Source organism: Hippoglossus hippoglossus, chromosome 22 (genome assembly GCF_009819705.1).
Source record: "Hippoglossus hippoglossus isolate fHipHip1 chromosome 22, fHipHip1.pri, whole genome shotgun sequence".
Lineage (NCBI taxonomy): Eukaryota > Metazoa > Chordata > Actinopteri > Pleuronectiformes > Pleuronectidae > Hippoglossus > Hippoglossus hippoglossus.
The window spans coordinates 14,252,536-14,378,980 of NC_047172.1; the positions used below are offsets into that span (position 1 = coordinate 14,252,536).

The 126,445-nt window shown below is 42.8% G+C and overlaps 11 protein-coding genes across 16 annotated transcripts; 3 read left to right on the forward strand and 8 right to left on the reverse strand.

Annotated features, from left to right (window-relative positions):
- Positions 1-36,771: 36,771 nt before the first annotated feature.
- prox2 (prospero homeobox 2) lies at positions 36,772-46,467 on the reverse strand. Of its 2 annotated transcripts, none has more exons than XM_034576104.1 (5): positions 46,436-46,467; positions 43,441-45,054; positions 41,284-41,391; positions 39,694-39,888; positions 36,772-37,531 (listed from the first exon to the last, which is right to left on the reverse strand). In XM_034576104.1, exons 2-5 carry the CDS (start codon positions 44,992-44,994, stop codon positions 37,364-37,366), a joined length of 2,025 nt encoding a protein of 674 aa, XP_034431995.1. In that variant the 5' UTR covers positions 44,995-45,054; positions 46,436-46,467; the 3' UTR covers positions 36,772-37,363. The 2 variants fall into 2 exon arrangements, with proteins under 2 accessions (XP_034431995.1, XP_034431994.1); XM_034576103.1 differs by lacking the exon at positions 46,436-46,467 and adding an exon at positions 46,224-46,359.
- A 1,054-nt stretch (positions 46,468-47,521) lies between these two features.
- dlst (dihydrolipoamide S-succinyltransferase) lies at positions 47,522-56,299 on the forward strand. The gene is made up of 15 exons (XM_034576340.1): positions 47,522-47,677; positions 48,627-48,660; positions 48,770-48,809; positions 49,616-49,677; positions 49,780-49,854; positions 49,972-50,027; positions 51,137-51,245; positions 51,375-51,548; positions 51,732-51,817; positions 51,945-52,042; positions 53,711-53,841; positions 54,222-54,295; positions 54,400-54,483; positions 54,573-54,740; positions 55,603-56,299. Exons 1-15 carry the CDS (start codon positions 47,615-47,617, stop codon positions 55,735-55,737), a joined length of 1,389 nt encoding a protein of 462 aa, XP_034432231.1. The 5' UTR covers positions 47,522-47,614; the 3' UTR covers positions 55,738-56,299.
- A 439-nt stretch (positions 56,300-56,738) lies between these two features.
- Positions 56,739-63,223, reverse strand: rps6kl1 (ribosomal protein S6 kinase-like 1). 2 transcript variants are annotated; one of them, XM_034576954.1, is made up of 12 exons: positions 62,955-63,223; positions 62,171-62,284; positions 61,856-62,030; positions 61,440-61,564; positions 60,858-60,950; positions 60,706-60,753; positions 60,012-60,144; positions 58,089-59,528; positions 57,906-57,995; positions 57,633-57,715; positions 57,194-57,289; positions 56,739-57,075 (listed from the first exon to the last, which is right to left on the reverse strand). In XM_034576954.1, the coding sequence occupies exons 3-12, from the start codon at positions 61,989-61,991 to the stop codon at positions 56,965-56,967; spliced, it is 2,355 nt and encodes a 784-aa protein (XP_034432845.1). In that variant the 5' UTR covers positions 61,992-62,030; positions 62,171-62,284; positions 62,955-63,223; the 3' UTR covers positions 56,739-56,964. The 2 variants fall into 2 exon arrangements, 1 of the variants encoding a protein (XP_034432845.1); XR_004612810.1 differs by lacking the exons at positions 56,739-57,075; positions 57,194-57,289 and having other exon boundaries at positions 57,906-57,990.
- A 1,128-nt stretch (positions 63,224-64,351) lies between these two features.
- On the reverse strand, positions 64,352-67,256 carry LOC117756033 (olfactomedin-4-like). The gene is made up of 5 exons (XM_034576311.1): positions 67,197-67,256; positions 66,950-67,114; positions 66,033-66,245; positions 65,225-65,366; positions 64,352-65,153 (listed from the first exon to the last, which is right to left on the reverse strand). Exons 1-5 carry the CDS (start codon positions 67,254-67,256, stop codon positions 64,360-64,362), a joined length of 1,374 nt encoding a protein of 457 aa, XP_034432202.1. The 3' UTR covers positions 64,352-64,359.
- A 1,977-nt stretch (positions 67,257-69,233) lies between these two features.
- On the reverse strand, positions 69,234-71,001 carry LOC117756039 (olfactomedin-4-like). Its single transcript, XM_034576316.1, has 5 exons — positions 70,942-71,001; positions 70,686-70,853; positions 70,386-70,598; positions 70,108-70,249; positions 69,234-70,027 (listed from the first exon to the last, which is right to left on the reverse strand). The coding sequence occupies exons 1-5, from the start codon at positions 70,999-71,001 to the stop codon at positions 69,234-69,236; spliced, it is 1,377 nt and encodes a 458-aa protein (XP_034432207.1).
- Positions 71,002-73,440: 2,439 nt separating this feature from the next.
- On the reverse strand, positions 73,441-75,279 carry LOC117756034 (olfactomedin-4-like). Its single transcript, XM_034576312.1, has 5 exons — positions 75,173-75,279; positions 74,883-75,056; positions 74,576-74,788; positions 74,353-74,500; positions 73,441-74,273 (listed from the first exon to the last, which is right to left on the reverse strand). Exons 1-5 carry the CDS (start codon positions 75,224-75,226, stop codon positions 73,441-73,443), a joined length of 1,422 nt encoding a protein of 473 aa, XP_034432203.1. The 5' UTR covers positions 75,227-75,279.
- A 725-nt stretch (positions 75,280-76,004) lies between these two features.
- On the reverse strand, positions 76,005-79,961 carry LOC117755951 (leucine-rich repeat-containing protein 74A). The gene is made up of 13 exons (XM_034576143.1): positions 79,770-79,961; positions 79,370-79,545; positions 79,189-79,296; positions 78,994-79,087; positions 78,736-78,785; positions 78,558-78,639; positions 78,354-78,439; positions 78,076-78,270; positions 77,885-77,980; positions 77,642-77,785; positions 77,364-77,468; positions 76,998-77,083; positions 76,005-76,785 (listed from the first exon to the last, which is right to left on the reverse strand). The coding sequence occupies exons 1-13, from the start codon at positions 79,876-79,878 to the stop codon at positions 76,176-76,178; spliced, it is 1,941 nt and encodes a 646-aa protein (XP_034432034.1). The 5' UTR covers positions 79,879-79,961; the 3' UTR covers positions 76,005-76,175.
- A 1,191-nt stretch (positions 79,962-81,152) lies between these two features.
- On the forward strand, positions 81,153-87,085 carry angel1 (angel homolog 1 (Drosophila)). Of its 3 annotated transcripts, XM_034576409.1 has the most exons (11): positions 81,153-81,310; positions 82,687-83,124; positions 83,206-83,514; positions 83,975-84,210; positions 84,296-84,365; positions 84,454-84,896; positions 85,615-85,756; positions 85,865-85,975; positions 86,067-86,100; positions 86,200-86,363; positions 86,452-87,085. In XM_034576409.1, exons 1-11 carry the CDS (start codon positions 81,241-81,243, stop codon positions 86,622-86,624), a joined length of 2,190 nt encoding a protein of 729 aa, XP_034432300.1. In that variant the 5' UTR covers positions 81,153-81,240; the 3' UTR covers positions 86,625-87,085. The 3 variants fall into 3 exon arrangements, with proteins under 3 accessions (XP_034432300.1, XP_034432298.1, XP_034432299.1); XM_034576407.1 differs by having other exon boundaries at positions 82,687-83,514; XM_034576408.1 differs by having other exon boundaries at positions 82,687-83,514; positions 86,464-87,085.
- A 2,273-nt stretch (positions 87,086-89,358) lies between these two features.
- Positions 89,359-95,176, reverse strand: vash1 (vasohibin 1). The gene is given in 7 exon segments (XM_034576410.1): positions 89,359-91,170; positions 91,390-91,499; positions 92,410-92,791; positions 93,215-93,289; positions 93,611-93,667; positions 94,035-94,123; positions 94,582-95,176. Coding segments are annotated over 7 exon segments (1,008 nt in total). The 5' UTR covers positions 94,804-95,176; the 3' UTR covers positions 89,359-91,097.
- Positions 95,177-97,034: 1,858 nt separating this feature from the next.
- Positions 97,035-99,462, reverse strand: fcf1 (FCF1 rRNA-processing protein). The gene is made up of 8 exons (XM_034576273.1): positions 99,335-99,462; positions 98,980-99,044; positions 98,721-98,792; positions 98,486-98,634; positions 98,298-98,370; positions 98,075-98,162; positions 97,469-97,563; positions 97,035-97,378 (listed from the first exon to the last, which is right to left on the reverse strand). Exons 1-8 carry the CDS (start codon positions 99,335-99,337, stop codon positions 97,330-97,332), a joined length of 594 nt encoding a protein of 197 aa, XP_034432164.1. The 5' UTR covers positions 99,338-99,462; the 3' UTR covers positions 97,035-97,329.
- arel1 (apoptosis resistant E3 ubiquitin protein ligase 1) lies at positions 99,375-112,542 on the forward strand. 2 transcript variants are annotated; one of them, XM_034576272.1, is made up of 23 exons: positions 99,375-99,487; positions 99,898-100,068; positions 100,354-100,582; positions 101,053-101,221; positions 102,607-102,827; positions 103,349-103,420; positions 103,676-103,902; positions 104,063-104,300; positions 104,408-104,577; positions 104,736-104,916; positions 105,059-105,303; positions 105,417-105,494; positions 105,584-105,725; positions 105,813-105,934; positions 106,047-106,122; positions 106,761-106,870; positions 106,978-107,157; positions 107,465-107,590; positions 108,587-108,716; positions 108,827-108,885; positions 108,977-109,066; positions 109,165-109,340; positions 110,205-112,542. In XM_034576272.1, the coding sequence occupies exons 3-23, from the start codon at positions 100,435-100,437 to the stop codon at positions 110,305-110,307; spliced, it is 3,063 nt and encodes a 1,020-aa protein (XP_034432163.1). In that variant the 5' UTR covers positions 99,375-99,487; positions 99,898-100,068; positions 100,354-100,434; the 3' UTR covers positions 110,308-112,542. The 2 variants fall into 2 exon arrangements, with proteins under 2 accessions (XP_034432163.1, XP_034432162.1); XM_034576271.1 differs by having other exon boundaries at positions 99,461-100,068.
- The last annotated feature ends 13,903 nt before the right edge of the window (positions 112,543-126,445 follow it).

The following is a 126,445-nucleotide window of genomic DNA, read 5'->3' on the forward strand; positions in this document are numbered from 1 at the left end:
ACCATACCATTCTAAACGTTATCAATATTTCTGGATGGCCCACCGGATGCTTTGCTCAGAAATGAGCAGAGAGGTCAAGAACAGGCGGAGCTTCCTGTTTATGTTGTCCATTGTGATAATGTGATCTTTCACTGTGGTCAAAGAATATGTGAACGGTTTATCAATAACCATCGTTTTCTCAATGTTTGCCTTCCATCATACTCTCCCTTCCTAAACGCAAGGATTCTCCAGTTTCTTAGCAGGGGAGCGGATTGCCTGTGATGTAGATGAAGTCCTGTGGCCTGACCCGGCCCAGACGCATGATGCTGAGGCAGAATTAATGATTGACACTGCTTACTGTAAATAATTTAGTGCAGTTTTTTTTCTGCTGCAGGTTTTCTTGTTTACATAAGTTTTCATAGGCGCAGCAATACGTAAAGATTTTTCAGTAAAGATTTGCCCAGAGCACAGTGTTTTGCGTTTACATTTATTTATGTAGTGTGTAATGATTACTTAGTACTGGTTATGCATTGGCTGGCTTTGTGTGTTATCTGACGGCAGTGTTTGGTTTTGCGTAGAGATGAAATAGTTTTGAATCAATTGTTAGATTTTTGCTCAGAGGTTTTGTGAGTGTAGCTTTAATTTGGGTGTTTGTGTTTACTGTTTTGAGAAAAGGAGAGTAAGTGTCAGGAAATGCGTTTCAGCAAATCAGAAAAACTGAGTCTATGCTAGCATGCTAAGCTAACACAGTGACAATGCTTACTTATTGACATGTAGCAGGTGTAATGTTTACCCTGTTCTAGTCAGCATCATAGACTTCCACTTCCTTAGGCTATACAGAAATTAAGCCAGAATATGCCGTATAAAAACGCTGATATCTACCGCTAAAACAGAAACTCGAACAGTCTCAGCCGTCAATCATGATGTTTCAACCCCTTTATTATAGCAGCAAATAACAAATCAAAACCAAACTTACTAGAAAGATCTGCACATGACAAAACATTAATGATAAGAAATATGTAAAATATCAGAATCGCATCTTTGAGAAAAAATGTCTCTTTGTTTACTTGTCCATGTCCCATTCGCTAATATATGGATAATATGGATGACACAGGTTTATGATCTACACTGCAGTCAGCCACCAGGGGTTTAATGCTCTAGATTGGACCGAAGTGGTGGACTAACAAACCGATACCATCCACAGAGCCACGTCGATAACATTGCTAAAAGCAAAGCCTAATAACTGTACAAGTGAATAGCCCTCAGCTAAATGTAATGACTATACTGAAGACACTTGTTCTTTACTGTGTTTACCATCATGTGTCTACCTATTCATTCACCCAGTAGAGTGACTCTTACCCTAACCCTTCCCACTGCTCTGTGTATTTACCAACTCCACTGTGACCAGTCACACATACGCAGACTGGGAGTTCAGCGATGGGACAGAACAAAGAGCAGGTCAGAGCTCCCAGCAGACCAGAGATGAAGGCAGTGAGTGAGGCGAGCCAGAGATGCTCGCAGGCCACCCCACACCATCCAGCCGTCAGCCGCCGCCACCGCAGGGCCAGAAGCCGTTGAAAATGGATCCGTCACAGGAAACAGGCACGCAGACACGCTAACGCTGATGGAGGTTGGGGGGGAAGTGAGGGGCTGTGGCTCCATTATTTCAGGAAGCTGATATTCTTGGGAGTTAAAGTATTCCCCTCTCTATATAATTATAAGAGCCAATTTCCCTTTTTGAAATAATGTCTTGGCAACCAATTAATTGTAATAATCCTCTGCGTGGAAACAATGGCATCACAAGGCAAAAGAGGAGGGATGACTTGAGGATGAGAAGAAGGAGAATAAGTAGACGTGGAGGCCCGCACAAGTAAAATGTGGAGCGCGCTTGCCAGGTGCTGTATTTTTAAAAGCAATGTGCTCCTCATTTCTCATGCAAATCACCGAGTTGGACCAGATATTGCCATCAATAAGTTTCCCACAGATACAGTAGCAGGGCAATCATTTACCTCCATTGACAGGTCAAAACACCTTTCATTAGAGTTATGAGGCATCTCATCAAGATGCGGCCCCACTTGCAGCTGTACGACTGCTGTGTATTGCTTAAGTGTGTTTCATTATTCCCAGAGCAACGTTCATGATGGTGAGGGAAAGGATTACACGTCAGGGTGAGTGATTGGGTTTGAACAGAGCTGCTGCATACACTTTGTATCAACCCAGGGCTCAAATTACACTTAGGTTGAAAACGGAGCACGCAAATGCCCAGGAGAGCTTGTGGCACAGAAATGAAGAGTGGGCCACCATCTCACTCTCTCACTCTCTCTGTATCCCTCACACACACACACACACACACACTCACACTTTTCATCTCTTTCCTTTGTCAAATTTTCTTTTGACCCCCTCTCCCTCTCGCCAGTTACCCTCCCCATACTCACCTCCTTGTTTTTGAGGTACAACCATCCTTTATAGCCATTCTTATTGTTCCACTGATTCTGTTAAGTGTATTTATTGCTCCATTTGTGAAATTGGAGGCACCGGCCGACAAGCCTATTACTATTCAATAACAAGTGCTGGGCATTTTCACAACCACGCCATGTCGGTGTCCCAGACAGAAACGGACTGATTGCTGTATGGTTGTTGTGTAAAGCAGAAGTAAATTCCCCCACAATACATCTGGACATCGACAAAAAGACGATGTAATTGACTCAAGAGTAGGTATATGTCCTGATAGGTCCCAGTTTCCGCATTCTGTCCTGTACCTGTCGCACTGGCAGCATCCGAGCCAAGCATCCCCACACCTCTGACCCTGCCCAAGACTCTCTGTGGCTGATCAATAGGCTGTCAAAGTGCCTCGCAGGCACAGCAACTGGGCCATCTGAGATTTCGCCCCCTCATTGTCCATCTTCACTGTTTTAAGTGCATTTATCAGGTTACACGCCCGCTCTCTTCATCACTTAATGCATGGCTGAGCTGCTGTCCTAAAAAACCTAATGGCCATCAGCGGACCTTTGTCCCAGTTAGTCAAATTACTCTGGTTACGTTTTTTTCTTTCAGACAGACCATTATGCAATCATACAGAGAAAGGCGAGAGTTTTTTCTTACACTTAAATATCCAATTTGATCTGATATCAATCTGACGTAGTTGTCGGCCTAAAATATTGTATCAAGTATTATCACTTGTATGTATGTTTTTGGGCCAAACTTCGCTGACATTAAGCAGACATGGAAAATCCTTTGAGAACAAGTAGCCTGTACCACACAGGACGCCATGTGAGGAAGAGACCACACTGACCCTCCAGCACCGCAGAGAAAATACTGCTTTTAGCTTAAAATCCGTGTTGTGTTCTGTAACACCTGGACATTGTAGGAACACAAGCACTGTGAGGGAGCGGGTAGGTAATAAACTGTACACACACACACACACACACATTGCATGTGATAACTGCATGTGAAGGGTTTTGTTCCTTCATTTGAGATTTATTTCCCCAACTGTATCTTTATCTGTGGTGCTCACTGATATGAAGCTGTGGGGGAGCAGAAATATTTCCAACTATCTGCCAAATGTATCTCCCTCCAGCCAAGAAAACACTGTTGTGGGATGTGTGTGTGTGTATGTGTGTGTGTGGTTGGGGGGTGTCTCTCCTCCCTACTGTTTTATTGCCTCTGCCATGTATTCACATGTTCTTATGGGCTTTTCCAATTTAACCACTGGTTTGGAAATAATGAAGGGAGATAAGGAAAATTGATAAGCATGGATACGTCCATCAAACGGAGAAAAACTCACACTGAATGGTTTGTGTGCTTACTTCACAGGCGTTTAGCACAATTACTGTGAATTACTGTGGATTGGACCTGTGGACACTTTATCATCTGAATACGTAGGTGTGATTTTTTAATATATATTTTCTGGGCATAGAAAAAAAGATTTCGCTTTTTAAAAAATAAATATATTTTTACATCTGTAATTTATTTGAGGCTTACATTAATTTCCCTTATTTTCTTCTGCTAAATAAATGTTGGTTTTACTAACCTAATTAACTACGCATTTGTTAAATATTACAACAAAGCCGTCAAAATTGTTCACCAAAGATTTAAGAAGAAAAATTTTGTCATATGTCATTTCCTGACTGTCGCTAGCATGTGCTTGTGGATACTGTGGATCCCAGGATTTCCTTGGGTGCACAGGAGCAGGGAGGGAATGGTCAGGCTCAACTCCAGAGGGAAGCCACAGATGGGCCTGACCTTTTCGGCATGTCAAGCAAAGGTTAGAAATCTCCACTGGCCTTAAAGCAAATGCACTTGTTTGCCATAATGGAGAAAGCCCCTGTCCTTTTTTTTCAACCTAGAGACCAGGTCTGGTCCCCAGAGAGTTCCCCATGATGGAATTCTGTCTGCACACACACACACACACACACACACACACACACACACACACACACACACACACACACACACACACACACACACACACACACACACACACACACACAGAGAGAGAGAGTCTACTGTCTCTATTGCAGTCGGCTAATTAAGTTTAAGTGTCAAGCTTTCTTGTATCGAAACCAGCCAAACTCAACATGTTTATTGAATGAAACATTTAAGTTTCTAAAATGAGCTACATCATGTTTGCCAATCCTTGTTTCCTTTTTCATGTCATTTCAGACGGAGATGATGAAACTGCTCGCCATGTGAGAGACGGAGAGACACAGATCCGTGATCAACCACCTAAGACCCCAGGAAGGAAGTCACCCATCCCTTATCCTCTTATGAGATATACTATAGAAATCTCATAAATATTGGCAAGTCTGAGGCCTATAGACATTTTGTACATCATATAACACATATGGCCGCTCATAATTCACACATTTATATTCATAAACGTGATTTTGTATTTAAAATATGACTCATAAAGCTTGATATATGGAAATTGACAGATCATATGTGATTCCTGAATTAAATATCATATAGATCACATGTTTTATGTCCTATTCTTCCCTGCTCTCCTTGCCTGGGAGAGGAGCCTTGACCAGGCGGCGCGCAGGTAATTTACAGTGTTATGGGATGAGTGCAAAACATGCTGTAAATAAATAAGAGTAAACCCATTTCATTTTAGGAGAGGGGGGAGGTTAGCCGCCCCCCTCCTCACCTATATACTCCACCCTGCTGCCCCTATGGGATGGTGACGTCCCCCTTCGCTGGGTGCATCTGTATATCACCCAGAGGAGAGGGGGCCACAAATGGGGCAGCAAGCGACACTATGCAGTCCATTTGCTAATTTCAATATGGTGTCCGTCTGTGTGGGTATGGCCTTGGGCACCGTAGCAACCCCCTTCTTAGTGCACCGCCGCTCCCTCGCGTCTCTCCCCTGTGTCCCTTTGACCTTGCACTCAATCACAAACAGACCTCGTACACACACAGATACACGCATATTGACTTTATAAAAACAAACGATGCACAAATCATGTCTGTTTTCCAGCTCTTGCATGTGTGTGTTTCTTTTAATATCACACGCACGAGATCCCTCAGATCAAATATTTCAAAATCAGAGGTCATTCACTCATTTTTTCATTTCTTTCCTCTGTCGATGTTTGACAGGCATCAATACTCTCAGTGAACAGCTGCAGGACTCTTCCTTTTGTCTTGTCTGCCGTGAACAAAACATATCATCGACACTTTTCAATGGAATGAACACTTTCAATGAGAAAACGTGTGTGTGTGTGCTCTTGTACAGCTTCTTTGTGAGGACCAGTACAACCTACGGAGTGAGGACGTTTTGGGAAAGTGAGGACCTTTTGACCGGTCCTCACTTTGTAACCTCCCTTTAATGGACTGTTTCGGGTTTAAGACTTGGTTTTAGGGTTAGGGTTAAAATTAGGTTTAGGTTAGGTTAGGGTTAGGGTTAGGCATTTAGTTTGGATGGTTAGGGTTAGGGTAAGGGGCTAGGGAATGCATTATGCCAATCAGTGTCCTCACTAAGACAGCTGTACAAACATGTGTGTGTGTGTTTTTCTTGGCCCCAGCAGCACTGACATACACTGCATATGGCCTCACATGAATTGCTGTGATTTGCTTAATAACTCTCTACAGTGATATTGCTATGATCATTGCCCAGCTGCACCATGCAAATCAAATGAGCAAATGAAGTGTGCTTTTGTTGTAATATCGTTCCGGTAGTGTCACCTGCCCACCTTCAACTAAACAGTTTTTCCCCTCTCATATCATCCTCCTCCTGAACTTACGGCTTATATAAAAAAATAATACCAATGATTTGATATAAAACAAAGACATTATATTTCATCCCTGTGTAAGTGCCTCAGTGCTTCATCATATTACATTGTCATTGTTTTGTCCTCAGCGCCCAGCAGATCTGACTGACTGCGGTTTAAAGGTTTACTTGCCCATGAATCGTGATTAAAACATCTCCCGTGAAATGTTTTACGGTTGTTTCGGTTTGTGCCTACCCACAACCACCAAGCACATCCATGTCGTCTCTCACCCTCCCTCCCATTCCATCAGTGTGTGTGAGCATGTGCATTAAAGTGCGTGTGTGTGTGTGTGTGTGTGAGGGATAGGTGTTGGAGCAGAAGCAGAGGGAATATTACACAATCCTCTGTGCATTATTGTAATTAGATTTCCCAGGATAGCTCAATTAAGTCATACTGCTCCAGGGACCTGGTGGTTTGTGGATTGACACTCACTCACAGGGGGTCCAGTGTGTTAAGTAAAGCAGAGGAACACAACTATTAGAATGGTGCATTTTCTGTGTAAGAAAAACTTGGACATTTTTTTAACATTAACGAGTTTGTTTTCTCAGCAGCCTTTTTGTCTCTCCGCTCACACAGAGGGCAGGTAAAGGTGGAGCCCATGCTGCAGCTCAGCTCCTCGGCTGCTGCTGGAGAATGAAGGACAGCTCGCAGTTATCCGAGGACAGCTCTGTAATGTAATGTCATGTATATTCTAATGAGAAGAGCTCCATCTATGGACCACCTGTTGAACTGCATTCATGAAGAAATCCCTCAAATCCAGCAGAAGAGAAGAAGCTCCAGAGTGTTTAAAAAAAGAAAATGCTCGTGGGTGGTAAATAATCTCAGGGCTCTATTTTTAGCGGCCGCAGGATAAATCTGACGGACACTCGGTGATGCTGTAGAGGTCATCTTTAAAGGCGCTGTCCGGGCTTTCTGTGATTATTTATTTGTATGAATGGCAACAAACGTGAATATGTTTGGAGGAATTGCATGTCATGTGTGGTGACAAAGGGAGATTCAGCACTTTTGATGATATGTGGTTACATTACTGGTCTCAAGGCTGCCGCTGAGTTTAAATGCTCCAGTAACATTTCCTTTTATTTATATCCGCAGACCTTGGCTGAAATAAATGAGTTGAGACAAGTGTGAGAGGCCGATGTTACGAACAATTTCTTCCTGACATCGGGAAACGAGTATGCGCAAGACATTCAACTCTTTCACTGCCAGTGGCTGACAGGCCGTCCCGGCTCGGCAGCAGGAGGCCTCTTAAAAAGATTCAATGTCGGCATCAACGTGAAAGTCGTTGTGTCATTATCTTAAATCTTAACTATCCAGCAGGATGAAAGTGTGAGAGACAACCATATCTGTCAGGGGTCGGCAGGAGATGTTTTATTCTCTGTGTACAGTGAGTGCCCCTCTCACACACCGAGATTAGCAGTCCCAACCGAGGAAGTCACTCTGCAAGGGTCATTCTGCAGCCTGCCTTCAATTTACTGCCACTTTTAATATTCTGTCATAGTTAAATTTTTTATTGCCCCCTTTTATGACCATATCCTTATGTCCCGTGCTTATGAACTTTTCTATGCAAATCACTCACTTGAATCAAAAAGGGAGTCCTGTGCTCTTTGTTTTCAGGCAGCTGAGGCGTCAAGAAAACCAGCCGCCTGCTTGATGACTTCATGGTCATCACCTCTGTTTCTCTTCTGCTGCTTTTTTGCTACTGCAAATCCCCACGTTTCTGAGAGAGGGTGTGTGGTCCGGCGGATGGGGAGGAACAGCTGTCCGACCAAAACAACTGAAACCTCAGGTTTTTGGAATTCTAAATGACGTCAACGCACCGCTGTGTTTTGTTCCACATATTCAGGAGTGAGAAACGCGGCCTACTGCTAGCACAAACAGGAAATCCCGAGCTGAATGTAATGATTCTGTCTCAACACTGTGCGTGGACTCACAGGGGACTGGTTTCTCCGTGCTCAACATTTGTACTTGCTTCACCTCGCTATATTTTCACACTCCCCTTCCTCGCTGACGACGGCCCCGCTCTTGTTTTCTCTTCCTCTGAGGCTTGACAGGCCGGCGGGCGTTGGCAGAGGGGGGAAAAAAGGGAGTCGAAGAGGAGGCACCGGAGATTTACGAGTGTATGGATCCTCCACTTTGAGGATGAAGTTCATGAATATGTTTAGATTTTGTCCTCTGACGCTGCTGTCCTAAAGACGCAGAGGGCCATGTCTTTTAATCAGCTGCACTATGGATCATCCAGCCCGCCATGTGGGGGAGGAGAGCGCCTGGGAGACTGACCAGTGGCCAGCAGGACTGGGCTATTGTCCTGGTGCCATGGTGACTGGGACCAATCAATATTACATTAGTATGATCGTACCATATAGATACTTGGTGACTGCCGTTCTTGCTTTCTGTCTGTCGCTCTGTCACTCATACACACACACACACATGGACTTTTCATGATAGTTATTTGATTGGGTGTGTGGAGGAGAGGGCAGAACTGACCGGGGTGATGTGTCGATGTGCAGGGGGCCTCTAAGTGCTCATGAATGGCCCTAATGAGGGTGGCAAATGGAGACATAAAGAGGGAATGGGTACACTTTTCACTTTAGCCTGACATACCGTTGCTGCCCCCCGAAGCCCTTGAGGGGGCATTTGGAGAGGGTGCGACCATGCTTCAAATCCTCCTCCTCCTCTGACTAATTGTTGAGGATATTGACCTTGGGAAGGAGGAGAGAACGATGGAGGGAGGGGAAATTGGGTGAAGGGTGGAGGTGGCTCACAGTTCATGCCGGTTTGCGTGACCTACAGACAATTTATTCCTTCCTCAAAGCGGCCCATGTATGAAGTTTACATGCTGTACTCTGTGTGCGGCTGCTCTGGAGGTAAGAAGGAGGAGAGTGGTTCAAATCAAAAGGCGTCAATGAGCGCGGCATCATAACTGCCTGAATCAATCACTCCAATTTCAGGCCTCATTTTCACCCCATGTCATTGATTCGGAGCACACGCAGCACTATCGGATCCACGTGGGAGAATGTGGTGGTCTCGCACACAAACATCCCCTCTGCCCCTGTCCTCTGGCCTGACCCTGATCTGTGCTGGACAAGTTCACCATCCTGTTCTTCCTCAAGTCCCAGTCAATGGGGTGTCGATACGCTGGATTGGCCGGGCGACAGGGGCTAGAAGGGGAGTCGATGAGGGGCTGATAAGCAGCGAGGGGCTGCTTTGTTTCAGTAATGACGGCTTAAACAAATGCCCATCGGCCCTTCCGTTAACCCGCGGCGTCACCTCAAACAACAAGTCTCCATCAATAAGGGACAGTAAAGGGACAGACGCAGATTGTGGACCATCACCCTGCACACACAACCCACGGGGCTCAGCTGGAGGAAATCTACATCTTGAAAAGTGTTTATTACAGATGTGTATTTGATGCTGTGAAACATTTGTTGTAGTGTAAACAACTTCATAGAATCCCTGCTTCAATTAAATGCTTAAAATCTGCTGGGAATATTTTCTCATTATTCATTTTCGTGAAAAAAAATTAGAAATCTATAGGTTTTTGAGCAGTAAAATCCTCCCTTTTATTTTGCAAGCTGATTAATTGCCGGCTTAATGGCATTTTATAATGTTACATTAACACTTTAACGATTTAATGCTCTTTGTTCTGCATTGTAATGTCCAAAGTTCATTAGAAGTAAATCTTGTCTCATTACGGATGGTTCTGTGGTTATTGAAATTATAATTCAGATTTATATCTCGGCAAAGATATGTGGAAAAGAAATTCCGGGATGCACCAAATATCAGAGGTGACAGGGTGCCCATACATCCGAACACACACACATGCACACACACACACACACACACTGGTAAATGTTAGATTACACATGAGAAAGCACAGGGCAAAGCAAAGTGGGAATATATGTTTCGGTCTCCGAAGTCATTGATTCAGTCTCGGTGCTTGCTCAGTTTCTGCAGGCATCGCTGTACATCAAACTGAAACAGTCCACTTCTCACCACTCTGCGTCCTTGATTTTCACCAGTTGTTTAGGTAGTAAACATCCACTCCAACATTACAAGACCTGCATTGCCGTTTCACTCCTGTAATTGACTCATTTACTCCTGCTCATAGAGTTAATTTTACAATATGTAGACACGGTTTACAGACATAACAAAACACTGAGATCATGTAAATCACTACAGTATAAAAGTAGAGTTGTGTTTTCAATGGATCATTGCCCCTACTAACATTTAGCATTTAGGCTGTCGCCCCTTTGCTTTGACCACTTGCTCTACTGTACGACTGCAAACAATAGCCTTTTGCTATAAAGCCTTCCTCCTCTCCTATGACAGGCTTTTATGGTGTGACAGTTGCACTATACCTCTGCAATTACTTTTCAATTAGTACGATGAACATTTCCAACACTGCGGCGCAATTATTTTATAGCCCAGTGTCTTAGCCCATTAATGGTGCTACCAACAGCACGGGAAGTGATAAACCATCTGGCCGGGCTCCCAAAGAGATAGAGCACACTTAATGGAGTGAAAAAGTAAAAGCAATTAATGTCACATTAATATAATGATAATAATGCTTTCCCGTACAGCTCTGGCAGGCAGAGCAGGGGACTGGGACTAAGCTGAGGAGAGGGACTCTGCTGGGACTCCACACAGCTCCACCAAACAGCCTGCAGATTAGAAGAGGGAAAACAAGCTACTGCCCCTGCAGCTGTCAATGGAAACATTAGTCCAGCCATGGACGGACAATGTGTCTTGATGGAGAAAAAGTAAGATTTTGGAACACGGAGGAGATGCCATCAGACAATTAGTGTGTGTGGTGGGTTAAAAAAAGGATTCACAGATGATCCATCCATTAGCTATAGTGCTTATGCTTTTGGGGAGCTGGAGCCAATCCCAGCTGACATTGGGCGACAGGTCAGAGCCAACATAGTCAAACAACCATTCACAAGTACAAACAACTCAGACTCTCCCAAACTGCATGTATTTGGATAAATGTAAAGAACCATGCTGACCCAAGAACATGGAAGGGATTCAAACATTAAACCTTCGAATGCTAATCACGGCATCACCGTGCCGCCCTACCGCAGATCGTCATGTCATATTTTAATATTTCTACTGTCAGTTTCATAGTTGACGTCTATCCAAGATGACGTCACCTTGTAATGTGACAGCAAAGTTTGACACGTAGCTTGAATTCAATTGTTGATCATGTTGTCAAAAGTCTGCAAATGCACATGAAGTGTGTGAGTGCAGGTGCGTATGATTATGACTGCATGTGCTTGCTTTTAGTTTGCCTTTCGCATCTGTGTGTCTGCGTGTGTGTGTTTGCGCGTGCGTGCGTGTGTGCGTGCGTGTGTGCATGCGTGTGTGCATGTGTGTGTGTGTGTGTGTGGCTGCAGCGCCTGTCTCAGGAGTAGCTCCCCTGTCCTATCTCCTGACCCCTCTGTGTTCCCGCCGCCCTGCTCTGTTTGTGTTAATTCCTCTACATCTCCAGGGTGGCTTACATTAGAATATCTTAACCACTGGGCTGCATTAGCATAGTGTGATGGATGCTGCTGAATCTCCATGCCAGATAATGTCCACATTTTGCATTTTAAACTAAGCTACGCTATGGACGTGCTATCCATTTTCACTGGGGGAAATTAGGTCCTGGTGGGAGAGCGCCTGGCACTCTGTCATCCCCAGCAAAGCTCCCTGCCCAGGTTTTATGACACCTCTGGGGCACCATACAGAGACAGGTTGAGGGTCATTGTCCAGCAATGGTCAGCTGTGATGTCACATAAACACTTAGTAAACTTGGGTGTCAGTTTACTCCACGCGCTTGTTTTTTAAAAAGCTTGCCAAAGTTGGCGATATAGCAGCTCGTGCAGCTTCCTCCTGCAATATTCATGTGTTTCTGCGTGTCCACCTGTCTGCCAGTCTCTCTGCAGCGCGCCCTGTATTTCTTCTCATGGAGTTACTTTCAAGTGAAGCGTGATAAATCATGCATAATTTCCATTTTAATCCGTATAGTCCGGCAGACGACTTGTGTGCATATGTCTCGGTGCAGCCAGACTGCCTTGGCTGCGAGGGAGTGTTGATTTCCGTTACAGGGCTGTCGCGGCCCCCGGCAGTTGATCAATAGGAATAAATCAGTGCGGCTCCTTTATGTGACATGAGATAGTTGTACATTTATAAGCCTCTTTATGAGATAAGATCTCAACACTTGAGCTTGCGTCACACACTCTGTGACACACGCTCGTGTGCGGTGCCAGGGTCTTGGATGCTTATTAGGCTCCAGAATTACAGCATGTCTGTGTACTTTGCCTGAGGTGGGATGTTACTCAATAAATACAGGTTATCATTTTTTATCCTTATTGACAGCGGTAACTCAGATGGTGCCAACTTTTAAATGTGATTGTGCTGTAAAGAAATAAATGGAATATAACGGTGCCGTTGTAAATTGTGGAGCAGTGAATTGTGTTTCAGTCAAAGAAGTGGTACGTTTGCCGTATATACAAACACTATCCATATCAGAAGAATGATAGGCCCATTGATTAGCCGTCTCCTTGCTTTCTCTTCACACAAGCATGAAAGGCATTGCTGTGCAGCCCGGTGATTCTGTAATGTTCTGCTAATTACGTTTGACTAATTATGATTCTTTTATGTGGCAATATAAGCTGGGAGTTTCCCCCCTTATTACAATATAGGTCCTCGCTCTGCTTCATTGATCATGATTGGATACCAAAGGCCTTCGTTTTCTGTTTATTTCCTAATTAAATATTAGCTTTAACCACTTTGGGAAGGGGGGCAATAATTTAACTATTACACCCCCCCGCCACCATCCATTGACCGCTCCAAGAATGTGATCAAGTGAGACTCGAGCTTTAATTAGATGCTTGGACATCAGTGTTTTTCTTTTTTCTCCCAGGTTAGGAAAACCAGGCAGGATGCTTTTAACACCAAGCACATTGACCGAGCTCAAATTACATCCGCCTTTAAGTAGCGGATTGATTGGGGGAGAGGGGAGGCTGTCTTTACGAGCTAAGTGTTTCTGAATAGAGCTGCGGCACATACCTCTTCTCCTGTCCTTTCACAAGCCCCATAAAGAGAGCTGCGCTGGAATGGAGTGCGGAGTATGTGAAAAACAGGAGGGATAATTTAACAACACACGTGTGCACAAAAAAAAAGAAGAAAGGATGTCTCAACAGAGAGTATAAGAGAGAGGAGTGTGCACGGAAAGGTGTGAGGTGTGTGTGTGGGTGTGTGGGTGTGTGTGTGGATGGGGGGTGGAAAGCAAAGTGCCACAGCGCGCTCTTTCTCTTTCTCCACAGATGATGGATAGCAACAGTGGGGAGAACAAAACCAAGCATTCCTCATGCTGTCAGCACAATGAAACGGGGACATAACAGGATTTGGTCACAATGCGAGCGGAGCACTTCAGAGAGATGCCAGGCCATCATGCCACTTCTACTGGAAGTCAAAGACTCCATCCATCACTTGTAACGTCCCCTTAGCGTTTGACTGGGGCTGGCGTGGCTGTCTTCCCTGGGACTTCCCAGTCTAACGCAGGAGTCCGTGTGATGAATATATTGCACCAGCCATTGTTTTGCTGTTGTTATTCCAATGAAGGTTTTGAAGTAGGGGTGTAGATCATTTCATGGAATGTATGCATTCAGAGAGAAAGGTTATTTTGTTATTTTCTTAGGGGTGTTTAAAGGAACAGTTCAACACTCTTGCAGAACGATAGAGGATCAATTCCACTTTCATATTTGTTCTTATCTTATTCATATGTAGATGGCACCAGCAGCCTGTTAGCTTAGCTTTGTCTAAAGGATGGAAACAAGCCACCGAGTGAATTCATAAAACACATTTAAAACAAACAGAATTGACCTGTGTTGTACCTTACAACACAATAACATAAAAATAAATATAACATAATGAGAGCCACACACAACTAAAACCCAAGAGATACAGAAAGGACAAAATAAAATATCCTGACATGTCCAAAGACAACAATACTGACCTTCTATAGCACCTCTATACCTCGCTAATTAACACATAATACTGTTTGATTCACAGACAGCTGACATGTCTCTTCCTCCCACAAAATGAAGCCAAAATATCCTGGATATGAATGCTGCCATCTTGCACATTTGGGGCAAGAGTCTGCGCTGTAGCGATCCGAGGAATGGAGCCAAGGTGATATAGGTACTCGACGAATCATGAGTCATTCTCAGTTGTCAATCATGACGTTTCACCCTGTTTTTATAGCATCAAATAACTAACTGAAACCCCCAAAAACATGTGGACATGCATCAGTGTGATAAGAGACAACCCAAATTGATAGAAACCATCTTTGAAAAAATGGATTTGATGTGTACTTTGACTTTTTTATTTGTTCCATGTCCCTTGCACTAACACGGAGGAGGCAGGATTTATGACCAACCACCAGGTGGGGATGGGGATGCTTTGGCTTCACTTTTGGGAGCCGCCATGTCATCCATCTCTGCCTGGAACAAATGAGATACAACGTGTACATTTTCGAGTTGTGCTATTAGACCATTGAACAGAGCCGCATGGACTGTTTCCCCCTTTTTCCAGTTTTAATGCTGAGCTGAGCAAACAGGCTTCTTAGTGTAGCTTCATATTTAATGGATAGAAAGTGGATGAATGTATTTCCCCAAAATGTCAAACTATTCCTTTAAAACATATACTTCAAATATCAAGATATCGAGAGCATATTCTTGAACAGTTGGATCTTTAATCTTTCATTTAATAATTAAATGCGTAACTTTTTTAGTACATCTTTTTTCATTATTCTTCTCTATTGATGGGTCTAGTCGACATCCAGGGAGCACAGTGCCACAGCAGGTGTTTCCCCAGTGTCCACAGCGAGAGATCAGCTCTATCTGTAGTGGTGGGTTGCGCTCCTGTCTGGAACGTGAAGCCCCCCAGTCACACCACACAAAACCAGGACTAAGGGGGAGGAAAGCTTTTACAATAGGGCTCCTGAATGGCTGGCACCTGGGTGATAAACATGATTGTGTAACGCTCTCGTATGTGATAATGTGAATATCGTGCTGTGAGGAGCGGTGGGAGGGGTGTGGATGGGGGGGGGACTAGAAAATGAAGGATTGGAGGAGGGGAGCGTTGGAGGGGGGAGTCGCATTCTCAAAATTAAAAGTTGTAGCCTATTAGTCTGTTTTTGGTAGCTGAGCACGCGCCCATGCCTAGCACGGCCGCTAATAGGAAAAGATGTGTGGAAGTGTATGATTTATGGTTGCACGCAGGCAGGGGTGGAATAATTTGGTGCAGAACGGGTACTTACTGAACGGCAACAACTCGGCTACTTATCCGTACTTTCTGGTGATAAATTAGCTCTTGTTTAAAGTAGCTGGAGACCCATTTTTCATTTTGATTACTACACTTGATATCTCTTTCTTTCTTACTCTCTCTTTGTCAGCAGTGGTTCTTAGCATTTTTTGTGTATGGCTTAGTGTACGGTGAAGGTGTTTGTGTGCATTCAGCCCAGCCCCTGGTCCTTAACCCTTTCATGACTGGCCACAGCAGCACGGTCCCGTGTAAAAACAACGTAACGTAACGTTGTCAGTTGTGAGGAGACCCCAAAATGGCCAGAGTGACATGGCTTTCCTCATTGACCGTGAGTTGTCCTGCTGCCAGCTGGATGCAGGGCTACTGTCAATCAGCGGCCGACCCCTGCCAGGACCTTCCCCTTCTCAGACAAGGTTCCCATTGATCCCCCCGTCGCCCCTCTGACAGGAAGCAGCCTCAGTGGGGGAAATAAGCAGGTGAAATATTAAGTTATAAGTCAGCTTCCAATCAATAAAAACAGCCAGTAGCAGGGAGGGGCAGGGCCAAGTCCCCATGGCGAGAGCCCTGCACTAGCTGTGGGGTAATGCGATTGAGCTCTGTGGATCATACCTGCAGGCAGAGCCGCTCCCTGACTGTGGCCATCACACCAACTCCTCTGCCAAGTCGTGCGGCGCAAGCTGGCACACGCTCTTATTGTCCTCTCTTTGCCACTGCCAGCCATGCCAGTGCCCGACCAGAGCTGGACACTCTACAGACGACATAAATAAAACATATGAGAGCAGTAATGAGGAAAGAGCTGCAGGGCCAACAGAGCCAGCGTCCATCGATATACACAGATAGAGAACACGAAAACAGTCCAGTGCGATTGCAGCTGCAACAGAACCAAAAGCTCGACCTTTACTTCTCACTGAGAACATGCAGCAGTGTGGTGATGATCACACATCTACATTTGCCTCAAGTCCATTGTCCTGACAAGTTTGTTTGAATCAGTGAGTCTCTGGCCCTGGGGTTGGATAGCTTGGCAGGTGTCAGCGATTATCTTGGCCTGTCTTCTGTGTACAGGACAACTGAGGGGTTGGTGCCGAGCCCCTGTCAGCCCCCTCCCTGTTAGGCCTGAAGGGGGCAGGAGTGTGAGGGCAGCAGGGCAGCTCGGAGAGAAGGCCCTTTCTCCTGCAGGGCTACATCTCCAGGGCCTGCTCCTCCAGCCCCCTCTCCACTCCCCACTACGGTCATGCTGCTGACTGACAGCTATCTTATAGCTGCGGGACATGCACCCCAGCAACCTGCCGCTGATAAAATGTTAATGTAATTAACAGATAATGGCTGTTGTTTTTAGCTGTCAATACTCAAACTGGGAAGGGATAAAGGATTGGAGCTGCACAAAGTCACATTCAGATATCTGCCAGCTATTGTAGAATTCAATTATTTCGGCAACACTACCCCCTCCTGTCTTCATCTGCTTACCTCCACACCACCATCACGAGCCCCCTCCGCTCCACCCGCCTTCACTGCGATCACATCTGATTGTCTTGTGATATTGACAGCATTTCCTGCGGCCTGCTGTTTAAGCCCGCTGTGGAAGGTTACGGCGCTGGAAGGCAGGCCCTTTCTCTGGGCCGGCCGAGGCAAACTTTTTTTCATATTCAGCCATGTCTTCCTTCTCGCCGCTTTGGGATCATAAATCATGTGACTGAGGCAGGCAGCCACAGAGCTCCTCTCACCTCGGACAGTGAGTCTGACACAGACGCGCCCAGCCAGCCCGCCACAAGACAAATGTATTTATATTTGTTACCAAAAAACACAACGCCTATCAGGACATGGCCAGCGCTGCTTTGGACATCGGCTGCCTGACTATTCTGGTATTTTAATAAGTATCAAGCCCAAACAAGATTAGGCGCTTCCAGTTTACGAAATGTCAGTGAAGGCAGCGCTATCACTCATAATAAATGGGCCTATGCAAACAGTGGGGATTTTTGCCATGCATAAGAGCTTGTTTGGTGTGCACCATGGTGATGCTGTATGCTGATATGCAATTATTCTAAAGAGTATCAAAGTTCAGGTGCGAGTCTACCATCTTGCTGTAGCGGTGGGGGAATGCTCCAAGCAGCTACAGATTACCATAGGAATATTCCATGAATAAAGAGGAAAAAACTTGGGACGATAAGGGGGAGCCTGAGAGTGTGATAAAAGCCATCCCATAATGGATGGGTCTGTGTGTATTCATATTTTGTTTTGGGCCCAGCTCGAGCTGATATGAGTGATAATTCTTGCAGCCGTACCTTTAGCTGGATTTCCTCGTAACAATGTCAGACTGGAACTTTGATCAGTCCATCTCAAGTGTTTGTGCTCCTGCTCCCTAATTAGCCCAGTTTGTATGTGCTAATGACGCCTAATTATCATTTGTGTAACAAGATTGCTCTCATTGCCATAATGAGAAAAACTCCTTCAAATGTTGCACGGCTTACAAGCGGGTTTCTGCCGTTATTAGCAGAGTGTTTATGCAATCACATCTAATTGAAGTGTTAATTAAATCAGGAATACCATTTTGCCGAACAAAGACGCTAAGTAGCGGAAGTAGTGCTAAACGACGCCTTCCTCACCAAGCGGCTCTGCGAGGTACCCTTCAACCTGCAACACCCCCACCCCCACCCAACACACCCGTCCCCTAGCAGCATCCGCACCAGTGGAGAGAGAGCCAATCAGAGTTGATTGGCATTTTGAATGGCGAGTGAGATCAGGCCCCTCCCTCCCGCCGCTTCGGTGTTAATTGCCATGCACGAGAAGGTGGAGGGGCTGCTGGCTCTTGACCTTGTCCACCCGTCAATATCCACACAGCTCTGGACGAAGGAAATCTCAGGTGACCAGACATACAGCACTAAAGGAAATATCAGTCTAAGTCAATGCTAAGTCAGCAGGCAGATACATGGAGCACATTATAAGACTTTAAGTAGACGTGTCGTGAGTTTGAAATGTTTTGGATAATTTTTGTACCAGTATTGTTTAAAAAGTTGAATTGCAACATAATAGATATTGTATTGTAGACTGCCATTTGATTCTCACATTATTTACACAGTGTGATCTGCACATGAGAACACTGCTACCTGTTTCCTTTAAATAATTGCTGAAGTCAGACTAAGGCAGATTATGGCTTATGAATTTATATTAAATATTATTATATTAAAAATGTTACGAGTCATCACAAGGCACTTTTCTCACTGAAAGTGCGACTGAGGATAAAATAATCTGTGTTTTGGAGGAAATACTGACTGATGGATTTGCAACCTTTCCCCAAAAAGAAGATGTATTTAGCTGAAGGGACATATATAGTGTAGTATAGAGCAGAGCGACTGCCGTAATTGCAAAAACACTTTTATCAGCTAAATGTATGGCCGTATCAAAACTCACACACACACACACACACACACACACACACACAAACACACACACACACACACACACACACACACACACACACACACACGCGCGCGAACACACACACACTTGACATTATAGAATGTGTTTTCTATACAAACTGCAAAAAAATGCAATAGTATTTCCACTTCATGAATGAGTGTGTCTGACCAAAATCATCAATTTAAATCTGAAATCTTCTGCTGAATGGACAAGACTAATAAAATGTGCAATAAGGGATACCAAAGTAAAAATAATGGTGAGGTTGTTCCAGATGTCTCTTAATGAGATTTAAAAAATCCTATTTGCATATTGTTTTATGCATTTTTGCAATTAATACACATGTTTTTTTTTTCCGGCATCAACCCTTCATCACTAATCTTGTCTCTTCCATCTTTTACATATTCAAATAAAAATCTGACAATGCTTTCTTTATTATATTTATATGTGGTGCATGGATATTATTACGTCTGCCAAGGAGGTATTGTTTTTTCGTCTGCATTTATTTTTTGGCAGGATTAAGCAAAAACTACAAAACAAATTACCATGAAACTTGGTGGAAGGATGAAGTATGGGTCAGGGAAGAACCCATTACATTTTGGTGTGGATCCGGCTCTTTTTTTTTGCATTTTCCCTGATTTCCCACAGAATAATTCTTGAATCTAGATGAAAAAAAATCAGGCCCATTCAGGGGACCAGTATCTGTAATTTTGTGCGGTTTGGTGCAGCTTGATTGTATTTAAGGAAAATATCCAGCCTTAGCAGAGGTATGCACTCTACTTAGTGCCATTCTACTATTTTTGTGGCTTTGCTGAAATTAAAAAAATACTGAGAGATTATATTTTCCCTATAACAAACTGTATGCCTGGGCAATCGTTTAAAACAGAATGAACGGAGTAATTCAGCCTCGGAGCTACATCCATCGCCCAGTTTGCATTCACATTCTCTCCCACTCACCTATTCTCCGCCTCACGAGGATGATCCATTTCTCTCCTCTGTCTTTACGTTCCTTCTCCTCCTCCTCCTCTCAATCTCATTTCATACCCTAGTCATTATGTCTCTCCCCCCCCCCCCCCCCCCCTTCTCCCATCCTGCTGCTCCTGAACAGGACCCATTGGCCCTGATTAATCTGCTGCATTTGACTTAATGAGAGGTCATTCACATATCTGATCACAATGGCTACAGGAATCAATGATAGATGGCCACTTGGCAGAAATACTGAGGTGCTGGAAAAAAAACCAACTGAATCTGTTAAGACTTTATTAGATATACCCCCCCCCCCCCTCTCTCTGCACTGTGCACCTGAGTGTGTTGTATTACTGCGAGTAAAATATCTCTCTCCAACCTTTAAAAGCCTCTGAGATTGTGTCTTTCCACTCGTGTGCTATCATAGTCAGTGTCTGTAAGTTAAGTGACTCACCCGTGCTACTTAGATTCTCAGTGCAACCCTCAGGAGCCGGATAAGGTGAGTGTTGTGACTGAAATGTGTGTTTGTATGCGTTAAGACGAGATACACGATAGGTCATTCAATATTACAGCATCGTGACACACATATCTAGAAAGAGAGAGATACAGCAGATATTGGCCCACACACACGCTTGCACACAGAAAAACCTTCAGTTAGGAGATTATAAATTGATTTCTTCCGCCCTATAAAGCCCGTGTCTTCCTCACTGAGTCCAGTAATGTGTCCACTTGACCTTTCTTGCTGGGCTCCTTTCTGGTGAATTGACTCCAAAGTGTTTGTTTCCCTGGCCTTTCCAGCACCGTGGGTGTCCTCTGTCTGTGGTGTGGCCTGTACGGTGGACATCAGCAGCCTGTCAGCACATCACGTTCGGCCGTACAAATGCAAACACGCTCTCGCTCATACACAAACACGAATGCACGGGACTGCTGAGACATGAGGTAGAAGGCCTCAGTGCAGAGGAGTGTCTCCATCTCCGGCTGCAACAACACATGTAGCTGCATTTTGTGCAGACTTGAAGTGTAGGCAGATGAAAAATAAGATGTTGCATGAGAGCGCCTTGTGGAATTTGACTTTGTTGACCTGTAGCATGAACGCAGTCGATTAGGCTTAATCTACAGAGCATATACATACATCCACACTACTACATTACTGGACATATGAATTGACGCAGATTGCTCTAGTAATCGCTTGTCCTCTACACATGTAAACAGTTGTATCATTGTAAAATGTGGAATTTAACTGCAAAACAGCTGTTAGCAAAGACATTAGGGTCAGGAACGCTTGTAGTTGATTACTCATGTTGGGTTCTACAGTAGTCGAGGCTAATCCTGGTTATTTTCTTCCAGAAGGAGGTCATGTGATAGGAGCCTGACGAATCAGCGAAAGCTACGTCGTGACAGAGAATACCCAATTAGCAAGCGGTTGTGATTGTCTATGTCATAGTTTCCAAACATCTCATTTTCTGCGCAGCCCCGAATCTTTAAATTGAGCTGCGTTTCCAAACTTCACTTATTTAGCGGCTCTAAAACTCCAGAGTAATGTAGATGTCAGGCGTATCCATAGCAGTGGGTTTTCAAACGGCAGTTCTACGCAGCATACTAGCCTGTCAGTGGTCCATTCCACTACATTATGCAGAGTGAGACATGTGTATAGAGTATTTGCTGCCAATGAATTTTCTGGTCTTTGTCCAAGTGCCATCTCAGGTCTGTGGAGCGTGGTGGCAATGAGACTGGTCAGTGACACCGAGGTCCCAGGGATCTGAACTAGCATCTGTTGACGACGGGAGCAGCACAGCGGCCGCCCTGTCCTCGCTGTTGGCCCGACAGCATCCTGCACTATCCACTGTCTGTCACACCCGGCACCCTGCAAAGTTAATTGTGAACTGGAGTGGCGCGTTGGGGCCCTCTCACTAAGCACCCCCTAACGACAGGCAGAGAGACAGCTACACATGTTCACCGGCTCTCCCTCTGGAGGAGGCTACAGATAGCGCTCCGGCACAGACACTGACCTGTCACAAAGCTGTCAGCAGCCAGCCTGTCAGCCATGCAGCCCAGCACGCAGCCCAGCTATCCCAGGTGCTCGGCTGACAATCTGCGCACCCTGTTCTGTCGGCTGCTCTGCCAAGCCTGCTGCTGCTAAGATTCATTAAGGCTTTATTTAAAGCGGCCTCGGCCACTTCATTAACAGCACACCTAAGAGTGTGTGCGGGACACAAATAAACAACACTTTCCATGCTTTGAATTGCTGTCTAGAGTCCTCCAGAATCGATGTTGTTCAGTCGTCGTGTACTCAGATGTTACATTTTCAGAAAACTCTCGCTTACCCTGTTCCACTCGGTCTCTCTTGTTAAGATGACTCCTGAAGTGTGCGTTTTGTGTTTATGAAGAATTCTCCTGGCAGTGTAATGGAGCTCAGCACAGACGTATGGAACACATGTGCTAATATCTCCTCATAGGAGCCCAAATGAGCCATTACAGGAGCTAATCTGACAGGCACACTGCATTCAGTTCCCCATCTGCCAGCCGTGGTGCTGGGAGCCACAGTGTGCTGCCTCCCGAGTGCAGAGCTGGGATGGATGGACCAGATGGAAAACACCCTGCGTTAGAAGCGAGCCACTGACCATGGATGCAGAGAGATGCGAGGAGGAGGAGGATGACTGAGGGTATGCTCATATCACGGATGAATCACCTGGTTCGGGCATGAAGTTTGGGAGAATCAACATCCAATTCATTGCTTTAGTTATTATGAGCAACCCTTGATCAGAAGGCCATGGTGCCATATCCACTTGGTTGCAATAGCCCTCCACCTCTCCTCCTCTTTCTCTCCAAGGCAGCCTCACGTTTTTTTCCACACTCTTAACCCACAGAGAGCAGGAGCAGAAAACGTAGGGGGAACAAAGGGGTAATATAGGCTGCCGTCTACCTCTTGGGGAAGAAGACATATAACATTAATGGTATCCGTTAACATCTCCTTAACCCCAATCCCCCTTGCTTGCCGAGCACCTCCCATCCCCTTCTTCCCCCCCCCTGCAGCCAACCACAACCCCACCACGGTCCCTGCTACCTCCACCCCCCTTAGGCTCCGCTCCCTGGGGGCCTGTTTGTTTCCCTGCCAGGGGCACAGGCGGCGGAACACTGATGAGGTGCTCAGGCCACCGTGAAATGCGCCATAACCTGCCAGCGTGAGGGCCTGGTGAGATTGCCGTATTTACTTTTTAATCTGGCCGCCTTAATACATGCGATAAAAACTTTGTCACATTAGATGGTGACAGATGGGCCCGGAGATGTTATTACTGGTCGGGGGGGGAGGCAAGGGGCAGGGGGGCTGCAGGGAGTGGGTGTCTGAGAGGAGCGGGTGTGGGCTGGGAGAGCACAGGGCGAAGAGGGGCGGGGGGTGACGTGGGGGGGAGAGAGAGAGAGAGAGAGAGAGAGAGAGAGAGAGAGAGAGAGAGAGAGAGGCAATGCCCCCAATCACGATAATTTTTCATCACCCCAATTACATTGTTGAGTGCGTCTCGGCGGTGGCATGTGCACACCCAGTCCTGCTGCTGGGAAAGAGAGCGAGGCAGAGAGACATAAATAAAGATAAAATGAGGTGCCCTAGGTCTTCTATCCTGCCGACTATTCCTCTGCCATCTCTCCAAACTGATGGAGGCCCCTTTTAAATGAAGGCTAAATCTTATTTAGATAAGAGAACTGAACTGCTGCCTGGGACGAGAGCATCATTGTTTGTTACTGATGGCTGGAGAGGTGGAGGGGAGGAGGAGGAGGAGGAGGAGGAGGAAGAGGAGGAGGGTGGGCTCGGGGGGGGGGGGGGGGGGGGGGGGGGGGGGGGGGGAGTGGCTGGTCTTTGCATGTTCTTATGCTATAAGAGAGATTGAATGTTGTTTGTGGGAGTGCAGGGTGAACAGACCACATGCAGAGAATATCTGTCAGTGCACAGCTAGACAGGTATGTTTTTTTGTTTTCTAAGTGTGCATTTGTGAACTGGATCCCCCCTGGTAATAAAATTGCATTGTTGTATATCCATCCTAATGTCATTTCCTATCTGGGAGCTCTTTGGCTGTATATTGCACAGAATACACTATCAAAATATAGCTGTTGTTTATGGCTTCTCTTTATGGCGGAACATCAAAATGTGTGTCGTCGAGTGTGCGCTCGCTGCACAAACATTTTGTTTCAGCCGCTGAACGCTGAACACTGCAGCCGCCTCGAGCAGCACAAGTTTAGCAACTGTTTTCCTTTTTAATTGTTGGGGAAATTAAATAAGAGTGTTTGTGACATGAGTGTTGTAGGTAATGAGAGCCCGAGAGCAGCTGGGAGGCTACGGGGCTGCGTGCGCCTCATTAGGAGCTCGGAGGCTCCCAGGCTCCACGCTAGCGTAACCCTCTAATGAAAAGAATGTAGTCACAGATCTCATTTTTCAGGCAATTCTTGTGTAAACTGGAGATTTTCCAGTGTATGCACAGTGGAACAGGGGCCCGCCATAAATCACGCAGGCCGGCTGCCTCCAGTGGAGGAAGAGAGGGGGTGTTTCGAGCACATGCTAACCCCACAGACATATGCTGCAGGAAAACTGGAAATCTGCAGCCGTGGTGAGAGAGCCACTCACAGCACCTACACCTGTCCAGCCCCCCCCCCCCACCCCCCACCCCCACACCCACACCCACGTCTTCCCCATCTCCTCTAGCTCTCTATCCATCTCCACCGTGCTGTCCGACGGCCCAACCCCCATCCTCCCCCCGCACACACCCCTTCCCCAACATCCCCTCCTAACCGCAGGCGAAGCAAGCGGCAACGCCTGCGTGCGAGCCACTGAAATGGGTCATTTTTTAATTAAATACAATATTAATTACTGCGAGCATCATTACCGATATGTGAGATTTGACTAATTAGTGTAATAGTTTTGGTGTCACGCTCATTAAATATGAAAATTACAGCAGTAGAAAGGATTGGTTCCGTGATCAATCTTGTATGGACAGAGAGGAAATGATTTAGAGAATAGCTTTTATTGTACAATTAACTCCATTACAACCTGCCAGACAAGAATAAAGAGAGCAGGGAATTTGGTCGGCGTCGCGAGTTTTGCACAAGTGCCGCCTTCGGCTGCCGCCGCGCTCCCTCACTTTCAAATGCAATCTTTCGCCTGTAACTAGACGAGACACTTGCCAAAGCATACTACACCCTCCAGAGAAGCCTCAGCCTCATCACCCACTCAATTTGGACAGCTGCTAAACGGAAGACTTGTTGATCTCTTCTATTTGACACCCTCGGAGTTCATTGTACTTTTAGTTTGGCAGCTTTGCACTCAAACAGAAATTAACAGGCTATTGTCAGTTGACGGTGGAGACTGTTCTTGTAAACAGTGGTTCTGATTTTGAGGTTAATCTGTCTTATCATTGCAAAAGACAAAAAAAAAAAGAAGAAAAGCAGAAAATGAAAATGTGCAAACAGATGTTATTGTACACAATGAACAATCCTCGTGCTAGAAATAGAGTATGGACGGTCTCCAAGGCGGCTGGTGGGCACTGAGCTGCACCGTTGTTTGTGAGCATCCGGGCTCCCTCTCCACTGCTCTGGTAAACACATTACATAGGACCACAGCCAGTGCATAAGAGCTGAACAGAGCTCCTCTATGTCCTCACCATGTGTACCGCTAAGCACCGAGCAGCAGACATTGGCCCTTTTTGCCCGAGTGGGGGCTTTTTGTGTGTTTAGCATATCAAAGCTGTGAAAATAACCATGTTTGCGTTGCCTCTGCTCTTTCCAGGTGGTCTGTCATATCTGGGCCCTCAGACCGGATGGCACGAGCTGTGTGTGTTGATCTCTATAGCATCTGGGTGAAGGGGAACACCCCTGGCTGGCACCGCGGGTGTGTTCGTTTCAATACAAGTGAACACTAGCCATGGCAAAACAAACAAGACACGTCCGTCATTTAAATTAGGCTTCAAATGTGAAAACGTCCATACACAAATGTCATCAGGGGAAGTTAAGGCGAGTCCTTGTAATTATTAATTTATAAACTATTCATTTTGTATTTGACTCAATAATGAATATAAATATAGCCTCTGTACTCTATTGATCATGTTTCATTGGTAACATATTGATTGCAAGTATTGATTATCATTTATAATCACTCTTTAGAGGGATTTGATTATAATCATTGTTAATTATTATTAATTTTTCACTTCAGTTTAAATTAAATTATATAATTCTTCCTGTATGGAAACTCCATTGCTTATGACCTTGTGCCGTGGATGTCTTTGTGAACCTCTGCTTGTATATGTATGCACTATAAACATTTCCCCTCTTTGAATATATGCAATAATCCTATCTCCAGCCACATGAATACTGGAACCTCCATATTATTGTAATGCTAACCTCCAGACTGCATGCCTGATAGCCAATACTTTATCACAGCCTTACCTTTTTTATGGGTCTGGTGTCTCTTTAAAATGATTGCCCCTGTTTTGATCTGATTAATTTTGTGTGAGCACAAACAATTACTTTTCATCTTTATCTGCTCAAGGAATCACCCCCTTTTATGGGTATCATTTATTACAGGTGGACAGCTACTTGTTTATTAGAATTTCAAGCAGCCGATCGCAGCCGAGATCTCCCGCGGTCTATATTTACATTTCAACTTCAGCTAAACAGGCATGACAAACGCACATAGCACAGCCGCGGCCACACTTCATTTTCATACACTGCCTCCTCGCAGGCCAGACGGACTGGACTTAATGCAAAAGTTCCTGACATGGTGGCAGAAGGTGCTGAGCAGGGGAGAGGAGGGAAGAGAAGAGAGGGAGAGAAACTGAATGAGCTGGAAACGGAGGTAGAGAGAGAGAGAGTGGTGGGAGAGAGAGAGAGAGCGACGAGGGGAGGGAGGGGTGTTGGGCTGGCGAGAGCAGGTTGACTGAGTATGTATTTGAGCTTTCAGGTGAGTGTCCATCATTCAGGGAAAGAGGATGGGTTCATGGCCTCTGAAATCCATCCATGGCAAGGGGGGTCTTCACAGTGAATATAAATATATGTGTGTGCCACGGCCAGGGCCACTCTTGACAAGCCAACAGCTGTTAATTATGAATTGGCCTGCAGAGAGGGAGACAGGCTGGTGAATATGCAGAGCTGGAGGAGCACAGCGAGCCCATGCAACACAAGTGTCAGACCCCCACTGCACCCGGAGTGGCAGGGTTTGACCTGGGTGTCAATCACTGGCAACAGAAAGGGGATTGTTTGGACTGGACCCAAAACACTGTGCTTTGACTCATATGGAAATGAACTTTTTCTAAATTCAAGAAAGTTAAGTATCATCGAAGAAAGTTAAGTATCATCTCTTTTTAACAAACATTGACAAATAAAGGGTTTGTTGTAAGTTAAAACGGGAATCATTCAACGTGTCCTAAATAGTTAGTGTTTTAATATTACATGACCAGTTGATGTTAACTTGCCAGGATGTTAGGGCGACGTCCGTCTGAGTCCCTAACACAACTCATAACCACAGTTTACATCAGGAATGAATTTGATTAGGAAGCAAAGAGTAGAAATAAAGTTGATATAAATTACACTAGAGCAGATGGTTCTAATAAGACACGAGCAAAAGACAAATCCACCAACTCTCATAATTTAAATTTAAGAAACTATACTTTTAACGTTAAAATCAGCATGCTCACAGGGGCATTACTAACATGCACCGTCATGTTCACTTGATTATTTGTTATGATATCTGGTCATAAGTGAATGGACAAGTTAGAGACAAATTAATAGTTTGACCTGATGATGGTGCTAGAGGAAAAGTTAAAGGATCACCAGTCTCTTTAGGAATCATCCCTGGAGGAATACACATTTCATGGGGAATCAATCTAGTGATTTTAAAAATATTCAGTTTAAGGTACTGCACATGCATGGTTATTTAAGTGTGTGAGGGAGAGGTATCGCAGGCCGTTCCTTCCTGCAGCAGTAAGACTGTACAACCAGCTCTGCTCCCAGTGGAACTACACGCACCCATTATGGACTGAAACTTTAACTCTGGTTTAACTCTCTTAACTGTGCTATATTCATTCTGTCTGTTCAATACATTGGTTCATGTGCAATCCATTCACTCTACACATTCTCGCCCTATACATACTTGGTTTCTGTTTTTACACTGTATTCATTAGTTTTTATTCAATTTATATTTTTCCATATTTTTTACAATTCCTTACACTTAAGGAATGTTACTTATTGTTACTTACTGATGCCTATTTTTGACTCTTGCTCCTGTAATATTTCAAATATCCCCTTGGTGGGACAAATAAAAGATTATCTTATCTTATCTTACCTTATCTTAAACATACAACTAAACAAGACCAGTTTAACCCTAATTTGACCCTGAACGTTGAAAGGGACGAAGACAAGTTTTATGCTCAGTTACTTTTGAGCCTGAAACATGAAACACGAACCAACCCGAAAATGTACTTAAATACTAATGTACCTAAGTAGATTTATTTTCATGTACTTTTGACTTTACTCCACTTATATCAGCAAATATCTGTGCTCTCTACTCCACTACATTTTTTCCAAAGATTTTCATTCACAATGTTTTTCATAGTTTTACAAGTAATCAATAATGACGGAGGAACTGGTCCACTGATCCAATCAGAGTGGGCAGGTAACATTAGACCCCGCCTCCTGCAGCACGCAGCATCACTGGTGAAGAAGAAACACATGAAATAGATTCAGAAGAGGCTGAGACTCAGCCATTAATAAATATGACAATATAAGTGTTTTCAGTAGCATCATCTACAGCATCCTTTAATAATATGACTGTGTTTGTCTTGTGTTAAACAGAATATGCAGTAGGCTCAGTTAATGAAGTAGTAGACCATTGCATGACAAGTATTTTTTATTTTAATGCCTAAAGTATATTTAAAAGCATGTACTTTAAAAAAGTTATTGTGGTACTTAGTACATTTTGATCTATTTATTTGCACTTCAAGTTGAGTAAAGTGTTGGAGTACTTCCTACAAGACTGGAAACAGCCATCACCGATCTGAAAACATTCTAACATGTATGAAATTGTAGTGACTCACATACAGCCAGGTACCTGACCAGGCTAAGTATTTTAATTAATCACAAAAATCTTGATTTTGATATAAATCTAGTGTGAAGACAAGATGTAAGAAACCCCTTCTCCAAAATGTCTAATGATCCCAGTTTAAGGAGGCTTCGTAAAGCTTTTTGAAAAAACCCACATACTTCCCTGCAGTCAGTGTGGAGAGCCCCTGTGTACACACCAGCCTGTCACAGTAGGACCACTGTTAACAGGGCCTGTGCCTTTAATGACAGGAATATCTCCAGGAATTTTAATTAATTTTCCACTCTTAGCAGCTGAATCTGCGTTAATTTCCCCCTCAAGGACTTTTATAAATTTCATCATTAATAAAATCAGACATTCAATTAGTCCCAAAATCCAGATTGCCGACTGTTTCATAACAGTCCTGGTCTGATTTTTCCTTCTTTATTAGGTTGGGGGGGGAAAAGTTAAAACTAATTTCATTAATCTAATTGTCATAACTTTCAACCATCTCTTAATTAGTTCAAATTAATATGATTAATCACAATAATGACAAAAACTCATTCAATTACAGGTTTTCAATGGCAAGTGGATGTGTTGGGGGTGATAGGGGCATAAAGGATGAGGGTGGGAAGCAGAGCTGGCTGCGAGAGACGGGATTGGTCCTGATTATTCCGATGACTGACAGGTTATCAATCATGCCACACGTTTAATAAAGGCTGCAGGAACTTCAGTGGAGGGCCCGGCTCAGTTGTCTTCTTTCTTGTTTTATTTCTTCAAAATCCTTTGGAACTCTCCTTATTCCTCCATGAAATATGATCCGTCTTTGAATGGCTTGAGCTGCACATTTTAATGAAGAGGGTGCTGTGCATAAAAACAAAAATGGACTCATCCATATGTAAATAAAATGACGGCGGTGCATATACTCAACTCCGCCGCCCCATTATTGCCGAAGATTGCATACGTTTATGCGCTGGAATGATATCACTTTATTTTCATTTGTCTGAGTGTTCAGTAAAGCTGCAGATGAGTCTGTCCGCTCTCTCGTTCCTTCTCTCTCTGTCTCTCTGCAGACATATGGATCTGAGAGATGCCTGCTGCTGCTTTGCTTTCAATCAGGGCCACCAATCTAACAAAGCAGGGGAGCAGAAGCATGTCACCATTTGTCACATGCCACTGGGGCACAAGCTGAGCAGCAGGTACACCCTCGGGTATGTTAGGCCAAGAGGGAGTGCTGCAGCTGCCAGTCTCAGGCAGGTTCTCTCTTGTCCCATGCTGTCCCCCTGGGACCAGCCACCCAAATGTCCCCAGTCAGTTGTCTGGGACGATTCGACCTGTGATCCACCCATCTGGAGGGAAGGCAGCACTGACACGGCTGCTTAGCTTCCATCACCCTGAGGAAGCAGTCTGATGATCAGGAGGCCCATCTGGGGATAGAGATCCCCCCTGAAGAGTCCAAACCCTGGAGTCCTGAAGACACCCCTTCACTTCCCCTCTCTCTGTGACTCCTTCTCTGCTCCACTCCTGCTTTGATCCTCTCCACTCCTGAGCCTTGGCACCGAGCAGAGGAATCCACCTGCCACCCCAGGTAAAGTCAACCAAAGCCTGCTGGAGCGTTAAGCAAAGCATAGCATAGATACATATGTCTCAGTGACAGTGCTTATCATGCAGCTCAAGGGCTCCCATTCTTTACCCAATGGTTATATCTCACAGCACTGGATCCATGTCCGATGCATATCTCGGCTGACAGCGTAGTTGAAAGCCTGGAGCATGACAGACATGTAAAAGTATACATTGTATACCCAAGTGTGCTGAGTGTCGCATGCTGCGGCTTTTAAGTTCCTTTACTCTGCTGTGGCGTGTGTTTACCGGCGGCGTTGTTTGTCGACCCCGATGATTAGAGGCTACTGGGAGCGATGCAGAACCAGACAGCGAGCGGTGCCGCAGTTTGAGGACGCTGTGACCACATGGGGCAGCATATGGAGCCATTTCCTCTCCTTCCTCTCCAGGACTTTTCAGACATGTCAGTTGGGCCCTAATCATGCATTTTTCTGCTTGAGTTGAGAACTGGAGTGTCTGTGGCTCGGGCTTCAGTGCCCTGTGGTTCTCCACCGGCACGGTCAATCGATAGCACCCGGCATCACTGTGTACACGACACACATGCACGCAAATACACACACACACAAGTAGTGAAGCACACAAGGGCAGATACACACCGATTTTTACCCTCTATGTAGAAACCTGTGCTTTTTTTGTCCATTATTCAGGCCAACGTGCTTTCGACCATTTCCTTATTGTCATCATGCTTTTTAATTAGAGGAGAGTGGGAATCTGGTAGATGGGGGACCATACCTCAATAGTTCAGCCTTCCAGAGACTCAGGGACAAAAGGGGCATTTGTCAAGGTCTAAACCCACCCTCCCCTCACATGCACAGCCATCTCTAAGTCCCCAGCCACCCTTGAGAGGAAAGCTCAGCCTTCCATGTGCATAAAGTTGAAATAAACTGCAGTCTGTATTTTCATTGGGGAAAGTGAACCCAATTTACACGCTGCTCCATTGGAGATGAGCACTCTAGCGTACCCTAGCTGGTAATCTTGCCCAGATTTCCCCCCTTTGTGTCCTGCATTATTGTTGAAATAAATAACCTTTCACTGCAATCATTGCGGGGATCTTCACTTAAATTATCGCCCCACAGATAGCTCACTCATGATCTGCTTCTATATCCATTAACTATCCGGGAAAGTGATTTATTGGTGAAGGGTAAGAAAAAAGAAGGAATGAGGAGGGAAGTGGAGGGGTCGGTTTGGTTAGACAATAGTGCCCTCTACTGTTGGCAGAGGGGTTTGCTTTGAGAGTGGGGGGCACTGCAAACTGGCACTGATGATGACATTGTCAACACTAATGTGCTGATGAAGGACTCTGTATCTCTTGTAGCCTATAACCAGTTTATCCGGGTCTTTTAATATGGACGTCTTTAATTACAGTCGTGCATGGGAAGGAAATGAATGAGGAGCCAATTCAAACAAATCCGAACAATAACAACATCAGAAAAGCCAACGTGACCGTTTCTCTTCTGCACAAGCTTCCAAAAACACAGAGCTGACATGGAGGGATGGGCATGGACATGATGCCCTCTCTCCGCAGCAAGCCAAGCCAGGGCTCCAGTACCTAACCCCCTCCACTCCATCCCTCCATCCCCTCCTCTGCAGTCCCTCCTTCCCCACACTCCTGTGATGTGTCGTTACACGCTCGGCTGGCTCCTCTTCCATGACAGACTGTTACTTCCTGGAGCGGAAACGCATTTGATTGTTAACATCTGGGCCATTACAATTGCAAACTAGGGCTCTGTACATCAATCAGGAAGTGATTTCAAAACAAAGAGACCGTCCTCCAATCAATCTATTGGGAAGCGGGGGCATTACATGCTCCTGTAATCCCGGCTAATTAGCGGGATAATGGGAATGAGATTTATGAATCTGCTGAGGAGAGTGGAGGTGCGAGGGCACACTCAAATTAGCAGGGATGCACGCCAGCCACGGCTGCAATAAGGAGGATGTGCTGTTGGTTTTTATCAACTTCTTGCTGCCTGGCCACCTTTGGCTCAGTGTCACTGTGAGGGAGCATCACAGGCTCGTGTAAATGCACCGTGTAACAGATACAGTGAAGCACATCTCTGAACTTTGTGTCCACCAGAGGAGCATCTTTAGTTTCTAAGTGATTCTATTAAATATCTAAGGGTTTTTCTTCATGATAATGATGAAAAATATGCAGCATATGAAACAAGTGGAATCATATCGGCCTATGCATGCATCATGAAATGAAGAGAAGTCAGCAGGTTTTTTACTGTGCATATTTAAATATTGAACTTATAAAAAAGTAAATTAAAGCAGTGGTGGATCTAGGATTTTTCTGAATCAGGGGCCATAAGGGGGCCATGATTTACACAAAGGTGGCCAATTATATGTCTAACATGCACAACTCCTGATTCAGTAAGGTGCTCATTTAAGTAATTCCTTGTTTACTCATAGTTCTATAACTTTGAGCAAAGCCACACATCATTAAATATATTTTGAAAACTGTTTCATGTTCAAGCACAAAGTTTAGAAAATAAAAATTGTTAACTGTCATATTCATTGTAAGTATTGTTATTATTGTTAGTAAGGGACTAGTAAAAAAAGATGACTGACTTGACAGGAGCACTTCAGGACTTTCAGCTGGGGTCAGTGCCCCCACCTGGTCAGTGCCCCAACTGGCCCCGCCCCTGTATTAAAGGGAAGATAGGGAAGGCCCCATTGGCTCGTCCTCTCCAGGAGCCACAGCACCTACTTTGGGAATCACAGTTGTAGAAGTCATTCAGTGTAGAAGTGTAGAAAAAAAACTCTTCCTGTTGATCTCCTGCAGCGCAATCTGATTGTATTAAACATTCAGGGAGTTTGACCTGAGGGTTTACATCATCTTCCTCTCTTCCCTCCATTTGAGTTCTTACACAGGGTTGTCAATGTTTTTAACTTTCCCTGTTTAGATTTCTGTAGTGCCCTCTGTTTATTAGTCAGATTCGCTGCATTGACATCTCGTTTGTTTTCACATTGATTTTAAGATTTTATTGAAGAATTTTAAAGCTTTACACAATATATATCAAGGATTCACTGACTCCCTGAGCCTGCACGTCATCTTAGATCAGCAGAAAATGGTCTTCTGGAAGGTCCCAGGGCCCGACTGGTCACTAGTGATGCTAGATTTGCTACGGCTTTTAAATCACTTCTTAAAACGTAATTTTAAAAACTTTTATCTGTAGTTTTCTTAATTTTATCTCAATTTATTCTTGTTTATCCTCTGTAAAGCAATTTGTAACTTTGTTAAGAAATGAAAAAAATGTTTATGATTCTTCTTCTTCTAATTGTTCTCCTTCTTTTTTCTAATAACAACAACAACAACACTAATAATAATAAGAATAATAATTCTTATTATTATTCTTATTATTATTACTCAACTACCTCACTCACCCATTTTACCATCAAATCTTTGTGTTTTCATTTTTTAGTCTGATACACATCTTGACTGGAGTATAATAGAATCTAACAAACAACCACAGCTCTCCGTTTATCCCCTTTCATCAAAGGTCTGTATAAGAGTGAATGAGAGGGACTGTGTGAAACTGACTGTGTGGTGGTGTATGTGTGTGTCTGTGTGAGTGAGGCAGCACATCCCTGGAGGTGGCTGCTTCGGTGCCACCCTGAAGCCTCTTCCTCCCCAGCGGCCCCAGGCCTGACCTTGCCCGCTGGCGGGGGACATCTCCCATTAAAGCAGCGCATTGTGATAAGGCCATTTCTTTTCCTTCAGCATCCCTTTAATGTCATCCCTGAAATATGAAGTCATTAAGCGATATTAAAACAGTGCTGACAAACTAATTAACAGAAGACATTATACGGGATGGGCTCGATTAATCCGCTTTAATTGCTCTTTTAAATGGGGGCTCCAATTAAAATTAATAAAGATTTACTGGTGATCACACCAAACTACACTAAGAAGTGGTTGTCTGAAGGGCAGCCTAAAGTCAGCGGCCTCCATTCTCAAGTTGCACTCCCACTTGCTCCCAGCGCCCTCACAGAATAAGCCTGGAGAAGCGTCTGTATCTACGAGCATGAGATTAAACGGAGGCTGTCCCAGTGCCCCCCAGTCCCACAGCTCCCTCTCCAGCTCAGGGGTTTCTGATCCTGCCTTTGTCTCTCCAGGACCCTGCTAAGGAGACAGCTCTTTTCAATTTTTTCATTAACCATATACCACACACACACACACACACACACACACACACACACACACACACACACACACACACACACACACACACACACACACATACTGACACCGTGCACTATTGGCTGTTCTCTCCTTCCTCTCAAATGCATAAAACACGATGATGATGAGATTTCACAGCGTCCACCTCCCTGGAGTCTTTGCTGTTAAGCAGTTTTGAAGTATCCCCCCCAACAACAGTTCAGTACAGTGACAAGTGCACCCCTGTGTGGAGAGTTTTGTTCACAGCAAATTCTAATGCTACATTTTTAATGGCTTCAAACATTGATTTATAATATAGATTTAATTCTAAATAAGAGCTAGTGATTGGCTGAAATGTAAAAAACAATTTACACACACACACTATATACACCAAATAATCTCACATAGGTGCTGTCAGAGATGAATCCGATGTCTCTGAGGGAAACTGAGCTGTGTGTATTTCTTCAGAGATTCACTAGATGATGCTATTACTCTTCTTCAGTGATCAGCTTCATCCATCTCTCGAAACTATTGACTCTGTTTGGTGCAAATTCTCTTTATTTATCTCTTTCTCTGTGAAACTGATAAAACAACAGCCTCGCAAACAGTATTTGTATAAAAGTATATTTTTAAGTGGCAGAGAATCTTATCAAGCAGTGTGTTTGTATTTTATTTTATCACGTCCAGTTGCCTTTTTACTTTCCATTTCATATTAATTACAAAACATGCTTTGTTTTATCGGAGACTCTCTAATGCAGAACATAATTTCACGTTGCAGTGTTGAAGTTGAAGCCTTGTCAGCCAGAGGCGGTGAAACAACTGGAGGTATTTTCTTTGTTTTCTTTCATTTTATCAGAGGTGACCAAGTCTTGTTCAGAAAATGTCACAACAAATTAATTTGAACGAAGCACTTTGGCTCAACCAGAGGCATTTTTAATTGAGTCGAGAATGTAAATCAATTTACTGAAGGAGACTGATCTAATTGGAAAGAAATGTCTATTAAAAGATTAGTGAGGTTTATTGTCTCCAGTCTTTGTCATCATCCAATCCAACTAATGTTTTAATTTCCTTAATGTTATCATTTCTGATGTAATTGGTGCTTGGGTGCCTAACAGGTTTTCCAATTAAATGTTTGGTTTTGGGCACTGACAATGTCATCTCGCACAGTGACAGGAAACAGAACGTTTATTATAAGTGGTACATGCTGTTGTGCACAGTACATTTATATATATTTGAAAGGAACATTGTAAGAATTGTTTTAAAGTTCCAGGAGTAAAATGACCTATAAACATAAAATAATAGTACTGAAAATGTGATTATATGCCTATGATTTACTGTTTTACCATTATGTTTATTCAAGGTGAAATACACAATTGACAGTTTGATTTGATTCATCACATTTAATCCACTGCTTATATTGTCTGGTTTAAGGCATCAGAAGCATCTCATCTGTGATTTTTCTGACATCACCAAACTTGCGTGTTCATGTGTGTGTGTGATAGCGATAGGCGTGCTCTGAGCGGGTGCCTGGAAGAAAGAGCCAGTGGGTTTGTGGAATTTTGCTTCGGTGGCACAACTGCGATATGAGGTCACCTCGGGCATTAGTCATTAGGAGGGAATGCATTGTGGCTGTTTTTAAGACATGGCAGTTGTCCGCATCCGCAACAGCCACACAATGAATGCAGGCCTTAGAAAGTTGACTTGAATTGGCTTCGGTGAACAATGAGGACGGCATAGTTTACCAGCTGGCTGCTGGACGTGGATTAGAGGCACCTTAGGGGCTCAGCACTGGGACGCACTGTTTCCACAGGAGAGTAAAACATTTACAACCAGAGATAAAGCATTTACCTGCGGTATATTGTTTCTTATAAACTTTTTTAAAATATCCTCATGTAGTTGTTTTTGCCAAGGAAAAACCATAACACACCAAATACATGTATTTTATATTATAATTTAGTGCATCTTTAATTTCAATAATCATCCAGTACAATGTTTATGACTGAAATATCTGAAAATGATTGTTCTTTACACGACTTTTATACATGATAGTAAAACTCATGACAGTCACTTGCATTATTCTCACATGCACATTCCGTCAAGCTCATAGTTTACAACAAATTCATAGAATATTATGCAACATACAACAGCAGCGCTTGTACATTTACACAACACACAAACACCTAAGAAAGAATGAAAACAAAGTCTAATACCGTCGATAACTTCCAAAAAAAACCCTCTCTTCCAGCTCAATTAAATAAGGCCACACTACAAATGATTACACTGTTGTAAACAATTTTACACACCCACAAAATCAATAACTCTCTAAATGTGTTGAGGCAGATTATAAGAGGAAATACTAAACAATAGTGTAAACCACAAGAGCATTAATTTTAATCAATACCTGCGTATTGATAAAAGTAAAACAACAACATTTCAGACTATGAATTCTTTTTTTCTTTTTTTTACAGATTAACAAAATAATCATTTCTTTAACATCTACATTTCACTTCACTAAAATGCACTACAACAAAATAATACTGTCAAGGGACTAACTTCTAAACTCGCCGAATTCCTTCACCTGTACATTTCTGCACTTCATGCCTATAAATAGGAAGATGTCTTGAACTCATCGGGGACATCGCTGTCCAGTTTGCAGATCACCTTGTAAATAGCCTTCTTCCACGAGGGGTCCGAATCTTTGGCGGCGGAGACGGCGCTGTAAAACTCGTGCAGGGTGATTTCAGAAACCTCCAGGAATCTGTCTGGAACCTGGAAAACAGATTTTTTTTTTTTAATGGAAGTCAATCAAGCTCGAACATTATTCTATCAGAAAAAAAGATCACTTGTTACACACAAAGTGAAGCCATCTATCTTCAGCTTTCTCAAAGACAATAATATATGAAATGAAGACCTGTAGCGCAATTCTTCAAACACTCAAAGTGATGAAAGGGAGCTGATCTCTTTGTTCTCTGCACACATACAATAAATGCAATGCAGCAGTCATTAACTTTCAATTATAGGCCTCTTTGATTAGCCAGTCTTGTTGTCTTGAAGTCGGAGTAACTGCTGGTGAGCTCTTTCTTCCCTGGGGTTCACTGTGAGAGAATAGTCAACAAAGCATGATCATGGATCCATTGGGAAAATGGGAAGAAGCTGAGGATTGAAGTGATTATGGTTAAAAACGTAAAGATAATTGTGGTTGAATAGGTTTAAGGTAGGGGTTAGGGTTGGGAAGTATTAAATTAAAAGATCTCGATGACCCCCACCACGTCCGTCGACTGGGCCGTTGAAATCGGGAGCAAAGGGCAATGCATTGGCTGACACAAGCCAAGCTCTCCATTCTCACATTAGCCATTAGCCTTGCTGGTTTTGGTTAATACTATTTTTGCTCGGCTCCTTAAATTTTTTGATTTGTATACATTTGAAAATACCTTTCCTGATTGTTTCCGTGTTTGTTAAATTTCTAGATCCTTTAATAACTAGTTATTATTTTTCTAATATTATAGGACACATGTTTCGGCCATTGTCAAGATATACACCCTCATCTGAGGAAAGGCCTGCTGGGGTTGATCAGGCCTCAGGATGTGTCCAGGTAAATCCTATTGTATGATAACATCAATCTGAATTAAGGTTGGAAAAAGAGTAATGTTTACAATTTAAAGGTAAAGTTTTAATAGGATTTTTCTATGATGTAAAATAAGGTTTTGAATTAATTTTTTAGTTGGTTAGGGTTAGAATCTGGGTTGGGGTTAGGTGTGGTTGAAGTCAGGGTAAGAATCTGGGAGCTGTCCATATCAGGCAGCAGGATTCATAATAACACACCAGCGAGTGAATAGATGCAAGGGATGCTGGGAGAAAAAAACGCCCTGCAGCCCTGGTTTCCCATCCACTGGCTGGTTCGTACTACAGTTGTTGGCATAAGTTATTTTTCTTTCCCCTCATCTCCTGACACAAAAGCATCCCTGGGAAAGGAATGTCTTGGTCCCAAGGTAAAGAAAACGGTCTCGTCCCTTTCCCACCGAACGGCCTTCTCCCTCGGAATCCGCAGCGTCTTTCTCAGCATTCCGCATCAGTAGCAATCTCAGCCTCGCTCAGGCGTGCTGGTCCTCTAATCCTGAGTTGTTTTAGTGGGATTTTGCGGCTTCCTCTTCCCACAGTTTGATAAAGCATCACTCTGGAGTTTAGATAAAGGCTGTAAAGGCTGGCCAGCCACAGGTGCAGCACTGACACACAGGTCAGCACACAGACATACGTGACCGCAGCACATGCTGACAAGAACTCTGACATACTTTAACAGCTTACTAACTGATGGGACGAATGCGTCAACACTAATGCTTTAAAATGAATAGTTTGGCATTTTCGGGAAATGTGCTTGTTGGCTTTCTGGTGGAGAACAAATATTAGGCTACAATCAGCAGCCAATTAGCTTAGCTTAGCATAATGACTGGATAGAGGGGGAAACATCTAGCAAGACCATAGACAGGTGAGGTGTTGGACTATTTCTTAGACCCTGCTGGTTGTCCAGCAACTGGTCAGAGCCAAGAGGTAGTCTAGTGCATAAGACTGAAAATGTACTCTTAAGTTTATATGTGCACAAGATATATAATTTCAATTAGAGATCTTAGCAGTATGTGTTTTGTCAGACTGTTTCCCCTTTTTTTCCAGACTTTGTGCTAAGCTAAGCTAAGCTAATTGGCTGCAGACTATTGGCTGACTCTTCTCATCACAGCCGTGAATGTTGAATATTTCCTTTAAGATGTTGGTTCTGGTCTTAAGTAGTAGAGAACTGAAGCTATAATCTTCTACTTTGAGCAAACCTTGTTTATCTGTTAAGAGCAAAAACCTCTTCAACAAAATCTCATGTTCAACTTTGTATTGATCAAACACTACAAAGTGGACCATGAGAGACAAATGACTAATGAGACACTTACATGGAAGTCATTGGCTTTGTTGTAGTGCATGTTCAGTGCCCGGAACAGCTCCGAGTCCCTGCTAACTGTGATGTCTTTGACCTCGCTGACGCCGTCGACAATGGACTGGCGGGCGAACTTCTCCATCTGGATGTAGTAGAACTCCCGGAAGTTGCTGAACCACTTGATCAGCTGAGAGGTGATGCAGCGGTTGAACTAGGGACGGAGAGAAAATAATACTAGATGTCACACTGCTGACACAATTGCAGCCCTGCTCCAACAACATCTGTGCAGCCAACGTCTCATTCGGCGTGGCTCGACCTTCGACCCCCCTGCAAAGAAGTCCCTAAAATTGAAGAACTCAGTTCAAAATATGCAATGTAAGAATTCTTTAATCATAATAAAATATGATTCTCCATGCTATTCATTTAAAATTAAATTACCTTCTGATGCTTTGGCTTGAGAAACCTTTTCCATAATTGACTGTAAACCTGTACCTTCAAGGCAAAATGCCACCTAATGGTCTGTCACTACACGCAACATTAATTGCTCTGATCTTTTCCCACCAATGTGCAGGATGAAAAAACATCTGTCGGGGCTGTGTGTTTCTAAACTCAGTCTTGACATTAGTCTTGTTATTCTATCTCATCATCCAGAAAGAAGGAAAAAAATGCCTTAGGGCTGGGCAAGCATCAAAGACGCTTCTTCTCTCTGGTGTGGTGGGTGAGAGAGCGGCGGCATAAGGACAGAAGGAAGCTTCCCTCTCATTGACTCGGGCTGATAGGATGGAATCAGACACTGGGATTAGGTGCTCTTTTGTCCAGTGCTACTTCCCACCACAGGATTGTAAGCAAGGTGGAGACGTTCGCAGGGCTGCATCATCCTCCCCCCTGACCCCGGGGGTCAGAGCAGATTGCGGGGCAGGGGGGCCCCTGAACTGGCTTGGAGATCCAAAAGAGAGGACAAGAAGAGAGGAGAGGAGAGGTAGAGAGAGAGTGGAAAGGTATTTGGAGAATATTGAGGGAAACATGGCAGGAGAGGTTAGTGGGAGCTTGTGCTCCAAATAGGAAAAAAAGAAAAGAGATGAGGGCTGAATCGGATGAATGAGAAGAGCTAACAACAGGATGCAGATAAGGAGACAAGAGAGAAGACAAAAAAAAAGAGGAGACAGAAGAGGAGGCATGACACGAGACCAAGGCCAAAACACACAGGATGTTGTGTTTAGGGCCAGCTCACCGCCGCCTGGTTGCAGCCGCACAAGTCTCTAATACCAACTCTCTGTTGACACTCAATAGCAATGCCTTTCCTACAGAGTCCTTTGTCACTCCATTTGCTGACTGGAGTGGCTTTTTTTAAAGAGAGAATGCCCCTGTATCTCCCTCTGCCCCCAGGACATACTAGCAGCTCAGTGGCTTTGTTATTTAAACCCTCTGCGTTTTTGTTTCTCTCCTCCGACACACTGCTGATTTTTCTGTCCCAAACACACACTGACAAGTAGATACCGGGGAGTGAAACGCAGGACAAACACATGGGCTGCTTTGTTTTACATGTTAAATAAAAAGTTCCTTTTTAAAAAAAAATGTTTTATTAAATGTAGAAAAATGTAATTACCTTGACATCAGGGAAGAAAGTTTTCAGCACGTTGGAGCTGGGGTAGCGGGTGTAGAAGAACATGAGCTTTGCCTTCTTCAGATGGCTCGGGGTGAGACCCTCCTGGATGTTCACATTTACGTTAAGGCCAAAACACCCCAGACAATTAAATATAACACACAGCATACAGTTCTGTGCAAAGTGATAGCAGAGCAGAGTATTGTGTTGCCTCAATCTTCAGCTAAATTGAATTTCGCTAAAGAACAGCTCGGCATTAACCAGGGAGTCAATAATGACCCTAACATGTGCTTATTGGCAAAACAGAATTACGAATTAGATTAGGGATTTTTAATTAGAGAGCGGAGCACTTCATGCCTGCCGGTTAAGACAGCTTGTTTGAAATGTTTTTAAAAAAGGGAGCTGATTTTCTGATATAATAAAGTTGATTTACAAGACAATATATGATGCTATGTATTTTTTCCGACAGAAAAAAACGCAGCCAAAATTCTGTTAAAAGTTACTTATAATATATATATATATATATATATATTATATTCCAGTAGGTTATGTGGTATATTTAAAATAATTTTAAATGGCATAAAAACAATCACATTTACCATTCGATCAACAACGTATATTTCCTTTATTGTAAATATGAATACATGCCATTCTTTCTCAAGTTCTCCCCCCGTGGCAATGAAGATGCTCAGGAGCATTTCCTCTGTAGTCCATCACAACGCCTTAGGTCATAATATTTCCTTATCGGGTCACCACACCATACATTTATTAAGGAACGCTACCTTTGAAATAAAGAAGTTGGAATGAAAGATTCATGTGGTATTGTTCAAAGAGAGGCAGAGCTCTTTGCACAGTAAAGATAAAGCAAATCCTGAGAGGTGCCACGTTTTATTCCTCTCTAATGCCTTGCGACGAGAGGATACACAAAACTGAAATCTGTTTTAGTTTTTTACGATAAATAAAGAAATTATTCTTTTCAATTACTTTGAACAGTTAAATGTAGAAATAATTCTGATCATATTGATTGTGGACTCCAGCGGGAAAAAAATAAACTTATTTAACTTTCTAAGCAATGGTCAAATTTCTTCCCCGAACAGAACAACTTTGTCATGTGAGTGATTTTCTTTATGTTCCTGAGAGGTAAAAACACCGTCATCTTGCACTCTATTTTAATCATGTACATTCTGACAAAGGTATCCAACAACAAATGCTCAAGACAAGAGCTCAAGTGTTGTGGTGGGGAAGCACTTGTGTTTTCCACCGGCACTCAGATGTGACCTTTTAGATGCACCCCTATCACTCTGATGATGGAGAAATAGATCCTGCACCTTTTCAAGTCAGAAAAAAACGACGCTTCCTGAAACAGAAACCAATGCTTTCTCTGCCTTTGAAAAATTGGCTTTTGTTCCTGGCAATTCTTATCAAAGCCTTGTATTCCTTTTTATTTGTCTTTTTCTAGACTTAAAGTCATTACTCTGCTCAGATTAAAGAAGATGCTATAATTTTCTGTGGGGTTACCGAGATCAAAGATAAAATTCTCCTTGAAGTTTGTTACTGGAACTGGCCATGTTGCAATGAACCTCAACCAGCCATTGTTCAAATAGCAGAGCTGAAATATAGGGATGAAATACAAGGTAAATACAGCATAGATATTATAGATATTATAAAGCATACCACTCTTTATATTGTGATGTTTTGAATTTAATTTTATGCCAATTTGTTGATTAATTTAAGTCAAAGAGTGAAATAATATAAAATAAAACCTAAGAATTTATTTTTAGCGTTTTTATAATTTCATGAGTTTTTTTTATTTATAATTTTTGTAACTTTCTTCACTTTCTTTAACAGTGTGAAAAGGGGCTTTATTTGTTAAAAAAAATGTTTTCTTACATTTCACTGTTTTACACAGGGAGTAATTCATGGATCTTGTTGAAAAATATCTGGCATATTAAAGGAGCTGATGTCTATGACTGTGTACAATTTGGTGCAGCTTGATTGAATTTAAGGGGACTGTTGGTCCTAGAGGTTTGTGCTCTTGTGCCATTCTAATTATTGTAAGTTTTTAACAATAATAAACAAGCATGTTTTTTTTTCTTATTTTTGCAAAGGCAAGGACAGTTTGCAAAACAAACGATTTCATTCATTCAATTGAAAGGATATGTTGAGAGACATGTAGGGGTTTCGTTCAGCCATGCTCTGCAGTTCACTGCACTCGATCTTGACGTGAGGGAGACACAGACTGTCGACCGTCACTGCCCCCAGGGCGGAGGGGCGAGGGTGGTGGCCCAGGTGGCTGGACGTCACCTTGGACCTCATGGTGAGGGTTTCCCAGGGCAGGTCCACTGAGTCTGGGGAGTTCCTGTCCATTGACGGGGGCATGCAGGGCAGAGCCCCAAAGTTGGAATGGGGCCCGTACTTGAGGAGGTGCTCCAGGATCTGGCTGTCGTGCAGCGGGGTGCTGTAATTGAACTGAAATGGTGTCTGGTGCACAGGGTAGGGCCTCTTCACTGTTTGGGTTACCAAGCTCATGGGGGTCACTGGCGGCTTGCGGACCACCAGTGACAGAGCCTCTGTCTGGTCCTGTGGGCTTTGAGCTGCAGAGCTTTCGTAGTACTCCAAGGAACGGGGTTTGACTGCTGCCTCCTCAGACTGGGGCTGATCATGGGTGGAGCTGGCCTGCTGGCTCTTCCTGTCTGTGCCCACACTCATCTGCATCTCCGGAGATGAGCACATGCACGGCTGAGGGGGGAGGTCCAGCCCCGTGGAGGACGTCTTCTTGAACACCCTGTCCACACACTCGTTTACAGCCCGGGAGAGCTCCTGCTTCAGGGCGTCCTGTAGGTTCTGATTTTCTCTCTGTTGTGCCAGATAACCGGTCACTTTCATTCGGTCCTTACACTCTGCTGTCATCCTGCTGCTCTTCCTCTCAAAATCATCTTCAGCGTTTCTGTAGCATGACTCTGTGCTCTCTGCCAGGGTGTCATGCTCAACGGCGATTTCTGCGTCTTCTCTGTCGTCATGTTCAGGATCGTCCCGGTTGTAAACTTGAAGGAACTTCTCCTGGAGTTGACGCAGGAGCCTCTGCATGCTGTGGAGCTGCTCCTTCAGCTTGTGACACTCCTCGTCCTTGGTGTTACAGTTGTCACTACTGCTGCTCCCAGGTCGTCTGCTCGCCGGCCCTCCGACACTGTGCTCCTGATGCTGAGGCAACCTCTGTTTGCGTTTGTTCTCCCTGTAGACGTCCCTGGCCTCCCTGGTGTCTCTGACCTCCGCATCTGACCTCTCGCTGTCTCCGTGCTGCTTGCTGTTGGGAGAGCCAGCCATGACCCTGATGATGTTCTCCACTCTGGCTCTCTTGGCCTGCAGGTGGTCGGTCATGGGATGCTCACCGTCCAGACTGGTTCCTGTGGAGATGTGACCAGTGGGGGAGGTGGCTTCCACTGTGCTGTCCTTGGAGGAGACGCTGCTCTGGTCTTCCTGGCCAGAGTCAGCAGCGGTGGAGCCCGAAAGGTAGAAATGGCTTTCATCCAGTGCCCTCTTGCTGTGGATTGTCTTGCGAAGGAGCTGAGAGATGATGGAGCCGTTTGAGTATGAGGCTAAAGGCTCGTCATACATGTTTCTGCGGAAGCAAGGTAACATGACGTCAGGTTTGTCGTCCTCCATGCAGCCTTCACTGGAGCTGTGCATGTTCTGGTCCGGGAGACTGAGGTTCATGCTCACTGGGGCGTCAGCAACGCACGGTGATGAGTGTGAGTTCAGGCAAAAAGGAGGAATCTGAAAACACAGACACGTTTACCACATTAAATGTTTATTAATAATAAAGAAAAACACATTTTACAAAATTAGATTTAAAAAAACGTATGGCCACAAATTGTTGTTTATCATTTATGTGTCATTATCCTATATTGCTTTTTTTATTTTTAAATAAATAAAAAAAAGACATCTTAAAGTTTTTTTCAGTCTATGCCTGTTGAACAATAATATTATAGTAAACAGCTGTGAGATAAGCCTGTCGTGTCTCTTTATACTTTGGATGGAGAGAAAAGATAAAGTATATACATTTTTTAAATGATCAAATTCATCTATTAAATACAACTTCCAGGTGTAGTTATGTCATGTTATTCATAAACCATGAAATTAGACTTTAACTTAAACTTAGAATTATATTGACCACAACCATTTACTGGTTTTACTGTTACATGTGAGTGTATTTCACTTTGCAAGCTCCACAGTTCTGTTAAGAAATTAAATAAACATCCGTCATTGATCTTAAGCAACAAGAGAGTGCATTAATTTGTATTGTGTCATCTTGGGTTAATTCTAAGAATGAAAAGAACAACTGTGATGAAGAACCTGGTAAAATTTCAGCTAAGCCATCGCTCTCGCACGAGAAACGGCTCTGTGTGTTCATGCTTTTCATCTTCAGGAAAAACCAAGAGTAAAAGATCAATCGACTTAGTCTGGTTACTAATTCCTTCTCGATATGTTTGTATAATAAAATATTTTTGTCCATAAACACAAAATGTATTAATTCAACTAATCTAAAATTATAAATGTACATTATGCATGTGAAACTTTTTTAGGAGCACAGCTTATCTAATATTTCTACATTTGAAGATAGTAATTTATATAACCTATATAAGTCCAACTTAGGTTTCTAAAATAAATGAGCATTCTATCAGAAAGACCAAGAAAAGTTTAAGATCATTTAAATCTCCTGCATTTATGGACACGGCAGTTATTTTGGTTACCTTTACTCTTAACAGAACATACAATTCACAGATAAAATGTAAGTCTAATATTTGAAAAGTAAAGGCACAGAGTACTTTTCTACTACAAAGAAACTCCAAGTAATTATATTAAGGAAACCAAATATATTTTTGACTGATACATGAAACATTCACCAACCAGTCATTAAAAGAAGTCATTCACCAAAAACTCACCAAGCTGTCAGTTGCGCTAGAAGCACGCGTAAAAAGGTTCAAATCACCCAGTAGACATGAAGACTCACTAAAGTGAAGTGATGAGCTGGTCTGCAGACACACACTTTGTCACACTCCCACAGGGCTGCAGTCTGACCACTCCTCACACACATACATACACACACACACTCACACACACACACACACACACAGTGGCGGTGCTGGGATCTTACCTGTTGCGCTGGGTCGTGGTGCGGAGCGGAGGATGGCCTGTGCGCACTGAGGGGTGGACGGTCGGAGCGCATCAGAGAGACACGATGAATCAAAGTGAGCCGGGGCGTGGCCATGTTCCAACACTGTGGTCATATGGACTCATCAGGAGCGAAGTATCTGACAGAGGAAAGTATCTGACAGAGGAAAGTATCTGTAGGATCACTCAGTCATTATGCTTCCACAGCGCATTGGATTGGAAGAACACTGAAATAATTGTTGCAATTTTGAGGAGTGAATTAATATCACAAGTGATTCTATACCCTCATATTAATGTTGGTCTGGGAAAAAAAGAACAACTATACAATCCAACACAATTTGCTCCCAAAGGACAACTGACTGATCAGTAGTTCACACACACACAAGCATAAATCTCAATAGTTAACCTGACAAGAGCTTGAATTATGAATGAAAATAAAGAAAAACTTCAAATGTCTTATTCTCTATTCACCTACAGCATCACCAAGGCTAATGGATCCCTCAAAGGTTAGTTACTTAGCAGTCAATATCTATTTTATTCCATTCTATTCAATTCTGTTCTATTCCAATGTATGTTTAATAGTAACATGCATGCACTATCTAATCTAAACATACTGTATCTCTATTCTATTCTATTCCATTATTTTGTATTATATTCTACTATAATTGATTCTATTGTCGTTTAATTTATTCTATTCTTTTTCATTCTATTCTACTAAAATGTATTCTATTCTATTCTATGTTTTTATCTAGCTACTTGTAGGCATTATCTAATCTGAAATTATCCATATTCTATTCTATGGTTTTATATTATTACATGTAAATATAATTTTGTGGTTCTACTCCTCTCCTCTCCTCTCCTCTCCTCTCCTCTCTCCAATGTTTTTATATGGAATGTAATCCGTAGGTTTCCTGTATATTTGGCTGCATGTGTATTTATACTTCATTTGCAGAGCACCCAGCAGATTGTAGTGTGGAGGAGCAGAGGAGTAGAGGAGTAGAGGAGCAGAGAAGATCAGGGGCCGATCCCCCTGATTACTCCCCCTCTCCTCCCCCCCTCCGCTCGGAGCTCTTGGTTTCTCCCACTCCACTTCCTCGTGTCTCTCCTGTCGGTACGTCCCGCAGCTTCCTCTCCGCGGACGGGCTGCTGTCACACAGCCACCATGTTGTCCCAGTCCCGGTGTCTCACCAGGAATTTCGGCCGCTCCCTCTCTGCCCTCCGCCAGGTAGGCACCGAGCAGACCGACGCGGGTTAAAGGCTGACGGGATAAACTCCTGTCTCTCTGCGGCTGTCAGAGCTAGCGTTAGCGTTAGCATTAGCCAGCTGGCTGCTGTAGGCCGCGGTCAGGCCGTAACATTGTGAGCCAAGGGCAGTCTGACACTTCCTCACACAAGTCCCTGCGGTGGCCCGTGTTCACGGCTACAGCAGGGACTTTGTGTCCACTGTGTCTCATATTGGGACACTAATATTAAAGGTTCAACCAAAGCAGAGAGACCCCCGGGAAATGTTCGTCTTACTTGACGCAAACTTATCTAGTGACATTTAGCCAGCTAGCAAGAACATGCTAGCCATGCCAAGCTAACTGTATGAGAAGCTAAACTAGCTGCCTTTAGCTGTCATGCTGAGGTCATATTGTGGTTTATGGGAGAAAGTGACACCCAGTTTAGCTCATTTATGTAACTTGAGTGTTAAGTTTGTCTTTCAGACTTTCTGTAGTCGTTTAAAATCTAATTCTGTAAAGTCAAAAGTCTGTAGAGATCATTTTTTAAAGGGTTAAATTGTCAACAAGCTGTAATGCAGGTTTTAAATAAGCTGCACAGACTCACACATTCACAACATACACATGCATACAGATACATGTATGAATGTGCATTTGCTGGTTAAGTTGCCATGTTAACCCACAAGCTACCTGTTAGCTAGTTGTATTGACAATGTCAAAGGTCATCGTCTAATACTGACAACTGACATTTGAACCGACACCACTGATTTCTTTACCTATTGATGACTCTACTGTCACTAATGAATAATCTCCACTGTCAACTATTGTCTCTATGAGCCTTGTTATTATCTTCAAGTCTTCCTTAACCAACTTACAAACATATTCTTGCAGACATAACTGAGGCTTTAGAAAGTCACATTTCAAAGGTTAATATTTGACTCTTGTCTCTTCACAGGGGAATAATGCGTTGGCTCGTCGAGCTTCATCAGGTATGTGTGCTGACTGTTCAAGCATGAAGTCTTTAAGCCAAATCTTTGCTTTTTTAAAGTCCTGCTGCAAGAAGTTATTTATAAGCTTCTCTTGTCCTTCCCCCAACAGCTCTGTCAGCAAGCCATTCTGTCACTTTCAACAACACTGTGTAAGTACATCCAAGCATCTGGCTTTTCTCTTGAGAAAAGGACATTTACTGTCGAAATTCAAGCACATAATCACACCACGTGTATATGATGATGATGATGATGAAGAAGTAGTTGTTTTATTGATAGTTGTCACCACAGACGGTGTCATAACTCTGCCACCCATACACTGTCATAAATGTGTTTTCCAATTGTCATCAGTTCCTAACCAATAAGTTAGTTTGCTGAAAGTTTATGGGTAAACTGTAAACTATCAAACCTCAATTCAATTTATTTCTCTTAAAAAACATCTTATCCCAAATTTTATTCTATATATTTTGTTATAGGGTATGTTTTATTCCCTAATATTGGTATCAGCCTCTAATTATCAGTATCTGTCTGTCAGCCAGAGGTTGTCTCCAAATTAAATGATGAATCAGAAATGTTTTGTTTGTCCACACAAGTAGGGCTGGGCGATATGACTTCAAATCAATATCATGATTATTTCAAACCTTTTCCTCAATTATGAGTCCACGAAACACTTTTAGAGTTTCAGGGGTAAACAGCGTTGCAGCCAAATCCAATGACTACAACTTCAAACGTAAAAAAACAAAACAGAAAATGCCTCCATACTGCTCCCGTGGCGTCATGCAAGTGTCCGGAAGCCCCGACATTCAAGCCCCGAGGTTATAAAATTCAGTTTCGATACATTTTACATTGCCCAGCCCTACATACAATCCAAATGAAAAGCCACCAATGTTTATCTTAATTGAATGATTCTTATTCTAGTATTTCCATTTCATGCCTGATTTAAATTTTTTCTTTTCAGAAAATCGGATCCGCGATCCAGCATCTTCCAAATCCAGTACTTCAGGACATCTGTAGCCTACAGTATGTTTTACCCAGTATGACTCTTTTTTTTACACCTGTGCGGATATGAGGCACAGAAACTGATGTGTGGAGGACTTCATTTCCTTTGACTTGTCTTTGCAGGGGATGAAGTTGTCACAGTCAAGACCCCTGCCTTTGCAGAATCTGTCACAGAAGGGGACGTAAGGTGGGAAAAAGGTAACTCAATTAAAAAAAAACAACATACATTAGTCTTATCTGATATAACACTGGTCATAACACAACCAGAGTCAACAGACGGTTGTAATGCTAAAACCACATTTGTTTCCCCTGCAGCTGTTGGAGACACAGTCTTAGAGGATGAGGTGGTGTGCGAAATTGAGACGGATAAGGTACATTTTATTAAATCTTATTCAAAGGGTTGCCATCGGTCCTTTAAAATTCTTGAAAGTTTGTGAATCTCAATCAAGGCCTTGAAAGTTTTTGAAAACAGACATTTAGTCCCCTCCAGAAATTAGTTTTTGTCATACACTGAAGATGCTTGGGTTTAAAACCAATAGATGAATGAGATAAGAGTTCAAAATTTCAACTTTTATTTCCTGGTATTAATATTGTGTTTGTTGCAGTTGTTTGACTTTAAAGATGCCTTATTAGTATTGAGAATAGCAGCCTTCAAAGGTTTAACCAGGTTTTATCATCGAAATTATATTGTACATAACTTGTTTATCCTAGTTTGGCCTTGATAATGGTAATGAAATTATGGTATCATATGTGAGTATAAGTGGCATCATGAAGAAGTCACAATGTAGTCAGAAAATTACGTCCTGCATATTTAAAAAATGTGTTTTTCAAGTTATCTCTGATTCCTATTGTCACAACCTAAAGCTTATATCATTTATGATCATATGGTAGGAATAATGTCATATCAATATGAAGTAAGACAATGATGTCATTATAATGCATTTACTTTTTAAACCAATAATATAAGATGCACAAGCTACATCTTATTTACAATAACCAATCATTATTTAATTACAGCTTGATGGTTATTTTTAAATTGTCGCAAATTGTGCATTATTATCATTGGCATTATTTCAAGATAAAAAATATAGCATCAGTTACACGTTGTTATTGATGCATTTTTGTTTAGGCCATTGAATTTGTGGTAATGGTGCCTGGAAAGTCTTTGAAAAGTCCTTAGGTTTAATGCTTAAGAAGCTGTGGGAACCCTGTGTACAGATTTCATGTTTTTATGCAAGTGAAAGTCCTTGGGAGTATGTTGCACAACAACAATGAGATAATAAGGGCTTGTTGCCTTTTCCCTGATAATTGAATATAAAACTTTAACATAAAATCCTGGAAATATGGTTTTAGATTTCTTTACATTTAAATTCATACATTCGTTAGTTACAAACATGAGAAATTTAGACATGACCTGTACATTTTTACTTTTCTAATTTAAACTTCTCTAATTTAAACTGATTGTTTTGCCTGTCATCAGACCTCAGTGCAGGTTCCCGCTCCTGTTGCTGGAGTGATTGAGGAGCTTTTGATTCCTGATGGAGAAAAAGTCGAGGCGGGAACTCCTCTTTTCAAGCTTAGAAAAGGAGGTCTGTATAATCCAGGAGTGGTACTGAAATATTTATGATATTAACATGGTATAGTCTGATTAATGTGATTATTTATTTATTTATTTATTGACATTTTAATGTTGTAACCATTCACTGCTGTGTCCTAAGCCGTTGCTCCTAAGGCTGCAGAAGCTCCAAAAGCCGAGGCTCCGGCCGCTGCGGCCCCTCCACCACCTTCTGCTGCTGCGCCTCCCCCTCCTCCTCCCTCGGCTGTGGGCCCCATTCCCACAACTATGCCCCCTGTGCCACCTGTGCCAGCACATGCTATGGACATCAAACCAGGTTAGTTTTCATCAGACAGACTGTCTGTGTCATGTGAGAAGTGTTTTGCTTGACATCTGTGCTCTTGACCTCAAGCTTACATGGTTAATCATTGTTTGGCTTTTCTGTAAACACTGGCCTTAACCAGTTTCACTAAACTGACGTCTAGAGGTACTGACTGCTTCTTCATTTATTTTTTCGAAGTTTCAGCCATCAAGCCCACAGCTGCTCGTGCTGCACCAGTGGCCCAAGCAGAGGGCGGAGCTAAAGGAGCCAGGACAGAGAGCAGGGTAAAGTGCAAAAATCACTATGGGGGGGTCCTGATTGCTTTTTTATTTATTTATTGGTCCATTAAAGTAAGAGTAACTGTTTACTGAGACTGGTATTTCTATTAATTCAATTTTTTTTATGATTAAGGTCAAGATGAACCGCATGAGACTAAGAATTGCCCAGAGACTGAAGGAAGCCCAAAGCACCTGTGCTATGTTGACAACGTTTAATGAGGTCGACATGCGGTAGGAAGCTCTAAATTGGTCAACCTACATTATTGAGCCCTCAGACGCACACATCTAATCTGCTCTATTACCCATAGATGTGTTTGATAGTGTGTATTCTCATGCAGTAACAGCATAGTATACATACAGTACACATAGTGTTGGTACATCTCTGTCAAGCTCAAGGCTCAAACAACGCTTGCACAAATTGTTATAGATTGGAATCTGTCCAATCGGAAAAGCTTTTTGAAACCCGATATCCTTTTAAACACTGGAATGTAAATATTTGGTCGTAATGCCATCTAAAACGAAGATAAGAATTGTTAAAACAGGTTTTATTAATTTACAAGGAAATGTTATTGTCTGCACTTGCCCCCTGTGCTGAAGAGGACACTTTGAGGATTTCTTTTCCCCGCAAATGTGTGGTGTCCGCTTTCAGCTATTCAGGGTTTTCTATGTATCCTAATTGGATTGACATTGACGGTCTGGAGGAAGACTTCCCAGGCTAGGGCTCATCTGGAGCCGAAGGAGCTAGTCAGAGCAGGAGGCCGGAGCATCTGCGGGGGCCCACAGAGACCTGCGCTCTGAGTGGAAGAGCTGCCTCAACCGATATGGGCTTTTATGACAGCCCAATAAGATTTACAGGCCCTAGAAAGTGAAGATTTTTATCGCTTCTTCTCTCCTTTCTCGGAGAGTCTGTGTCTTGGGAGTGGCTAATTATGTTAGTGGAGAAATCCTAGAGCTTCAACAGGGTTAGAGACAGGAAAACAAACAATTAAAAAGAGAGATACAAGAGAAAAATGAGCAACGGTGAAACGATTAGCTGGCCAATTTCAGTGGCTTTAATTCACCGTGATCTATCAAAAAGCAAACATACATGATAGCTTACAGGATTTTGTCAGATTTGTGACATCTATCTTTCATAACATGGTTACAATTTTACAGTATTGGTATCTAATTATTTTTGTCTTAAAATTTGTGTTCACTTTATTAGCGAGGGTCATGGGTTGTGCGCTTAAAAACAACAAACTAGTAAACAACTTTAAAATGGTCACACATATTAAAAAGCATTGATGTTACTCCTGAAACAGTTCCCTTCACCTCCATGTAGCACACTTTATCGGCCTGTAGGATGATGGTGGATCAGAGCCACAGCTATGAAAGACAACTCAACTTAAATAAATAATAAAATAAATGAGCTATTGTTAAATTAAAAACTAGAATGGCACTCTGTAGAGTACATACCTCCAACAGTCCCCTTATCAAACCACATTTCAATTCACTAGATATGGATTTTTATTTGGATCTGCAACAAATTCATCATACGTACATTTTTATTTTAGTCCCCTAAACATGCCTGATTTAATCAAGATCCAATTATTCTATTATATCATAAAATTTTGAAAAAGAAGGAAAAATTCAGAATCTGCCCCCTGAGATTCGGTTCTTTCCTGATCCATACACCAAGTTTAGTGGTAATCCGTCCAAACGACTCTACCAACAAACACACAGGGGTGAAAACATAACCTTCTTGCCAGAGATAACTACATAAAATACCATGACCCACCATTTGTTTTCTCCTAATTTCTTGGAAATGCACCAAATCCACTATCTTATAGGCTTCAACCTCGCCTGTTGCTTTTCTACTAAGTTGCAAATTGATCTGAATATTTTTCTGTTTCCTTGCAGCAACATCTCAGAGATGAGGACATCTTACAAAGATGCCTTCCTGAAAAAGCACAACATCAAGTTGGGCTTCATGTCGGCATTTGTGAAGGCTGCTGCCTACGCTCTGGCTGATCAGCCTGCCGTCAATGCTGGTATGGGTTTTTTGTGGTATCGGTTTGACTGTCGTCTTTTCATGTTGGTCACTGCAAGTGTGTGTGGTGAATAGTTTTAAGTTTCGGTATCGTTCACTGACAAACCTCAAAACTCAGCACTAACTTATTTACTGCTCTTATACCAGCCTGACCTATTTAGAGAGACCCCTCCTGCTTCATTGTGGTCTCTCTAAATAGGTCAGGCTGGTATAAGAGCAGTAAATAGGTTAGTTAGTTATTCTCTGGCTTTTGAAAATCTAAAACAGACTGTCGGTTTCATGTTCCTTGTTCCTGGCATGTAAGAGAAATTATATTTGAGAAAAGGAAATTAATCTGTATTCTTCCAGTTTACAATATTTCTGCTCTTTATGTGTGTGCAGTAATTGATGACACAACCAAAGAGATTGTGTACAGGGACTACGTCGACATCAGTGTGGCTGTGTCCACGCCAAAGGTAAGTCAAGTGGATTATGTTGTAACACTGAGTGTAAGTGCTTGACAGCCCACTCGTCTCTAATGTAAAGGAGAGAGAACTGAATCATGTGACTTCTCTCTCAGGGTCTGGTGGTCCCTGTAATCCGGAACGTGGGGGGAATGAATTTTGCAGACATTGAGAAAACCATCAATTTGTTGGGAGAAAAGGTAATATTTCCTATTATTAAATATTCTGTTAATTTTTCTTGGTTTTCCTCAACATGTGACTAGCGCTAATTGTGATTGTGTGTTTGTAGGCTCGTAAGAATGAGCTGGCTGTTGAGGACATGGACGGAGGAACCTTCACCATCAGTAACGGTGGCGTGTTTGGGTCCATGTTCGGGACGCCCATTATCAACCCACCACAGTCCGCTATTTTAGGCATGCATGGCATCTTTGACAGGCCTGTGGCAGTCGATGGCAAGGTTTGTTTCCTCAATGCTAAACATATAAATACGCAATGGTGTGCAAAAAAGGCGACAATGTTCTTAGAAGTAGAATAGTCACGTACAGATTCAGGTGAAAACTGATTGGAAATGAAGTAGCAGTGATTCAGTAGATACATTTGATCTGATTTTGACAAAAGAAGTGTTTGAACCAATGGACCACAATTTAGTTCCAGCCAAAGAGTCGGTCACGGTCTGGATCAAACTGAACCAGTTAGTTTGCAATGTGAAAGGTTGAGGGATAGTTGAGACATTTGGACCAACTGCAGAAATTTGAGACTTCTTTAAACAATAGAAGAAGAAAAAGAAGCAGAAGTCTCACTGGTCTTCAGACACTGAGATTTCCTGGTTCGGAGGATGCTCCTGAAGTTGTTGGAGCTGGTAGTAACACCATAATGACATCACAGTGGTGACGAAATGAACCAGCTCATTCATTTTCTCCATTCAAATGGAAAGACTGCTGCTACGTTACAAGTGAGAATCAGGTTTTCTTTTGTTTTTTCAATGAAAATGTTCCTGCTTGTGGTAGCTGCAAAATCAGGGAGGTAATTAAGCAGCAAGTTGGACATATTGAAGAGGGGTCTTATCTTTATTTTCACGAAAATTTGGCATTGAGAGAATGAACAATAGATTAGAGCTGCAGCTTAATTTTCATTATCGAATAATCATTAATTTACAAATAGTTGCCCGTTATTTTCTCAATTGAATAATTCACCTATTATTCAGCTGTACAATAGATGTATATCAAATCAAGCTTGTTTATTTATTGTCTTTGTGAAGCTAATGGAAATGTCCAGCTGTAGTATAAGGAATTTGTCTCTGTGACGTTTCCCTTGTGCAGGTTGAGATCCGTCCCATGATGTACGTCGCCCTGACGTATGATCATCGTCTGATTGACGGAAGAGAGGCCGTCACTTTCCTGCGCAAGATCAAGTCGGTGGTGGAGGACCCCAGGGTGCTGCTCCTTGACATGTGAACCCTTGTGAACTCCAGGCCCAACCAAACAAACCATCCTACAACAGTGGCTGTTCTCACCTGATGAACATTACCGTAAACTGCAGATGATATATTGTTGTGTTGGTTAAATATAGAAAAGAGGAACAGTTGGGATGTGCGATGGACATTTTGTAAGACTGGCAGTGATTAATATGTTGGTGCTGTTGAGGATAATGTCGGGTCGGGTTTCTGTGGTGCTGGTGTCTAGATCAAAAAGAAAAGGATGTTCTATTACACATGTGCGCTATATGTCATTTTCTACATTCAACTAAATGAAATGTCACCTTATTGTGAGATGAATGGCAAATATAGTTCAAACTGCATAGTGTCATTTCATAATTTTGGTTGAGAGAACAATGAGCACATATTTGGGCTTTAAACAAAGAAACACTTGCTGAAAATGTCAGAAGTGACAAAATCCTCCTCAGAATTGATGCCATCTGTTTTACAAACACGAGGAAAGATCTTTTAATGCTGTGTAAGAAAGACTATTTAAGAAAAAATTAAGTTTTAAACAATAAAAACTGCATTACTCACCTGTAGGTATTGTCTTGGACTTCTTCTGTGCTCTCATATTGAGTTTCGTTAAATACATTTATAAGAATATACCCAGGGCATAAATTGTTGGTTTATCCTTTTTAAATATACAAACAAAGTTGTTGCATTTCCTTATGCAAAATTCATTATTAAGAGATAATTACCAGTTCTCCCAACTGATTCATTTTAGAATCTTTCTTTTGAGGTTTATCTCTTAACTCTTCATCTGTTCAGGATCATACATGACTTGTTTTTAACCAATGACTCGAGTTTTTAACAACAAACATAGATATACAATGTAATTTATTGCCAATATCCTTGTTTTTCCACAATATTTGATGGCGGACAGTCCAAAAATCTTGAAATCTGAATTTATAGGTGGCATCAGTTTTCATGCATGATGCCAATGAAGCTGAAATGCTGAAATCTCACATTGACTCAAGCTCAAAGTTTAGTGTAATAAATTTATTTGTGTCATGTTTTGTCAGGGACATTAGTGACCAGTTTTAATGTTTCTGTTTTTATTATGGTTTCTCTTCGGGAAGCTCACGACGCAAAGAGAACCAGGGTCTGGTGCTGCATCCGTGGCCTCTCGAGGATACTTGGACTCAGGGGAGTGTTCATCTCAGAGTTCAGAAAAAAGGGATCACAGGTGCAGTGGCCGCACCTGCTAGCAGCTCAGAGCTTTCCACGAGACACCACTGAAGAAGGGATGGCACTTAATGTCACTCACACCTCCACCTCCAGAACCCAGGCGATAGCCGGCATCGAACTGAAGCAGCTGTAGGAGAGAGGAGAGGAGATATTGTTGGATCGTTCACTGTGTACGTGAGTGCGTTTTGTAAATTCATTTAATTGAACATGAAAGCCTTGTGGGTGTGTGAGGCCTCGGATCTGACCTCGGTGAGCAGAGATGCAGCTGCAGCGCTCAGGTGGTCGGGGATCAGCAGCTGGGTGTGAGAATGGATTCCTGCTGGGTGGAGCTGCCACAGTGGCTGCAGGCACAGTGAACAGAGAAGCCATGATTGTAGAAATAATGCACAATGATAAAATAAGACAGAACATACTCGTAGTGTGTTTATACAGTAATTCTAATGCCTATGATTTATTCTGCCTATTATGTTTTTATTATTTAATTTTTATTATATTTTGGTTAATTTAAATAATTTCAACTCAGGCACTTGATTGCAATTTATGATTAGCGCATATTTTATTGTGTTTTCTTTTAACTTTTCATATGTGCACATGGGACCTGAGGGACGCACTCTCATTCCTCTGTCTGTTTTACAGTTATGGCTGAAATTAGATACATATACTTCACACTTGCTCTCTGCTCACCATTCCTGTCAGAAGTTCAAACAACAAGGCCCCAAGACTCCACCAGTCACAAGCCTCCGTTACCCTGGACACTCCACCGATCTCTGCCGACAAACAAAAACACTTGTTGGGGTGTATTCATGCACCTTTCTTTAAAAAATGTCTTTGTTTCTCTAGTGTGGCTCTTTATTTCCATGCAATGTGCAGCACTTGTGCTCATAAACAAAGTGCACAAACTATATCTTGCCACTAGGGGGCAGATTACACCAGGGAACAACCACGCTATAGTTTTACCTGGAGCACAGTACATCTGTTCCATGGCTGTGGAGCTAATCTCGGTCTGAACCTCACTCCACTGGCCGAAAAACGTCAAACACACCTTCCCTGTGAAAAACATTGCAAAATATAAAAAGTTATTTTGTTGTTTTTTCCCCCCCTTCATGTAGTCTTGCGATACAGGCACTTTGACAAACTCACCGTTGCTGGTGAGCAGAACATTTCTAGGGTTGAGGTCCCGACACAGGACGCCCTGCTGATGCAGACTCTCCAGGGCCAACAGGATCTGTGCCCCCCACACACGCACCTCCGCCTCGGGAAGCCCCCAGCAGGTCTGCATGGCCTGGCCTGTGGGCCGCGAGGACTTGACAGGGAAGCGAGGCAGGTGGCACCAGCCGTCCACCTCAATGATCTGGTCCTCCCCCAGCCCCTCCGATTCCTCTGATCTAAAGAAGGCATCCTTATAGTCCTCCCTCCTCTGGGCTCCAGAGGAGAACCAGCCCATAAATGATCCATCCTTTGCAGGTGCCACCTTCTCTCTGGGACTCAATTCGTAGGCTTCCTCTACTCCCTCTCTTACCTCACTGGGACATGCTTCCCCTCTGTGTTTCCCCCCCGAGAGGGTCCAGGGGGCCCTTGACTGTGTCCCCTGTTTCCCTGACGTGCATTGGTAGAGCGAGGCAGAACCAGGCCGGGAGTTTTCTGAGGTAATGTTTGTGTCTGTGTGGTCAGAAAACACTGCTCTGTCCGTGCTCCTGATGACCACCATACCGCTTCCCTCCTCTATGGTCGGGCTGCTGCTGTCCTGATTCGAGTCTGTTACTATGTCTGCAGAGCTAGCACTTAAAAGTGAACCCTGGTTGGAGCCATTGGTATCCCATGATGCCCTGCCTCGAATCTGGGTTTGGCAATGGAGAGGGAGATGCAAAATGGCCGGGGAAGAACTCAAACCATTGTATTCGCTATTTCCTGCTTTTATAAATGAGGTCTTGTTTGTCTGAGGTGCAGTTTGTCCCAGTGTGCTCTGTACGTCACCGTCGCTCACTGCATAGGGGTTTACTTTCTCGCAGATGTGCGCTGGGTCCGCAGCTTTCCAAGCCACCTCGAACTCCGAACTGCACTCTATCAGTCCCATCGCAGCTTTCTGTTGGTGGAGCTCTGACATGACGTCCAGAGCTTGGCTGACGCGGGAGCAAGAGAGAGGAAGAGCCGGCGTTTCCTGAGTTTCGCCGCAGTGCAAACACAAACTAGGGGCAGGTGGATGGATGGAAGTGTTGACCTGCGTCCTCGGAGAGCCGGGCTGCAGAGTCAATCGATCGAGCCTGCTGTAAAACGATGCTGCCGAGCGTGTGTTCTGCAGACAGCCCGTCTCCTCGATGTAGGAGTGAGTACCGCAGCTCTCCACGCGCTGCTGGGTCTCGTCCCATGACGTGGGGAAGTCTGTGTCTGGGCTCTCATCAGTTAATTTCTCCAGAATCCCCCCTGTGCCACCTTTGGTGTTGTGCTGGTAGTCTGTGCTGATTGTGGGAGAGGTGTAGCTGGTTTTCAGCTTGATGCTGTGCTGGCCAGAGGTGAAGCAGTCTGGGTGTTCCTTGGCTTTCTCATTCCTCAGCTTGTGCAGTTTGGAGAAGATCCTCCCACCTAGGACGATAGAGGGCAGTTAAACAAAACAGTAATGCATTTCAGTGTTACCTCTGCAAAGGAGGTTATATTTTACTTTGTTATTTAGCAGGATTACACGAAAAACTACAAAACCGTTTTCCATTGACATTAAATTTTGTGCAAGGGTGAGGTATGACCAGAGGATAAGCCTATTAAATTTTGGTGAAGTTCCAAATCGGGGTGGGCGGATCCAGCAAAAAAAAAAAAGTATTTGTTTAACGTTGCAATATAAGGGGTTTGTTGACACTGATTTCCAAGGGAATAATTCATGAATCAGGATAAAAAAAATATTCAGGCATACTTAGGAAACAGATATGTATAAGTGTCTGCAATTTGGTGCTGACTGAATTTAAGGGAACTATTGGACTTTGGTGGAGATATGCAGTCTACTGAGTGCAATTGCAGTTGCTAATACGACATTATGAAAAAAAAGACCTCACAGTCCACCCAATACTGACTCACCTTTGACATGCTCCAGATGCAGGTACACAGCGTCCTCGCTGACGTAATACCTCAGCAACTTAACCATGTATGGCACCCCCTGAGGAATGATGGTGGACTGATCCCTGCTCTCCCAGCTCGACTTGACCAGACTCTGCAAGAACACACACATGTAATGACTAATCCATTCAGGAAAAGGGAAATACTGAGGCTTGAGCCCGCTGCAGTGTCATATCAATGAAGTCAAAACTGCCCAAAAGAGGTAAATATGTATTTTTTTAGAAAGGCAAAAGTATCTGCATTAATATAGGAAAAATAATGTATATTACTATATACTAAATGTTGGGGGGCGGGGGGGAGATACATGACAGCTTGGATTGCCTCCTTTAGAGATTAGTATCTTTCTGTTGCAGTGTCTCCCTGGAGACTGAAATTTGAGCTGCAGCTGCTCTGGCTAAAAGCGTGAGAGCTCTCAGGCAGATCAATGCTGGGTAATACTCAGGGAGACAGGATGGAGGAAGCTCCCATCAACTGGCCTGCCACAAAATTAGAAAAAAGACTGATTTGAGGCCAGATGGCGAACCCCCACTATGAGAGGATAGATGTAGAAGGACTTGTGTTTGATTTAAATGTAAAGTAATTCAGTGAAATTCCCACTCATTTAGGCTGGACTTCATTGTTTTCTCTTGTTTAGTGTCCATGGAGGAAAACTCACCTTTACCACAAATGTCTCCTTGTTGACCATACTTTGGACGATCAGGACCTGTGGGATAAAAATTAAACTTTTTGTTACTATTGGAAAGCAGCTGAATCTCTACTGTACATTTCACAAAGTGTCACATAAAGACTCAAGAACGTCCGTCTCACCTTATCGCTCACTCCGACCACCTTACACATCTCCAGATCCTCCACGGGCGAACTCAAGTGTCTGATTGGACGGAATCTCAGACTGCTGTAACCCTGGTGATAAGAGTCACATAGAGTACTAGTGGTAGTGCACATTGCAACCAAGAATTGTGTTGTGTTTCACAATATTTGAGAAATATTAGCATGAACTAGAATGCCACTCAGCACCTCCACCAAGGCCCAACAGTCCCCTTATGAAACCAGATTTAAATGTACTTTATCTGTATTTTCATTTGGATCTGCACCAAATTTGCACACACTGATAAATATCACTTCCTTAAACATGCCTGACTTTTTAAATCAAGATCCTTGAATAATTTCTGAAAAATTGTTGTTGAAAAACGCACCATCTAGTAACAAAGTAAAAAAAACTTCCTGGATCCGCCCCCTGATCCAGAGCCAACACTAAATGTAACGGGTTCTTCCCTGACCCAAAACACATCCTTCCACCAAGTTTCATGATAGAAGTTTTTCTATTATCCTGCTAACTATCAGACAGACAGAAAAACAATGAAAACTTAAAGCTCACAGTGATTCTCTTACCCCTAAATGAGAGCTCCCCTTCCCAAGGTTATCCTGCAGATGTGTAATGAAGATTTCCTCAGCTCGCTTCAGATACTGGGTTGTCTTCCTCTTCACAGCTTCCCGCCGTTCTTTGTTCGGGTCCACTGTTCGACAGTTAAACTCAATCAGACACCAGCAGAATGCAGTAGCTCTCGGAAAAGAATAGTTTGACGAGTCAAGACTCTGTCCTGAATCCTTTGGTCCAGGATAAGAGGCAATAACACACAGCTACTATTGACACTGAGGGGAAGACTGTGTTTAACCTTTGGTTTGTGACTTCCTGTTTTTATTCTTGCCCATGATTCCATCATGTGCCTTGTGCAAACACGCCTCTTTTAAATTCCTCATTCCCTGTCACAGTTTGGCATAAAAAAAAAAAAAATACATCCACTTACACTGAACTCCATTCAGCAGTAAGTCCACCCCGTTCTTATAGTAACTGAAAGCTGCCTCGTAGTCCTCATTGACCTCGCTGTCCAACGCCATGCGGATCTGTTTGGCCGCCTCCACCAGGTAGTCTCTCTTTGCCATGGCTGCCTTGTTTTTGGACCAGTCAAGGTCCAGCTAGGCCTGGATGGATAAATTGTTGGGCTTAATTCAGACTTTGCAGACAGTTGAGTTATAATCACGCTGTTTTTATGAAATTAGAAAAAGAAGGTGAATGTTACTGCTGCTGCTCGAAGCTCGTTGATGTATAGCTTGGTTCTCACCTTTGCTCCCTGGTCTTATCAACACCAGCACACATCTCTACAGTCTCTAGTCCCTGGGCTCAGCGCGGCCCCAGCGACTCCACGGCTCAGGTCCTTGCAGCAGATCATGATCGTCTGAGGCAGTGGAAACAAAGAGTTAACCTCCAGACCAGCACAGGAAGTGAATGCAAGCGTGTGCCTACTATTTCTAATGAATGGAAAGAAGCAGGGGTGCAAAGTCCAAGATGACAGAGAGATGACTCAGAACACTGTCACCCTTGTTTTCTTTCTTAGCATGTCTGAGGTTAATGACATATTCATGTGTTCCCTGCAGGATGATTAAAACCTAAAGATCACACCTTACTACTATTAAACCATGCATTTGTGTATAGAGACTGTGGATACATACATACACATGTGGTTGTCCACCCACACACTTTGACAAATCACATGAAATGGACTATTTCCCAAAGGCAAATATATTCTTTACTAAGAAGCATGTTTAGAATAATTATTTGTCACATGAAACAAATACAATACAGGTCAGACAGTGGATGTAAAATACAATGTTCCTTTCCTACACACAAACACATACACACCCAATTCTGGTCACAGTCATGGAGGCAACATCCTCTAAGGAGTGTTATGAAACACAGAAAGCCATCTTCAGCCTTCTCCATTATCTTCTGAACATGCATTTCCAAAACCTCTGGATGAGCAGCCCCCCCATGTTGAATAAATGCACAAATAGCACAAAAAAACAGGCGTGTACACACAGAAACACACACACACACACACACTGTACCTGATGTGAGGCGAGCATGCCCTGGATCCTCCGCCCCGGCAGCAGCAGCAGCATCAGCAGCCGAAGCCCATGTCTCCATCAGCATCAACACACTCATCCCACGAACAGGAGAGGAGGAGAGAGAACCAGGCGAGGCCGCCGATTGGCTCAGCATGATGTCACTTCAGGGTACCATTTCGCACAAGGCGCTCACGACCCCTCCTCTTAACGTGAGAGATGCTGTCTGATTTAAAGAGACAGTGCTATTTTTGTATGAAGGCCATTTTCATCCCTGGCTTTTACTTCTAAAATGGACTGTGTTCGGCTTGCAGTGTTGACTGGTGGCAGATCCCACAGAGGAATTTACCCTTTTGTAAAAGAATCATGCATCACTGCTTTTTGCTGTGTTGTCAGCCGTCCACTGTAACTGGAGGGATCACCCTGCCCATGAATCTATAATCTGCTGGGTCTTGGTGCTCAGTACCAGATGGAGCGAGGCTCTAACCACAGCACAAAGGAGAGTCATCTCCACCCCAGGGGAGGGCCAGAGGGGGGGAGGGAGCTCCAGCATGGAGCAGGAGGGGAGGAGAGGGAGGGGTGTTCATCAGATGTTGCAACTGCACCCGAAAACCCCCCCAAAAAGGGAGGTGTCTGATTTCTCACTGTTTTACTCAAGTCCCGTTGACCATATTCACACAGCGGCCGTTCATCTCTGACATTACACTCAGATGCTGTTATGAACAGATTAATGTTGCACTGCTATGATCCAGGTTGAACTGTTAATTTCACTGCTCCCTGACTGATCAGCAGCTGAGAGACAATGGATAGTTAAAAACTGCAGGGACTTGGGACCAGGTTTCAGGTTACACAACATATTTGATCACTCATCAGCTACCATTAGCTAACGTTAGAATTCAGCTTTTCCTAGCCATGAAATAACAATGCTCATCTTGGACATATTGATTTAAGACTGTTAGTAAAATGTACCGGATGTAATCAAGCCAGCAGTGTGATGTTAACTGTCTTCTGATATCAGAAATATTCTGGTTAATGTTATCTGTAAATACATTATATGATTATTCTTAAAATCAAATAAGAAAAAAACTGCTGGTTTTAATATCACATTTATTTTATGAATATGATTATTATCATGATTATGATTCTCTGTGTTTACATTATTCTGTTCATTACAGCATTTTAGCTTCCCACCCTGAGCGTGATATCAGAGGAAGATGGCCACCGTGTGAGTATGGTCCATTCTCAAATGTTAGAAATGAAAAAAAAAAGCTAGACACCAGTTTGAATGCTCACTTTAATTTTTTATTCCAGAAACAAAAGTGTTGTGGAGAGAGATCACAAATGTCAAAGAATGTCAGCGAGGATCCTCTGCACCAATCACAATACAGCAGATCAAGAACAAGATGATTCATTCTTTGTTAAACCTCACGTTATAGGACACGTAGTAGCCATTGTTGTACATGTAGAGCCTCTGATCAGTGGGGTTGTAGTGCAGGTTGACAATCTTCTCTTGGAATTTCTGGAGGGGGATGCTCATGTATTTCTCCTCCTTAGTCTTAGTATCGTAGGAGTAGTAGATCTCCTCTGTGTTCAGATCTCTGGGCCTGGTCGCATACATAACCCCACAAACCATGAAAGCATTCCCTACTCGAGGTTTGTACGAATTAGTGTTCCACTCGTCCTCAATACCAAACGATTTCTCATCTATCTTAGCGATCACGATTTTACCCTTGCCCTCCTCTGTGGCATACATTACCCACAATCCTTTCTCGTCGGCTGAAAAGTCAAGGTACTGGTTTGGCGAATAGGTGTACGTGAATCTCTCGCTCGCTTTTGACATTTGTCTGTGACTGTAAACGGACGAGGTCAGATTCAACTTGGACATTCTGAATGGATTAGCAGCCTGGTAATAAATGGTGTTGCCATGAACGACATAATTATTACCGGTGCCTTCGTAGCCCTGTGGCAGGCCGTGGTGCGTGAAGGACGACCTCTGGATGAGTTTGTCATAACTAGAGTAAAGGTAGAACTCGTACACATTGGGCCTGCTGTATGCACCGTACCAGTACATCGACTCAAAGCCTCGGACAGGTTTGGAGTCTTTTCCCCAGCCACCATATTGATAACCTGGGTTCAAATGAGCGTTCACTTGGATGACTGTCGGCTTGCTGAAGCTCATGATTCCTGTGTGGTTGCAGTTAGCTGGAAAGAAAAGGTGTCATTACCTCTATGTCACGTGAATCCTGTTACTACTTCAGAAAACTGACACTCACCAACATCTGGCTTGAAGATCTCCTGCTCCTTCTGGCACTCCTCCAGTTTCCTCTGCAGCTTGGCAAACTCGATGCGGATCACATCCAGGTTGCTCTTGTCGTAAGTCTCCAGTTGGTTTACGATGAGCGTCATGTTACGAATCTGGATATAGACACATTAAAGGAGACATGCTCATATTCAGGTTCATGAAGTTTTTACGAAGCTTCAATCAGGAAGACTTAATCTATGTCCCATTCATTTACGATTCTCTTTCACTCTCCCTGCCCCTTGACTGGGTGTTTACCGTAATCCACTCAGATTGTGCCATGATCTTAATCAGCCAATCATGTCGTTGCTGTCAAACTTTCCATGTGTTCTCCTCTCGGTTACTGTTAGCTGTCATTTCAGTGATTCGCTGCGACCCTCCTCCTCCACAGTCTACTCACCTCATTCAGATCATCAACATTCTTTAGATCCCATCAACCACCATCAGAAATCCCATCAACCACCATCAGTGTCCAGACCCAGAGGGGGTTTCCTATACCATACAGCCTCACTCAATTTAACCTTGATGAAATCACAAGGGGTCTGAGTGCCAAATAGACAAATGTCACAGAACGTTTGACTCTTGTGCATGGCAATAACTCTGGTTAATTTTTCAGGGAGAATCTTTCCCTAATTGAAAAGTTTTTTTATCTAAAGTCCCTGGTTGGTTTGGAACAGTAGTGATGTCGTAAATCTGGCACAGAGGAGCAATCCAACATATACCACATAACCAATCAAATCTCAGTAGAGGTAGTAGCGAGGTAGTGAGTTTAGTTTTCTCACCTCAGTATACAGGCTGTCGAACAGAGGCGAGGAGGAGTTGAGGGAGTCTCTGAGCTGCGACACCAGAGCCTCAAACTCTCGGAGCTCGATCCTGAGCAGCTCAAAGTCCAGTTTGATGTAGTTGTCGGCGCTGCTCTGCAGGATGGCCACTCTGACTGTCAGCTCCGTCAGTTCTGCCAGGAACACATCCAGTTTGCCTCCATAGTGGACAAGCTGAAACACACCCAGTTTGTTTCCCACATTTTAACAAATTCTCCTATTTCAACACAACCACAACACAGACAGATGATATTCTGTATTAAATTTCCCTTCAAAGGATCTGTGGCTGCTAATAGTTCTTATTGATTTCTTTATAATCCTGGAGTGTAATGCTGCATTGTATGGTGTATAGAATAAATCCTTAATTTTTAAGGAAAATAATAAGCAGAATTAGAATAAATTCTGAATCATCTGGACAATTATTATTATTATCATTATTATTATTATTTCTGATTGATACTGTGCTGTACACCTGAGTTTTAAAAAAACAGAGCATGACATTGCGAATAAAGCTGGAACTGTGTCATTTCAGGTACTTATTATTATGAATATATGTGATGGATAGAGTATGAACATTGTATAGTAAACTTTTGCTTAAATTTGATACGCATTACATTCAGATCCATAAAAATGGTCAGTGTAACTATTTTTCTCATAAGATATTATAAATAACAAAGTGTGCATATTATTGCATTATTTTAGATAAATTAGGATTAAGGTCATTATGGGTTTCTAATCCCTAATATATCTGGTCACTGGGTTTTCACTTTAATTTAACCTGATTGTACTTTGCTGTAAATCAGGTGTCACACAACTTATTCCAAAGTTAGGAAAAAAGTCAAAAGAACAACATAGAGGTTGCTCCCTGTCGTACTGACTTTATTCATCTGGATTTCCACCTCCAGCCTCAGATCTGTGGTCACTTGCTGCATGTGCTGCACTCGGTCGGCAGGGAAGATGCTGTCGGGCAGGAACACGCTGCAAACACACTCCAGAGCTCCACCTGATGTGGTTACATTCCCTGACTCCCAGTCCTCCACCGGCTGCAAGAAGATAGATTTGTTTCACCAAAATAATTCATAGATTTCAATGAATTGAAGGTGAATAAAGATGTGTGGGACTTACGAGCCAACCCAGTGCAGGACCCATCATGGGAAAGAGGAGCAGCAGAGTCAGAGGCGTCATGTCTCTGCTGGTAGTTTGTCTGATCACTGTCTGACCTGATGTCCACTATTATCAGAGGGTGTTACACTTCTTATCAGCCCGGCTGAAGTATGTTTAACAAAATTACCACTGTCATAACAATTTTATTAGCATCCTTGAGATCAGTGCAGATGTGCATATATACACATTACATGGTGGGATTTGAACTGTTTTATGATTTCAGATTGGGTTATTTCCTTCTTCACACTTAAGTTTATTTAGACACTGGAAAAAGGACAGCATGAGAACAGGAACTGTTCAGGATGTGGCTCATCTGGTTGACTTGGTGACTCACATACTGAGGCAGACTGGGGTCTGACTTGTGGCTGTGCGTCTTCCCCTCTCTCTCTATCTCTCTTTCCATTCACACTTAAACTGTCCTGTCAATAAAGGTATAAAATGCCCAATGAATATATTTTTAAAATGAGAGTATTGTGATTTTAATATTAAAATGTAGTGCTTCAGAGTCAGTGACTATGACAAGAGGACCACTTTAGCACAGACTATAAAGTATTTTTTTAAATGATATATAGGGAAAGCTTTCTTCCTGAAGGTTATTCAGACTGTATGATTGACCTCATCTCGAGCTACAACATATATCTCCTATGTGACACAACAACAGGAGTAAGGTCTCGCCTGCTTTTACGAAGCTGAAAGGCAAAATGTGTCTGAAATGGCAAAAAGATGACAAACATACTTTGTGCACAATACAACAGAGCAGTTTGGACGTAAAACACTCAGAATGTTTTTTTATTTCAACTCATAAACACCAAAGTAAAAAGCTATGTTCACCGGACTGATGATATTTCATTTCTCTCTCCAGTTTATATTTTGATTAGCTGGGACTGTAGGTTAATTGAAAAACTGGAAATTGAATATGAATGTAACGAAGCAGCTTCTTCTTGATTCATGCTGCTAATGCTAATGTATTGAAAAAGCAGGAACATCTTCATCATCGTCTTCTTTGAAGGGCTGGAGGAGGCCTGCGGCTGAAGCACATTCATTTCTTTCTGCTCCTGTGTATCAACCTATTAAAAGTATCTAAGTTAATTACAGAGTGACGGCAACTTTTTTATTTTTTTTGCTGTTTGTGTGTCTTTTGGGTCGCCACCCATTTTACTCTGGAGACATTAGAGCTGACCAAGCCAGTATTTTTAAGTTAGACACATTTTCTGTAAACTCACTCACAAGCTGCAGAACCTGGAAATTTATTGAATTTTGATCTTGACACTGAAAGATACAGAGAATATGATTATTGCAGTTTGCTTTTATACTGTATGCTATATGTATCTGGCATGGTACTTGTTCTTTTAAATCTGTTGTAATTTATTATTATTACTTACTTACTTACTCATTGAGATTTTTTCGATCTGTTTTTCTAGAGACCTGCAGGAGATGTATCGGTTATTGGTAAGAGTAGCTAGTTCCTGTTCGCTTTTCTCCAGATTACCAACACTAGTTTTAAAAGGTTCTACCAAAATGTGTGTGATCGTAGGGGAAATGTAAGGTGATGTATGGTAACTGGAACATGCACTGTTATAACAGGGTGTAGACCGAACCGATACCTAAACTGGACTTTGTTAATGTGAATCCAAAAAAGTGCTAAAAGTAAAATAACTATTAATTTATTAATGTTTTTTTCAAACCATGCAATATTGGATGAAACGCTCTGGGTCGTAATTACACGTTTACATCTAAATGAATTGTGTCATTTGAATATCTGGAATCTGGAAATATTTTATAACTACTTTTCCCCTCATCGAATGCATCATCAATTTTGTAACTGCACTATTTATATAAAAAAAACAGCCCATAACATCATTTGAATGCTTTAGCTTAATTTTATTCAGAAGAAGAGAGTACATTGCTTCATAGAGCGTCACAGAGCATCAGGGACAAAGAGAGCGAACACAGATCAGTCGTACCAATCACAATACGTTAGATCACAAAGCTGAGGAATCATTCTCTGTTAAACTTCACATTGTAGGACACATAGTAGCCGTTGTTGTACATGTAGAGCTTCTGCTCAGTAGGGTTGTAGTCCAGGTTGGTGTATTTCTCCTGAAACTTCTGGAAGCGAATGTTGAGCTGCTTCTCCTCCCTGGTCTTGGTGTCGAACGCATAGAAGATCTCCTCTGTGTTCAGATCCACCGACCTGGTGGCGTACATGACTCCACACGCCATGAAAGCGTTGCCAGCCAGCTCCTTGTAAGCACCGGTGTTCCACTCGTCCGCAATGCCGAACGATTTCTCATCTAGCTTGGCGAGGACAATCTTACCCATGCTCTCCTCTGAGGCATACATTACCCACAAGCCATTTTCATCCGCTGCAAAGTCTAGGTTCTGGTTATCTGCGTATCTGTACGAGAACCTCTGACTGGCAGCTGGGATCACTCGGGAGTCGTATTTGGAGCTGGTCAGATTCAGCTTGGTCATACCGAAAGGCGTGTTGTGCTGGTAGTATATGGTGTTCCCGTGAACAATGTAATTGTTACCGGTACCTTCCCAACCGTTTGGTAGGTGATGGTGTTTGAAATCAGACCTCAGAATCAGCTTCTCATAGTCGGAGTACAAATAGAAGTCGTACACATGGGGAGTGCTGTATGCACCGTAGAAGTACATTGACTCGTAGCCTCGGACAGGTTTGGAGTCTTTACCCCAGCCTCCATATTGGTAACCTCCGTTCAAATGAGCGTTCACTTGGACCACCATGGGTTTGCTGAGGCTCATGATTCCTGTGTGGTTGCAGTTGCCTGAAAAAAAAGGAGGGAAAAGTTGAAAATGACTGAGGATCTAAATGTCTTGTCAACTAGCTTCTGACCAGCTGCCTCACCAATATCTGGCTTGAAGGAATCCTGCTCCTTCTGGCACTCCTCCAGCTTCTTCTGCAGCTTGGCGAACTCGAAGCGGATCACGTTCAGGTTGATCTTGTCATAGGTCTCCAGTTGGTTTACAATGAGCGTCATGTTATGAATCTGGAAATAAACACATTCATTAAACAGAAATCTATGAAGATTTGGTTAAACTGAATTTGAACACCATGAAAAGTCCAGGGTGATTCCTAGGGCCAACACTAGATTCTCGCCACAGATTCAAATGTGACTTTCTCACCTCAGTGTACAGGCTGTTGAACAGAGGCGAGGAGGAGTTGAGGGAGTCTCTGAGCTGCGACACCAGAGCGTCAAACTCTCGGAGCTCGATCCTGAGCAGCTCAAAGTCCAGTTTGATGTAGTTGTCGCCGCTGCTCTGCAGCATGGCCACTCTGACTGTCAGCTCCGTGAGTTCTTTCAGATAGATCTCCAGTTTTCCTTCATAGCTCACCATCTGAGTGAAAACACAAGTCAACATGATGACGTTTATACCACAGCACATGTTTTCACACCATCATGCCGTCAGTCAGCCCCCGAGCACCTTGTCCATTTGGATTTCCACTTCCAAGATCAGATCTTTGCTGACTTGTTGCATGTGTTGCACCCGGTCGGCAGGGAAGGTGGTGTCAGGCACATACACGTGACAAACGCACTGACCTGAGTCACCCACTGATGCAGTCACATTGCCAGATTCCCAGTCCTCCACTGGCTGTGAAATTATCAAAAAGGAAAATGTTAGTTTAAAGGTGATTTTATTTAATTTGCATGATTGGGTCAAAGAAAAGTTATTCCCTTACAATCCAGGCCAAAGCAGGACTGAGGACTGGAAGGAGCAGCAGCAGAATTGGCAGCATCATGTCTCCGTCTATCTCAAGTGTCTCCTCAGACGCTTGATCGGAGGGTTTTTAAAGGCAGCTCTTATCAGATCATCACAGACACCTTCTCTCTTCCCATAGTTATTGTCTGAGCTCGACACAGGCACACATGTTCATTCACAACGTTCGGCCGTCACAGGCATTATCTTTGTTTGGTCACGATAACCTTTAGAGGAATCGTATAAGATCTGAGCAGGACACGGGGTGTGGATGAGAAAAATGCCATGTGTAGTAAACTCAAGCAACACCTTGTTAAGTTTATGGCCTGTTAGCTGACTGTGATGACCTACCTCATGGATGTTTTCACACCTGTCCGTTGGTTGGTTGGTTTATTTGTTGGATTGTTAGGAGGATTACACAGAAACTGCTGGACAGATTACCATGAATCTTGGTGGAAGCATGTGGCAACGGTCACGAAAGAACCCATACAATTTTGGTGCGGATCCAGACCAGGGGCGAATCCAGGAATATTTTCTTTCTTTCTTTAACTTTGCTTGATAGGGCTATTTTTTTTACATTTTCACCATTTTCCCTGGGAATAATTAATGGATCTTGATGAAAAAATCCAGGCACAGTTAGTGTGTGAATACAGCTTGATTCAATTTGATTAAATGAAGGAGGACTGTTGGGTCTGGCCTGAGGCATCTGTTCTACTAAGAGCCATTCTAGTATAGTTTAATTTAATTTCTTCAAAACAAAGCAGTTTATTCATATTTAATCTTACTAACTGTATAAGCATTAACTCAGGAGTCACTTGTTTTTCTGAATATAGGAATCCAATTGCTTTTGTTGTATCCTCATCCATATGGTTTATTGCATAATCTCAAGCATGTGACTTGGGTGGTGTCTTTAAAAATGTGACAGTTATAAACACGTTAATCATGTAAAACTAACTGCAATACTTTTTAATGCGAACATTATGCATTTTATCAATGTAAAAAGCCAAATCTGTACTCAAAATGTGGAAGGTTTTTAAGATGTGACATTATTATTAGCATACAACAGATATACTGCTAGAAGTAATGCAGTAAACGCACAGCAAAACCTTGACACTGAAGCAGCTACGTCTTACAGTGTCACAAACGTCTGTATGTTTGCACAGGATGCACCACTTTGGTCACTTGAGCATCAAAAGACAGCTCAGAATCAAAAATAACTCCCAGGCAGCTTTAAAGACAAGAGAGACAGGAGAGATTGTTAATACTGCTGGTACTGGGGCCAGTGTGTGTGGAATTATAACCACCTCTGATTTTGAGTCATCCGCCTTTTCATTTCATCCTGGCAGGACATAATATGGGAAACACTGGTGGAACAAGGCTTCAGGGGGAGATATAACTGTGTATCATCTGCATAACGATGACAATACACATTAATTATCCTGTGTAACAACACTAAAGCTAATCATAAAAAAGCCCTGTAATGCAGATGCTGCAATTTTATTTCAGTCACACTTCTTAAATGTTTATTGCAGCAGAACATAGTGTTTGACTTTTAGGCTTCGACTTCATCCCTCCCCCAGATATGATAACATAGATATAATGGGAGGGATGAACAAATATTTATAAGCCCCCCAGTCAGAGCCTATAGGTGGATGCTGGGGTGGCGGAGGGGCTGAATCAACTGGCAGTTATACTGACGTAGCAGCAATGAGCAAGCAAAGGGAGTAATGGGAAATCATTGCAGTTTAAATAATCCGTCAGATTGGGAGGGCGTGTGTTAGAGAGGGTTGTGGAGAATAAGACATTCCATGATTGGAGCAGCGCAGCTCGAATTGGCTGCCTGAACGAGCTTCACTCCATTTATTGATCAGACCATTTGAAATTTGTGTGAGATATTTGCCTAGAAATGTTCACCTAATTAAAATAGATCCTTCCTTGTCGAATATATGTATGGGTCAAGTTATGGGTCAAGTTCATCAGTCAACTATATATAAAATCAATAGAACTCCACGTGTCTACTGTCTTTTAACTAATTTAATATTTTCTACATCTTAATTTGTTTTAATGTTTTCTATACAAACACTATTTCCGTAGTGAAAAGTGTTTATTATGAACATATTCTGTATTTTTTATTAATTTTTTTCCCTATAGCCTGTTATATTTCTATTCTCTTGTCTACCTCTTTCTGACTTTAATGCCACTGTAACTAGTGAATGTCAGTTTGTGGTCAATTAAGTTTAATGTTATCGTATCTTATTTTCTTGATAGTAGTATGGATACTGTCATTTTCAGTCATTATCAAGTAATACATTCTATTCATGAGCATTTACACAAAAACACACCTGACACTTATATGATGCTTCCGATGATTTATTGACTTATTATCGTTTAAGAAGAAGGATAAATGAGAAAACAAGAGAAAGAGAAACACAGAGATAGAATCATTGTTTCATTCATATGTTCAGTAAATCACTGATAATGATCAGGAGGTCAGGAGGAATGGAGGCTCAGCAGTGGCTTTAGTTGTGTGGCTAAACCACAGATGATAGCTGACGTAGTAGCCGTCGTTGTACATGTAGAGCCTCTGGTCGGCGGGGTTGAAGTCCAGGTTAGAGAACTTATCCTGGAACTTCTCAAACAGGACACTAATGTGACTCTCCTGTTTGGTGCGGGTGTCGTACTTGTAAAAGATTTCTTCTGTCTGGATATCTACAGTCCTGACCGCATACAGAACGCCACACACCATAAAGGCGTTGCTCACCCCTGGCTTGTAGACGCTGGTCTGCCATTCCTCCTCAACCCCAAAAGAGGGCTCGTTTATCTTAGCGATGACCATGCGTCCGCTGGACTCCTCCGTGGCGTAGGTCACCCACAGGCCGGTCTCATCGGCAGCAAAGTCAAAGTTTTGATTGGACATGTCGGTGTAGGAGAATCTGCTGCTGGCTTTAGCAATCACCCTTGACTCATATTTCATGGTGGTGAAATTCAGTTTGGCCAGCCCGAATGGATTGTTAATCTGATAATACAAGGTGTTGTCACGGATGATGTAATTGTTCCCTGTGCCCATCCAGCTGCTCTGTAAATTGTGATGCTGGAAGTTATTTCTTAAAATTAGATTCTTGTAGTTGGTGTAAAACCTGATGTCAATAATGGAGCCACTACTGTAGCCAGAGTACCAGTACATAGACTCTCTGTCGGGAACAGGCTTGGAATCTTTCCCCCAGCCTCCGAATTTGTAGCCAGAGCTTAGATGGGCGTTCAGCTGGCTCACAATGGGCTTGCTGACCCTGATGATGCCGCTGTGGGCACAGGAACCTACAAAGAGAACCGGAAATGAATCAAATGAGTCTTCAGAGGGCCCTCAAGACATTTCTATTAGTGTGAATGAACTCACCAATGTTGGGGTTGAAGAGCTCCTGGTGGCGTCTCTCGCACTCCTCCAGTTCCAGCTGCACCTTGATGTATTCCCGGCGGGTCACCAGAACCGCGTTCTTGTCGTAGGTCTTCTCCATCCTGTCCAGGGTCGCCACCATGGCTGTGATCTAAAAACACAACATGGCAACGGTTTGTCAGCACCACGGCTGTTGACAGCTGTGGCGACCATCCGCCGTACTTACCTGCACGTGCAGAGACTTAAAGATGATGGTGGAGCTCGCGATGGAAAGCTGCAGCTCTTTAACTAAAGCCTCCACTTGTTTGATCTCCACCTTCACCTCGCCAATGGCTGCGTCATTGTAGTCGTCCGGGTTCTTCTCCATCTTCTCAACCTCCACTGTCAGCTGGATTATTCTTTCTGCATATGCAGTCAGCTTGGTCTCATAGTCTTCCAGCTGAAATCAGGAAAAATATAACTTTAGACACTATATTTTGTGGTCTGTCACTAATTCGTTTTACAGTACATGCTTCCAGTATATACGAGAGTACCTTGCCCATCTCCAGTTCCACTTTGTGGGAGATCTCCACAGCTGTCTGCTCTACCACCACCAGGTCTCTGATGGGGAAGGTTGAACTGGGCAGGAAGGCATCACAGGTACATCTGTCCCCGCTTCCACCTCCTGTCTCATTTCTCACTCCCCCTTCCCTCCACCGGCCGACAGGCTGAAAAGAAAGGTCACATGAATATTAAATCAGCTTAACGCTATAAAGAATATAGATACAGATATATATATACAGAATAAAGATGCATCAGTCAATCTAAGTCGTGCCATACATACCCCCCAGGCCGCCGTGGAGCTCAGAAGCGTAAAGATACAAAGAGTGCTGATCATTCTGGTGCAGGGCTCATGATGGAGACAGCTGAATCTTCTGGGTTTATATAGACAGTGTCAATGTCTGGCCGGGCGCAGCAGCTGTCCTCGTTCACAGCATCATTAGCCATAAGACACAGGTCGAGATATGTGACGCATAAGGTTATCTTCAGCAAACAGAAATTAAATACTCAGGTTCCCAAGTGTTCTAAAATGTGATGAATCCTCAGATAGCCCAACTTATTCAGCAGGAAACAGAATGAAATGTTGACTAAGAAATAACCTGCAATATGGACGGATGCTGTATTTGTCAATCTGTCATTTTTTTATGTTTTAATCGGCATTTGGCATTTTGTTGATTTGTTATTTAGCAGCATCACACTAAACCTACTGGACAGATTACCACGGAAGGAATCCAACATATTTAAGTGAGGATCAGGGGGCGGTTCAAATAATTTTTTGTTCACTTTCTTCAACACTGTGAGATAGAGAACTTTTTTACTTTTTTGTTGCATTATTTCAAATACAAATTTAAATTGTAGTCATCTTCATAACTGTTACATCTTCATTGGTCTATTGGCAGGATTACACAAAAACTACAGAACCAATTTTATTGAAACATGGTAGAAGGATGCAGGCAATTTTTTAATCAACTTTCTTTATTATTGGAATGTAGATTTTTATTTTTATTTTACATTTCCACTTGTTTCCCAGAGACAACTTCATGGAGCTTGATGAAAAAATTAGGGGACTAATATTTATGAGTGTGTGTAATGTGGTGCAGTTCCAAATAAAAATCCAGATGTAGTGAATTTAAATGTGGTTTCTTTAGGGGACTGTTGGGCCTTTGCGGAGGTATGTGCTCTACTGAGTGCCATTCAAGTTAAAGACAGGATAAATAATGAAAATGTGAGGAACACAAGCCAGTGGTGACACATAGAAACAATCCGAACCTTTCATTTGATGACAGTCACTTGACAGTTTGATTAGGATTCTTTGAGCCCTTCTCCTCCTGCTTCTTCGTTTTCTTCTTCTTCACTTTCTTGGTTTTAGCTTTACCCTCTGGCTTCTTGGCGTTGAGAGCCGGCCTGGATCTGGTCAGGGGGTTAGCGGTGGGACTCAGCTTGCTGTGGCTCATTTCTGGATCAGAGCGTATCCCCTGAGCGGAGATGGACTTGCCTGGGGTAAAGCGCGGGGAGTCATCCAGCAGGTTGGGCTGGGAGTAGGAGCGCATCGCCAGAGAAGTGGTTGGGCGGTAAGACGGGCTGCCCCCTAACATGGGCAGGTGGACATGCTCGTTGCTCAGGTTGGTGACAGAGTAGCGACTGCTGTTGGACATGACAATGTGGTGCCAGGAGCTGAGGGGGGTGGCAGAGAAGTGCTGCGGGCCCCCTGAGTCCTCCTTGGCAGCACCTGGAGACATGACTATGGAGCCATGGGGCGTCACCGCCTCCACGGCCTTCTGGAAGGTCTTGAGGATGCGGTCGCTTTTCTGCTTTTCTTTCTTCTGCCGGGACTCAACCTTCCTCAGCTGGCGGCGGTGATCCCTCATCATCTGTTTCCTGGTATCTGCCAATCCCCTGCACAGAAACATCAGATCATCTTTACAGCACTGACACCAATTTACTACAGCCCCTCTGTGCCATATACAAACACCACTCCTTTACAACACCATGTTTTTGATCTGGACGATTTCCCAGCTCATAACTAAGACACACTTTTTTCTCTGTGCTGGAATTTAAAGGCACCATCTGTCAGCATAATCAAACAGTAACACAGTGTATGTGCTCACCTGTAGTCCACCATCCCTGTCCTGTCACGATCAAGTCTCTGAATCAGCTCCTCAATCTGGTATCGATCCAAAGGAATGCTTGATTGCTGTCACAACAAAAAAGTGAAGGAATTTCTACTTTTTCATGCACTGCATCTGTGAATTACTTGTAACTTACTATAGGATTTTATTGATTTGTTCTGTACTCTATGCAAGTCATGATCAGCATCAGGACACAGATGTGAAAAGGATTAGATGACACCTCATGGATGATTTCAGAGGACACTCTCATGGTATTCTGTCACTGAAATCCACCAGTGCACTTCTTAATGTAAATGTCACTGACTCATATCGCTGCTCAGTAAATCAAGAATTATTGGGTAACACCTGCACAGCCTTCCTGAAGTCGGCGACAGGGACACGCATGGTGCCGTCTTTGTCTATTTTCCTGAAGAAATCCCACAGACGCAGTTTACGTTGGTCCAGATAATCCTTTCGAAAAACAGAGACAATTATTAAGCAGACAAATTATAATTTCAACAAAATTAATATGTGAGTAAAACACTTATACATTACACAAAGATGTGAGATTACAATTTAAAACATAGAACATAACCATTTTAAATTTTTAGTTCCACAAATTTTCATTATGTGACTACACAGACCTGGATGATCTTCATTGGATCGACACGTTTCGGCGGCTTCTTAGCGATGAAGCCCCCCACCCCTCCATACTGTACATCCAGACCAGGATGCTCTTGACACGTCACCTCCAACAGATGCACAAAGTTCTCATTTACCAGCACGTTCTGCTCGGTAAAAAGGGAGAATAATACAATATTTGATTAATATTGATACAAAACTCACAGCTAATTTGACGTGTTTGTGATCAAATGAAAAACACACACACTCAGGTTTATCTCCTCCAGGGCGGTTCTAGGTGTGTTCTTCACCACATTAACCAAGGCCAGTGCTCCCTCTACCGTTATAGAGTTGTACGCCAGCTGCAGGAGTTTAAGCATTAAAGCATCAATTTATACAATGTATCTGCAGCCGTACTGATGATGTGTGTTGGCTTTATGTGACTTTGTCCACCCACCAGCAGGACTCGGAGTGTGTCATTGAACTCCAGGCCTCTGCACAGCATGCCGACGCCCTCGTTGGTGAGCCGGTTGTTGCCGAGGTTGAGGTGAACCAGGGTGCTGTTGAATTTTAGGGCCTCTCCCATGGCCAGGGCGCCTTCATTTCCAAAACCATTCCATGATACGTCAAGGTGTTTTAACATCATATTCACCTACATATGGATCATGTACAGTACATGTGATCAAATGTTGCACAAGAAGTCAGTGATGACATTCATTTCTTAAAGAGCCGTACTTTGAGTCCTGCAGATAAAGCTACAGCTCCTTTCATTCTCAGATGATTCCAGCTGAGGTCCAGCACCTCCAGACCTTCATTGTTTGCTGTATAAATGGACATTAAAATCAGAGACAAACATATAGATATATATACATATTCACTGTATTGCAATGCAATGGATCTCATCTATAAAGACATTAGGATTAGTGAATTTTACTGTACCTATCATCTGTCCCAAATGTTCACCTCCTTTTCCACAAAATGCATTATGGCTCAGGTCAAGTTCCTTTATTCTGGAATTAATCTAAATGTTTCAAAAATATATTTTAAACATGTTTATTGTAAAAAAGATTATCAAATAAACCAACAGGGGCTTGTTAGAGGTGCTTTGTTAACTTACCAAGAAGGAATCTGCAAAGTATTTAGCATCATCATCAGTAAATTTATTACCTGTTGGGGAAATTTTATTTGTTTAAATATAAAAAAAATTGCATAAACATAATAACAATATGAATTATTTTTATTTTTATTGTTATGAATGATATAATCTTATTATTGTTATGGACACTTCAGCTGAGTGGGTCCATGGAACTCATCGTATCACTCCCAAGTAACCTCCCCCTAATATCATGTTAAATGCTGTTAATGTGCTCATTACCTGAAAGTTTCATAGATTTTAGTGAAATATTGTCCAGCAACATTTTAGCCACATGCTCGGCTCCTGCAGACTTCAGAGAGTTGTTGGACAAATCCTGAATGATAAACAGAGGCTGGTGAGGATACAGTTGAAGTCAATGTAACCTGAAAAGCTCTTGTGCCCTCTAGTTGTGGCTTTGCAGTCCTGCATACATACCAGATGCTGGATGGTGAAATTGGCCCTCAGCATTTCCACAATGTATTTGGCTCCTTCAGCTTGAATGTGATTGTTTGCCAGTTCCAGAGTGTTGATGTGCATGTCGGTCTTAATAAGAAGAGCTGCTTATCAGAAATAACAGAGTCTAACTCATTAAAAAGAATGGACATTTTAAACTTACCACCAAAGCAATAGCAAGTGCCTTGCTTCCCAGAGGTCCCAGCCCATGGTGGGTGAGGGTCATGGTCGAAGAGTCAAGGTTTCGTATGAAGTAGGAGACCGGCACCACACCCACGAGCTTGCAGGCCTGCAGGTACACTTCAGCTACAGATGTGTCCTTGTTGCTCTCCTCGATTTCTGGAAATAACCATAACAAATGATTGTCACTCTATGGGCTGTTGCCTTAGTAGTAGTGGCAATATATAATACAGCAACAAGTCATGTTACTGTGCAATATTACGTTTTTCCTTGACATTTACAGTATTTTATGTGGTATATGGCTTTAAAGCATTACAATAAGAGCAGTATTTAAAGTGTACACAAAATGTATCCTAGAATTGGATTTTAATGTAGCTACTTACCATCAGACTCCAAGTCCGAGTCAAACTCGTCCTCCTCTCCTCGGGGCTGATCTGGAGATGGACAATCATCGTCTCTTAAGCAGAGGGACTCGAAAGATAATGTCGACATTGCATTCAGCCGTCACAGCTCATATACTGTTAGAATCCATTTCCCTGACTCAAGAGGAACACAGCAGGGCTATTTCCCTGTTTGTTCCGTATGGGCTTGTGCTGTCAAATGAAATAAGCGTGTGGTGTCCAGCAGGTAATTCTACCCCCCAGGTAATGTGGCATAGCGACATTATTAATGAATGACTCAGTGAAGCATGGGCATTCCGGTTAGTGGACGATCCACTCTGCCTCCTGGGCCGCAGCCGCTCACAAAGGGAATTGATGTGGTTTGGAGTATAAAAACAACACAACCACATGAGCCTGGACCATATGTCCAAAAACTACACCAACTGTCATCTGACTGATTGTATTAACTGACGAAAAAGCCGCTATGTGAAGTAATATGGGACATTGTAGATGTGATACATTGAAATTGACGCCAATTTGAATACATTTGTCAATTGGCACTGCAGGTGAATATGATAAAAAAAAACAAATCACACAGTCTGTGGTTCTGTGGTCCACAGAACTTCCCCAGTTAATGACTCACATTAAGAAATGTTATGTTTAAATATGCAGATTAGCTTGTTTGGTGAATTTAGAAGAAATCTACTGCTGCAGACAAACAGAGGGTCAAACAAACACCATCAACCTTGTTTTCCCATAAGAGTGAAAGAAGACATGGAACCATAATAGACCAAAATCTCAAAATGGACCAGTACATGAAAAAACAATGTTTTTGCCTGTAGTGAGTAACTGCATCATTTTGATTGTAGGCTCCTCATCTTATAACTATTCATTCTACTAGTTTGTTAAAAGCGTGATACAGACAACCCTCCCTCAAATATGAAAGGAGAGAATGGTAGGTAAACTGAAACTGAGTCCTTGTCACCCTTGTGTGTGCGTGTTATTTTAAAAATATGATAGAAACTATAGTAGTATAGAAAACATGCACATTGTGGCATAGTTTCCTTTGTTGTTGCCTGCTCGTGTGAATACTAAAGAAGACCATTGTCTCTGTGTGAACTGTTAACAATTGTGTGAGTGTGAGGGTATTAAAAATAAATTGGTAAATAACTCAGAGATGTGCTACTGTTTTGAACTTTTTGTTTAAAAAACACTTTCTTCTATAAATAATTATGAGAAGGGCCCCTTTCTCCTCACTTGAGCCCCTGCATCCCAACATGCATCTGTGCACGGCCCTGCTGTTGATGGAAGTTCTCCTCAAGTGATCGGTGTAGTTTTACTGATCAGCCCAACGACCAGCACCACCAGGAGGAAACCAGGAGGAAACCACACCGGTGACATTTGGCTCGCGCCCCTCTGATCTGTCACTGCTCTAACAGCCTCGGTGCGCATGCGCTGACACCAGTGCACCATCATGATTGGCAGCCTGCTGTTCTACGCTCTCTACCCTCTGTCGCGGTACCTGGCCGCCGGTGGACGCTCAGGTAAACTTCACCTCACACGCGCCATTAGTGTTTAAGCGTGCATGTGTGGAGTGTGTGCGTTCCTCCTGCTCGGCTAACGGGAGCTAACAGTTGCTAATGTCACGTTAAGTGCACCGTTAACTGCGCAGTTACGCTGTCGAGTTAAAGTTTTATTTCACCGCAGGCTCCGTGCGTGTGACACGTGCGTGTGGCTGTGAACTGTGAGTAGGTAGTTTGGCCGCGTGGAAAAGTGTGTGTGTGTGTGTGTGTGTGTGTGTGTGTGTGTGTGTGTGTGTGTGTGTGTGTTTGTGTGTGTGTGTGTGTGTGTTTTTGCAGTGGAGCTAACTTTAGCAAACATGTGTTGCACCTGTTTGTGAGCACTGGACGCCCCCCCTGTGACGTCAGAGCGTCGCCACATGGGAGTGTTGTGAACATAGACACATGTATATAAAAAAGGTTGTGAAGCAGATAATCATGAATGAATAAATAAATAGACAATCCACAAACTAAATAAATGATCCACTTTATACCAGCAAAATAAATCAGATTTTAATCTATAATCAGATTTTAATTTATAATAAAACCCTCACCTGTTTTATTGAGGGGAATTTTGTGTATGTAATCGCATACTTCAGGTATTTTCTTTAAGAATCTGTGAGTTGTAAGGTTCCAATACGGTTTTCTAAGTTAAATAAGAAATTTGTGAAGTTGGGGATGTTATTCCTCATTCTGCATTTTGTGTGTGTGTGGGGGATTTGCCTTTCAGGATTAACGAATTTGCAGAAAATTTAACTGTTAATCATTATTAGCAGTGGGATTTAAATATTTTACTGAAATAAAAGTACAAATGAATCAACTATAAGTAAAAGAATCACGTTAACTTTTTTACTTGAGTAAAAGTGAGTACTTTCTTTTAAATATACTTAGATTATTAAAAGTAAAAGTACTTGCCGAGCGTATCCTCTTCCCTAATACAACAGTCTACCACATCAATATGGCTGAGTCTGGTCGATTACCTCTTTCTCGACCAACGCTGCTGCTACAGGAGGTGGGGTCTAATGTTACCTATCCGTTCTGATTGGATCAGTGAATCAATTCCCCTCTCTGTATTGATTACTTATAAAAATACATATAAAAAAAAGTGTGAACATGTAACGAGCAATATAATATTACATATATTACAGATATTGGCTGATATGTAGAGAAAGAAAAATAGAAACTACCTGACAGTAAATCTACTTAACTAAAGTAAAAATACATGAAGAATGAATCTGTACTTCGTTACATCCCAAGATAGATGATACCTCACTCAACATGTCATTGTTTCGGTGAAGAAAAAGCTAATTTTTTAATTTATATGAATGCATCACTGTTCTTTCGTTTATCTTGTTTCACAGAGGCCTCAAAGAAAGTTCTCCCTCCTGCAGTGGTTAATGGCACAGCAGTATGGGATGGTGGTTCTGTCACAACCAGGAGGTTCACCCAGTCTCAGACAACCCTGCTGGACCAGTGGCTCAGCCCAAGCAGTGAGACGAAGGGAGAAACGAAAGAAAGGATGAAAGAGCAGAGCTCAGAAAAAGAAGATGATGCAGAAATCCACACAGAAAAAGAACAGCCGGTGGCCGTCCTGCGTGAAGAAACGGAGGCTATAAAGACAAGTGAGAGCCAACAAGACAAAATGGAAGTTCCCAAGCAAGAGGAGATCCATGAGCAGTTGTGTAGGAAGCAAAACACAGAGGATGCCACTATTTCTCCAGCTGAGGAAATCAGCCCAGAGCAAGGTCTTGGAGAAAAGCTAAAGTGCCTGCAAACAGATGATGGCACAGAGGAAAGTGCCTGTCCAGTGCAGGAACAGATCCAGATACACACCATGAAGGAGTCAGTTATCCCATCTGCAGACATCATGCAAGAAACCACCTGTCCAGCACAGAGTCTTCCAAGCGTGGAAGAATCAACTGTCAATCAAATGACAGAGTGCTGGGATGAATACTACGTAGCTCCCACTGCTGAAGAAATGTATTATGGGACATGTAGTACTAATCTGGTATTTGCCTCTCCGCTGTCTAACACTCAAACCCACCTTAAATTCAGCGAGCATCCCGATGAACAAACTGGCTGGCACTTCCCCGCAGGACCCGGCTTGGCAGAAGTTGTTCAGTGTCCACTGTGGCAATTTCCTGCTGGGAGCTATTACCCTCCAATAGAGACAACAGTGCCATTTGAAGGTGAGTCATACTTTTTCGAAGATGTCAAAACATGCAAGCTCTGAAATTCCTTGGCTTCTTTTTCTCTTCTCCGTGCAGCTTGGAAGGAGGTGAAGCTATGCCAGAAACCTCTACTCTGCTTTGACTGTCAATTATTTTTTTTCCATTTATGATATTTCCACTCTAGTGAGATTTGTTTACCCTTAGAGATGTTCTGATACCATCATTCCCTTCCCTAGACTCATAGGGATAATGTATTTGAACAGCTGTTTGCTCCTAACCCTGTAAGGAATTGATGATTGCTATTGTTGTTGTATGACCTGGCTCAAGTTAAACCCTTTTGAGAAACAAATGCATGCAGAGAAAAAATAGTATAGAACTTCTTTTAATATCTAGTTTGGCAGTCATCACTGAGAATTAACACAAATGAATAAATCTAGGAATGACTTCTTTTCAATAGCTGTTGTTGTCTTCCACCCAGTAATGTGGAGAGTATGGCAGGAGATGGATGAGAGTGACCCTGCAGCAGAGCCCACCCTGATCCCCTTCCCATCCACAAAGGCCTCGATGGACTTCACTGTCATGTCCTACAACATCCTCGCTCAGGATTTACTGGAGGCCCACGAGGAGCTGTACGTACACTGTCCTCTAGAGGTGCTGGACTGGAGCTACCGCTGCAGCCTAGTCCTCGAGGAAATAATGAAATGGGCACCAGATGTGAGTCTGAAATCTAATCTAGCTGCATTTTATTTTATTTTTAGACATCCAGTAATGATTTGTGTGTTTTCCTTCTTGTGTGTAGATACTGTGTCTCCAAGAAGTTCAGGAAAACCACTACCACGAACAGCTGTATCCAGGCCTGTGTGAGATGGGTATGTCATCTGAGAGAAATCAGTAGAGTAGTCGTAGAGATATTGTAACAAAGATAATGCATATGTTGTCTTCATGTTGTTGCTCCAGGCTACACTTGTGTGTACAAGCGGCGTACAGGAACCAAGACCGATGGCTGTGCTACTTGCTATCGAAGCAGTTGCTTCTCTGAGGTATCGGTGACCTCTCTGGAGTTCTACAGGCCGGACACAGAAGTGCTCAACCGGCACAATGTGGGCATTGTTTCGCTGCTTCGGCCATTGGTCACCCAGGGGTCTGAGACCAAGGCGAAGGGCCCACTCCTCTGCGTGGCCAACACCCACCTGCTCTTCAACCCGAGGAGAGGTGACGTGAAGCTGGCTCAGTTGGCCATGATGCTGGCAGAGATCGACAGGGTGGTCAAGTCCTGTAAGGCCAAAGGTGAACAGTGTAACGTTGTATTGTGTGGAGACTTAAACGCAGTGCCACAGATGCCTCTTTACCAACTCATCACTACCGGCGAGCTCTACTACCAGGGTCTACCCACATGGATGGTGAGTCTGAAAAGAACACCTGACTATAATCCAGAGTCCTGCACGGGTCCATTTTTTCAAACCTCCACCTGCAAGGTTCCGGATCGCACCCGACATGTTACCCAAAACTATCGCCATGTTAAATCCAGACCTGCGACCTGGCCCGTTGAATGGGTTACAGCCTCCCTGTCCCCCTGTATTGTTGCAGCACCTGTGCTCCTCAGCTGTTAACATGTTTCCTCAGCGACGACTTTCCTTGCTTTCAGCTTTTAAAAGCAAATACTTTTTGTCACTTTTTCAAGCAGCAGAGCCACTAAGAAAATATTCATCACTGGCTATTTGTGTCTTTATGTGATCCTCGTACTAGCGAGTTCAGTGTCGATAATGAGTGGAAGTGAACTGGTCAAATGTGGTGTTGGCTTTCACAATAAAACAATCCTTGTGACAATACTGCACCATCATTTTCATTGATTTCTCTAAATTCAGTTCTCACCTGCTACCTTCCCGTGTTTATTTAATTCTCCCTCACTGCCCGTACCCTAAATTTGTATGAATACATTTTTTAGTCGTTACACAACTTGCATGTGCAGGACTCTGCTAGTATCAACATTTTGCGTACTAACTGAAAAAATATCAAACTGCTCCTACATCACTTTCTGTGGATCTTTATTTGAAGTGTTCTGCAATGATGCTTCCAGTAGTTACCTCTATAACATTGTATGCATTCACTGTCATACAGATTTCAGGTCAAGAGGACCTGTCCTACAAAACCCATTGTTACAGATTGTTTGCTCCCCTTTGGCCCAGCTGTCTGGGAATCACCGACAACTGCCAGTACACAAACGTCAACGACGTGTTTGAGAGCGGGAGTCAGAAATCAGGTTAGCGTTTGAAGTCCCATTACGATTTATATGCACTATTATTTTTGTAATCCTGACCTAAGGAGTGAATTTCAGTGTTTGTATCTTACAGTTGTTGCTCTTGTGTAGGGAAACGTCGTCACCGCCACGACTTCATGCTCCAGCTGCGCTATTGTCCAGCTGCATGTGTCCGTCCTGTGGACCTGATGCTGATCCCAGGCGTGACTGACGACACACCAGGTAGAGCTGCACCACACAGACAAAGTAACACAGTACAACACAAACCGATTTCCTTCCAGAAATGTTTTGTGTGTCTTCCTGTTGTGCACAGATGCTTCAAGGGAAAATCAGACGTACGATCAAAGGTCAGTGTACTTGCAGTTTTTTGTCCTATTTGATGGATCAACTATGGCTGCTTATGGCAACTCTATCAATGGATATTAGTCATGAATTTTGTGTCACAGTTTCAGACACACCATCAGACATCGGTTAGACCTGGAGTCGGTCTATAAACACATTCTCCCAGGCTCTGGCTCCTCAGAAGTCACAAGCCTGCACTCTGAGGTGGGAGCCACTGTCGACTACATCTTCTTCTCCCCAAGACGCATCTCCTCCTCTGACCAGAGAGGTAATGGGGTCATGTCACGAAACATGTTGCACCTCTGAATGAATAATCTGCTCTTTTAAGTGACTGATGTGCTGTTTTTTTGTGTTCTCTTTTCCTTCAGCTGGAGGCGACTGTGTGAGTTCAGGTCTGAAGTTGATAAGCAGCCTCTCTCTCCTATCAGAGGACGTCTTGTGGTCATTGAAGGGACTCCCCAATGACATGTTCCCCTCTGACCATCTGTGCCTTTTGGCAAAATTCCAGCTGGACCTGAATGCTGCATGATGGGAAACGACTGGGGGTGAAGTCAGAGGGACGGAGGTCAGAGGATAAGCATATTTTGGGTTCAGGTCTTGCTCTGAACACATTTGTTTTTTGTTTTTATTGGTATAAAGCCCATTACATGTGGTTCGGTAAGGATCAGAGTTTTCTAACTGAATTGAAGTTGATATTTTTGTTGAAAAAGTGCCAGGAACAATAATGACTATTCAGTTGGTTTTCATCAGATAAATGACACATGAATGAGATATGACAAATCCTATTAGTGCTTATGCAGTAGTTAATTTAGAAAAATGAAGGCAGTGATTGCTTGTGATAATACACTGACCTCTTTGTTTTGCTGATAACTGTTATTACAACATTTAAATTAATTTTAAACCTAATTTTGAAATGAGAATTCGATTTCTCAGATTATGTCAGTTCATTTTTGCAGATGGTAAAAAACCTGAATAAATATTTTCCATTAATTAGTGACTCTGTGAGTTTTGATCAGGAGTGGCTGTGGCTCAGGAGGCCGAGTGGGTCGTCCACTAACCAGAGGGTCGGCAAACTTGGATCCTGATTGCTATTTTATGATGTCGAATTAGCCACTATTTTGGGGCTCCCAGTTTAGACAGTGGATATCCAGACCAAGACTCCGTTCCGTTCATCGTACACTGTTTACAATCCCACTTTTTTATTATCATTTCAGTTAACGTTAGGACAAAACACCAACAGTGGGACTTTTTGTAGGTGTTTTAGGTCCACATTATATTATGGCTCATCTCATCCAATAACAGCTATCTTGTACTGTAAAGTGCTTTGAGTCCATAAGACGAGAAAAACTCGAAACATATACATTCCATTTACCATTTTCCATCTTTACCATATTACAGACTTTACATAGGGGCCTGCAGGCCTGAAAAAATAATTTATACTTCCTCACTGGATCTATGATGTAGCAGGATTATAATTATTAATTATTAAATTATTCAGTTATTGTTGTTCTCCTTGGATTGTGACCTAAATGTTGGCTCCACCCCTCCCATCCCACTACACTGAAGCACTCATTTTGTCAGGGCAAAGATATCTGTCAGTGTGTGTGTGATCTTGAACAGATATCTTTGTGAGGACCATTTTGAGCCCACAACCTACAGAGTGAGGACATTTATGGAAAGTGGGGACATTTTGGCCGGCCCTCACTTTCTGTCCCACTTTTAATGGGCTGTTTGAGGGGTAAGACCTGGGAAGGCAGCGGGAGCATCAGTGTCCTCACTAAGATAGATGTACAGACACTTGTGTGTCTGTGTGTGTTTATGTCTGGTTGATGCATGAATGAATAATTAATAGATAGTTATGTGTCCATGCATGGCAGAGCTCAGAATGGGTCTTTGTGTTATGTGCAGGCTATAGAATCTGTCTGTGAAGTTGTTTCTCATCATTATCACATCTTTCACTTGCTTCTCCCTCTTTCCAGTAAATTTCCTGTATAAATTCTATATATTTGTCATATTATTCAATCATCCATTACTTAATTTTTTTAAGGCACGGCATAATCAGATTTTTCCTGAGGCAAATGAACAAAATAGGTCAGTAGGTTTTTATTTCTACTTAGGTCATTATGCCGTCTATTTTTTATAATATAAACACTGCTGGTGTTTGTATCCTCCACAGGAAGGAAGGACAGGGATTTGTTTATCTTTCTCAAGAGCCTGAACGTAGACTTCCAAAATATTAACAAATCTTTTCTACTGAACTGACTTGCATACTCGCTCGGAGTAGTTCTTTGTGCGTTACATGCATCCCCCGCCCCCTTAGAGTTATATTACTGGCCCGTGCATTACACTTTAAGTGGTTTCTTGTTGACTGCCTTGCATTGAATGCAGCAGCCATCAAACCGTATTAGCTGATTGCTGTGCCATGGGACGGACGTGGGGGATCCATCAAACAGGATCTCTGACCATGAGAGTAAAGCACAAGCTGCCAATACACTACCACAGTGTTTTATGTAAGCACAGCAAACACTAAGACAATATGAGGAATGGAATGATAAGGACATCCATCTTTTGTAAGCATGGGCTTTCAATTTGATCCATATTCTGAGCTCAGGTACTTATTGCAAGTATCCAACTTAGTCTGAGTGTTTAAATTCACTGAGGCCGACACTTCCTTTTATAGACTTGTTGGCATTCCGTTTCTTTTATATAAACATAACATGGGTAGTGTTTGGAGATCTCTCTGTCTGCTCATCATCTGCTGCTGTGCCAAACGCTGCTCTTCAGCTGAGGACACCCTGTGCTTACTTCCAAATATCGGTTGACAGAAAACCGGCGCCGTTCCCTGCCTGACACCCAAACATCTAATTACAGGGTTTATGCAGGGTCTTAAAAACTTTAAAATTGTATTAGTTGAACTTAAGGCCACAAAAAGTTTAAATATGTCCAATTATTGTGTACTCGGTCTTAAATATATTTAGTTAGCTCGGAATTATGTAAACATGGAACTGTTAACTGAAAGTGGTACAATCAGCTTGGCTTTAAAGAAAGACTGGATACGATTATGGGCAAGTGTAAGTAGTTCTGGGACTCTGATATTCCTTCATATCTGTCGCACTTGAAATTGATCTTAAATTGAAATCATTATGGTCTTAAAAAGTCACACATTGAACTTTTTGGAATTGGCAGAAATCCTGTATAACATACATACCACTTTATTTGTGGATTATAAATGGCAAAGTAATTGAATACATAACCACTTTGTGTTGCCTCAATCCTGGTGACACTTTATTGTGATCCTGTAAATCTTTTTGTACAAAACAGTCGTTTTATAGAATATTAAACCGAAAATGGACAACACCCACTGTACAAATAAAAATGTTGTGGCAACATATTCCGAACAATGCGTCTTAAATATCAAGTGGTTTACTGGTGAACACAGAAGGAAGTATAAAATAAGACCATTTCCTAGTTTAAAAAAATTTACAAAATCCAGATAAAAGTGTCGTAAACAAACTTCACACCTTTGCTGGAATGGAAGTCTGTTGCTTGGATACCACTTAAGGCAAGTGAAATATTGGATAAAGTCGCTACAAATGAAAGAAACAATGATAAGCAGTAGTAGTACGTATATAAATGACTCAATAAATCACAGCTGTATGAAATGCAAATGAAGTCGGTCAGTGTTCCCATCAGTCACCTTGATAATAGACCATATTGACGTGTTTTCCTCTGACATCACGCTCAGGGTGGGAAGCTCAATAACTGTTTAACAGGATATCGTATTGCTGTGATCCAGGTTTATAAGTCATCTAAACAGAGAATCTGACTATTTTCATTGCTTGCATAACTAATCAGTAGTTAAAGTAGATGGTAGATACAATGGAGGGACATGGGACCATTTACTGTTAGAATGATGCAGTGATGCAATGGGGAAAGACATTTAGCTGATTTGCTATCAGATATGTCGTTTAACCTTGAAACATGATCCCATTGGTCTCCACATGTTAATTAATTGTCTTTTCAGTTGCTGATCAGTAAGAAAACAGTAAAAATTAACAGTTTATATATTCTCTGTGTTTATATGACTTATAAACCTGGATCACAGCAGTACAACATTATTCCGTTCATAACAGCATTTTAGCTTCACCCCCCGAGTGTGCGTCAGAGGAAAATGGCCGCCGTGTATGGTCCGTTTCGTTCTTTGAAAGATTTTATATTCATCGAACTGTCTCATATTTTCCAATATTTCAATATACTTGGGTATATAATCATAATTCAACTCCATATTCAGTCAACATCTGTGGGTACTTAGCATGCTAAACGTGCTGGCATTTGGGTGTTAACTGTCGCACAGTTGGATGAGCACAGATTATACTGCTTTGTGTTTAATGAGGTGATAACAATAATGGATCGGATATAAAAAAGGGTTTCTCTTCTCTTTGAGTTGTCAATACAAGGCACGAGGGTCGTGGTTCACTACACAAGCGTTTGCTGCCCAGCACAGCCTAAGTGGATTTAAAATTACATTACATGTATTTGCACACTTACAGTACGACGATACGAATCGCAGACAAGCCTCTAAGAGCTTTTGTTGAACATAACAACACCACAAAAATCTATGATATGTCCGGTAGCACATTTACAGAGTGGTAGTCTCAGCTGGCTTCAGGGAAGCATCCTAGTACACATTGTTCACAGTCAGCAAAACTGCACGAATCTAAAAATGACAATTTACTGATCCTTTGACCCCTTCTTTTATAATTTGGGAGCATAGCCAGCACCAATTACTATGCACAGTAGCTGCTCCACAAAATCCCCTAATGACACAGACATGGGGAAGCAGAATGAGGCGTCTGTTTTGGGAGGAAAAGTTGCTGGTGACCTATTACACACTGCATCCTGTGAATAGGCCCATGTGTACAAAGAACTGAGCCCTGGAGTAAATCACCGGCCCCATGAAACAAGTCTGTTTGCTCTCAACAGCAAACTGAATCCTCTTTCTTCAGACTCGAATCTGGTACCCGTTCATGTCTGTAGACGGTTTTTGCTCCAAGACCTTCTTCTCTCCAGAGGGACTGCAACATCAAACACAATATAGACAAGACAATGAGTTTTATTCACCTTAGAGGGAAGCTGTGACTAATTCACAAGCTACTTCTCCTTTTGGCTTGGAGATCATGAGACGTCTGAAGTCCAAATATGTCCCGGTGACTACAAAGATTTCATATCAGTAGTTATTGTGCCTGTATTTTTAGTGAAGCGCTAAAAGACCCAGAGCACATGATTAGTCATACCGTCTCTCAACACGGCTGATCCTGCGTATGGGGCTGCTTGGTCCTCTGAGGGGTGAACCCATGCTGTTTCTCCTGTCTTTGGTTGGAGATGGAGGTACAGGCTTTCCTAACTGTGAAAACACAAACACAACATTTGAATCACTTTAAAACACCACTCCACTACGCTGAAGTACGCACAGTACTGACAGTCAATGGCGGAAATCTGTCTTGTGTCTTTAACGTGATTGTGTCGAGCGCTCGGTATAAAAGATCAACCTATTGATGGAATAAGTCAGCCACGCAAGAAGAAGAGCAGAGTCCAGCCATCACATTAGTTTTATTATCCGCAGCATCAAGGCTGCCTTCATTATGTTAGCATGAGAGGTGATGAGAGAGAAATCGCTCCTCAAATAGCAGATCAGCTCGTTGTCTGAAACAGAATGTCAAAGGAAATGTAATCAGCAGTTAGGAAGGCCGGTCCATCTGCTGAGGGCAAATTACATTTCTCATCATTGTCTTACGTCCCGTGAAGGCTCCATTAACTTGTGTCCGCTGCAAAGTGGAGCTTCAGAAAGAAATGTAAAGCAAAAGCTTAACATCCTAGCTTAACACCTAATGTTTAGATTGAAATGAATCCAGATCTGCTATTTGCTTCTGCACTGGCATCCACAATGGAAACTCTTCTACCAAACTGTGTTAATTACCTTTTTGTTTTTTTACACATTTTTACAATTTCCCAGTGATTAATGTGTGGAAAAAGACAGACATATTAAGGCGGTTACATCTATCAAGGGGACTGATATCTATAAATTTGGGCAATTCTTCATAAAAATCTGGATCTACCGGATTTACATGTGGCTTAATAAGGGGGATAGGATTTTTTCAGCTGCTGCCCGGGTAACAAATAGTTACTCAATAGTTTTACAACTATGTCCAAAACCAATATGATGGATTTGGAGTGAATTAAAGGGGACTGTAGGGCCTTGGCTGAGGTGTGCGCTCTACTGTCTAGTTCTAACTCTTTTCCCCACTGTGCTGTACCTTCAGGCTCATGTCCCGAGTGTGTCTCTCCAGCTCCTTCCGCAGCTCGTCCTTGGTCAGCTTGTCTACATCGAGTATTGAGTGTTTCCACTCTATCTGCGCCACGCTGTGGGTGTTGTGGGACACGTACTGGCCGATCTTAACCTTGTGGAGCGTGTGCCAGTAGCCCTTGTAGGCTCCGTCGAAGTCCTGCACTAAGTCCATCAGACTGCGGAACTTCAGGGGCTTGAACATGAGGTCTTCCCTGCGGCTCGTGCCCAGCGCACCAAAACGTCCCCTACTGTGAAGTCCCAGCACAATGTGGCGGAAGTGGTTCCCTGAGAACTGAGACTTAAAGCTGAGGGGGAAGCGCTCCACACCCGGCATGTTGTTGGTGAGGTAACTGAAGGTGGGTCAAGGAAATAGTAGGATACACAAATAAAATCTTAAGATGCTGTGAAAACTCCAATAGGACGTTATAATTAGAAAATGCCACTTACATGACAGTGTCTTATTCAGATTATTGTCTTAATGCAATTAATATCAAAATATTGCTGTCCATGGAAACAGTCAGTGTCAAACTTTGGCAAAAAATCCTGTTTAAAGCAGATTCAGCTCATTTTGTCAAACCTGTTGTTAGCATACTGCTTATGTGTTATTCCCCTAGATCAGGTTCAGGTGAATAGAATAGATTAGACATTTTATATTTTTTAAGTTCTAAGCCTTCAGCCTAGACAGTCACTTTAAATTGTACACACACAACAACACAATTTAAAGACATCTTAGCATCTGAAAGTCACAATATGATCCGTTGTTGTAAGGATACATCCCCAGAATCACCGCCTCCAGACATTTGATTGGCAGAGCCTCGCGGGTCATCTCCTTAGCGATGTCCATCAACCTGTGCAGAAAAGTTTAAACAAAAGAATAATAAGACTCCAGTGCACTGGTGATTGCAGTGCAAATGATGTGGACACAGTATTATTGATTTAACGCAGCCAAACAATTTTTTTTTTCCCATGAGCCAGGGAAGATAAAATCTGTGCAACTAAATCTAATAAAGTGAGGCCAGGGGAAAGCTCCAGGCCTCGGCTGATTGACGCTAGTTCCTGCTCACAAAGCCCAGGAGTAAACCTGAGATACAGCTGAGCCCCGTGCGCCAGCCATCAGCATCAAGGGCGAAACCATGAGAAAATCGACAAACACCGTCAGCGGGACTTACGCGGTAAGAGAGCGGCTCTTCTTGATTTAAAAAAACTGTGTTCCTGTGTGATTGTACCTGTAGGACACGGTTAAGGTTACATTACTACAGAGCATCGTGAAGCTGCCTTGGATAAGAGAGACATCTGCTGCGTTCAGCGAGGAGAGGAGAAAGAAACTTGAAGTGCTTTGTGATATTCATAGGTTGTTGGTTAATTATGGATGAACGCTCTGACTGAAAATCAAGCTTTTGCTTAATATAGAATATTGTATCAACAGTGGCCTACTTTCTGATGTGTGGCCCATATCTATCACAATGTGCTCAAACAGACGGTCAAGGGAATTAATAAATGGTAGTGATTATCAGTGTGAGAAATGGCTTTTCAACTCTAAATAACATATTATAAAAAACATTAAAAATACACAGTTTGGGTTCCAAAGGATACTGTAAATCCCTGATGTATTTCTGTATGGCTTCCAGGTGTTGTGGGACAGCGGTGGTAGGTTGGTATGTAGGCACACTCGGTACTGGAATCTGTGGGACAGAGGAGCCAAACAACTGGAGACATGATACAATCCCAATATTCACTGCAGCCGGAGAATGTCGTCTTGTTTGACCGCTACTAGGAATAATCAATCTGCTCGTAACACCACTCTCGTGAGAAATGACTGAAAGGGATCATTCTTCTGTCTTAAAGACAGCTTGTGTATTCACAGTGCAGGACGGACTGGACAAAACATGGAAATGGTAGGAAAACCATCACAAAAAGAAATATCAGTCATTTACAGTGGATTATTTATAGTGTATTTAGAGGCACATGGTTCTCTGTATTACTGAGAGTCATGTGGAACTGTATGGGCACACTGCAACTCAACATTTCCCTTTAGCATATGGGTGTAAATTGTTTTCCCCACTAATTTGGTCGGTGTGAAGAGCAGAGTTTCTCCTGTCGTGTAAAATCAACAGCAGCTTCGCGTGCTCCAACACTTTACCTTGGGCAGGTCGGTGGCGTCCCGGATCTCCCTCCCCAGAGCTTCGCTACTGGGGTGGATCCGAGCCACATGGCGCCACATCCTCTCCCAGGTCTCCTCATCCACCGGGAGCCCTCCCCTGTTCACGTAGAAGGGCACCCCGCCATCCCTCAGCTCTTCTTCGCCCTCGTCCTCCTGCTCCTCGTCCCTCTCCTCCACCGAGCCCACCGTGGCCTTCAGCATCTCTCCAACACACAGGTCCTGGCACACAGCTGTCCTGGACTGGACCCTTTTCTTCACTGGGTGTTAATCTGCCTGCAGGTTTGAGTAGGTCCCAACAACAGATGGCCAACTCATGACATCCAGCAGCTCTGTGGCCCCACTGTCTCACACAGTCAATGCAGTGAAGGGGAAGGAGATCAGAGCTCACCTCTGTGGCTGAAGCAGGTAAATATGAAACAATGATTTAAAGTAGATTGGTCCTTTTGGAATCAAAGGCTGACTTTGCATTACCTGTGAAATACTTTGGTCCAATATGTTAAAAGGCAACAGATCCTCTTTTGATCAGCTATTGATATAAATGAATAGATAGAGACATTAAGCTTGTTACAGGGAGGAAACGGTGAATGTTCATCTTAATGTCCGACAGCGTGACGCTATCAGTCTCTAAGAGGATCGACTCTGCAGACAACAAAGTCCTGGATATCTCTAATCCCCTGGATCCGTTAGAGGTCATTCACACGGCACATCCCGCAAATCACTGCCCGGCACAACCCGCAGCACGACACCCCCCTGTCCGTCCAGCTCATGTCCCGGTTCACCGCGGTGTTTCCCTCCTGGTCAGCCGCTCCATTGTTCATTAGCTGCTCCTCTTCTCGGCTCCAGCGGCTGCGCCTCGGATCCACGGCTCAGACACTCCCAGAGCCGCGTGTACTGCGCATGCGCCGTGCTCACAGGACGTGCTCACGCGTGACTGATGCTGCATTCAGGCGCTGCTCTGCTTCCAGCTCCACATCATAGAAAGGAGCCTCACATCCATACATATGAAGTGCTAAGAAAATAAACCTCCTGTTCGTGTTTGGAAAAGAGAAGCAGAATCCTATACCAGCTCATATCTCCCTGCGATAATAGAAAAGCGGTAAAAACATTGTCTTTGCACCAAATGTATTATATTATTTCAATATATCTCTTTTTTTTATTATATATGTTTACTTTATCACTCTGTATTTGTTAATGTGAACCTTTATTATAATACAGTATCTATCTGTTTTTGTCTTTTTTTTATGTTTGTGCTTTAAATGGTTGTCAATTTGTCAATAAAGTTTGCTGCTTGCAATGGGAATATATATATTGAATTGAATTGAATAAATAAGTAATCAGGAGCCTTATTCAAGCAGCATAGACAAGTCCAATAAAGAAAAAAGTTCCAGGGTATTTCTGTAGAATATTTTTGTCTATTCTTTCATCCGTTGATATGAGGCTTGATTTTTAAATTGTTACATCTGAATAAAGGAGTTCAAACAAAATCAGGTTATACCTAGAAAAAAATCGAGGTTTTTGTCCTTCATACGTACTCTAGCTTTAATCAACATCCCACTCATAGGTTTTGTCCTTACTTCTCTGGATCGAGCTGAAGACCAAAATTCTTCTCAGTGAGAAGTATTCAAAAATATGAGCCTGTCATGGTGAAATCAGAAAGTGATATTTTTTTTGTGAGGACCATCCAGAAACAGTCCCAGCTTTTTCTGGCACTGTCCCAAACGATTCTGGCAAGACTTTAGTTTTCAATGTTTGCCATTGACGATGTTTTCAAAGACTTTTTGTAAACTTATTCGTCCTTTTGTACATTATCTATCCATAAATGCTAATTTAGTCATACAAAATAATTTTGTTCAAGATGTTGAATATATAAATCAGATTACTAAATCTGACAAAGCTATCAAGCCCATAACATGTCATTTTTAAAAATATCTTTGTGTAATGTTACAAACCCAATCTTCTAATGTCTTGTTTTCATGCTAATAAAGAATTGAGAAAAAAAATGTGCTGGTCTTGAGGTGTCAAACTTAGAACCACTTATATCTCTATATTCACACAATTTTTTTTATTTATTATTAACAACAGCAGTAACCCATTTTCAACTAATCCTGATTTGTTGGATGAAGAAAGACATTTTATTTCAAATATAAAAAAAATGTGAACCACAGGTAAGAAAAACATGTTAATTTACATGAAAAGGTATTGTATGTAATATCAGGTAAAATGGCCACGTGCTCTGTTCATGTCACATACAAATCAACTAATAATCAGTTCAACTAGTTTTACAATTTACTCTGCGCATTGTTTAACATAAGCACAAGAAATACATAATTTCCGATGTTGCATTCGTGAACTAAATCTTCGGAGAAGACATAAGCTTTAAAGATCTGCACAACAGTAGTGACCTAAAGCTCCTGGAGGTTTTCTTTCTCATAATAAATTTGCATCTCTGCTCATATAGAAATGTTACTCTAAACATTTGGGGGGTTGGGAAAAAAAAACCTCAAGACTGACGAGGGCATGCATTGAAACTTCATTTATTCAAAACAAAATGTTTTATATGGTCACGGTACAAAGTAATGTTCATGTACTTTAAACACACCCCATCCCATTCTAACCAAATCAAACTTCAAAACCTATAATTGTATTTGTATACATTTACATGAAAAAGGAAAATATTATTACACAGGAAACCAGTTCATTTACTGGTCCACCTCAACTGTAGAGATATTAAAATCTTGGAGCACCATAATCATCAGGCATCCGTTCAATATTAAACCTGTATTTAAAAAGAGAGGGAGGTACAAGTGAGAAAGTTGGTTTCAACACACACACAAACAAAAAGCTAATATATATGTATGTGGTGTACCTGTGGTTTGAGATGTACATGATAGGAACTCCAGGGATCTTCCTGACTCTTCTCTTTAGATCTCTGTCCACAGTGGCCAGGATGTAACACTTGTGCTGTGGAAATATTGTTCCGCAAGTTATAAAGTGCTGTGAAACAAGTATTCACACCCGGCTCCTTATTTTGTGTGCACTACACATAGCTCTACAGTGAAGCAACAGCACAAAACACAAAGTTAAAGATCCTTCACATTTTGTATCATGAGATTGTGGCGACCATCATAGTTAGTAATTAATGGGAAACACTGGAGTGACATATACTCAGTCATTCATTTAATATCCAGGTAGTAAACTTGACTTTGAACAAGGTGCACAAGTTAAAAGACAACAGAGCAGTACAGAATAAAAAATAAGAAAAATGTATTCTCCCAACAGTAGACATATCAGTATTTTGGAATTGATTAATATACCATACTGTACTGTGTTATTCACTTATTACTTTTGTGCCAGTATGTTTACTGCTGTTATTTCTTATATCAGTTATGCATGCCATTACTCATATTGTAGAGCGAATCACTCAGTAAACATTGATACATAAAGCAAAAACTGTCCTTTAAACTGTTATTACCTGTGTTATCCTTTGGACCAAGCAGTCGTCGGCGTAAGTTCCCTTGTGTGCACATGGCAGGCGCTCAAACCTCGGATCCTTGGCTATCCTGCAAAAACCAACAAAAGCAAAAGATGTTCATCGTAAAAATTCATTTGATTAATTGATGACGGAAACAGAATAGAAGAGGACAGAAATTACATCGTTAATCTCCCAGTGCTATTTTTAATCAAGGATCTTGTACCTGAGTGCAACTCTATACTTCATTCCAAGCTTTTCAATCTCAGCCATCACACAGTCTGTGATATATGGGATACCTGGGTAGATTGAAGAGCAAAATAACAAGTGTTGTTATTTAACTATAATATGCTGTGAATCATCATGAAAATAAGATCATCACCTTCATTACTACTTGCAACTGGAGGTACTTACATTTGGCATAGAGACAATCCATCATCGACTGAACAATGTCCAGTTTGGCCTTGATGGAGAAGTTAATGAAATTGGTGTCGACTAGTACGTGGTACGGTGGACCGAGCTGAGTGTTGTACTGGAAGAACAAGCATGATGGGTACTTGGCCCTGCACAAAGAGTTTAAACAAATCAAGGTAAGGAGCCATTATCCACAAGATATCAACTGATTCAAGCATCTGTGTCACCAACTCACACTTCTCTCTCCTTCAGCTCTGAGGGATCCTTCTTCTTTATCTCTTTTGCTTTGGATCGATCTTTCTCTTTTCTAAAAAATAAACAAACAAACAAGGGCTCATAAGGCTTTGATTCACATTCGATGTTGACATTTTACAATTGCTGCATTCCTCTGGATAACGTGTGTTAATGGTGGATTAAAAGACTTCCTAGTGATGAGGAGCTGGTGCCGTTGGCTCAACAACAGAGACAAGTTATTAAAACAAAGCAGAACTCACATTCTGTTGTCTTTCATATTGATCATCCGCTTCATGGCAGCGAACTTCTTTGTTTTCTGTTTCCCCTGCGTAAAAACAACAAATAAAGCTTTTTAAAACATGAACCACAATCAACAGTTCGTAGTATACATTGTTAAAGCAGGAGAACAACTGGTTATAACAGCGGTATTCGTGTTTTGTCGCTGACGCTGAATGTGTACGTACAGTTTAGGCTAGGCTAGCTAACATAGCTGAGTAGTTTACCTTCCAAAATAGCTTCATCTACTCATTCATAATACATAAATAATACACATCACAGGACATACGTTATAAAGACAGCAGTGGATTGGCTGCTAAATCGTTACAGCAAACCTACCATGGTTTAAATTTGAGAAACAATCCTCATTCGCTTAGTAACAGCTAGCGTCCCTTCCCCTCGTGTGTCGCTGCGCTCACTGCTGACGCAATCAAAAGTCGACACCACTTCTCTGTTTTTTCCGGCTGCTATGCTAATGTGCAGCAGACGAAGGTAGACACTGTGTTCAATAGCAATGGTTTAGTGCAGTTTTATATTGACAGCTTTGCTTTGCGTGCCTGTGCTACTGCAGGCACCGTCTTGTTAACACGCTGCGATGTGGACTTTGATAACGACGAGACTCGGCGACGAGCCTTCTGTGGTGTCGCGCTGACATTGTTGGCTAACTTGGTTAGCTGTTAGCATCGTTCTCTAGTCAAGTACATGCCGCTTTAGCCGTTTTTCATGCTAACCATGCTAGCAGACATTGGAGTCAGCTTCTAGCTTCACCGAGCGCTCCAGGCGTCAACAGACTTGGGACAGTTGTTGTTGTTGCATTGTCGGATCATTTTTGAAACGTCAGTCGAGCAAATATTCAGTGAACCTTCCGGTGTGTTATTCAGCTCTGTGGTTGTTCATGACAGGGGCAGCAGCGGGGGACATTTGTAAGCGTTTTGACACCTGAGCGAGCACCTCCACAAAGCTCAGCAGCAGCATCATCAGCAGCATCTGGGCTCCTTGGATGGGATCGATTCATGTACTTACTCTCTAACTGACCTGGGTTCTTGGACTGTGACCGCGAAGCAGAAGGCGGGGTGAGTGTTATGACCATTCTTCGGCCAAGTTGTTCATGCATATTTCAGTGATGTGGATTACATGTAATGCTATTCTTCCCATCAGCCAACACTTTTCCGGGGCGACACTTAAATATTCATGCTTTCTTGGCAGAGCAGTTTACAGTTGAAGCTGCGAGGCTCACTCATTTCCCATCTGCTTGACCAGAGTTCCTCACTGGGCTCCGTGTCTTGGAGGCTACAGCACTTTATTCTGTATCTCCTTCATTTAGCAACTTGGGCACTTTTGTCTTGTATTTATCGCAGGACACGTGAGTAGCTCCCTGCTGCATGGCACTTTTTCCTTTGAGCACGGAGGGGTCTGCGTGAAGGCTGAAAGATGGTCTGATGGACCGCCGCTTCTTCCTGACCCTTCTCTTCTGCTCTGTGTCGTGGATCTTCTTCTGGGAGGTGCGCTGGAAGAAAGGAAAGGAAAGTCAGGTTGAGGAATGGCTCCGAGGACATCACCTCTCTCAATACAGGCACTTGTTTGAAGGTCAGTGGGTTGTCAGTGTTTCATGTGAGGTTATCTTTACAGCGCAAAAGTTTGGTTGATGGTGAGATCACATGGTGTCAGTAATATGCAAAAGGAAACTTTTTAAAGTTAAACAGTTTGTGGTTAATTGTTTGTCTAACTCAAGGCTTATCCACCACATATCCTAGTTTATGCAGAAATGCTAAGGATCAGTGTCATGTGAGCTAAGTTTGAGCTAGGTTTATGCAACAAGATCGAATTTCTTACTGCTTTGACCATAGTCATTTTTTTAACGTTAGAAATTATAAATATTCTGGTTTATGAGATGCAAGTGGCATGTACAGACAATCAGCACAGTCTTAAATACTCATTATAATAGACTTTCATGAATATTTTTGCCTGTGTTGTGGCATTGCTGTGGCATTACTGTTGCTGATTTGCTGGCCGGTATGTGCGTGGGGATTTTGATGTGCTGTTTATGTGTCATCCAGATGTACAGACTCTAGAGGAACTGAGTCTGAGTGTACTGAGTCGCCTGGAAGAGGTGGTGAAGGAACAGCAGAGCTGGAGGGAAATTGCAGAGGCTCACATCCAGCTGCTCCGAGACTTTGCCTTCCAAGAGTGGCTTTGCTCCCAGAACCTGGAGCACTACTACCATTCGTAAGCAATGAAAAGTCTTAGCTTCAGCATTTAAACCAATCTGGCAGCCGTAAGCAGCCTTCCTCCTTCAGATGCAATTATCTTTTGGCATGTTATATTTGTATATGGCATTTGTGTTTTTCCTGGCATGGATTTTAAAGTTTTTTTCAATGTCTTGAGTAGGTTAGGTAATTGTGGTCCTTGTTAACAAAGGTTATGTATATGTATGTCCACTTGAGGGCAGCCTAACCATGTTTGCTGACACAGTGTTTCATAGGGACACTGCAGTAAAAACTATTCTTTAGATGCTGCTATTGTGAGACCCTGTAGCAATGCAGGTGTGTGTGTCTGTGACTGTCTGTGTGTGAAGTGAGTGTGAGTGTGTGTTTGTTGGATGCTCTCTTGAGTCAGAACTGACAATGATGAGAAGTTATTGCTTTATCATAAAATTCTTGTTTATTAATCCTGCCTACGTTTGACAAAAATGAATAAGTCTTTTGTTTGTAAAGATGGTAAAGGTCAGTAGTGTTTCTAAAGCACAAAGAATCTTCTTTTTTAGGGAAAAGTGGGCAACATTTGTAAAGGGCTGCAGTGTTACATAACTGAAGGTCATTGCTGATTTTAATTCACTGTATTTTAAACTTTTTTAAATCGTGGCTGAGTTTCTATTCACAGACTAACTGTGAAGTAACTAAATCTGTTATTTAGAGAAATTATGTAAGGAAGAGTAAGTTGATGAAAAGATACAATTTATATACATGTAGATTTAAAAAAAATCTTTTCATAGAGAATATCTTCATTATAACAATAATGAAGAAAAAGTGACCTGTAAAGTGATATTAATATGTTGCACGTTATAAGATAGAGACATACAGCGTTGAGGTTTTTATATATTTTTATTTTCTGTGTGTTTTTAAGTCAGTTGAATTCTGTGTTAATTCCACTGGAGGATTTTCATTTTATTTCCCTAATTATTTAGTTATATTGGTTGCTCCCATATTTTTGGCCACACTTTGACCAGTCAGTTGCATCATGAGCACAGCCCATGTTAACAGGTCAAATGAACAATGTTGCAACAGTAGTTTTACGATAAGATTATGTTTTGGTTATAACTATTTATCTACTGAGCATTATCTTCTGCTAACCACTTTAAACTCGTGTGTTTTTGTAAGGCCACTTGATCTCACCAAAGTATTTAGCTGATAAGAGCAAAGTTACTTTAATGCAGAGTTTCACAACAACTGTTTGTTTAGTGTTTGGGGCAAACTGTTTTACTCAATAGAGTAACACTTAGCTGTGATGCCAGGATTTAATTTTTTAAGGCTGTGCTAGTGCAGGCAGTGCTGCCACTCCTGTCAATTATCTATTGTCATACAGTATATTTTCACTTTTGTTTTCCTCTGCAGACTGAAGACCTTGGGTTGTATGAATCTGGATGATCTGTCTCAGTTTGATAGTCAACTGCAGCTGTCTCTAGCTGCCTGGGGCTACTACTACGAAGACTACATCAAGTTGTCCACAGGCATCAAGATCCTCAGGAACTCCAGGGGCAGTCGAGACCAGGACTACGAGATCCGGCTCGTGCACAACCTCGCTCTGCGGCGTCTGAATGAGAAGTGGTCAATCGGTGAGACTCTTTTCCCTCCTCAGAATGGTGTTAGTTTGGGGTTGGTTGCCATAGCTACAGCTGTGGTATTTAATAGATATTATAAGACATAAACATATTGTACTGTTGCTAAGTAGTTTTCACAAAAGTTGTTGCCTCAAAAGACACAGATCTTTTGAATGTATCTCTTGTTGTACAGCTCCACAACTGTTCTTGTATTTTTCTGTCCTTTTCTCTCATAAAAAACGACATTATTCACTCATATTGAAATAAATGAATGAATGTTATCTTATATCATTACTATTGCCCAACTGTAACCCTTGTTACACTGTTGTTCTTTCAAAGGGTGTAAATCACACCATATCTTGGCATTTTATGCTGCTAGGGTTGAACATTCATAAAATGATGTCATAAAAGAAAGAACATCCATAAAAAAATTACACCACTGCAGAGTAGGATGTGTGCATTGTCTGCATTTTATATTTACATTTGTATTTTGATTCCTTATTAATTGTTTATATGTTCAATGGATGTCTTTCTAGCGGGAGCTCTCATATTTGGCTGTACTGTGGCACTCTGCTTCCTGATAAGGGACCTCATGTTTTACGTGATTGGTGAGTTAAACATTTTAAGTGGAACTGATACGTTCGTTCCTGGAATTGACGCTACACGACTCATTTTCACTTTCACTTCAAGAACATATTTAATCTGTGACGTGTTACAAGCAGGTTTTACAAATAGCCTCGTCATATCTTATAGCCTGAAGATCTGTTGTAAAGTTTTGATCCTGTCAATAATTTCTCAATTTGCCAGTGAATCCACTAATTTCCAACAAATGGTTTCTTACACTTATTCCCTTCTCATGGCAGGTGGAATTACTGTTTCCATCATAGCGTTTGTCTTTACTATCAAGTTCCTCTGTGAGCTTGCAGCGAGGGTTGTCAGCTTCCTTCAGAATGAGGATCCAGGGCGACGTGGAGACCGCAGCATCTATGACTATGTCCGGGGAAACTACCTGGACCCACGTTCCTGCAAGGTGTCATGGGACTGGAAGGAGCCACAGGAAGTGGGACAGATTATGAGCTTCAGAGTTCAGGTGATGATCGATTCCTAATGTGTCTAAACTAAAGATGTTCTTGTTTCTAGTAGTGTAATGATAATCACATTTCTTCTGGATGCAGCAGTGTCAAGAATATTTAGTTTGTAGCACTGTCTTCTGAAAGGTAAAACGGACCTTTGTGCGTTTGTCTACTCAGCTGTTCTATAAAAATGGCCAGCCCTTTCCAGCCCATCGACCTGTGGGACTCAGGGTCAACATCACCCATATTGAATTGGCTCTGGATATCCCGGTTACACAAGAGGTTCTGCAAGAGCCAGAGTCCAATGTAGTCAAAATGGCCTTCACAGTGCGCAAGGCTGGGCGCTATGAGGTTGCGGTGAAGCTGGGCGGCCTCAATGTGGCTTATAGCCCTTATTTCAAGATATTCCAACCAGGTATGACTTCTGTATAAGAGCCAGCCTGTATTTTGCTTTCTTTAACTATTGATTAGACACATTTGTATTGGTGGTTTACTACTTCTCTTTTCTTTTTTTCACTTTAGGTACAGTTGTCCCATCCAAAACAAAGATAGCCTACCACTTCTCCACCCTGGTCCTGATAAACGGCCAGCAGCACACTCTGCAGATCGAGCCCAGAGATGAGTATGGAAACCCCACCAGTAACTCCACGTCTCTCACAGATGAAGCCAACTACAGCGTCCACGTGCACTCTGTAAGGGGACAACCCCATTTCTGTTATCCAGTATACTGTAATTTTAAAGAGTTATTCCTTAAGTGTAACTGTAAAAATGAGCCAGAATCTCTCCTCACTGGCTTTACAGCAGAACAGGTTCTTACTGGTATTTCCCAAACTTCTCCCTGTTCTTCCAGCTGGGCACAGTGGATGACGACAGTCTGGAGGGGTTCTACAGTAAATCAGTTACACTCAACAAGCAGCAGTGCCAGGTCATGCTGAGACTGACCCTGAGGAAGACGGGGTGTTTCAGGGCCCGCATCTCCTACAAGGACCAGCAGCTCAGCAACGGGGAATTTGACATTATTGTTCTCAGTGGTGAGCAGGTTTTACTCGTGAAGCAAAATACACTACTTTATAACCAGAAACTCTGCACTTTCTGAAAACTTAAATGCATTTATGTAGATATAGTTTCATTTAGCCTGTTTTCAAATCGAATACTCGTTTAATCTCATTGCAGAGAATGAGAAGGCCTGTGTGGAAAAGAATGTGTCCACTCCGGGCATAAGTATCTACTTTGAAGCGTACCTTTACAGCAGTGGGAACTACAGCAGTTCATCGTGGCAGTTACCAGCCTCCTCTTTGCTGGCTCCCCAGCGGAGGCCCTCTATGGGAGAAGAGGAGGACGAGCATGACTCTCCTGTGGAGGGACAACCAGAGAAAGTCAAGAAACCAAAAAAGGTCTACTGTTACATATCACCAAAGGTGAGTGTCCAGCGTTTACTGGTAGAACTTGGGAGTTGTGAACATAAGAAAACGAGAGAGATGTTTCTGTGATAATTTAAGGTGAATTTAACTTGGACTTTTATGTCAATCAGCAACTATCCGTGAAGGAGTTCTACCTGAAAATAATTCCGTGGCGCCTTTTCACCTTTCGAGTATGTCCAGGAACGAAGGTAAGCGAGACGTATGAGAGCGTATACTGGAAAATCAGCCTCTTTAATTTGTTTGACAAGCTCCCTGTAATCTTCTCCTCTCTTCTCAGTTTACCTATCATGGTCCTGATCCCGTTCACAAGTATCTAACCCTAGTGGTGGATGATGGGATACAGCCTCCTGTGGAGCTCAGCTGCAAAGACAGGAACATCATGGCTGCCACCTTCATTCGCTTCCTGCACAAGAACATTGGTATGTTTCAGTCCAGACTCCGGCTGCATTTAATAAAAACTGTCTTTTGTGGATACAGTCGCAGTAATTTGATGGTTTTGTCTGCAGGTGGCTCTGAGACGTTCCAAGACAAAGTGAACTTCTTTCAACGTGAACTCAGACACATCCACTCCAAGAGACCTCGCACCAAGACCTGCCTAAAAATCACTCGACACTCTATTCTAGATTCAGTGAGTGCTGCGCTCCTGCATTATGAAGCTCTTTCATGATATGTGCATTATGAAAATAGGCAGATAATCGTAACTCTCATTCATTTGTCCCTCTTCTCTTTCTGCTGCTCAGTCCCTGAAGGCTACAAGGAACTTCTCAGTGTCAGACTGGAGTAAGAACTTTGAGGTCGTGTTTCAGGACGAGGAAGGTAAACAAAACCTCTGAGTATAATGGAGTGAGCTTCAGCTTGTGTTAAGTGACTTCTTATCCAGTAGTGAGAATTTTATAGATTTTGACTGTTGCAGCAACTTTTTTTTTACCTTAAAACAGCGGCTTCAAAGTTTAGTTTGAAAGAACTTTAATTCCCTTTCTTCTCCCCTAATTCCTGTTCTTGCTCAATGTAACTTTGATGAGAGGGTACGATCTCCTGTCGCAGCTTCAATTGTCAGAATCAGGCCCAGTGAGACCAAGAGTAATGCTGAACTGTAGATCAGTTAGAAAGGCTTAGAGGTCATTCAAAAGTGTTTATGATATTCAGGAAAATAAGGAAACTTTTAATATTAAAAAAATTCTAAAGAGTTTTGTGTATTTGTTACAGTGGCCGCTCTCCTGGTTTAAAAAGGGGGGGGATCATGGGTAATTTGTTCAGGTTTGTTTCAGTTCAGTGCGACTATGCAGTCAAAGCTCCAGTCAAAACATTGATAGACAGTATATTTGGCTGCAGGGGGTGCTGTTGCTCAGTAATAGTTACCTAGTGTTGCTTTAAAACCCAACCTGATGCAAGTCGCTGACACAGTCATTAATTAAAGTGACCACATTGTTAAAGTGTTTGACATGTGTCTTCAGCTCTGGACTGGGGGGGGCCTCGCAGGGAGTGGTTTGAGCTGATTTGCAAGACCCTCTTTGACACGTCCAACCAGCTGTTCACCCGTTTCAGCGACAATAACCAGGGTCTTGTAAGTTTTATCCACCCCCACCTTGTAACAACTCAGTGTTTTTTACCTCCTCTTTAACTACATACACTACATGATTGAACCTAAGAGAATAAACATTTATTTTGCAGGTCCACCCAAATGCAGAAAGGTCGCCCCACCTACGTCTGAAGATGTATGAGTTTGCGGGTCGTGTTGTTGGGAAGTGCCTGTATGAGTCTGCCCTGGGTGGAGCGTACAAACAGCTGGTGCGAGCTCGCTTTACGCGCTCCTTCCTGGCCCAGATCATTGGCCTTAGGATGAACTACAAGGTATGGAACAGGCTCCAACAGAAAAAACCAAGTCCTCAGAAGTTGGATGATCATGTTTTTTTATTGTTTACCCTCTAGTCTGTCTCATCACTTGAATATTCCTCTCAAAGCCAAGAAACCTGATTTGTTTCTTGTCATTATTTATTTTATGGAGAACATGCCGCCGTGTTTTGCCGTTGATCCAACTTCCTCCGATTTCAAAGCGGAGAACTAAAGTCGACCCAATCATCTTTTTTATTCAGATGAAATGTCATGTTTATTTTATAACGTCATTGCGCTGCGTTTCCCTTTTATTTCCCGCACACAGTACTTTGAGACCGACGACCAGGAGTTCTACAAAACTAAAGTCTGCTTCATCCTAAACAATGACGTGAGTGAAATGGACCTGGTGTTCGCGGAGGAGAAGTACAGCAAGTCCGGACAGCTGGAGAAGGTGAGGCAACACTTTTGGAGAGGACCCTCCCCCTTTTATCCCTGATGTCATTTCACAAGATAGGAGCAATAAACCAAGCAAAAGGAACCACATTGCTTGTTTGGCAAGCATCTTGTTTTTCTTAAGGGGGGGGGGGAGTGGTGAGTTTACATTAAGTTTTTAAACCTTTTCAAACTTTGTTACTCAGTTATCCAGTCCCACACAATAACGGCTTGTGTAACTCTCCGTGCTGAAACAGAGTTCAACCTCCTCCTTTTAATTCGATGCATATGTTACTGTTTTTTTAAACATTGATTAAAACTCGAGTTCGTAGGATTTATGATGATCTACTGGCAGAAACTTAATCTAATTTTCATAATTATGTTTTCATTAGTGTGTAATCACCTAAAACTAAGAATTATTGTGTTTTCTTTAGTTTAGATTGAGCTCTTTATTTCTACATTGGGAGCAGGTCCTCGTCCACAGAGCCCATATGGCCTTGTTTCTCCATTAGCTTCTAATGGACGAACCAAATGCTGGCTCTCATTTTTATGTTACCTGAAAGTCAGCGTTGGTTTCTCCGACATGGAACGGGGAGAATAAAGCCTAGTTAACACAAAACCATTTTTAGCCAGATTTTCCAGTCGCTGATGAATTTTGGAGGTTGTTGACAAAACTCGGAGGCCAATCTGCGAGCTAGATATCTAGACGAGTCGGCCACAGCTACAGCCAGCTGGAGCACAGGATGGAGTGGGGGTGGTGACGGTTCAAGTCGTAATGATGCGCCCACTGATTTCTTTTTTACACGGCACATGTAATCAGGGAAATCAAGCAATAGCCTTGCAGGTCAGGGACAGGGTAACAGTAACTCAGTGCAGCTTAAATGAACTGCATCATGCTCAGACAGAAAAAATTGAATTGCTGGATGTCTCTGCCATCTTTATCAGTTTTAATGCATCATGTTGTTTTGTTCTTTCATATTTGTATCTGTTAATTTGACCACATTTCCTCCTGCAGGTGGTGGAGCTGATATCAGGGGGAGCTCAGATCGCAGTCAACAATGAAAACAAGATGCATTATCTCAACCTGCTGGCTCAGTACAGACTGGCCAGCCAGGTGAGAGATGAAGTGGAACATTTCCTGAAAGGTATTGGAAGTCACCCAGCTGCAGTCTGACATTTTATTCTCCAATTCCTCTTAATTTGAAGTCCTCTGGTGCTGTGAGTGTAATTAATGTAATTTCCTGATCAATTGCAGGCTTGAATGAACTGGTTCCAGAAAACCTGCTAGCCATATTTGATGAGAATGAGTTGGAGGTATGTTTGTTGATGTTTATAATGAAATCATGTTAATCTTTTTACTCCAGTGGGTAATTCCTTTTTTCCCCCTTTTTTTAAATCTCTTCAGCTCTTGATGTGTGGCACCGGCGATATAAACGTGCAGGACTTCAAAGCCCACGCTGTGATTGTCGGAGGATCGTGGCACTTCAGAGAGAAAGTATGTCACGGAAACTCTCTGTCCTCCTGCTTCCTGCTATTGTTACATCAGGCTGCTGATCAAGATGTCTGAGCTTGTTGATGTTTCTCTTGCGACAGGTGATGAAGTGGTTCTGGGCTGTCGTGTCCAGCTTCACTCAGGAGGAGCTGGCTCGTCTGCTGCAGTTCACCACTGGCTCCTCTCAGCTCCCCCCCGGGGGATTCAACACTCTGTGTCCCTCCTTCCAGATCATCGCCGCCCCCACACACAGCACCTTGCCCACTGCACACACCTGGTGAGTAGGAAAGTGCACGCCGATGTGGCTGTTTGACATATCTGGTGTTGTTCTGTCAATCTTGATGTTCAAACATCATACAAAAGCTCAGGTTAATAGTTTTTCAGGGGTTCCACAGGGTCTTATGAAGACTTAAGTTTAACATTTTACAATACAAGTTTAGGCCTTAAATAAGTCTTGATTGTGAATTATAATATTATGTACTAGGTCTTAAGCATGTGTTGGTAGGTCTTAATTATGTAAACGTTCCTTTAAATCTTCTTTCTAAATAAATGTTTTGGCAGTATGCATTGTTTTGTAATGTCTCAGTGTGTTGTAGTTCCTTCTCAACAATACAGATATTAGCACTCCCACTGTAATAAAACTATAAACATGACCAATGTTTAGCTGATGTAAGTCTTCACTCAAACATCCCGGTCAGAATTTATTGGTGCACTCAGTTTGGCTTTGGGAGAGACTTTGGATACCAACTGTCTCTGCCTGTAGCTTGTGAGATAACATGGTGTTATGAGGATTATTCTCTACTCAGCTACTTAACTATATCCTCAGTTCAGAAGTAAATAATCCAGGGGCTCTGATATTCCCTCAAATCTGTTTTACTTGACATAGGTCTTTTCATTCATTATGGTCTTAAAAAGACTTGGACTGAACTTTCTTAAAACATGCAGAAACCCTGTTTTTGGATATTGGAGCTTTATGGCACAGATTCTTATCACGCAACCAAATTGTTACGATGAAGTCATTGTTGGTTTTTAGTCTGTTTCATTTGACACATTCAATTTCACGTAGCATTCTGTATAAATGCTACATACATGCTTCATGAGAATTAAAAAATGAGCTGACTCTGTGTGCTCTGTGTTTTAGTTTTAACCAGCTGTGCCTCCCGACCTACGATTCCTACGAGGAGCTGCACAAGATGCTGAAGCTGGCCATCAGTGAGGGCAGTGAGGGCTTCGGCATGCTCTGACTCCTCCACCACCGGCACTGTGGCTCCACTCCTGCAAGAGGACACCAGCACTGCCCGCTCCAGTGCACCACTCCTCTGCATTCACCTGCATTTAACAGTCAGGCTTCACAGCAAAGACTCCCTATAAATACTCTCTCAGGATGAGAGGGCGTCGCAGAAAGCTGAACTGGAATCAGGACTTCTATGAACTCTAATGCTACTGTATGTATAATAAAATATCTCTGTTTTTTTGTAATGGAAAAAAAGGATTTCTTGGACTGCTGTAAAAGGCGAGATTTGGTCTGGTTTTATTTCTTAAAGGCTAAAAGTTTGCTAAGTTTTATATGTTTGAAAGGCAAACGATGCAGAGCAAAGGCCTTGAATATTAACTGTATATTCGCTTCTTTTGCAATTTGCGAACTGAGGAACACTTAAGTGCAACCGCAGCCCACATGTGATGTGGGTGACGCGTGCATCTACAGCACTTTGGCCTTAATCGATCAGGGACTGATGTTTGTATGTAAATATCCAATATCACTCTTTTATGTCGATACTTGTACATACTATCGTGTATACATACCTTTTTCATCTTGTTACTTTTTCATTTGAGGTTTGGGGCGAGGGTGGGGGGACTTCTTTATCATTGCACGTTTTGATGGGTTGAACGTTAATATCATTTCTATAAGCTTTTTTTTTTTTTCCCCGATAGAGATGAAAGGGTTTTAAAAGGAGCCAAGTAATTACTATTGTTTATACATGTTTTTTAACTTATTGTGTCTTTGGGAAGAAAGTATTTGTGTTGACCCATACTGTCGAAAGCGGTAAATGTTTTTGTTAATTTTTTTATAACCTGCCTTATTCATGCCCTTTGCCTCTGATTGTATCCAGGGAGCTCTGTAGGCGAGAGAAGCATAGTCAACAGTAATAGATAATAGTTAAGATATTTCTTCTACCCCCCCCCCCACACACACACACACACACTGTGGGTTCACTGTGGATGTGAGTGTTGGTTGGATGTTAGGGGAGAGCTCATGTATAACAAATGTCATATGCTTTTTACTTTCCAGTTCGCAGCCTTTTCATGGGTTTACCTCAGAAACTCCTACTCCACCTATGCATCCTCTGACACAGGTGTATATGTGTTCACGGCACGTACATGTACGTCAGAGCATGAAGTTTGTTCTTAGTTGCCTCCTTCCAACACCCCCAACTTCACAAGCTTCAGCCATATTAACCAACATCCTCAGTAAACTGCAGCGTTGTATATCTTTGGGGAATATTGTTTTCCATTATATTATTGTGAAGCTATTTATTTTTGATGCTGTCAGCATCGTCTATATCCTGAGCCAACAGAATCGCTTTCCTGTTTTTATTTCTGTTCGTAATTGTGTAGCTGTCCCAGAGTTTACATGTTCATTAGCCATTTTATTATAGTGTGCGCTGCCAGTCGGATTGTGAAGGAAAAATCCGTGTTTAGACTCCGAAGCGAAAAAGAAAATGCGGATGATTAATTGCTCTCAGCAGTGTTTGAATATGTTAACTTTCCCCACAGAGCACTCGGCTTTCAGCTCCACTCCTCACATTGTTCTCACAGTTGGCAAGAAAAAGTTTGACTCTGCCACCAAGAGATTTAACTTCAGGAAAGGCAGCCATGTCACATTTTGACTGCAGGTGTTAGTTACTACTGGTTGGGATTATTTGCATTGACTCGGCACAGCAAGTGCAGTGGGATTTGGTGAGCCTTAGCATTAGTCGGGCTTTAACAGTGTTAAGAGGTTTGTCAGAGGGTTTGTGGATTTGTGTGTTTTGGGTTGTGCAATGTTGACCTGACGTGCTGAGGAGAGCAGTGGAAATCTTTCATTTTCAGCACCAATGCCTGATATCACACTTCTCTGTAGTAAATGTAACACGTGTTAGTTGACGTTCCCTTAGATGACATGACCATTGTAAACAGATAAGGAGGTCTGTCCTGTAGTTTTATGTTGTATACTGTTTTGATTTTCATGAGCTTACGACTCTGGTTCAATTTCGGAAGGTTTCTGGGTTAGTTCGCCCGAGTGTGACTTTTAGCAATGTAGACATTGTGAAATATTTGCCTACTTGACTTTGAAGCTGGGGTTAATTTTTCCCCCTTTTTCTTTTTTTTTTTTTTTTTTTAATAGAAAGCCCCTGCTGATGAATGTTTGAGGTTCTCTGCTCTGCAGGTCCGTTTGTTTATGGGAATAAAAAATCATGGACTGGATTCTTATCATCTTATCTCACTTTTTCCTGCGTCATCTTTGGATTGTGTTGGACAGTGTGGACCAGAGGTGATTACAAACCCTGCCAAAGCTGGATGTTTGAACTCAGGAATTGGCTTGTGGTGGTGACCTTATAGGGCAAACAATTCCTTAACGTTGGTCTGAAGATTGTGAAGAACCTGGAGAAGAGCCCATCGATGAACCCAACATAATGTAAATGTCAAATGAAGAAGATATAGCACTAAAGCGACACAATGTAACTGAGAAACAGTGCCCTCTGCAGCCACACGTGTAATTCTGTTGGACTCCGTGTCTGAGTGATGAAGGAGTTTTCATTTAGAGAAAAACAAAGCATTGGTTGATCATGGCTCTGACTCAGAATGTTCTGCCTGAACCTGTCGAAGTCAGAGAGCAAACTCTGCAAATTGTTTTCTCGATTACAGTTACAAGTAAAAAATCAAGTACATAGCCCAGACAGTGCGACCTGACCCGAACCTGAATATCATTTCAGTTCTGTCCCAACCTGTCTCGGTTGTGTATCCTCACTTTACTCTGTGTAGTTCCAGTCACTGAACTGAAACACAACTGAACAGTGGATATTTCCCATGATCCACTGGTTCCTGAACCAGAAGAGCTGCCGCTGTAACAAATTCACCAAACTGTTCAGAACTCTTGATATTTTAAATGTTTCCTCACTGTATATCAGAGATAAGAATCAGAATCAGAAGTATTTATTGCCAAGTAGGTTTACACCTACCTGGAATTTGCCTTGGTATATAGGGTAAACACTGTTTTTTAAGGACTTTTAAGTATTGTAGGTGATCTACAGTTCAGCATTACTCTTGCACTTGCTGGGTATGATTCTGGAAAATTATGATATGACAGTTACCCACAGGGGATCGTACCTGCTCACCAAAGTTACATAGAACAGACTTTCAGGGTGAGGAGTGGGAATGAAAACGGCACCATTCTCTCTATTCCAAGTCAGTGAACCAGCAAACTCATTTTGAAGCGGCTGTTTCAAGATACAAAAGTTGCATTGTCTTGCTTCAAGTCTCTAGTTCTTCTATCTTCTTAAAACAAACAGGCACACCTCAAAGTTTTCAGCCAAGAACAGGTCACATATTTGGCATTAAAAATAAAAGACAAAAGGTCTAGGAATGCTCGATCCGAACAGCTCGTGCATTTTATTGTGTAGTAACCCATCATTTCACTCCCCGGGACAGAACATTCTGTAGACCTCAGTTATTTCTGAATAATATTTGATTTTAATGACACGTCTTTATGTCTTTGCTGTTCATTAGACTATTTTAAAAGCACATGAACACATATAAAACATTTGCTGATCAGCCAGCAGACTTGTTTCAGACACAGGGGGGCAGTGTCTCCACATGGGACAGGAGTGGAGGACAACCTGCCTGGCCTGCTGTCCTGCACCCTCGGGGGCAGGAGGAGGACAGCGGCAGTAAAAGATGATGAGGGGGCTTTCCTCTCCTCTGCCGACCCCTCACACTTAAAATCTTTAACGCAGATCGAATCCTCTCCATTAGAGACGTTTCTCATTCTCCCCACACACATCCAACATACCTCATGAGACATGAAAATAAACAAGGTTCATTCAAACCTGCTGCTGTCACGTCAGCTGGAGGCTTAATGAAATCAATCTTTTGAGAGCTCTTCCGCGTGTGGAATGTGATCATACGTAACTGCTGAAAGTCAAATGGAAAACAAGGGGATGCCTCTGCTTTCCTCTTGTACTACTACTGGCGGCCATATCAGGATAAGATGTGATAGCAACACTCTCTGGGATGATAAGGGACTCCATGAGTACAAAATCATTTTTAATTGCTTTGCTTGAAGGCCCCAAGGCCACTCAGCACTACACCCACATGTTCCTGGCGTGTCTCCTCACACTGTGGTCTGAACACTATCAGGAGCAGGCAGAAAGGCATCTTGAAGTACTTGGAGTCAGGAGTCCAGTTATTTGGTCTTGGCATGCACCTGTGGATTTGCATAATGGTCTCTCTCGAATTTCCCCCAGGAATGCTCGCTAAAGAGGGACCACAAATCAGAAAGTCATCCTCTGGCGCTCGCTAAGAATAATGTACCATGTTGGAACGGTTCTCCTTCCCCAGAGAACCTGTGGGAGATCTCTCAGCAACAGCACTATGTGCATTTTTGTAAATTCATCTGATGATACTAATTCTCTGGGAAAACATGTTTCTCTGACAAATTTTCCATGTACTCTTCCATAAACATCTCCAGACCTGACTGTAGCTTGGTTTTTGGGGGTTTGGGGGTTGCCAAGTTCCTTGGGGAGTCAATTTATGGGTGGTTCTCCTCAACCAAAGAATTTGACGTGATCGAAAATGCAGTGCCTCATTTCCTCATCTCTGAGTCAGACACCCTGCCTTTGAGGAGACGTCCGTCAGTGTCTCTGATCAAAGATAATCGTCCACAGACAGTGAACTTCACAGGACAGAGAACACAAATGTGGCACGCTGTAAGTATCTTTAGTACATGACCGCTCTCCTTGCTTCCTTCTGCACAGCCTTGGGCTTGTCTGCTTCCCATTCCAACATGCAGGTCCTCATTACCTGATTGGACGCCACTGATTACCTGCCAACTGGATTGGCTGCAGGTATTCATCATCTGTGATGACTGGGCCAATTTAGAGGCCGATCCTAATCAGGGTTGTTGAGGGACAGGAGAGCATCGTAGCAGCAGCAGCAGCAGCAGGAGCAGGCCTGGATTGAAGTTCTCCACTTCTCCATGACTCTGTGTTTCCTGACCAACGCTGGCAAACATCAGGTCTCCGTGTGTGACTGTACAAAGTCTTCCTCCAGGGTGAGTATGATAGAAGACTTCTCTCCCTTCTTCCACAATGGTTGACCACTTAAGTGACTTCGTCTGTTTGGCTTTTGGGAGGGAATTCCTGCCTCAGCTGTGTCTACTGTGCCTGCACTACCAGGGTCTTTGGAGATAAGACACTTTTTCACTTTTTATTTCCTCTAGTGTGTTCTAAAGGTTTTTTGTGTTTGTAAAAGTTCTGCAAAGTTAAAAAGTCCAAAGTAAAGGGAACTCTTTTACCCCATAGACAACTCTGCTCCTGAAGCGCCTGAAACTCCTCATCAGTAGTCTGGCTGATCCTTCTGAACCAGTGTGATGTCACATTGCAACGCCCCAGATTTGCAAAATGCGCCCCCTGCAGCTAGTCTGGCACGCCCCCCCCCCTCCTAACAAGGCCAGGTAAAGCGGGAGCAGATGTCACACTTCCTAGAAAACCAGGAAGCGGTTCACCAATCGCAACACAGTGAGCCAGATGGCCAATCACAACACAGACTGGGCTTGATCAGGATGGGGACCTTGAAGACACAGGAGGTAGTAGTGCCTTAAGCCGTTTTCAGCCATTTACATGACCTCCGGGTAAAATCTGGATAATTGGCTACAGAGTTTACCCGTAGTCTGCCTTTCACACAACACAGTGGGAGGTTTTCTACACAAACACGTTCACAACAGAATCAAATCCTCCGCATTATTCAGGCGAGAGGTGGAGCAGCCAGGTGCAGCAGACAGAGTCAGGAAGTGAAGTATTAACACTGCAGAGATCATGTTTACAGCTCCCCCACAAACATCTTCGTCTGTGTCTTCTACGTGTGAGACACCGCTTTTTCACCGGGAGATATTTGTTTTCTTTTTCATTTTTGTCTATGTTGCGTGTTAGAATCCCCTGCTGTGTTCACACATCGACTTCCCCTGGATTTCTTCGGACTTTATCCGAGTATAAAGTCTGTGTGGCTCTGCGATTGATGTTGAGGATTATGGGGAATTTGCCTGTGAGACATATGGATCACAGTGATGACAATGGTCTGGCAACTAACTGCAGTAAAGGAATGTAAGGACGGGATGCTGCTGTTGATTAAAGAGTTTTTTCCCCCCCCAATCTCTTGATATTTCACAGATTCTCTGCTGCTCCTATCAATCCTTTGTGATGCGACCTGGCTCTTGACTCCCGAGCTGGGATGCTGCGAGTCAGCGCTGAGCGATATCTGTGAGCGGCCACACGTACATGAAAAGGCCTCTGTCAAAATACATTCCTCCAGCACAAATGGGACCGCAGGCACATGTTTTGTTTTGAAGATGATATAAACGTCCTCGTGCACAGCTGAGGTCAAAGACGAGCAGAAGCTTACAGCCACAAGTGGTCTTGAAAAACGGCTCTCACAGCGTGGAGATTAAGTGTCCCCCAGCTGATGGCTGTCTATGTTATGTATGATGCAGGAGAGCGCCTGTTGATTCATGGGGTTAGTTGTCCTGCTGGGATGTGCAGCTGGTTTATATTCGATGTGTCGGGAAACATTTGGGTCCTTATATTTCCTCTGCAGAGACGACGCCTCTAATGTCAATTGTCCAAACATCCCTGAGCTGCTCCACACTTTGTTGTCTGTGTGTTCATCACCATAGCAGGTGAGGTAAGGTCATTCATCCTGGAGTCAGTCGGTGTATAAGTGTAGCAAACAGTCAGTGCAGAAGGGGAATGTCAAGTTTGTTGGCCGACCATTTTGGTCTAGACTGAAATAAGTCAACAACTATTTGACTGTTATTTTTGGGTGGGCTGCGCTCTCTGGCCTGTGAGTGACATCTGGGTTACAGTTTCTCTCACACAGTCTTATTACCTTCACTGAGGAGGTTGTGTTTTCAACCCTGTACGGTTGTTTGTTGGTTGGTTTGAATGTTTGTTTATAAGCAAGATTATGCAAAATAAACTACGGGGCAGATTACCATGAACCTTAGTGGGAGGATGCGATATGGGTTAGGGAAGACCCCATTCAATTTAGGTGCGAGAAGGAATGTCAATATGACACCTAGATACACACACACACACACACACACACACACACACATTGACAATTTTTAGTTTTTTTTAGAGAAATATCTTCTGTTGGATGGATTGCCATGAAATGTTGTACAGACGCTCACCATTCCCTCTGGACGAAATGTAATAAATCCTCTAATTTTTCATCTCATCTCTTCAATCAAAATGTCTATTTTAAACCAATACTTTGTTCTATGACTGATGACTTCAGTCTGTGCCTTGTGCTATTCATCACTGATTATTAAATCACAGCATACTAACGTGCTTACTGGTGAAAATACTCTATTTGATGATCTGTTGAGATTTAGCTCCAAGCCGTGCTCTTCAGCTTCATAAAGCCACTAGCATAGTTGTAGGCTCTTGTCATGTTTCTCTCTGTGCGCTCGTAAACGTCCCACTGATTGTCCCTTGATTTACATACAAGTAAAACACCTCATACGTTCCCTGAGCTGTGCAGAGGAAAAGTTTGTTGGTGGTGTACAACACATTCTTCCAGAGCGCTGAAAAGCTGCATAGCTCTGGCTCAGGTTCAAAAAGTCACGTTCAAAATCACTGTCATTAATCCTGAGGCACACTGTTATACAGAGGAGAAATATGAGCATTACTTGATGGGATGTTTGCCACCCCGAGGGTTTTGAAATGTGCCAAAACCTGGTTGGCACCGATTTGTAATGAGTCTGGCATCGGTCTTCTTTCCATCCACAGCCACTGGAAGTCCGTTTGATCCAAGCACTGTAACTCCTCACTAGGCCAGACGCTGTCTCCAAGCAAACCCTGGAGGTCATATTTGGACGTACATGAACAGAGCCAGGATGACGTGTTTGTGTACATTCATCTGTGTTGATTCATACTTTGCTCATTTGTGAATAAATGAGAATACACAGCGAAGATCTTGTGCCTCGGAGGGGAGTGGACAGAAACCTGCTATGTGTCACGCTGCATAAGGCTCGGTATTTGTGAATGAAACACCGTGTTGGTCTGTGGTTTGGGCCACAACAATGTGGAAGCAGTGCTGCAGCTTTAAGTCATCTTCTGAGCGAGAAGTCATCATAGGTTTGGTCAGCTCACTGGGGATTTCATTCATTCATACTTTCTCCAGTTGGAGGATGAGGTTTTCAATGAGTTTCGCTGACCAGAGCCGTGCAAACCACAACAATAGTAGCCACATCTGGCCTGCACATGTGCCACCTATTGTTGCGTACACATCAGCCTCGGCCAGATTACAGTCCCGAGTCTGTTTACAGTCCAGAGCCACATATCACTGTCACCTCTGTGCTGTTGAATCTGCCAAGAGAGAAACTGTTTGACAGAAGCTCTGAACACACGAGGATACAAAGAAGCCAAATAAGGATTTTTGCCTGTGCACATGTTTTGCTTGGTGTGTAACTCGAGGCTGGCACATGCAAGATGCCACACTCCAAACTCAACCAGACCTGCCAGGAGCCGGCCAGTTAGAGATGAGAGGCGGAGCACACCTGCTGGAAACTGCTGAGCGAGGGGAAAGCGGGCTCCTGTCCGGTCCGCCGCGGCGATCTCTGCCAAGTCCCAAACGGAGGTCCGCACAGGAGGGACCACCCGGGCGAGAGAGAGGGGAACAGGGTGAGGCTCTGTTTCACTGACAGAAAGATTGACTGCATCCTATCAGCGGCTGCTTCAGAAAACGTGCCCAGCTCTTAGTTAAGATAATGGCATCCTGCTGCGTGAGCCCTTTGGAAAACGAGACTGCGTGTTTTCAACCCGACATCATTGCAGCTCCATCCTAATGCACGACAGATTCACATGACTCCCCTTGACAGTCATTGCTGTAGGAGTTGGATTGAGAGCATTTAATCACCGGGAATGAGCTCCACAACATGACATTTTTCACTAAATTGTCTCCAGTTAGAGGGACGCTGAGGATATGATTGAACTCACTCCAGGTTCCTCTCTGCCTTCCCCTGCCTGCATTGCGGGTCATGGCAGGAGTTCCTTCCTGTTTGAGGGGTGTCAGCCACCCAACGGGATGATGAGGATACCATCCAGGACGCTCTGGGGAGGACATTAAAGAGCAGAGATAAGCGAGGACGTGAGAGAGGCCATGGACGTGGCAGACAGTGTTTGCTTTGCTCTGGGTGTGAGCTATGTGAGGATCTGCCTGTATATTTTTTCTTTCATGGCTGACTGGTTGAGACAAGAAACCCCCGTCAAGGGTCACCACCCTGCTACACTAAGAATATCAGGGAGACACATGTCAACAAAGCTGCAGTCTGGAGAATATCTTTAAACCGTGTGAGTTTAAAGACCCTTTTGTTTGTCCTGATTTTCTGAGCACATGGACTAATTTTATGTTTTGAATTATTTCTATGAGTGTATAGTGCCATTTCTAAAAACATGTCTGTTTTGAAGGGGCTGTTTGTTTGACCTGTGGTGATGCTGATTGCAGCTTTCTTTCTGACACTGTAAAAGTGACCTGCAGTACTTGAGCTGTGGCGAGTAAAGACCGACTGTGGGACTCGGTCCACAGAACCCTGAAGCTGCACCCGGCTGCTGCACAAAGAGCTGCTCACCTGTTTATTCAAAGATCAAAGTGAAGTTGGACTCAGTACAAAGAACCTTGAAGTGGAGAATCAGCTGCAGTTGTTGTGAATGACAACGTTCACATACCTTTGAGTCCCAGTTGATGAGTCCCAGCTGCTCCAGAGCACTTGGTCACCTGTTCCTTCAAAGTTGATCAATATTGAACGTATCACACGTCCAGATCACACCAAATTCCACACTGCACTTCTTTAGGCTCTTAACGATACACATCATTTCACTCAAGTGTGGAAAATTAAAAGTTCCAGAGATACACGAGCCACAAAGAGACGCAGATTTCTGGAATTAATTGATGGATGTTTGTTATTGATGACTCACTCACTCATTTTAGTAACTTCAAAGTCAACATCTAACTCAGAGTGATGTGTTCCTGACAAAAGAAAGAATGCATTTATGCTTTACGGTTTCCAACAGACACACCAAATAAAAAATTAATCGAATGCAACAGGCTCCTAATTGAAAAGGGCTTGTTGCCGTGAGATGCCTGCATGAGCTCCATCAGAGCTGGGCTGGTAGACAGAGGAGAGGAGATGTTTGGACAACGCTGACAAACAGGAAACGAGGCCCACCGGTGAGACTGTTCATGCAAAAATGCCCCAATGAACACACGCAACACAACATTCGATACTCGCCGTACCTTCTGCCACTGCGTCACAATCAATCAGATGGCCTGTTCAAGACGGTGCATCTGCCAACCCGCCCTTTGTCTCTTTCCCAGCATCCCTCCTGCCCATCAGCCAACGCATTTCACGGACTTTGTGGAATCCCCCCATCTTCTGAATCCGTCCATTCCAGACTGCTGTCATCATTTCAAAGCCTTCATTTTCTTTTTCTTTTTTGCATAACTGGCCAGCGGCTCCACAAGGACACACACATTTCACCAGATAACCAACATTGTCCGTGGACTGCGTTAGAGATATTTTTCCATCCGCTAAATAAATCTGTGATCGCGTTACACTCAGAGAATGCAACGATGAGATTTTTGTGGCAACGTAAACATTACATCAGCAAAGAATTCGCCCAGAATCACTTGGAAGTATGGGAGTAGACGTCCAGCGAAATGTGGTATAACATTGAATTTTTCAGTCAATTCACAGACAATCTGTATTTATTACCCCATAAATATATACACTTGAAGACCGTCCATTTTTCTGTCTTTTGCTAAGTACGAAAAATGACATAATAAAGGCGGTTATGCAGCTAAAGGAGTTCCTGGGTGTTTGCGATGAGCAGATTGAGCCATTTTCTGTTTAGGTTTGTGATTAACAGCCCCCAGGTTGCCTCCAGATGTGGCTTGGCCGCCGACACACACAGAGTAAATTTCGTCTGATAAAAGAGTGACCCAACACGACACCATCCTTCATCGTAATGGAAGACGCAGTGATCTAATGAGTAGATCCGACGACTCGCTGCAAACATTGAATCACTCTTGGAGCTAAATGGTGGACAGATGGTTGACGCGTCTGCAAGCGATCACGGCCAGCGATTACCAAACCTCTGATCACATGCTATAAAAACTCGTGAGATGAAAACAGTGAAATGGTGGGGAACAGTAGTAGCACTGCGACCTGCACCATCACAGCCTCTAATATTAGCCAGGCCTTTTGCGGGGGTAAAATCCCGGGCCGCGTCTGTCTTTGTTGTTTTGTTTTTGTGCCACAGAATCTGTTTATTCTCAGACGGGAAGGCTGAAAATATCCTGGATCCATCTACAAACAACAAACAGAGACCGGAGTTGTTTGTGAATGCAACTACACCCTTCCATTCCATTCCCCGCTTGCCCGTTACAAAATTCCCCCGCAGCATTCGACCGATCTCCAAACACAAAACCTGGTACATAGCAAAAATATGCAAGATTTTAAGCCAGTTTTTTTTCCTCTGAAATCTATGTAAACATCCCACACAGAACGGGGCTAAATCAAGCTCTGTCATGCAAACCTTAATACACAAAGACCTGTGATGGATTCCTCCGGGGGTTATCTTATCTCGGGACCGGCACAGTTAAGTAGAAACAGTTGAAGGACAATTTCATGACCTTATTGTTTTGTTAACAGCTCTTGATAATTGTCGCGTCCATCATCGTGTATTTTTCTGCTCAGCTGTCATCTTGTTTTTATTCATTTAGTAATTTACCTCTTCCTTAGATAAACACTGGTCTGCACTGTGCCAAGATTCTCCATGAAGAACGGACACTCACTGCACATAGAGCACTTTGACATTGTAGGAATAACAGTGGTTCGGTTATCATACTGAATTCAGTCCATAATTACAGAGTGATAAAGTACGGCCTTCATGTGCTCTTGTGTTTTCATGTTTCATTTCATTATATATTACCGCTGACTCGCATCTTAGAAAACTAATCAAAGCTTTGACTGTGGCAACCCTCCTCTTACCTTTTGAATCGTAGAGTGTCATTTGTATAAAAGGCAGCTTTTGTAGTAGGATAAAAAGATATAATTGCAGATCCTGTATGAGTATATGATATATGGCTGGTTTGAAGTTCTTCTCAAGTTCTGTATTTGAGTACAATTAAAAGATGACTTATATGGTATTTTATTTTAGTAAAAACACCATCAAATGTGAAGCTCAGTTTAGTGTATTTCCAGACTCATATGAAGTCATCACATCCTCTGAAATCGTATCAGTTCATCCAAATTTGAGGAAATTCCTTGAAAAGACCGACTAAAGGTATCTCAAGATGCCAAAAATGTTGTTTTTTGTTGTCCTGTGTCACTCTGATCTTGACCTTTTGACCTTTGATCACATAAATCTTATCACTTAATCCACGATTCTAAGTGAACATTTGTGCCAAATTTGAAAGGATTCTCTCGAGGTGTTCTCAACATAACGCGTTTATGAGGCAACAAGGGGTTTTGTGAGGTCACAGTGACCTTTAACCATCAAATTCTAATCAGGTCATCCTTGAGTCCAAGTGAATTTGTGTGCATCATGTAATGAAATTCTCTACGGGTGTTGCTGATGTATCATGTATGTTCTTTGACCACCGAAATCAAATCAGTTAATTTTGATTCTGAGTCTGAGTGAAGGTTTGTTCAAAATATGCTGAGATTTACTCAAGGTGTTCTGGAGATGTTGCATTTCAAAATGTATATTGTGAGGTCCCAGGGACCTAGACATTTGACCTTTCACCACCAAATTCTAATCACACAATAGTTTATACCAAGTTTGAAGAATTTCCCTCAAGGCGTTCTTGACATATTGTGTTCATAAGAATGTCCGTTAAAGGAGCCAAGTCCAGCCACTGTGATACTTTAGTCTTTGTTAAGATTAAATAAACAATACTATTTAAATCAGTGAGCCTTAGAGGCCCTAAAATGTTATTTAACTATTTTCAATGATCAACATTCTTAGCATAGTCTTCAACAACACACAAAGCCAGGATCAGTTTGTACAACATGTGATTCTGTTGCATAATGAATATTTCCACATTTGAGATTTTGTTAAAACTGTTACCAAAAATGTTTTCTTCAGTTACGTTAGACCACAGGACTTTTACTTGTGCATCTGACGGGAAACATAAAAGAGAAGAGCGTACCAGCTAATGACTGATTTACACCCCATGGCCTGCTGGGAAATAATTAAAAGGCAAGTGAGTAACACGCTCACACCTTTCACTCTCTACATGCCCTTGGGCAAGGCACTCTGCCCTAACCCATAACTCTACACAGCTGGTGTGAATGAGAGGCACATGCTCAATCAACCTTTTGAAATAAAAACCAATGTTGGATGCATCGGCCTCAGTTCGACTTTGGTCTTTTTAACTCTAATTCCTCCAGTAAAATGTCCCAGTTCGCAGAGTCTCCTCCCTGACCTGATGGTAAATGGTGTGCAGCGGGTGAACATTGGGCCATGTACGTGTATACGTTGCTCATGATGCCATGTACAGTCATGAGGATCAGAGGGATAAGTAATCTCACCTCTTCTGGCACTTGGGGCTGTGTAGCAGCATGTCTGTCTGCGGGCTTATTAAAACTTGGCTCCCTAATGAACACTCGCCCTTGAAGCCTGCTGAGTGCTTAGTGCCGCTCAGGAGACGGCGCTCTGGACACACGGGGCCTCTCTTCCTGCTCCCCTATGGAGTGCCGGAGTATAAAACTCAGCTGTACCGGCAGCCGCGGGTAGAGTCATATGAATACTTTTTGCATTACAGTGAACTGGAATGTTAACCAAAGACACTTCACACATATCAATTCTGTGGTTCCTTCCTCTGTGTTTTATATTTGAGGAAATCAATTTTGCGATCTGAGCAGTTTTATTGGCTCAACCGTTGTTTTTGTTTATTTTTTTTGTCGTTGTCCTGCCTGGGATGATTGAAACCCCACTGCTGCGTCATGGGAGAGTTGGAGGAAAAGGCAGTTTCACATGGCTGATTGAAACCCAGGCAATGACTTCACACTACACTGTGGACATTTGTGTGTTTGTGTGGGTGTGCGTGTGTGTTGTCGGCAGTGTTGCACAATAACATGTCTAGCCCAACAGCTCCCTCGGGAGTGTGATTTACGAGCTGACCAGTGACAACCAGGAAACTTGGGCCTACTCTACAGTCCATCTGTCCATCTGTATATCTGTCTGTATATCTGTCTGTATATCTGTCTGTCTGTCGGTCTGTCGGTCTGTCTGTCGGTCTGTCTATTTCCTTGGTAACTTCAGTTCAAAGAGATTCCTCTGTGGTGTCATGATGAATGGGGCAGTTTTCTCAAACATCTGTCGGAGGCCTGTGTGTGTGTGTGTGTGTGTGTGCGTGTGTGTTTGTGTGCGCGTGCGCATGTGTTTGCCTGTGTGTGTGTGTGTGTGTACCCGGGGGGCTCGAGCAGACAGGTCAGGGCAGTCAGAGAGGCTTCCTCCCTGAACCTCACAGCCCCATTATACCCCTCTGTCCTGTCTCATGGATCCCATGGTCGTAACAAGGTTTCATTGATGGCTGTCGCACAGGCCGCACTGAAGTTTAGTCTTTGTTATATGCTGCTGTTGATGTTACCCCATTGACCCCCACGCTGGAGGGATTCCCACCCAACACTGGTGACTGATAATTAGCGAGCGCCTGCAGTCGAAAACACTTTGAAGTCATCTCTCGGCTAATTGTAGTGTCAGTCCCCCTTTTTTTTCTCTCTCAAAGCTCGCTGGCGGTAAACAGGACGTAGGTAACGGCGGAGCCAGTGGTCTGTTCTGACTCGATGGACGCGGGGGGAAAAGGTTTAATGGATTGAAAAATAACAAATTTATCATGCTTAATGGGAAGCTATTCAGGTCAAATTGACCCCATGCGGGGGGTTAAATCGCATCATAACTTTCTGGTGCTCGACCTTCACTGTTAATTGGGAGCAGGGAAGAAGATTTTTCATTCACCTAACTGTTGCTGAAGAGAGCACATGACTCTCTGCTTGGAGCCAGTCAAGCTTGAGGCCCAACCCTCTGCCGTCGAATGTATTTATTTCGTTTTTTTACCACATATGAGAAGAAAGAGAGACGCTGCATGAAGACACGGTCGGTTTGGCCCCGAACTACACACCATACCACAGTGTTGTGTCGGAGGGTGGGAGGCGCGTGTCATCAGTGAGTCAGACACCAAATTGCGGCTCTATGTATCATCTGTTCCCAGCAGTAAAGGCAAACAGACCCTAACCTGCATTACTCAACAGCACGGCAGCCTAATACCAAAACAACTGACAATTTTGGTAAATCTCTCCTTTATTGCGGTCAGAAGTTGAGAGGGTGGCTTCATCGGGGAAATGAAAGAAAACAGTTTTTCAGTGTTAGACAGTTTTTCTGTGCCACAGATGTTTGTTCTAGAAACCTTAAAATAATTATGTAGACGGACATGAGAGTTTTAAAAGCTACCACAAGTTACAGCTGTGTTGTAAAAACAAAAAGATTTAAAGCCAAAGGTACAGAACCTTGCTGTATCTTTTCATTTTAGCTTTATCTCTCGTTTCACATTACAGGCTGTTTTGTTGATACCTCATTGAAAAGGTGATGAAAAAGGAATTACCCTCTGGAGGCAACTAAAGGTGTGAGTGAGTATAAAACATCCTTTATACAGGTCCTGCTCTAAATATAAAACCCCTTTTATAAGACGTGCATAACGCTCAGTAAAGTTATATATATATATATATATATAAAAAAAGACAAAATTGATCCAAAGTGGTCTGAAAATCTGAGTTTATTTTACAATACGACACCAGAGAGGATTCATCTGAAAATCGCTCACAAACCAAGGTGGAACTAATGCTAAGACTGGTCAGGCGTGTGCTCAACTTGCGAACCTTTTAAAAACCAGTTTGCTTTTTTTTTTATGTGCTGGAACCATCGTGGAGACACATCAGTCCATCACTGTATACGTCTCGGATTTCCCAGCAACACTTGAGCCTCTAGACCACAGCATCTCTTTTCTGTTTCATTTACATAAATATCCAACACAAGCTGTTTAAATGGTGGTCACAGTGTTTTG

Bases quoted from the DNA above. Each gene is read 5' to 3' on its own strand.
- prox2 (XM_034576104.1), bottom strand. From the start codon at position 44,994: ATGAACCTCAGTCTCCCGGACCAGAACATGCACAGCTCCAGTGAAGGC. The intron at 39,889-41,283 runs GTAATTACATTT...CTCCGTCCCTAG, and splicing joins CTTTCTTCCCTGATGTCAAG to TTCAACCGCTGCATCACCTC. The intron at 37,532-39,693 runs GTAAGTGTCTCA...TCTGTTTTCCAG, and splicing joins ACAAAGCCAATGACTTCCAT to GTTCCAGACAGATTCCTGGA.
- dlst (XM_034576340.1), top strand. From the start codon at position 47,615: ATGTTGTCCCAGTCCCGGTGTCTCACCAGGAATTTCGGCCGCTCCCTC. The intron at 48,661-48,769 runs GTATGTGTGCTG...TTCCCCCAACAG, and splicing joins GGCTCGTCGAGCTTCATCAG to CTCTGTCAGCAAGCCATTCT. The intron at 49,855-49,971 runs GTAACTCAATTA...TTTCCCCTGCAG, and splicing joins GGACGTAAGGTGGGAAAAAG to CTGTTGGAGACACAGTCTTA.
- rps6kl1 (XM_034576954.1), bottom strand. From the start codon at position 61,991: ATGGCAAAGAGAGACTACCTGGTGGAGGCGGCCAAACAGATCCGCATG. The intron at 57,996-58,088 runs GTGAGTTTGTCA...TGTTTTTCACAG, and splicing joins TGTTCTGCTCACCAGCAACG to GGAAGGTGTGTTTGACGTTT. The intron at 57,290-57,632 runs GTGAGCAGAGAG...CTGTGCCTGCAG, and splicing joins TTGAACTTCTGACAGGAATG to CCACTGTGGCAGCTCCACCC.
- LOC117756033 (XM_034576311.1), bottom strand. From the start codon at position 67,256: ATGACGCCTCTGACTCTGCTGCTCCTCTTTCCCATGATGGGTCCTGCA. The intron at 67,115-67,196 runs GTAAGTCCCACA...ATCTTCTTGCAG, and splicing joins GTCCTGCACTGGGTTGGCTC to CCGGTGGAGGACTGGGAGTC. The intron at 65,154-65,224 runs GTGAGTGTCAGT...TTTTCTTTCCAG, and splicing joins GATCTTCAAGCCAGATGTTG to CTAACTGCAACCACACAGGA.
- LOC117756039 (XM_034576316.1), bottom strand. From the start codon at position 71,001: ATGATGCTGCCAATTCTGCTGCTGCTCCTTCCAGTCCTCAGTCCTGCT. The intron at 70,854-70,941 runs GTAAGGGAATAA...ATAATTTCACAG, and splicing joins GTCCTGCTTTGGCCTGGATT to CCAGTGGAGGACTGGGAATC. The intron at 70,028-70,107 runs GTGAGGCAGCTG...CTTTTTTTTCAG, and splicing joins TTCCTTCAAGCCAGATATTG to GCAACTGCAACCACACAGGA.
- LOC117756034 (XM_034576312.1), bottom strand. From the start codon at position 75,226: ATGATCAGCACTCTTTGTATCTTTACGCTTCTGAGCTCCACGGCGGCC. The intron at 75,057-75,172 runs GTATGTATGGCA...CTTTCTTTTCAG, and splicing joins GCTCCACGGCGGCCTGGGGG to CCTGTCGGCCGGTGGAGGGA. The intron at 74,274-74,352 runs GTGAGTTCATTC...TTCTCTTTGTAG, and splicing joins GCTCTTCAACCCCAACATTG to GTTCCTGTGCCCACAGCGGC.
- LOC117755951 (XM_034576143.1), bottom strand. From the start codon at position 79,878: ATGTCGACATTATCTTTCGAGTCCCTCTGCTTAAGAGACGATGATTGT. The intron at 77,469-77,641 runs GTCTGTGTAGTC...GTTTTTCGAAAG, and splicing joins ATCCAATGAAGATCATCCAG to GATTATCTGGACCAACGTAA. The intron at 77,084-77,363 runs GTGTTACCCAAT...TTGTTGTGACAG, and splicing joins ACTTCAGGAAGGCTGTGCAG to CAATCAAGCATTCCTTTGGA.
- angel1 (XM_034576407.1), top strand. From the start codon at position 81,241: ATGATTGGCAGCCTGCTGTTCTACGCTCTCTACCCTCTGTCGCGGTAC. The intron at 84,211-84,295 runs GTGAGTCTGAAA...TCTTGTGTGTAG, and splicing joins TAATGAAATGGGCACCAGAT to ATACTGTGTCTCCAAGAAGT. The intron at 85,757-85,864 runs GTTAGCGTTTGA...GCTCTTGTGTAG, and splicing joins GAGCGGGAGTCAGAAATCAG to GGAAACGTCGTCACCGCCAC.
- fcf1 (XM_034576273.1), bottom strand. The intron at 98,371-98,485 runs GTAAGTACCTCC...CAATCTACCCAG, and splicing joins GGATTGTCTCTATGCCAAAT to GTATCCCATATATCACAGAC. The intron at 97,564-98,074 runs GTAATAACAGTT...ATATTTCCACAG, and splicing joins TGGTCCAAAGGATAACACAG to CACAAGTGTTACATCCTGGC.
- arel1 (XM_034576272.1), top strand. From the start codon at position 100,435: ATGGACCGCCGCTTCTTCCTGACCCTTCTCTTCTGCTCTGTGTCGTGG. The intron at 104,301-104,407 runs GTATGACTTCTG...TTTTCACTTTAG, and splicing joins TTTCAAGATATTCCAACCAG to GTACAGTTGTCCCATCCAAA. The intron at 105,935-106,046 runs GTGAGTGCTGCG...TCTGCTGCTCAG, and splicing joins GACACTCTATTCTAGATTCA to TCCCTGAAGGCTACAAGGAA.